General features: G+C 49.1%; 7 protein-coding genes and 2 non-coding genes across 19 annotated transcripts in view; 3 read left to right on the top strand and 6 right to left on the bottom strand.

The window, feature by feature from the left end:
- Positions 1–4,364, top strand: part of TNFAIP8L1 (TNF alpha induced protein 8 like 1) — a 7,070-nt gene extending 2,706 nt beyond the window's left edge. For 2 of the 5 annotated variants that reach the window (XM_030466318.1, XM_030466314.1), the window contains 2 exons: positions 2,380–2,536; positions 2,919–4,364. In XM_030466318.1, the coding sequence (XP_030322178.1) occupies positions 2,921–3,481 (561 nt within the window). In that variant the 5' untranslated portion in view covers positions 2,380–2,536; positions 2,919–2,920 and the 3' untranslated portion in view covers positions 3,482–4,364. Of the gene's footprint in view, positions 1–843; positions 1,002–2,379; positions 2,537–2,918 lie in introns of those variants that run through there. The other 3 variants (XM_030466315.1, XM_030466316.1, XM_030466317.1) reach the window with 3 other exon arrangements.
- Positions 4,365–5,214: 850 nt separating this feature from the next.
- On the bottom strand, positions 5,215–9,397 carry MYDGF (myeloid derived growth factor). The gene is made up of 6 exons (XM_008500961.2): positions 9,219–9,397; positions 8,140–8,190; positions 7,411–7,472; positions 7,087–7,168; positions 6,456–6,528; positions 5,215–6,140 (listed from the first exon to the last, which is right to left on the bottom strand). Exons 1-6 carry the CDS (start codon positions 9,375–9,377, stop codon positions 6,061–6,063), a joined length of 507 nt encoding a protein of 168 aa, XP_008499183.1. The 5' UTR covers positions 9,378–9,397; the 3' UTR covers positions 5,215–6,060.
- A 1,025-nt stretch (positions 9,398–10,422) lies between these two features.
- LOC103534948 (cathepsin L1) lies at positions 10,423–12,554 on the bottom strand. Of its 2 annotated transcripts, XM_030466301.1 has the most exons (7): positions 12,383–12,554; positions 12,174–12,296; positions 11,739–11,888; positions 11,285–11,509; positions 11,030–11,198; positions 10,758–10,872; positions 10,423–10,627 (listed from the first exon to the last, which is right to left on the bottom strand). In XM_030466301.1, exons 1-7 carry the CDS (start codon positions 12,494–12,496, stop codon positions 10,528–10,530), a joined length of 996 nt encoding a protein of 331 aa, XP_030322161.1. In that variant the 5' UTR covers positions 12,497–12,554; the 3' UTR covers positions 10,423–10,527. The 2 variants fall into 2 exon arrangements, with proteins under 2 accessions (XP_030322161.1, XP_030322162.1); XM_030466302.1 differs by lacking the exon at positions 11,285–11,509.
- Positions 12,555–15,286: 2,732 nt separating this feature from the next.
- DPP9 (dipeptidyl peptidase 9) lies at positions 15,287–35,867 on the bottom strand. 3 transcript variants are annotated; one of them, XR_003988620.1, is made up of 22 exons: positions 35,708–35,867; positions 33,763–33,850; positions 30,632–30,885; positions 27,800–27,912; positions 27,055–27,228; positions 26,709–26,877; positions 26,412–26,525; positions 25,988–26,116; positions 25,425–25,486; positions 24,812–24,912; positions 23,229–23,406; positions 22,280–22,445; positions 22,112–22,191; positions 20,459–20,611; positions 19,518–19,653; positions 18,864–19,009; positions 18,423–18,569; positions 18,129–18,281; positions 17,501–17,643; positions 17,085–17,196; positions 16,000–16,614; positions 15,287–15,856 (listed from the first exon to the last, which is right to left on the bottom strand). XR_003988620.1 is itself a non-coding variant. In XM_030466202.1 (21 exons), the coding sequence occupies exons 2-21, from the start codon at positions 33,816–33,818 to the stop codon at positions 16,522–16,524; spliced, it is 2,679 nt and encodes an 892-aa protein (XP_030322062.1). In that variant the 5' UTR covers positions 33,819–33,850; positions 35,708–35,867; the 3' UTR covers positions 15,287–16,521. The 3 variants fall into 3 exon arrangements, 2 of the variants coding, with proteins under 2 accessions (XP_030322062.1, XP_030322063.1); XM_030466202.1 differs by having other exon boundaries at positions 15,287–16,614; XM_030466203.1 differs by lacking the exons at positions 30,632–30,885; positions 35,708–35,867 and having other exon boundaries at positions 15,287–16,614; positions 33,763–33,845.
- Positions 35,868–36,314: 447 nt separating this feature from the next.
- TRNAG-UCC lies at positions 36,315–36,386 on the top strand. The gene has a single exon. It is a non-coding gene; the product is annotated as a tRNA-Gly (tRNA).
- A 384-nt stretch (positions 36,387–36,770) lies between these two features.
- TRNAV-CAC lies at positions 36,771–36,843 on the bottom strand. The gene has a single exon. It is a non-coding gene; the product is annotated as a tRNA-Val (tRNA).
- An 8,342-nt stretch (positions 36,844–45,185) lies between these two features.
- Positions 45,186–62,790, top strand: ACSBG2 (acyl-CoA synthetase bubblegum family member 2). Of its 3 annotated transcripts, none has more exons than XM_030466217.1 (15): positions 45,186–45,241; positions 50,903–51,032; positions 52,284–52,363; positions 52,889–53,133; positions 54,099–54,187; positions 54,769–54,889; positions 55,584–55,664; positions 56,144–56,293; positions 56,736–56,912; positions 57,482–57,663; positions 58,449–58,682; positions 59,201–59,418; positions 60,276–60,415; positions 61,268–61,514; positions 61,896–62,779. In XM_030466217.1, the coding sequence occupies exons 2-15, from the start codon at positions 50,908–50,910 to the stop codon at positions 62,009–62,011; spliced, it is 2,205 nt and encodes a 734-aa protein (XP_030322077.1). In that variant the 5' UTR covers positions 45,186–45,241; positions 50,903–50,907; the 3' UTR covers positions 62,012–62,779. The 3 variants fall into 3 exon arrangements, with proteins under 3 accessions (XP_030322077.1, XP_030322075.1, XP_030322076.1); XM_030466215.1 differs by lacking the exon at positions 45,186–45,241 and adding an exon at positions 50,092–50,542 and having other exon boundaries at positions 61,896–62,790; XM_030466216.1 differs by lacking the exon at positions 45,186–45,241 and adding an exon at positions 50,092–50,542 and having other exon boundaries at positions 52,892–53,133; positions 61,896–62,788.
- A 2,151-nt stretch (positions 62,791–64,941) lies between these two features.
- MLLT1 (MLLT1 super elongation complex subunit) lies at positions 64,942–99,800 on the bottom strand. Of its 2 annotated transcripts, none has more exons than XM_030466251.1 (12): positions 99,609–99,799; positions 96,313–96,493; positions 93,501–93,583; positions 84,033–84,176; positions 82,367–82,492; positions 79,655–80,200; positions 73,587–73,674; positions 72,657–72,768; positions 71,294–71,393; positions 71,027–71,098; positions 68,795–68,866; positions 64,942–68,292 (listed from the first exon to the last, which is right to left on the bottom strand). In XM_030466251.1, exons 1-12 carry the CDS (start codon positions 99,618–99,620, stop codon positions 68,164–68,166), a joined length of 1,665 nt encoding a protein of 554 aa, XP_030322111.1. In that variant the 5' UTR covers positions 99,621–99,799; the 3' UTR covers positions 64,942–68,163. The 2 variants fall into 2 exon arrangements, with proteins under 2 accessions (XP_030322111.1, XP_030322110.1); XM_030466250.1 differs by having other exon boundaries at positions 66,322–68,292; positions 73,587–73,683; positions 99,609–99,800.
- Positions 99,801–114,664: 14,864 nt separating this feature from the next.
- On the bottom strand, positions 114,665–124,665 carry ACER1 (alkaline ceramidase 1). The gene is made up of 6 exons (XM_008500959.1): positions 124,573–124,665; positions 118,097–118,211; positions 117,617–117,755; positions 116,350–116,487; positions 115,623–115,760; positions 114,665–114,833 (listed from the first exon to the last, which is right to left on the bottom strand). Exons 1-6 carry the CDS (start codon positions 124,663–124,665, stop codon positions 114,665–114,667), a joined length of 792 nt encoding a protein of 263 aa, XP_008499181.1.
- Positions 124,666–136,728: the final 12,063 nt, after the last annotated feature.

Here is a 136,728-nt window from a genome sequence, read left to right as displayed (position 1 = left end):
CAGGCACCCACAAATTAATATGGCCCTGGTGAGGAAGAAGAGGAGGAAGAGGCACCTCTGCTCTCAGCTGGGCTCATCAGAGCCCTTCCTGCGACTGCTCCATCAATTATTGAAGAGCTTTTGCTTTCCTGCATGAAATATTCAGCCCGCTGCCAAAGGAGCTGGGGGGGGGAGCTTGGGGAGGAGCAAGAACTTGGAGCTGCTGGTGGGTGCTTGGTGGTTGGAATGGTCGAGGAAGAGGGATTTTTGGGACAGGTAGAAACAGCCTTGGGATGGCCTTGCTGCTGGATTTGGTCCCTTTGTGTCCCTGCTGTTGGCCCTGGGTGCTGGTAGGATGGTGTGGACTTGTGTTCCCCTTCAGTGGGATCATTCATTGATGCTTTTTAACAAGAGTCAGGCTCTGCTGTGGTGTGCACCCACCATGGTGATGTGTGACAGAGGGTTGCCATGGGATGGGGGTTAAGGTTGGATGGGATCCTGGTGGGTTCCCACTCTGCAGGGAGGAACAAGATGTCCCAGCCTTCAGCTGAACCCTCACATCACTGCTCAGGGTTGCAAAACCCCCTAAAAAACCTCCAGAATGGGTGGGAAACCCCCCCCAAAATACAGCTTTGACAGCCCCAGCCCATTCTTCCGGAGCAGGGAGGGGCTCAGTGCAAGCAACCACCCGTGTGCTCAGTTTTGGTGGCAGAAGTTGTTTTTTGAGGGCGTTTTCATTAAAAGAAGAAGGGGGGGGGGAAGAAAAAAAAAAATAAAAAAAAGCTCTGAGCAGGGCTGGAAACTTCAGCAACAGGAAGGAAATGGGGTGGTTTATTTCGGTCTCGAGTTTGCTCTTCGGGGCACAGCTCGTCCGTTCCGCACCCCAATAGCAGCCCCTGGGTGAACAATGGGGTCACGGGGCCCTTCCCGGCAGGAAAACGGCTCATCCCGGTGAAATCTGGCTTGGATGCTGAGTCAGCAGGGTCTGGTGGGACAGAACACGGTGAGGAGGGTGCCGGGAGGTGAGTCCTCAAACCAGCCCATGGGTGCTGGAGAAGCAGCAGGTCATGCTTTGGGGGGTCCATCCCCCTCTATACTGTTTTGTGCCTCAGTTTCCCTCTGTGAGTGATGCTCATCTCCCCAATCCCCTGCAGGAGAGGGCTGCAGGGCAGCCAGGTGATGTGAGCAGAGGGTTGGATCCTTGATTACAGCTGCTAATTAGGGACCAGGGCAGCTCGCACGAGATGTTGCTTTTGATTTTGGGGGGCTCTGGAGGTGGAGTTTGCTCTTATTTTCTGGCTGTGTTCACCCAACACAGAGCTCAGGCCTGGGAATTCCCATTTGTCTGGGTACTGCTCGGGGCAGGGAGCCCAGGCCACCCTGTAACCACCGGGAATTCCAGGAAAAAGCCCTGTTCCTCCAGCAAGAGCCTGCTGGCTGCAGGCAGAGCAGGTCCCTGGTACAGCCAAAGGAGGGAAGAAGGAGCCACGCTGCCTCTGCCCCTCCTGCCCCACTCTCCAGGCTCAGCTCTGGCTCCAGCAGCATCTCCTGCTCTGTAAAACGTGCCCAAACCCTCCTGGCAGCTCTTCAGGAGCAGCCTCTGCTTTGCCATTTTTGCCTTATTAAGCGCAAGCGCCGCAGCTCCAAGCTCCTGCTGGCAAAAATCAATGTTTTCCCGTGGCAGGGAATGCTCCCAAACCTCTGTGTTTGCTGGGAGGGCTGTAAATAACGCCACATGCAGCAGCTTGTGTGGTGTCAGCAGCTCCAGTGCTGCTCACTTCATTCACACCCTGATGGAGCCTCGGTCACCCTCGGGCTTGGGGAGCTGGCATGGCTGGTGTGATGCTGCCGGAGGAAGCTGAGATGGTGACAAGTCCAAGCTGTGACAACATCCAGGTGTCCCTGGATGGGCAGGACAAGGGATTCCATGCTGGTAGGTGTGGCTGCTGCTCTGGTTTCAGCGGGCACCATAGAATCACCAAATCATCCAGGTTGGAAAGGACCCCAGAGATCATCAACTCCAACCCTTGATCCACTCCCCCCGTGGTTCCCAGCCCATGGCACTCAGTGCCACATTCAGCCTCTTCTTAAAAACCTCCAGGGATGGGGAATCCACCCTCTCCCTGGGCAGCCCATCCCAGTGTCTGATCACCCTCTCTGTAAAGATTTTTTTCCCAATATCAAACCTAACCCTCCCCTGGCAGAGCTTCAGCCCATGGCCTCTTGTCTTACTGATATCTGCCTGGGAAAAGAGCCCAACCCCCCCCTGGCTCCAACCTCCTTTCAGGGAGTTGCAGAGAGTGATGAGGTCTCCCCTGAGCCTCCTCTTCTCCAGCCTCAACACCCCCAGCTCCCTCAGCCCTTCCTTCCTCACAGCAATTCTGCTGGATCCCTTCACAGCCTCCTTGCTCTTCTCTGGACCTGCTCCAGCACCTCAATCTCCTTCCTGAACTCAGGGTCCCAGAACTAGGCACACACCGGGCTGTCAGGCAGCGTGTTTGGCTGCCCTGGGTGACTCAGCCATCACCTGGGTTGTCCCCAGCTCACCCTGCAGGAAGTGAGTCAGGTTTGAAGGAGGAAGAAATGTTCAAACGATGGGGCAAGAGCTCTTCCTGCAGAGGGAGGAGGGCGGCACCGGTCACAGGAGGGAGACGGGGATGGAGGGTCATGGGCCATCTACAGGTAGGGAGACCTGGAGCACCTCCAAGACTTCCCAGTGATGGGAAGGAAGGTGGGAACACCCTGGAACTCATCCCACCAACAAAACCTGGGCTGCGAGCTGGGCTTTTACCTGCCCTGGCACCCGGGAACTCCTCTTGGTCTTGTCACTGGCAGAGATGATCTTTCTTCTCCCAAAAGGCCTGGTGGGGAGGAGAGGAGGTTGGGGACTGTTCCGGGGTATGGAGTGACCTGTGTGTGTGTGTTTCTTCCCCCTGCAGAGATGGACACCTTCAGCACCAAGAATCTGGCCCTGCAGGCCCAGAAGAAGCTCTTGAGCAAGATGGCCACCAAGACCATAGCCAACGTCTTCATCGATGACACCAGCAGCGAGATCTTGGATGAGCTCTACCGGGCCACCAAGGAGTACACCCACAACCGCAAAGAGGCCCAGAAGATCATCAAGAACCTCATCAAGATTGTCATGAAGTTGGGCGTGCTCTACCGCAACGGGCAGTTCAGCCCCGAGGAGCTGCTGGTGATGGAGCGGTTCCGCAAGAAGGTGCACACCTTGGCCATGACAGCCGTCAGCTTCCACCAGATTGACTTCACCTTTGACCGTAGGGTCATGTCAGGGGTGGTGATGGAGTGCCGGGACCTGCTGCACCAGGCAGTCAATGGCCACCTGACTGCCAAATCCCACTCCCGCATCAACCACGTCTTCAATCACTTCGGGGACTACGAGTTCCTCTCGGCTCTCTACGGGCCCTCCGAGCCCTACTGCACCCACCTGAAGAGGATCTGTGAAGGGGTTAACAAGATGCTGGAGGAGAACAACATATGAGGTTGGCCAGGATGGGCCATTGGCAGGAGCTGCTGGACTCTGCCTTCTGTGAGCCTGAGGACCAGCTGGTTGTCTGGTTGGACCATCACCGGGCTTGATGTCCTCTTCTCTAACATGCTGACCCATTTTTAATCTTGTTTTTACAAAAGACTGAACTTCTTGACTTTGTCTAACCCTTGCCCAGGGTTTGCAGCCTGTGCTGGGCTGGAGTCCTTCCCAGGTGATCCTGGGCTTCTGCTGTTCAGTTTGGTTTCCTTTGCTCACCCAAGTGCTCTTAGCTCAGAGTCCAAGGAACTGGACTCCTCACCTTGAACTTCCACCCTCCTGGGGGAAAACCAGACCAAAGATTTGTGGTGGTAACACCTCTGAGGTATCTCTGGGTGAGTGGGTGGGTGGTTGCTTGGATGAATTCTTGGGAGATCCTGTGACCAGAGGGTTGTGGAGCTCCATGTTTGTCTTCCAGCAGCTCCGTGACATACTGGGAGCAAATCATGCTCCAGGTTTGTGCTGCCCAGGGTAGGAAGGTGCTTCTGCACCTTCCAGGCTAGTGTGGGCTTTGGCCTCCTGGATGAGGAGATGGGTCCCACCTTGCCTGGGTGACCAGCTGCACCTCAGGGCTGGGAGGGAGCTGGGGGGTCCTGCTCTGTCCCTGCACCCCACATACACCCCTTAATCCAAGACCCAACTACCCCCCATGATGGTACCACTCTGATGGCCCCAACACCCTCCTTGGTGGTTGTCCCAAGCTCTCCCCAGGATTTCCTACGTGTCCTCCACTGAGTTATGGTTGTTATTTTTTATCAAACTCTGTAGCCCTGATGATGAGTTATTTAAATAAACTCACCTGTTTGGCTTGGGTGCTCCATGGGGTTGGTACAAAGGTGGTTGGTGGTGAGATGAGCATGGAAGCCCTTGGGAGCACACTCTCTACCAGAAGAACCATTTTATGGCCTGGGTTTCTTAGCCCAAACCTGGTTCAGGCCAGGGAAATGGGTCTGGTTCCCTCCAAGCCACTGGTTAAACAGGGAGCAAAGCCAGAGCCCAGCAACACCAAAGCTCAGCAACACCAGAGCCCTAAGCACAGCTTGGAGCTCAGGTAGGAGCACACTGGGGACACAACAAGAGGAAATGGCCTCAAGTTGACCCAGAAAAGGTCCAGATGGGATATTAGAAGAAAATTCTTCACTAAGGGTCATTAAAACACCAGCTGAGGCTGCCCAGAGGTGGTTGAATCCCCATGCCTGGAGGTGTTTCCAAGCCACGTAGATGTGGTGCTGAGGAACAGGGCTTAGCCCTGGGCTCAGTATAAGTTGAGTTAATGGTTGGACTGGGTGACCTGAAAGGGCTTTTCCATCCAGAACAGTTCTGTGATTCTGCAGATCCTGGAGGAGCTGCACAGGAGAGAAAGCAGCACCTAGGAAGAGCCTGGAAAAGAGAGTCTGTCAAATCCCCAGTGCAAAGCACCTCCAGACTGCCAAAGAAAATGGGGAAAGCAGCTACCAAGGACCACAGGCATCACCTCTGGGCAAAGCACCCATCCTGATAGTGCTGGGTGATGCAAACTTAGAGCTGAGCCTTGTTCTCACACACTGTGACTCCTCTCAGGTGGGCAGAACCCCTGTAAACCCTCCACAGCCTCCCCTGTGGCATCTCAGGGCCAAGCAAACAGCAAAGGTTGAGCCACTCACTGGGGATCCAGTTGGAGAGGGCAGGAATCACAGAGCAGAGCAGACTCAGGCAAGAGCATGATGCTTTATTTCTTTATTTGTATTTACACAGGAATGGAATTCCACATTCCCTCACTGGTATTACTCTAGATAAGAAAGAAAAAAAAAAACCAAACAAACAAACCCCACTTCTGTAACGTAGAAAATAGTCCTGCAGTTGTACTGAGGCATGCAAGTGGTGCTTGGATTGATTCCTGGGTTGTGTCAGAATAAGCAGCTCTGCCTGCCCTGTGCCAGGTGATCCCAACCAGCCCACAACACCTTCCCCAGGGATGGCCTTCAGCAGCCACACTCAACAAGAAGTCAGAGAGCTCTGGCCAACTCCATCCCTTCCTTCCCCCTCACATCCCATTTCATTATTTCCTCCTGTCATGCTTTTAGAGACAGCAATCCCCTCCTTCCTCCAGAGACTACAGAGTTAACTTTAGCAAAATGTGCTTCAATCCAGCCACTTATCTTTCTGCATTACTCTGCCTAGGCAGGGAGATAAGGAGCCCCCGTTGGACAGGGAGCTTTGCCCTATTCAGCAGCTCAACCAAGCAGAAAGCAGGCAGCAGAAAGGTTGGCTGCAGCTCAGGAGCCTTGGAGGAGGTTTCCAGCTGCAAAGCACATTGTTACTCTGACACAAGACAGAATGCATCTGTCTTTAACACCTCCAAGCCCCACTTGGGTTGGACCCTAGCACATTTCAATATGGAAAACAAAAAAGGTTTGGCCAACCACCCCCCAAAAAACCCAAACCGAACAAAAAAAAAATAATTAAAAAAACAACCCCCCAAAAAACAAACCCTGCAGTTAAAAAGTAATCCTCTTTATCTGCCATGCTCTTCTGGCCAAGCACTGGCCTCAGGGTCACAGCTCATCATGGGGAGTTTTTGCTACAATCATGAGTTTGGACAGTTCAAAACGGAACTTGCCTTCCCTGTGAGAGACTAGTAAGAGAAAAAAACAAGGAGAGGAAAAACAGATGGTTAAGACATGAACAAAACAGCCCTGCTGGGTTCTTTCCAGGATGAGCAGACCCAGCAAATTGGGCATTTCACTTCCTCCTGATGTTCTTCCCTCATGTTAATTTAACACTGGAACGAGACCCACAGAATCCTGCTGCCCTCTGTAACACAATGCCATCCTCCTGCCCATTGCCACCTCTTTCTGCATTAAGCTTCAAAATCCTCATCTCCCAGCAGGCAGCCAGGCCTGTCTCTCACTCCAGCCCCTCTCTTCATGTTGCTCTCTTGGTCACTGACCTGTTGTTTCAGTCACTTCAAACTCCTCCTGTTTTAAGGGGACGTCGCTTTGTCCGCCCGCTGCAGCTTGAGACTGAAATGGGAAAGGTGGAGGGTTAAGCAGTTGAAACCATCCAGGAAGCTCTTTAAAAGCAAACAAACAGCAGCCCCATTTTGAAGAATAAACTTGTATTGGGATAATGTGGAGTGAAATAATTCAACCCATGTCAGGAACCCGAAGGAAAATCTCTGGTTTGTTTCCCATTTCCTATTAAACCTCTAACTGGTGTCACCCGGGTGACTGGAAGCCTCAGCCCTGAGGCCTGGAGGAAACAGAAGGACAAACCAGGCACAAGCACCAGCAGAGGTTTTATTTACTTTGTCACATGCAATTTGGTGAGGCAAACCAAGACTTCCCCTCTCTTTTGGAGACAACACCACTGGCAAAGCCACCAGCAGCACCGAGGGACCAGAAATGACACGGAGCAGCAGAGCCTACCTGTGGCCTCTCCTGCCTGCCACCTCTCCCTAATTAGGGATGTGATGAAGAACATTCTATTGCACAGATGTCTAATAAATGTTTTCCATCTCCAGCTCATGTTTTATAGCAGCCTCCCACACACCTGCTTCCAAGAGATCAGCTGGGACTTACATAAGCCATGGCATGCTCAATCTTGGCTCCTTTCACTTCAGCTTTAAACTGTGTGAAGAAGAGATAAGACTTCCCTTGGGGCCTGAAAGAAGAAAGGAGAATCTTTGACATCAGCAGAGAGGGTGGAGGTGCAGACAAGCTGAGGATTCCCAGCTCCATCATGCCATGGAGAGGGGGGGACGTATTTATCAACCACCACTGGGCTAAAGAGCCCACCCAGAGGAAGAGTGAGGCAAAACCAGCCAGGAGGAAAGGTCTCTGGCCCAGACCCCACCTCCCTCGTTGTTCCTTTTGCCCCAGAGACTTTGGGGTTAAGGCACACACCTCCAGACAGAGCAGGAGAAGAGCAGGTCGTCTTCACTGACTCCTATGTTCATCTCCCATTGCTGCAGAGGGGAAAGGACCAAACAGTTAACGTGGGTAAGAGCCTTCCTGCTCACCCCTGAGGACAGCCACCTCCCCTCCCAAGGCAGGCAAGATTCAACCCCTCTAAAACAACAGATGTCCCCTTTAACTCCATGGTGCACAAAACTTGGGGCCTGGTTGCTCCCTTCTCTCCATAAGCTGTTAGTAATGCTACAAGAGAGTTCAAGCCTCCTTCCCCTTTACACTCCAAGGACCTGACTCTACCCAGGACTTGCAGATAAGAAAGTACAAAGTGTGTAACCACACAGAACTTAACTGCAGCAGCAACACAAGCTGCAAAAGCCTTCAGGAACCCAGGATTTACTCCTACAAGGCTCTTCCTCCCTGCTGGGGTATGACAATGTCACTCCCTCTTCTCCCTCATCCCCAGGGATGTGTTGAGCCTGTCAGATGTCATGGCCTCACAAACCATCATTGCGACACCCGACAGACGCTTCCGTTCAGGAAACCACTCCAACAAGTGACTTTTGCAAACATCCAAAGGCTGCAGATTGGGCAATCAGGCTTCCTCACAGCTCCTGGAGTCAGCTCATCACGAGCCAAACAGCCCTCAAACACCTCCTTAGAATGTGCAGCTCTAGAGACCCAGCGTAAAGGAAAACACACTTGAAGATTTGCCCAGCTCACCTCGTTCGTTCCTCCCTGAGCTGAGTAAGTGAAGGTGCAGCTGTAATCCCCCTGGAAGAAGAGAAGAGGACAATAAGCAGCCTCACTTGAGCAAGACCTTCTCTTTGCTCACCATCAACCCCTTCTCAGTGCTGACACGAGCTCTGGGAGGATAACCAGGGCTGCAGTCCTCAGCAGTTCCACTCCAGGAGTGACTGAGGAGGAGGAGCAGGCACCACATCCACTGGAGCACAGAGCCAGGAACCTCTGGGGGCTCAGCATGACCCCGTGGTGCTGGGGTGGAGATTCGTGTTCTGGGGGGCCCAGGGACCCACAGCCCCCTCCCCATAGGGGCCCTTTCCTTTCATGAGTCCCACAAGGATGCTCCTTCCTCAAGACCCCTTCCCTCTGGCCAGCCCTCTCTCTCCTTGGGGTACATTCTCCCTTTGGAAACCCCTCTTGGAGACCCCTTGTCCTTGGGGATTGCCATCGTCTTGGGAGCTCCCTCCCTCCTTGAGGGCTCCCCCTCCTCTGGAGACTCCTCTGTGGGGACCCTGTTCTCTTTGGGGTCTCCTTCCCTCCCATCCTTTGGAGATCGCCCCCTTGGGGATCCCCTTCTCCCTGGGGTTTCTCTTTCAGAACCCCCTTCCTTTGAAGACTCCTTTTTGGGGACCCCCTTCCCCTTGGAGTCTTCCTCTCTCCTTGGGGATCTCTTGGGCTTTTGGAGACCCATTTTGGGGTCCCCCTTCTCCTTATGGACCCCCTTCCTTGGGACACCCTCTTCCCCTTGGAGTCTTCCTCTCTCCTTGGGGATCTCTTGGGCTTTTGGAGACCCACTTTGGGGTCCCCCTTCTCCTTAGGGACCCCCTTCCTTGGGACACCCCCTCCTCCTTGAGTCCCCCCCTCGGGCCCCCCCTTTCCCCGTCCCTAGCAACCAGCCCCCTAGCAACAGACCCGTACCCCCTCTCCCCAGCTCGTCCCACCTCCCCTCTCTGGCTCTCAGCCAATCACCGTGTCGGGAGGCGGGAGTGACGTGCCCCGGAGCCAATCAGCGAGAGGCGCGTACCCTCTCCTCACCCGCTCCCCTCCTCGCCTCTCACCAGGCTGCGGGAGAAGGAGTGAACCTCCCCGCCGGGCCGCACGTCGAAGTGGGCCGTGCCCGGTTGTTCCGCCGCCCGGGCCGCCAGGCAGAGCACGGCAGCGGGAACCAGCGCGGCCCAGAGCCCCCCGCCGCCGCTCCTCCTGCAGGGCGCCGCCATCTTGGAAAGGAAGCCCCAGCTACGGCGGGCGGGAGGGGTCAAAACGGGCAACGGCCGCTCAGGGAGTGCCCCGGCGGCCATCTTGAGTGTGGGCAAAAGGCCCGGGCGGGTTAACCCGTGAGGGGACAGAGGGACACAGGGGTGCGGAGCCCCTGGGGTGGGGGACAAGGGGACACGGAGACAACCCCTGGGGACACGCTTTGCCATGCGGGTGCTCTCACAAGGGATGTGGGGCAGCCATGCGACATTCTAGGGAGCCCCTGCTGCCAGCAGGCCATGTGTCCCTGATGTGAGAAGTCCCCAGGATTCATCCAGGGCTGGGAGGGGAAATAAAAAGCTGGATGAGGGGGAAGGTTCGTTCTCTGGCTTTTCCCACAGGATCTGTGAGCACCGTTTGTGAGGAGCTGGGTGGGCAGGGACAGGGATGGTGGCTCAGCCCCGACACATCCGGCAAAGCCTGAAAATCCATCCCTGGGTGAATCCCTGGGTGAATCCCTGGGTGAATCCCTGGCCTTTGGGATCCAGCTGGAAGGAAAAGGGGCTGCAGGAGGGCAAAGAGAGGGCTAGACTGGGGGTACAGGCATGGAGAAACAGAGAAGAGGAGGCTCAGGGGAGACCTCATCACTCTCTCCAACTCCCTGAAAGGAGGTTGGAGCCAGGGGGGGGTTGGGCTCTTTTCCCAGGCAACTCTCAGCAAGACAAGAGGGCAGGGTCTCAAGTTGTGCCAGGGGAGGTTTAGGTTGGAGATGAGAAAGAATTTCTTTCTGGAGAGGGTGATCAGGCATTGGAATGGGCTGCCCAGGGAAGTAGTGGATTCTCCGTGTCTGGAGATCTTTCCAAAGAGCCTGGATGTGGCACTGAGTGCCATGGGCTGGGAACTGCAGCAGGAGTGGATCAAGGGTTGGACTTGATGATCTCTGAGGTCCTTTCCAACCTGGATGATTCTGTGCTGAACCAGAGGAAGCTTTGCCTTTCCCACTGTCTGTGCCTCTGTCACCAAACCCTGCCTAAGCCACCACTTGCAGGTGCAGGACAATTAGCTGTGCCATTTTTAATTGCTTCTCACCACACACAAACAAAAGCTCCTTTCCAGAAGGAAAACAGCCCTGGATCTGCAGCCAGGGAAGGAGAGTGAGAGGAAAGTCCTGGCTCACAGGAGGGGGAAGCTGGCCTGGTTGGCCACCCCACACTGGTTGTTGGAGCCCTTCAGCAGGCGGATGTAGCCCTGCTCACCCCACACCTCTGACCAGCTGCAGGAAGAGATGGACAATGAGGACATCCGTGTTCCCACGGACACGCATTCCCACCCAGGGAAGCCCCCCATGGGACAGGGGGTGTCCTCCTGCACAGGGGGTTTGTGGGGAGAGCCTCAGCCCTTGCCTGTTCTTTAAGATCCAGTAGCTGATGTTGTGCCCCTGCTCCTGGCTCACGCCGTAGCCCACAGCCAGCATCCCGTGGTTCACCCTCTGGCTGCAGAGCACACTGCTGAAGATTCCTGGGAAAAGGAGAGCTGAGCTGAGCCACGGACCAGCTCTGCTCACATCCTCTCCAAGTAAAAGCCATTAGGTGGTGGCTCCTATTTCCCCTCAGTCCACATCCAGCCAGGGAGCCCTGCCTCAGTTTCACCACCCAGGTTAAGATCAAGACAGTACCAGACTTGTAGAAGTGGAAGTGGAAGCTGCTGGCATCCACTGCCACAGACACGGGACCCACAACTGCCACTGCCTGCTCCAGTGCTGCCTCACTGCCCCGGGCCACCAGCCAGATGTCTGAGCAGTTGGCTGCCTTGTCCTGGGGGTTGTATCGGCAGCCAGAGGTGTCCTGAAAGAAGGGAGAAGGTGATGGTGGCACTGGGACCCCACCGGCCACCTCTCTGCTGTGTCCCCAGGGTCACTGCTGTCCCTCACCGTGGCCACGTAGGGGTAGACGTGCTCTGAGTTCAAGCCCCCGTTGTCACGCACGTACTGGAAGGCGAGGGTCATGTAGCCCCCCTGGCAGCCGTGGTTGCCCAGCTTTCGGGAGCAGTCGATGAGGTTCTGCTCACTCAGCACCACCAGCTTCCCTGTCCTCTTGAAGACCTGGCCCTCCAGGGCCCCCGTGGCACTGAACGCCCAGCATGACCCACAGTGCCCCTGGGTAAGATGGGGGGGTCACAGCAGGGCACCCAAACCCCCTGAGCAGGAATGCTGTGACCTCCCCCCTCCCCAGTGCTGCTCTCCAGCTTCTCAGCTGCAGAACTGCAGTGGTCAGAACCACGGGAGCTGCTCTGCCACAGCCCAGAGGATTTTTGTTGGTGCTTGGGAGGATGTTGCTACCTCTTTCCATCACAAAGCCCCCACAGACCTCCTGCTCTGTGCTCACCTGGTCCTTCACGGGTGTCACGGAGCCCTTTGCCCTCCAGTCCACCTCTGCCGGGGTCTTCAGGGCCCCTGATTCCTGGAAGAGCAACTTTGGCTTCTCCTGCCAAGCTGGGATGCAGCCATTCAGGAGCTGGTTGAACTCCTCATCTGTCTGCAGGTCACCAAGGGCAAACTCATGTGGTGTCACCAGTGCTTGGCCAGCACCGTGACTCCCCACCAGCCACACAACCCCCAGCAGGGCCCAGGAGCACCTGCAGCCCCCAGAAGAGTGGTTTAGGGGTACCTAGTCCCTAGCTCAAGCCCTGGCTGCATCAAGAGGTTCCCAAATCAAGCCCTGGGTGCATCAAGAGATCTCTGATCCCCAGATCAAGCCCTGTGGGGGTTTTGGAGCCCCTGGGTGCAGGGAGGGTCCATGGGGAAGGTGCTGGGCAGGTACCAGGTCCCCATGGTGGTTCATGGCCAGGCGGAAGCTGTGCTGTCCCTGTGACTCCTCCTGGTTGTGCTGATGGATTCTCCTCAGGTTCTTCTCCCAGACCTCCCTGCGGATGGCCTCGACCTCCTGCCATGGGGCAGAATCAGAAATGTCCCAGGGGACAGGGGATGGGGTGGGTGAGGCTCCCCAGAGCCAGCCCCAGCAGGACCTACCTCTGGGTACTCCTTGGAGTGGAGACTTTTCCACCTTTCCCAGACCTCCTCCAGGGCAGGATCCAGAGCCATGGTGCAGCCCAGCAGGGCCAGCAGCAGCCCCAGCAGGGTCATGGCACCAGGCTGGAAGGACAGCAAGAGAAGGGTCAGGGATGTCCCCAGGCTGAGCACCACGGGCTGGGAGCTGGAGGAGCCTTTCCAAGCCTGAATTAGAGGCAGAGAAACACAGAGTGGCCCAGGCAGGAGGCTGAGGGAGATGATGGCTCCTGTGGCTGGATCAGCTTTTGTGTGGCCAGGCTGGTGGACTGAGAGGAGCTTTAGGGTGGCATTTAGCTGTGCTTTTTAGGAGAGGAACAAGGAGCTTCAGGGAAAAGCAGAGCAGAGCCTGGACAGCTGAAGGAGGTTTGGGTTCTCCTCGCTCCCTACGGCCTCTCCCCATTTTTCATTTGCAACCCCCTCCTGGTTTCCTCTGCCACCAGCCTGTCCCTCTGTTTCCCCTTCCCTCAGCAGCATCCCTGCACCCAAACAAGGAGCACAACCCCTGCTCAGGTGGCTCAGCACCCAACAGGATCAAACCCTGAGCAAAAGAATGAGCAGGGAAGGCACGACCCTGTCTGGACCTCTCTGGAGCAAGGTTGGAGACAACTGGAGACAACTCAGCCTCTGAGCTCCAGCCCAGAGCAGCTTCAATACTTGGGGCAAAGCAGAAGAGCCCAAGAGCTGCAGCCACTGGGTCAAGATGAAGCTGTTTTCCTTTGAAAGCCAGCAGGAAACCTGCTCTGAGCAAGGAGCTCAAGCTGGAACCAGAGATCAGAGGTTTTTCTGCAGAGGGGGGGAAGCAGAGCAGCTCCCCAGCAGTGACCAAAGCCTTGCATCGGCCCCAGCCCCAGGGGGTCACCCCCTGTGTACAAGCTTCACCAAACATCCCTCTGGGAGGATTTTCCAATATCAGTTTACACCCTTTCTTTCAATTTACAGCCCCCCCTCCCTTCCTCTTTCTCCTCTCCCATCACAACCATTTGTCTTCCTCACCCCCTGCCTCTGATGGACCACGGAACTTCTGAGCAGCTTCAGCTGCTCTGGGGGTGCTGGCACAGGGAAGGGGGGACTGGGATCCAATGCCTGAGCCACCCCTCCTCACCCATCACAGGGGTTTCACCCTCTCACTTTTATTCCCCACATTTTGGGGAAGTTTTCCATCCCAGCATCTTTCAGGGTGAGCAGTGGCTTTGCTGAGCATTTTTCTGCAGCTCGAGCGGTGTTTTTTGTTTTAAAAATAAAAGTCAAGCAAGAACATCTGTTCCCCCTCCACCTAAAAATAAAGCCTTGCACGTTGGGTTTTCATGGGAGAAATGCCTCCCAAGCTGCTCTCAAGCTTAATCCCAATTCTTGAGGAAGAAAAGCCATTTTTGCCTGGTTTCCCCAGCACCCACTGCTTCCTCCATCCCTTATCACCCAGCTCAGGAAATTAACTCCATGCTCCAGCTGCAAATCCTTTCTCCAAGAGATTCCTTGAAGCCAGCTGCACCCTGCCCCACACTCCCATCACCTTTCCCACAGGACAGCTGGGTGGGGGCCTCCCACATCATTTGTATTTCAATCCCCAGCAAAGGCTGCTGCATATGGAAAAGTTTGGGATTGTGGTGATTTCCCAGTTAATGTCTGTCAGGATTCTCAGTCCCCACAAGGAAAAAACCAGCTCCCCCTTGCCCCCCCTGTTTTGTTTTTTTTTTAATGGGCTCTAATAATCCCAACAGCTCCAGAAGCAAACTCGGGGGAATCAAAAGAAGCTGTCAGATCTGTAAACTCCTCAAGATGAGAACATTTGAAGAGGGCACTGCAGACATTTTAAGAAACACTTGCTCTTTTGGGACAGGAAAAAGCAGTTTAAATTAAGACTGAAATGAAACAAACTCTGCAAAATAAAGCTTCTTACCATCCACTGGCACCCACCTGGCTCTAAAGAAGGCAAAGAAGGGGAGCAACTTTTCTGCCTGCAGGTTGCTCTCAAGTGAACTTCAAAGATGTGCAACTTCCTCCCTGACATCCCCTTCCACCCCCCTACCCCAACCTCAAAACCTGCCCCAGAAGTTACTCCATGGGGTGTGCAGTTAAGAGCTAAAACCACAACTCCAACAGTCAGGCCAACAATTATTTGGGCATGGGGAAGAGAAGGGGGCAACAAACTCCCAGCCATGTTCAGAAACCAAAGTGCTCCAGCTGGGAGATGCTTTGCATCCTCAGCCCATTTAATTAGAGTTTAATTAATGCCTGACTCTGCTACAGGAAGGGAAAGAGCAAGGCCAGGTTTTGTCAGCTTCCCACTGCAGAGGGGGATGAGCACGGGCAGGCCCAGCTCTGGCACAGAAAAGCAAAGCAGTTCCCTGTGTCCTGGGGTAGGCTGGGAGTAGCTGCACCCCCCTGGGATGTTGGGGTGCTGGGCAAGGTCCTGACCTCCACGCTGGTGCTCCCCAACACGAGTGTCTCTGCCTTGCTCAAGGTCACACAGAGCCTCAATGGCAGAGCCAAGGACACGGGCCAGGATTCCCAGCTCCCCACATCACATCTTCAATTGCTTGGATCCTGCTTCCCCCAAGGAACATCAGGGATTTAATATTCTCTCCACTGCTCAGCAGAGCAACCAAAGAGAGCACAGTGCTTTCCCCACACACACACACACACACACAGAGCCAGCTGCCATTTCCTCCCCAGCCCTCTACACCCCCAGCACAACCACCAGGCAGCCATTCTCTCTTTCCAATATTTTTAATGAGTCGCTACATCTTACACTCATAATTATAAAAGAATAAGAATCCATAAAAATATTTTCTTTTCATAATACGCACTTAAAATACTCCAGGGCAAGTCAACGTGGTTCATTTGGGTGGGGTTTGGTTGGGTTTTTTTTTGTTGTTTTGTTTTTTTTTGTGTGTGTGTGGGGGGGGTTTTTTTTTGTTTTGTTTTTCCTTTTTGCCCCTGGCAGAACCCTTGGCTTGAGGGAGGGGGTATGTGCTCCCCTGAGGTGTGATTGCTCAATCCCCCCCCCCCCCTCCCCAGAACTGCAGTTCCTGTTGACCAGGTAAATAAAAACGAGAAGAAGAGAGCATTTGCTGAGTAAACGGGCAAGGGGAACAGTCACTGACCCGCAGAGAACTGAAGCACAGCCAATTTCAGTGCACATCTGAAAGCTCAGGGTGTGGAGGGAGGAGGAGGAGGTGGGATCAGGAGGCAGCACAGAGAAAACGGAGGAAGGGGGAGGCTTTGCATAAATATCATCCACCTTGTGTTGCAAAAAAAACCCCAAAACGCTGCTGTGTGGTCTCTTGGAGGGATGATCTCTGGGTGTAGCCAGCTGCTTCAGCTGCCATGCTACCTGTTGGCACAGCTCCCCTTGTGAGCAGCCATTAGAGAAAGGTATCAGAGGGCTTTGTGAGCGACCCCAGCCACTTCCTCCATCTGCTCTGCAAAATTCAACTGGAAAATAGAAAAAAAGACTGGTGTTGCATGCTTCTGGAGAGCTCTCTTCATATCCCAGGGCTCCACGTTGTCTCAGCAGCAGGGCCAGGACACAACAGCAGCAGCAGCAGCAGCAATGGATCAGCTCCCCCAGGGCTTACCAATAGGTAGTAGTTCTCTCTCCCCTCCTACTCCTGGCTTAAGGCAGCTTGCTGATTCGGCTCTTCCATTTCTAACACAGGCACTGAGTTCTTGCAGGTAAGAGGAAGGGAACTGCAGAGGTGCAGCAGAAGGGGGAAAAAGGACGGAGGGGGAAGAAGAGATGGACACAAACCTCAGCCTCGGGAGACAGACCACTGTCCATTGATTCCCAGGAGAGAGGGAGTAGCAGCAAAAAAAAAAAAAAGCATTATCAGCCAGGCTGGAGGAGAGGAATGGGACGAGCAGCCGAGCAGGGGCAGACTCCAACGTGGAAAGTGAAAGAAGGTGGCACTGTCCAAAAGGGAAGGTGCCCTCCAGCCTCTCCCCTGCTCTTGGGGGTTGGGGAGAAAGACCCAGCCCAGGGGTGGGCACTCAGCCACGTGTGTGCTCTGGGTGAGATGGCTGTGGAGGGAGGTGGCAGTGGCAGGGCACGGGAGGGGGAAGGCGAGCTGTCAGTGTCCAGTTTGCAGAGGTTTGTGCTCTCAGAGGTATTCCTGTAGAAAGTGCAGCAGTGTGATTTCGTAGTGCTCTCCTGACTCAGGGCACCGAATACTGTGTCTCTCGTTGGGGTAGATCTGGGTAGAAGCAGAGACAGGGCAGTCAGCCAGGAGCAGCTCCTTCAGCACAGAGAAACCTCTCACATGTCACCCCTTTTCCCTCAACCCAGAGGCCACCAGGACAAGGAGGTGCCAGGGAAGGTCTGAGTGCACCAGTCCCCACCTCTCATCACGTTGGTGTGCTCTACAAGTCCTCTCTGCCACCTCTGCTGCCACCAGCCAAGTGAGACAGCAACACTTCAGAGACAGAAAGTTCCAGGCCTCAGGGCAGAAGCCCTGATTGCAAATGCTCTCAGATCCAGGGCCACATCTGCCAGCAGTGGAGCAGCCACAGTGCCACCTCCTGGTGTCACAAAACCCAGGCATTTGCTGTCATCACAACAAGACGTGGGAGCATCTGCCTCCACCTTCTCCCACCCTCGGAACACATGGCAGAAGACTGTTTCCAGATTTAAGAGACCTTCCCACTTCACTCTGATGCCTCCTACCTGCAGCTGGTAAGGTTTTCCAGCCCGGATTAGCTGTGATACCAGGAAGTTGGTGTGAAAAAAGTGCACATTTTCATCCAAAAAGCCATGGAGGATCAACAAACGATTTGGCCTGCAGGTGGGATGAGAGATAGGATAAGAAACCCCACAAAAAGCTCTGCAGTGGGGCAAGCTCTGCCTGTTGGCAAGACAAAACTAAGCCAGAAAGGCCACAGATGTGGTCCTGGACCCCTCCCTGGCAAAGGGGGTGGGGGTACAATGCCCCAACTTGCTGCAGAAGGCAGCGACCCCAGATCCAAATGGAACGGGATCAGAATCCACCCAGTCCTTTGGGATTCACCATGGGTGGAACCAGTGGCACCAAGCAGGATGTGGGAGCAGGTTTTCAGCAGATCACTCAGTCTCAGGGTACTCACTCATTGGGAAGCTTTTCCACATGTAATGCCACAGAACCAGCCTCATAACCCTGCTGGTTGTTCTCTGGGATATCCATGTACCGCTCGGTGTACCCGGTGTCATAGGCCATCCAGACTGTGACAGGAGCACCTGCTATAGCAATCTGTCAAACACAGAGGTGGCAGGAGATAACCTCAATTAGCACAGAATCACAGAATGTCAGGGGTTGGAAGGGACCTTGAGAGATCAAGTCCAATGGGCACATGCTGAAGAGTTTGAGTCTTTCCCTTCCTTCCTGAAGAGGCAGGAAAAAAAAAACCAAACCAGGCTCTGGACTGTTGTGTCTCTCACAACAGAATTCTTCTACAGCAAACCCTCTAAAAACTTAAGCTTCCCCTTTTCAAGGAGGACTTGTGGAAAATCCAGAAATGGTGTTGGGATTTGGGAAGGGGATTAGGAATCAGTTCTCTCAGTGGATGTCAGGCCAAGTCCTCCATTGGAACAGCCCCAAACCTCAGACAGGCACAACCAGCCAGGACATTTTCACCCATCCATCAGAAACATTGAGCAAAAAAGCCAACTCCAGATACCAACAAGCTACAGAAGAAGCTCAGTGTCCCAAGATGACAGCCCCATGGCAAGACTCACCTTGAAGATATTGGGTTTACAGATCAGACCCATGAGGGACAGAAACCCCCCATATGACCACCCGTGTATGGCGACCCGGCTCAAGTCGATGAACCCGTATTTTTCTGCTACATAATGTAAACCTTCCACCTGGTCCTCTATCTCCACCTGACCCTGCAAGACAACAAGGAAGTTTAACTTAGTGGCTTTCTAAAGCTAAAAAAAAACCCCAAACAAACAGAAAAGACAAGAGGAGAGCTCACAAGGCAGCCTGAGAAAGAGCAAAGAAGCAGAGCCAGCAACACACTACGTTACCATCTGGTTTTTCAGGGCCCCTTCAAATTTGAGTCCTCGTTGGCAAGAGCCCCTTCCATCAATCACCACTACAGCATAGCCCAGGGATGCCAGTGTGTTCAGCCGTAGGTACTTGATTCCTTTGAAAGAATTATTCACTAGCTGCACCTGCAGGAGGAGGGAAGAGAAGTTTCAGGGACAAGCAGCTGCCTTTCCGTGCCTTCCTATGCCTGTGTCACACTGTGTGTGATCCTGAGCTGGAGAGCAGCCACTGAGCTATCAGAGCAGTGCAAAGCAGACAAAATGCTGGAAAAGTCAGCTGAGGTTTGAAGCAGAGGTCAGAACAGAGCTCCAGTGCTCACTGTGAGCCTGAGTCTAAGTCTTGATGCATGACTGAGCTACAGAGCTCTGCCCTGAGCAGCAGTCCCAGGGCTGACATCAGCAGTTAATCTGGATTATTACCTGAGGGCCTCCATAGACAAAGAGCACTGTGGGATGCTTCTTCCCAGGCTGGACATCATGAGGTTTGTAGACCATTCCATAGAGCTCAACATCTGACTGAGTGTGGAAGTGAAAGATCTCAGGTGGGATGTAATCTGGGGGACAACCTGCAGGAGGAAGTTCAGACAATAGCCATGCAGTCCCTGGAGCAGGATCTGCCCCACCTGAACAAGCTCATCCTGTCCCCAAGAAGGGATTTTTTCATACCAAACTGGACCAAGCCTTCTCTCTGAGAAGCCTCACACTGGGAAACAGACAGCAACACGTGAAAGGTTAAGAACAGGGAAGGAGAAAACATTCACAGGAAGGGTTCAGGTGCTGCTGTCAGATGTGTCTAAATCCTTGAAAGCTACAGCCTTGCACTGAAGTAGCCACTTCATCCAAGATACTTGCCCCTCTTCAGGAGCACTGCTGCCACTCACAGCAGGAAGCAGGAACATCTTAAAAAGCCTCTACATCAGTTCCTGCCCCCTAAAGACATTTCCCCCCCCCTTCCCAAGTCCTTTTCTCTTAGACTGAAGTCACTTAGGTTATTTCTCCTCTCTGCCCCCTTTGGCTCCCATTAGAAGATTATCCCAGACACAACCTGGCACTGGCATGTTCTGTGGGACTTACTGGCTGCCTCCATCATGCTGGCCCAAAACTTGGGCTGCTTGTGGAGAGGGTCATCATCAGAGCCACTGAGCTTGTAGACGTGCACGCAAGGAGGAGTGCTCACACTGCTGTAGTGGCTGATGAACATGTCAAAGTTCTACAGATGGGAGAAAGAAGAATTAGGGGAATCAGATCTTTCATTTCCTACATCCAGTCTCCTCACAGAATCCCCAGATGTCACAGCTTGGAAGGGACTTCTGGAGATCACCTAATCCAATCCCCTGCCAGGGCAGGGTCACCCAGAGCAGGTTGCAGAGGATAGCATCCAGGTGGGTTTGGAATATCTCCAGAGATGGAGACTCCAGACCTGTCTGGGCAGTCTGTTCCAGTGCTCTGCCACCCTCACAGTAAAGAAGTTCCTCCTTAGAGAATCACAAAGTAATTCGGGTTGGAAAGGACCCCTGAAATCACCAAATCCAACCCTTGATCCACTCCCCCCATGGCTCCCAGCCCATGGCACTCAGTGCCACATTCAGCCTTTTCTTAAAAACCTCCAGGGATGGAGAATCCACCCCCTCCCTGGGCAGCCCATTCCAATGCCTCAGCACCCTCTCTGTAAAGAATTTCTTCCTAATAACCAACCTAAACCTCCCCGGGCAGAGCTTAAGCCCATGGCCTCTTGTCTTACTGGTAGCTACTTGGGAGTAAGTAGGTCATGTTTAGATGGAACTTCCTACATTCAAGTTTGTGCCCATCACCTCTTGTCCTGTTCTTGGGCACCACTGAATAAAAGACTGACCCAATTTTTTCCATGCAGTTCTTGGGCAAAACCTTCCAGATCTCAAGCAAGCAAGGCAAAGAAGGCCCCAAGCCCCCTTACTGGGTCATGATTCATTACCATGCCTGGATAGAATCTGTCAGTCTGGACACAAGGGGCATCTTGTATCTGAGAAACAACAAACCTGGCTCATGGAACAGCTGTGGGAGAAGCCTGGAGTGGTGAGTCTTACAATTTCTCCAGGAGATTCATAGCTGACTACGTAGAGGTGGTGCTCCAAGGGGGTGTCCTTGGTGCCTTGGAAGTACACCAGCTTGGCAGCCTCATTGACCCAAATCTAGGTGGAGAAGAGCAGTGACAGAAGGATGACAACTACAGTTCAGCCTGGCTCCAGCTTAAAACACAAACAGACCATGACAGACTGCTAAGGGATCAACCACAATGCCTGGGAACATGACAGGTTGGAGAACACACCCACAGGACTTAGGGAGAACCTCATAAAGTCCAAGTAATGAGAAATAGTCACACAGCTTTCTGGAGAGACTCGAAGTGTTTGCTTACTAAGGAGCACAAACAGTTGGGCTCTGTGCCTCCCCAGGTGAAACCAAGAAGATTCTGAATTTACATAAAGCATCTTCCCCTAGGAATGGCTGGACTGGAAGGCTATAGGTATAGCAAGCATGGCAATGAATTCCTGTCCATGGAAGAATCAGTCTAATAGCTCCAACAGTATGAAACTTTAAAAACATATTTTAATGTGGTTTGATGTCCAGATAAAGCTGCTTCTAAAAACCACCTGACCAGCCAAGAAGAGACTCCAGCTCTTAAATACTGCATTGATTCAGCAGCAGAAACTGTTTTCCACCTTCCAGTTTCCAAAAGCTGAAGCCCAAATGCTATTTCTAGCTTAGACATGGTTTGAAGACCACTGTGGACAGCAAAGGGAAAAAAAAAAAAAAATCCAACTCAATTGGCCAGGAAAAGCAGGCAGAGCCCTGTGGAGCAACAAATGCATCAAAATAATTGCTGCTAACACAATTTTAGCCATAAGACATCCAGGGAAGAGCTGTGGCCAAAATCAACAGCATGTACAGTGAGAATCCACATGAGGAGGGACAGCAGGTTAATTGCAGATTGAGGAAAAGCAGCAGAACCCAAATGCACAGAGCTGGAGGGCTTTTAAAAAGCAAGAAGTGAAAAATCCAGATTAATTGGAAATGAACAGACAAGGTCTTTATTTTGACAGAAACCACTTGGGAACATTAAAGATCAAACTCCAAGTTAATTCCTGAAGCAAAAATGGAACGTGGTTTCTACAAGATTAATAAAAATTCATTTCTGGCTGTTCTGCAACCAATAACAGATCCAGATCCTCCATATTCTAAATTGCTTTATACTCCCCAGCTGCCTTCTTCCTAAAGGCTCTACTGAGGGATCAGCTGGAGCCCAAGAGTTCACTCTAAGCACAAGGACATATTTCCAATTCTCCAGTGCCCACAGGGGTTAAAACACCTCAGCAGAGGTAGGAATCCCAAGTTTCTCCACCAAATAGTTCTTTGTTGCTCTTGAAACTCAGCCTTGTGTCCTTTTTTATGGCCTGATTCACTCGTGGGATTTACCTAAGGAGCAATCTGAAGTCTGATTAAAAAGGCAATCAGTTCGATGCGCCCTGGCCTACAGCACTTCTGGGGAAAGCAGAGGCAGCAATAAAAGGAGAAACAAAATGAAGCTTAAGTAGTTCTAGCTGGTCCCAGGTGTAACAGAGGGCGTAGGCCAGGACTGTGGGCAGACAATGCAGAGCTGTAATACTGCAAGAGAAGATAAAAATAACCCCTACCTTTGATCCGTGCCTCGCCAACACCTCCCACTCCCCACCAGTCAGGGCAATCTCCTCTTTGATAGGACATTTGAAATCATCTAGAAGAAAACAGGAGAAGAAAAGTCACCATCTTCCCCAAAAGACAAGATGAGGGAGGTCCCAAAGCTGAACCATCGATGCTCTTACCCTCACTGTGGACATATGGCTGCACCCAGTCATGGCTGCCTTGCTTCAGGACTGCTGTCACCCTGTACAGGTGACAGAAACCTGTTTTGCATTCGTTGGCTCGGATAAAGCAGAGTTCTTCCTCCTCTCCCTCAGGTTGGATGAAAGGATAGAAGATATCATGAACCTGGCACACGAGGGAAAGGACCAGTGAGTGGGTTTGTATTCAGACAGGAGAGACACAGCCAAGGAGTCAGTGCTGAACTACTGGGCTTTCAAAGGGAAGGAGGAGAAATACCTCTGATAGCACCCACATGGGTAAAGCCATTCTCTACTTTCCTGTTACCACAGAGAAACTCTGGGCCCATGAGGAAGACCATGCACTGTCCCTGGCTGCCACTGAAACCAGTCCCAGTTTGGCCTCTGAGCCAGACATCTCAGCTATGTGAGTCCCACCAGGGCTTGCTATTCCACCACCTTAGGGACACCCCAGTGTGACCTCCAGGCCCCTTTGTCACTCCACTGCCAAGATATTAATCTTAAAGGCTGAAATTGTCCCATCCCCTATGCCCATTACCCACCCAGGGTAAGTACAACACATTTCAGAGCTTAGGGTTGCTCGTGCCTCAAGAAGCCTTGTGAGAAAGTATCCCCCAGAAGAACAGCAGCATTACACCCAAAAGCATCAGTGTGCCAAGTGCCTGGGTTCATCAGGAACGGCAGCAAGAATTAAATGAGCAGCTCCAGCTGCAAGGAGATGGCAGGATCCTCATCTCTGCATGAGAATCCTTCTCATGTCTTTATCACAACCCCTGAATTAACACCAAATCTAGCACTACTGAGCAGCCAAATGCTGTAACGTGGACTAAACCAGACAGACTAAACCAGACACACAGCCAACATGAAAATGGTGAACTGTAGGGGAGGAAGAGGCAAGGCTGTGTTCTCCTCCCTCCCCCGAGCCTCTTACATTTATCCACACATCAGTGGTTTCTTCATAGATCACAAATGGCTGGACATTTTCTGGCACAGTTTTGGCAAATTCAGCACGCTGCTCCTCATTTTCTGGGACTGGAATAAAGAGTGCTGGAGGCAAAAGGATTAACTGCAGCCGCTGCTGAGGTCTGTCTAGGAACATAGCCCAGGCACTGGGGGAAGAAGTTGGAGGTGAATGTCAGTACCACAAAATAAATGTCCCTTCCTAACACTCAGGACATGCAACCTTCTCCCCCCCACCCTCACTGGCAGAAAGGATTTAGGCATCTGAACACAAAGCTCTTCTCATCACTGCTGCTTTCTAACCTCCTGGAAGCTTTGCCAACAAACACCTATCACCAGACAGCCTTGGTGCTTCACAGGGTTATTGTTCAGACAAGATGTCTGACAGATTTGCCAGGGTGCTTCTTCCAAGGGAGCACTGTTAGCACAACCCTTTCTCCAGAATGGAACTCTGCCTTGGACAGCCCCTCTCTTATCAGGCAGCAAGATTTGTTTTCTGGCAAGCTGCTAAGGAGCTAAAGAGATCACTCTTCACATCATCCATTTGGAGGTTCCTCACTGCAGGCTGCACTAGCAGGGAAAGGCACAGACCTGAGACAACTGCCAAGTGAAGGAGCTGCTTCAGTCTCAGCTTTGTTCCTGTCTGAGGGGAGACATTTGAAGTGGTGCTGCACTGCAGGCCCCTCAGCATGACAGCTGGCAAGGCACTGCTGCTTAGCGTGGCCACCCCAAGGCTTGAAAGTGCATCAAGGGAACTTTCAGCATTAAAAGAGACTTTCAAAAAGAGCCACTTCTTCCCCCAACATCCCGGGGACTGTGGATTTGGTGAACTGATCTCTTCAGCACATTTAGATAAGCTCTGGTGCAGAACACAAGAATGACACCAATGGGATTACCTTCTGTAAAGCTGGATGGATGAATTTAGCTTCCAGAGCAGAAAATTAATGAGGAGTTACAGAATGCAATCTTCAAAGACAGATAAGTCACCTTAACTTGATCTGGCCAGAAACTAGTTAACAGCCAAGCAAGCTTTTGAGGGGGAAAAAAAAACAACCTGAGAGCTTTAGAATTTCAAACCAATCAGATTGGTGTGAATTCTGTAACTCTTCAAGCAAGACTGAGTCTCACATTTGGAGCACCAGGAGCACACTGGTCACATCTTTGCCCTTGCACACACAAACTGCCCATTTTTCCATGATATATTTAGCATTGATCACAAGCTGGAGCAATGAATAACGACAGAATTGCCTCTGGTACATTTCATTTCCAGCAGGAAGCATATTGTACTTGTGTTAAACACCTGCAACTCAAATTAATTCCCTACAGCTCCCAGCTTAACAGATCCATGTCACCTAACTTTGTAGTTGTGACTTAAACCCCACAGCTTGTCACACTGGTCTCCAATTCATCAGTTTTAGGATGATACAGCACAGAAGAAACCAAATGCTGATGTGCCATTTTTGGCTTTAAAACCAGGTCATGACTACAACACAAAGCAAAAGTTCAGCCAGGGAAACCCTTGGAAGCTTTAGTTTGGAAGAAAAAATTCCATACTATTTGCCATCTCGGGTCCATCCAGCACGGGCAATGTACTCCACCGTGGGAAACAATGCAGCAAATGGCTGCACCAGCTCCTTGTCCTGAGCACACACAATCTGCAGCAAAAGGAAGGTCCAACATCAAAATCAGAGTGCCACCAGACCTCCCCACCTCCCTCCTACAGAAAATCAGTGGAATGGGAGACTAAGGAAGTTTAATTGTTGGCATCAGCAAGGGTCAAGCCAGGAGAAGCCTTTCTACAACTGGCAGGAAGGGAGAAACAAGCTTCAAAGCAAAATGATTTTGGCATTCAGCCACAGAAAAGGAGAGAGTCAGGGACTGGAGCCCAGGATTAGGTTGGGCTTCAACCCTCCTGCTCCTATGACTGACACTGTGGCACCACCAGGTTAACCCTGACTCTCCCCCTCCCAGTGCTTTGTCACCACAACACTTTTAAATTAAAAGTTTTTCTGTTTCTGAGAAAAACACATTCTACAACCAGGTGCTCCAAGAGGGTGAAGAAGGCTAACATTACAGGATTTCTTAGTGACCTTGTCTTAATTCCAGGAAGCTTCAGCAGCAATCAACCATCTTGTGCAATATCCCACTCTGAGTTGTTATCACTTACCTTCCCCTTGCTGTCTGTTTTAAATTCTGCCAGTTTTAATGTTATCTTGGGGTTTTTGCTACCTGCAGAGAAGGATTGAAAGAATACCAAGATGACCAACTGGAACACTCCATGGTTACACACAGTACAGCTTCTAGAGATGAACTGAGCCTGGTCCTGCTAAAATGGCCAGGTGTGAATATATATATGGATGTGAGCAAAGACCACAGTAATGACCAGAATCATTCTGGGAAAGGGGAAAGTTTGGTTTTCCCTTGCCTAATTGGCTGTGCATATCCTCAAGAGGGAGAGGAAAGATGGGATTCAAACTGTATTCCACAACATTCCATCAGATACATTCAGTTTTCTCAACAACCCTTTCATTTAGCTGAACTTCAAATCCCATCCCCCTTCTCTTGGTACATTTTGAGCTCAGAGACTCAATTAGGCCTCAGCATATCCAACCAGCTTCTTCATCCTAGTAAGTGCCCAGATTAATCATGGAAATTTTACAGCACAAATTCCACTGCTGCTGCCAGCAGGAGTCAAGAGCTGCATTAGCAGCCCTGTGGTATTTCACTTACCTGTCCTGGGGTACCGATACGAGTCTGTTTTTCTCTCCTCCAAGGCAGGTGAAGGAACATGAATTATCTCCACTTCTGACTCATCCACTTCCTCATACAAGATCCGCAGTGTTTTTAAATCCTCTGAACCTAGGACAGGCACAGCAAGTGTGTTTGCTACAGGGCTTTTTTCCCCAGCAGTTTCTGACTCTCCCCGAGCAGTGTGGCAGGAGCTCTGATGCTGTCTGCGTCTCCTGTACAGCCACAGCTCCTCCTGACCACCTCAGAGCACAGTTATAACCCCTGAGTCTTTTGTTCCTTTAGGTGGCCCCCCCAGAAACACCAAAACCCAGGCCAAAAGGAAAACTTGGCTCGAAATGGCATGGATTGCAGGGGTCAGCTGCAGGTACAGTGTCAGGACTTGATGAGCAGAGCAGGGACTGACCTTCTGTAGAGGCTGTGGGACACCACCAGTAGCCTGTGAAACGATCAAACTCCTCCTGAATGACAAAAGTGGCTACACCAGCAGACTTGGGGTCATCAAGAACATTGGATAAGCCTAGAAAGGAACAAAGAAGAGACTGCATTTACATCTCCTTGGGAAAAGCTGATCCAAAAAAGAAGAATTTTTCTTTTTTTAATGTTTTTAATGTCCTTCTTTTGAAGAAACATGGCATGAGCCCTTCCACCCACACCTGTCAGAAGGAATCTCCTTTTGAGTCTGGTAAGAAGCAGCAGTTACCCTTGTGGCAGTGTGTCATCCTCTTCTCCTCTCCTGTCTCAATGTTTGCTACCCACAGATCATTGTTATTAATGAAGGAAAAGAAGGCAGGGTCAGCAGGGCAGATCTTGGGATCCATTCGTGGCCCTGAGCACTGAGTCTTGATCTCCAGAGGCTTCATTGGAGACACCTACAGCAGCAACAGACACCAAATCAGCTTTATATTTAAAGGCTTAAACCACAGTGCAGCCCATGAAATGTGAGCAACCACAGCCCTGAGGGACACGAGACCATAACCAAACACATCTCCCAACAAAACCATGAAGCCTGTTCCAGGTGATATTGATGAAATCACTTGCAGACTCACCATGAAACCATTCTTGCCCCCATCTCTACAATGGAAGAGGCTGTTGCTGGCCTGGAAGAGGAACAGGCCACTCTCACTGTGGAAATCATAAGATGTTATTCCAAAGACACCAAGTCGCTTGCGCTCCCTCAGGAGTTCCTCTTCTCTGGAATACATCCCATGGTGAGGGGTTGCCTAGTATGGAAGGAAAGGAAAATCTGAAAATATCTGCAAGGAGAGAAACTTCCACAGGACACAGTGTGGCACCAGATGGGCTGTGAGTGCCCAAAACACAATCTACCAGACAAAACCAGTCAGCAGCTTTACCTGCAGGTCCATAACCACTGTACCCCAAGCTACAGGGCTGGGCCAGGAGGAATAAAACAACCACGTGCCCCAAAGTTCCCTCTGCAGCCAAGGGACCAATTGGGAATTGATCAATTCTGCAGCTGGCACTTCAGCAGCAACCCAGGACAGCTGCACTTGCTCTGCTTATGCAAATCAGATGTAACCAATTAACTTAATGACCTTATCTACAGCTTCCACAAACAGTTTCCATGTCAGACACTGCAACCAAAGGCTCTTCCAGGGATCTTGAATTACCCTGAAGAGGACTGGCAATCCAAATGGGGTCAAGACAGCTAAATTCTTTTCCACAAGCTATCTTTTTAGCAGGGAAAAAAGACCCAACACCCTCCACTCCCTTCTTCACCAATCCTGTTAGTGACAAAGCTTCCCAACCCTGGCTCTCCACGTTTCAGCTTACCTGAAAGTGATCCAGCATCTGTTTCCATGACAAGAGTAGCAAAGCCTCTTTCCGTACCTTTTTGGGAATCTCTGAGTAAAGGAGGGAATTCTCTCGGCTGCCATATGGCATTCCTGTGAGGAGAACAAAAAGCAGCATCCTATTTCAGATTAGTTAGCCAGGCCAAAGAGGAGCAAGAGCAAATTAAAAAAACCCATAATTCTGGTAAGAGGAGTTAGGGCTGTACAGGAGTTTTTACTCATTGATCCCAGCACGACACCCAACTTGTTTAAATTGAAGGATTTATTTCTTTAGAAACTTCCATAAAACAAGATTTTACATTAACCAACCCCTTCAAACCTGGTCACGTCCAACTTTCCTCTCTGTGGACTGCTCAACCCACACCCTGGAGCCAGACTGAAGAAGCCACTCCCTGAGTGGGTGACTCAACATGAGTCTCCACTGTGCTCAGCCAGAAGTTTGGCTGCAGGGGCTCAGCCAGGACAGGGCAGGAGCCTGAGTGAGGAGGAGAAAAAGCTTAGAAGCTCCAGAGAGCCCACTGAGGTGTGAACCAGTACAGCCAGCCAGCAGACCTTGTCATTTTACAGAAGCCTGTGACTGTGGTTATCAAATAAGCTCTTGGCCTTCATCCAGTTTCCAAAACAACCGTGAAAAAAAGAAATAATATCCTAACACGTGATTTTTGGCAGTTTCAGCAAAATCCAAGACTGTGAACTTGACCTCTATGTATGCTGCAGAGACTCCCTGGATCAGAATTTCACACAGTGCCCTGATAATTGTCTGCTCTGCACATGTTCTGGGCAGAACAGAGAGATTTCTGAGCTGGTTAACTCAGCAGTACAGGCACTTCAAATTAAAACTGAAATATTAATAAGTGCTCAGGCAAGGAAAGCAATATGTGAGCATATAATCCTCTGAGATGCAGAAACACCAAAGTGCTGAGCATGTGGTGTTTAATATAAGCAGCATCTGCTATGATACAACAGAATATTCTATGGGGACAGCCCAGGAATGATTTTAGATGTCCAAACAGAAACAAAACTGCAGACAGGAACAAATGACTATTTATACACACACTTGACCCTCATGTAGCTGTGATGTGGACCTCTTTTCTCCTTGTTAGATCAGCACTTTCTACAACCAAAAATATTGTCTTCCTTCCCAAAAGACATTCAACTTTGTTCATGACATTCAACTTCTGCAGCAAAGCCCTCCAGAATTCTTCATCTTACTCCTGGGCATAGAGTCACTAACAGCATTCACAGAAAGACCTGAAAATGTTATTTAATGTTAAGTGTTACAGTGGGACAGGAATAGGATGCTGATGTTAACCACTTAGGAACTGCTGAACTGGGCTCTGTGCATTTAACAGCAACTCCAAAGGTGCTCATGATGGCAAAAGGAAGAATCAGCCTTTCCTCTTTGTTGGGAATGCTGGGAAGAGGCACTCTGGGATTACCTGGGATTACTGAGCTCAAATGATGGATCAGTCTGCTCACCAACCACCCTGTACATTTCCTTAAAGAGAGAAAACACTGAGAAGACCTTTATGTGTCTCCTTGCCTGGTTCTGCAGCAGTCACACCCACAAAGAGCACCAACCAGTCAGTAGCTGGTCTGGTTGTCAGTTCATACAAGAATGTTTGTTTTGTTTTGTTTTTAAATTAGCCACTTAGGCTTTTAGTTCTTTAGTCATCTACATCAAAAACTGTATCAAAGTCAACTTGCCCTTGAAATCCATTCACCTTTAAAGCAAGTCTCAACAAGAAAAAACATTCTAATTGTGGATACTGCCCTTTCTTGTAGCACTTGTGTCATAAAAATGTGTGAAGGAACTATAACAAATCAAGTCACTGGCACATGGCTGCTGCTTCATGACACAACAAATCAGTTCCTCAAATCCAGCATCCTATGTCCTCCAGTGACCTACACTCAGCAACTCAAAAAAAAAAAAAAACACAACAAAAAAGCAAGCAGAAAAAAGAAAAAAAAAGCAGGGTCACTTCAGGGAAGCAGCAGTCACTGTATGGAGTTGCACATCATGCAGTTTCTTTACTGGCCCAGGAACAATCAGCTCATGCCCCAGAGCACAACAAACTCTTTATAGTCTATAGAGCTTCCCATGTTACCAACCACAAAATTATCCAGTTACTAAAATCAAACCACTCTGTCACTAATTACACTGTGGCTGTAATGAGGGACCTGTACAGCCCAGCATTCTGCTGTCCCTCCAGCCTGCTGTAAAGAGGAGATGTCCCTGAAAATCCCATCAATAGTTCATTCCCACTGAATGTTTTGGGTTTTTTTTTTCCCTGCCCTTAAAAGCATTCTACCTGTGAGGTACTTAATAAAGCAGGGAGACACCACCACTCCCCTTGCCATTAACACCTGGAACTTAGAATCATATGATAGAGTCATAGAATCAACTTGCAACAATTCCTGACAGCCAGTTCCTTGGAAAGTCAGTCAAGTAAATCCTACAGAGGCATCAGGAAGTCCTGAGTCTGAGAAGCAGTCCTGAGTCTGAGGAGCAGTCCTGAGTCTGAGGAGCAGTCCTGAGTCTGAGGAGCATCCCTCTTCCTGGCCTCTGTCACCAGGGAGGACTTCCTGGCCAACACTTCCCTGTGTCACTGAGCAAAAGGCAATGGACTGGAGAGCTCTCTGCTCATCTACAACCTTTGCTGCAGACTGAGGATGCCAACCTGGAGCACCATCACTTAATCTCAGCTTCTCCCATCCCACAAACTGAGATTCCTCCCATCTTTTCCCTCTCCTGTTTAGTTTGGAAGCTCTCCAGTGACCCATTCCCACTGGTGTCTGGCAGGTCGCTTACCCAGGTAATAGAGACGATGAGAGTGGGGGCTGGATTCCTCTGTTTTCCGGACAAACTGGAAATCATGGGGAGCTTTGTTCACTATCATGCCTGAATACTTCCTGCTGCTGTGAATAATGTCACGCAGCCCATCCCAAGAATGCTTTTGCACCTGGAATTGGGAAGGCACATCCTCCATCTCGACCACTTCGGAACTGTCCGACAGCGTGTCCACTGCAGTCATCCTCTCTTCCCCTTCAGAACTGGATAAAAAACTGAGGGAGGAGTTGAGGGAGAGAATTAAGCTATAAAAGAATCAAGCATTTTGTTGGTTAGAGGAAGCTCTAAGGATGTAGTAAGCTTGAGAGAACAGGCACTCCTTAAACTCCAGATCCTAAGACTCTGGACATATTGAAAGGAAAAGTCCATCTCCCATCCTGTATCCAGTCCTGTAAATGCAGACACAAAGCTCAGAAAAATCACTCTCAAAAGTCTAGAACTAAACTGTGAAAGGAAATACAAGCAGCTGATTCTGGGGCAGAAAACAATCAGCTTGGCCCCAGGAATTGTGATGGATAAGTCATCAAAGCTATGACCTATCATAAAGGCAGATAAACTTCTGTCCTGGAAGACCACAAAAGCAAAGTCCCCTTCCTGCCCTCCAGGAAAGAGTTTTCATCACTTAAAGAGAGAGGTTTAAACTCAAGCACTGCACCTCACTTACCTGAAGAGCTACTGCAGCCAGGAATGAAGTGGGAGAGATGCCACAACAGGAGGAAAACAGTGCAAATGTCTTTGGGAACAGGAAAAAAAAAAAAAAAAAAAGGAAAAAAAAGACAGCCCCTGGTTGTGTCCCACAAAACATGGCAGGCATTCCTTATCCCTTTCCAAGCAGTTACTGAATGAGAGTCTACAAAATCCACCTCCACATGCAGCTACAGCAGATGTTAATTTGAGGAGAGGTGGACTTCCAGACTTGCCCAAGGTCAGTGATGTAATCTATTGCAAAGCAGGAATGGGACTAGGGAAACCAGTTCCTGTCACCCCATTCTAGAAGCTGGAGTTCCCTCCACTAGGACATTTTAGTTGTTTTGTGGGTATCTGGAAAAATGTCACCAGGAATTTTGGAACAACTTCAGTTTACTGATAATAAAGATGGAGAAGTTTGCTCTGAGGAGATGGAATTGCTGCCTTTGACCCATCAAGAAAGGGGAAACACTGACAAAGGATTACACCAAAAAAGGCCACGTCCTCAGCAGCCCCAAGATTTACATTTTCAAATCAGATGTTCCCTGCATGCTCCCTGTCATTTGGGACAGTGACCTGCAGTCTGACAGGAGAGCAGCTTCTGAGGTGAAGGATTAAGCAAGATTTACATATGAACCAAATCTTGGAAGACTTCAGGACTTGGTGAGATGCACAAGAAGCTCTTTTCCCAGCAGAAGGAATCAGGGGAAAGGATAGTTATTTATATCAGCACAAGAAAAAAAACTTTGTCTCTGCCCATTTTCTGCCAGCAGGATTTTTCAGGAGAATCCCAAGTGTTCCTTGAGGATTACCAGCTTGCACCTAACTAACTCTCCAAAAGGAAGTTGTCACCTGGCTTGACATCTTACACAATTTCTGCAGGAGATGAGAAAACCTCAACCAAAGTACAGCTGGACCTCTTAAAACTACAGGCATATGGTAAGGAGGGCTGTAAATATAAATCTTCAAATCACCAAGTCCCTAAATTGTACAAAATGTGTGAAAAATAAATCAAGAAAACAAGCTCCTGAAATAAATCTGGTACCTACTGCCCAGCAGTAAATCCACAGCTTGAAAATAAATTTTTAAAAAGAAGTATTTTCCAATCAAAGCCAGGCAGGAAACCCAAGTGAAACCACAAAAGAGAACACGATGGGATGCTGTAAGGCTGTGAGTGCATCTCTGGTCTCTACTGCCTGGATCCAGAGCCTAAAATCTCATCTTCAGGCAGCAGCATTGCCTGTCAGAAAGAGGTGACAGGAAGACCACAAAACCCCATCAGCTGGGTACAGCTCTCTCCAGACAATCCCACTGCAGGTCAAGTCAGTTAATTAAAATAATCTGGCTGTGGCTCAAGGTTCCTGCACCTTCATTTCCTCTCACCCAGCTGGTGAAATCATCTTCCTCAGCCAGCTTGACTCCTCAAGAAGCAAAGAAGCACCTTAAAAGGCTCAAAATAGCCCCAAAATGTCATATTGGAAACTGGCCAAAACTGAAGTGGGGGCTGCAGCCCCTTCCAAATGCCATCACCATCATTTTGTGATTCCCCAGGGAACTGGAAAGCCCAACTTTTAGTCTGGCACCACTCTCATCCTGGTGATGCTGACACTGGAGCAGAACAGAGGACTGGGATAAGCAAAGTAGGTTAAAGTGGGGGAAGGGATAAACAAAATGAGGTGAAATGTTGGGAAATACCACTGTCAGAGCTTAGCTCACTATGGAGCCTGGCAGAACTCAGGTCCTGACTTGATACAAAGTAAAATGAAAACCTGATTGCTTTGTCCATGGCTAGAGACGTCTCTTGGCCAAAACCTAACAAGAATTTGGCAACACTGAACAGGTAGTAAACATAGATAAGGTGTAACTTATCTAACCAAAGCTGCAGGGGGAGTTTTGGGATGAAGTTATTCAAAGGTGAGCTGGGCCAGGACAGTGATTTTAACCATCTTAGTCCCAGGTGGTCTGGAACATTGGGCATCAAGAGAGCAGACGTGGGACTCACACTCACTGCCAAGGCTGTCCTCACACTGAGGAACCAACTCAGGTGATGAAGAAGGTCTGCTAACCCCACTCCCCAGAACACACAGCTACCCCTGGGAGGTATTTTCCATGCTTTCTCCATCCTGGGCAGGTTAGATGGGTCAGATATCCACATCCACCCAGCCCTCCTTCAGGGAAGACAAGAAGGAAGCAGAGGCAGGAGATCAACATGGGGGAGAAAGGAAAAATTGAAAGCTTGGAGTTGGAAGTGAGAGGGACAAGTTATCCTCCTGAGTCACTTCCTGACCCACAGATCCTGGCACAGAGTTCCCCGGGCAGGACTGGAGTTCTTCATTCATTCCCAGAGGTGCTTTACTGCTCTGTGCCACACAACCAGAAGGTCAGTAAAGGCACAGGACACATACCTTCTCCAACTTCCTGCAGTCTCTTTTTCCAGACGAACCCTCTTTATCTTCTGCATTAACTACTCAGCAAGCTGGGCAGGACAGGAAACTGGGAAGGAAGAGGAAAAAAAGCAAATTTTTTTTTTTTTTTCCAAATTTCATACAACTACAGTTTGCCCCTCGCAGGAATGAGGCTGTGTCAAAGCACCCTCTGTAGGTCAACACTCCCAACTGAGCACGGAGGTACAAAGAAAATCCTTGGTTTGCACCAGTTCCCAATCAGTTTCACCAGCACATGGTGGATATCAGCAGCCCAGATAAATCTGATTTATCTGTCCCTGAACAATGGCACACGGTGAACTCTGCAGCCTGCCTCCTTCTCTGCTAAAAAAAAAAAATAATTCTTAAAACCCAAGAATCCTCAGCACTGACCCTTCCTTTCACTCCTCTCCCCAAATCCTGAAATTCTTTCAAGTACCAGGTATGAAGAATTGAGAAAGCAGAGGCCTGATGTGTACAAGAGTCAAACAAAGGGCACGAGGAGGCACCAGACAGCAGTCCCACTTGGGACATAAAACCCACACCTGCCTTCCACACCAGAGCTGCTCCCCTGCTCCTCAGCCCAGTGCCAAGGATGAACCCTGGCTCCCCCCACGAAGGTGCTGCCTTCACTGTCACCCTCTCTGTCCCAGCACATGAAGCACAAAGATCTTTGTCTCCTCTTCAGAAGAGCTCTGAATCACAGACACACCCCAGACCTGCCACCATCTCCTGCCCAGCGCCCCGGATCTGCTCAAACAGCCATTTCTCCCCCCAAAACTGTGCTCACAGAGGATGAGGAAAGACAAAGAAGCTCCAGCAGTGAAGTTTCTGAAGCTCAGGGGAGAGCAGAGAGGGAGGAATTAGCAGCATCCAGTAATTTAAGTGCAATTTTTTTTTTTTTTTGGATGAAGGGCAACAGGAGCAATGCTCAGGAATGCTGAGTAACCTGGTCTGGTCCCAGAGCATTGAGCAGAGGGTTGGTTGGATCAGAGACTTCCCGAGGTGACTTCCAACCTCAGCTCATTCTGTGATTTTAATGACTGAAGCACACCTCATCCTCATCCTCATCCTTGCCACAGCTCCCAGAGCAAAGGAGCAATGATGCTGAACCCAGAGGAGAAGAAACTGAACAAAACAGACAGGAGGAGACGGTGAATTGGGATCAGTATTTGTCAGCAAGACCCCGAGGGGCTGTGGGTGCCTTCAGGAAGAGCCAAAGCCACACAAGTCACCTAGAGAAGCCCTTACAATGGTGCCTCTGTCACAGCCGACAGCTTTGAGACCTTCTCCTCCAAAAAAGAAAACCCAACAGACGTTGGAATAAAGCACTGGGGGGTTCTTTACAGGAGGATGGAGTTTTGGGGAAGGCCACCAGCAGCTGAGGGTCCTTGCCTGGCCACCTCCTGCCTCCAGGGTAGGGAGCACCCTCTGTGTGTGTCCCCCCACTGCTGGGGCGGCTCTTTACCTGTGTAAAAGGAAAAAAAAAACCCAGAAAAAGAGGAGCCAGAAGCTTCTCATCCCCCCGGGTAGAGCACAGACTGCTGGGGGGGGGGAGCAAACAGCCCCCTCCATGGCAGGACAAGGTGTCCCGCCCCGGGAACACGAACAGCAGCTCCCTCAGAGCACAACCGGGGGGAGATCAAACCCCTTCCTCAGGACATGGGGTGACCGCACCCCACACCCCGCGGGGGACAGAAGTGTGTGCGTGGGGGGGCAAATACCCACCCGTAACGAAGCCCCCCCCCCTCCCCAGCCCAGATGAGGGGGGAAAGCGGCCCAGGGAAGGGGGGCGAATGCTCCTGCTCCAGGGTGGGCCCCCGGTCAGGCCCTGCATGCAGCAGGGGGGGTGTAAAGGGGGCAGAACCCCCCCCCTCCGCCTTTCACCTCTCCGGTCGCAGGGAAACCCCCTCCCCTCCTCACTCACCCCGGGGCGCGGCGACCTCCCCCTGAGGGGCGGCTCCTCTGCGGGAGGGAGGTGGCGGCTCCGTCACTCCCGCTCCATGTCCCGGACACTGGGGCAGCCCCGGAAACGGGTGAGGGGGGGAGAGAGAGGGAAGGGAAGGGAAAAGGGAGGGGGGGGGGGGGGGGGGCGGCGGCAGCCACAGCGAGAACTTTCACCCGGTGGCGGAAATGGCGGGAACGCGCGCTGAGGGCGGGATGGCGGGAGCGCGCAGAGGGAGGCGGAATGTACCAAGGCGTTGAGAGGGCAGAGGGGGGGGGGGGGGGGGGAGCGGCACCTGGGAGGAACCACTGCGTGGGAAAGGGGGAGGATAGCTGCGACAGGACGGAACCATTCGTCCGAGTGATGGGAGGGTACAGAGAGAATTTCTGAGGCGGAAAAAGGTTATAAAAATAAAAGGAAAAAAACAAAAAAAAAACAACCAGGAAGAGACTATTCTGCATCACCTGCGGGGAGAGTCCCTGATTACCGCCGTGGGGCAGTGGGGGTGCGGCTTCCCCTGCGGTCTGGGGAATGGTTGACTCCAGGCTTTGAGCTTGCTGAGGGAGGCCGGGAAAGCCCCGTACAGCGAGCGTTGGTGGTATAGTGGTTAGCATAGCTGCCTTCCAAGCAGTTGACCCGGGTTCGATTCCCGGCCAACGCAACTGTGGCTTTTGTCAGTTTTTATAATGTATACAAGCATTCGTGTATTTTTTTTTTAAATCATTTCCTGCTCGCCCACAGCGATTCCAAAACCTGCACGCCTAAGCGCCCCTCCTGGCTCCGTGCGATCCTCCCCAAAGCCCGGCGATAGCTCGGCAGGCGCAGAGGGACCACAAGGTGCTGGGATTTCTCTCTTGGATTGCAGGAGGGGAGCGATGGGGCTTGGGGCCGGCGGGGGGGAAAAAAAAAAAAAGGGAGAAAAAAAAGAAAAAAAAAAAAACCACACGAAAAAAAAACAACAACAAAACCAAAAAAAAAAAAAAAAAAAAAAAAGTGCGAAAAATACAAACGAAAACAAAACAAAAAATAGAGTTGGAAAAGATGGTGTTTCCGCCCGGGATCGAACCGGGGACCTTTCGCGTGTGAGGCGAACGTGATAACCGCTACACTACGGAAACCCGCGCTGCTCGGCTCCTGGGGCCGCCGGCTCATCATTCCACCCGCGGCGCTCCTGTCCCCGTGTTCATCTCACCTCACGGCTGCCTCCAACCAAACCTACCCCAACCACTGAGAAACGCCAGGCGGGATCCCAAGTAATCAGTGTTAATGAGTCATTAGTGCTTCCAGAAGCCCCCTCACCTCAGAAAGCGGCTGAGGTGGGTGTCCCCGGGCCATGCTGGGCTGCGTTTCGGGGTGATCCCCTCAGAGAAGAGGGGACAGCGCTGATGGGAATTTGGCTCTTCCCGATGAGGGGCAAGGTGAGGGGCTCACCCCAAACTCGCATGGCCTGCCCATATATCCTTGCTATCGATGGAAGGCCTCATCCTCCAGGCCTGGCCTGGCCCTCCGAGCCTTCCCCCACCCCACGGTCCTCGCCGGGCCCAAAGTTCAGCCTGGAGGCCGAGGGCAGGTTCTGGAGGGCAGGACAGGACAGGATGTGGCCAGGGTTTGGGCTACGTTGGAAGAAATATCTTTGCTTCGTGAGGCAGCTGCCACCAGATGTCGGTAGAAGAGTGGCAACAGGGAGTTGGAGCTCCAGGCAGAGCTGCTCAGGAGGGAAAGGATCCAGAGCCAGGGAAGAGGAACTGGGGAGGACTGGCTATGGGCTTCTGAGCAAAAATCTTTGCTAAGGAGAAGTTTTCCCTAGCTGCAAATGAAGCATCTCTAATGGACAGTGGGCCAGAGTCTGTTCTCATCACTGGTGTCTCTCCAGGGCAGTGGGAGCTGTGCATGAGGAGAGGACAGAGCAGGGTGACAGGATGGCAGCATCACACTGCCTTGGGTTTCCATCACGGAAGCTTTGGGAGAAGTCACTGTTGATGAACCCAAATGGTTCTAGGTATATGCTAGTTCCTCTTTTTTAATCTTTCTGCAGTGTTAGCAACTCATGCACCCATGGCAATAGGGATTTTTTGTTGAAACTTAAGCTCTTGGAATAAGGTGGTAGTGTGAAATTTATTTTTCCTGATTTGTTTTGTTTGTTGAATTGTTTTATGCTCTGCTGGCTGCAGAGAAAAGCTTAGAAGGGTGAAATTAATTGTAAACCTGGATGAAAGTGAAAAGAACCTCACTTTTAAACAACTTACTGTTAAAAAAAACTACTTGTAAATTTACAGTTTTGTAGCTCATCTCTTGGTTTGAGACCAAAAGGTATAGAGGGGAGGTTGTCACATGCCTTTTAACTCCAGGACTTGACAGTCTTTTATTCTGATCTGATTTGAGATAAGGATTAGAACATGACCAACATGAAGCCCTAGGATGAAGTGACCAACCTGAAGCGCTTCGGGCTGCTAGGTTCAAGGTTTGTGGTAAAACGCAAACCCGTAGGCTGACTGTTGGTGGTGCTCTGGGTAGGGTTCCATGGCAGGGTTCGGGCCAGCCAAAGTTTTCAGTGGTCACTCTTTGCATTTGTTTGCCAGTCCCGACCGTTCGGACTTCTCGGACCTCATTCAGCGAAGTCCGAGCAGTCCGAACAATCGCTGTTCCAGCACCTCAATCTCCTTCCTGAGCTGAGGGGCCCAGAACTGGACACAGGACTCAAGCTGTGGCCTCACCAGGGCTGAGCACAGGGGCAGAATCCCTTCCCTGGACCTGCTGGCCATGCTGTTCCTGAGCCAGCCCAGGATGCCATTGGCCTTCTTGGCCACTTGGGCACACTGTTGACTCATGTTCAGCTTCCTGGCAATCCAGACTCCCAGCTCCCTTTCTGCCTGGCTTTTCTCCAACCACTCTGTGCCCAGCCTGTAGCACTGCTTGGGGTTGTTGTGGCCAACTGTAGCAGTTGCTTTTGCCTGCAAGAATTTAGCAGACCTTTTTGTACCAGCAAGTCTCCAGGGCTGATGATCAGCAGGCATGGGTTAGTGGCTGGGGATGAGACCTTCACTCATCTGGGGGTCCTGGCAGTGATGGGATCTGCTCCTTCAGACACCTCCTCTGCACCCAGGGAGGTGAGAGGAGCTGCTGGGGGTCTGTGCCTGCTGGAAGAGGGATCACAGCAAACAGCTGCAGCTGTAATTCAGGGAAGTGTGGCTGAGGCTTTAAGGCTTTGGTGGAGGGGCTGTAGTGAACTGCCAGGTCTGTCCTCACCTTTCCTTTCCAGCTGTCTGCCAAAAGCCATCACCTGCCCAGCAGTGCCAAGGGAACAGCACGAGTGCTGAGGTGGAATTATTCTGCAAATCAAAATAAAAAAAAAAAAAGAAAAAAGAAAAAAACAAACCCCGGGTAGACAACCATTTTCTACCTGCCCATCTTGTGAATGTCAGGTCACTTCTTCTGTCCTGGACTGGGACAAAAAGTTGGAGTCCTATGGAAGCTTGGAATGTCAGTATTAAACAGAAGGGTTCAACTTGTTTGGGGAGGTTCAACACAAGCCTGACCACGAGTATTTGTAAGTTCTGTAAGTTTGTTACTTCAGTGATTTCATGTTTAAAATCCCCAGGAAAATATTAGGTAGCCCTGCAGATTATTAACATTTCAAACTGGATTGCAGGGGCTGAACTCTTGCACCACACTCCAACCACAGCCAAGCACCCTCAGCACCCTCTCTGCTTGAGCTGCCCCCCAGCACAGAATCTCCCTGAACTCTGCCCACTCAAGTGGTGACAAACGTGTCCCTGTCTCTAACTCTGGTTACACATTTCTTGGTTTCAACACAGATTAAATGAGGGGGACAGGCAGGGCACAGCCTTCTGCTTTGGGCTGGACCTGCCCTGTACACATTGTGACACCATTGACACAAAGTCCCTTGCCTTGGGAGCAATCCCTCTGTCCTCCTCCTTCAACAGCAAGAGAAAAGATGTAACTCTGTTTGTTTATTGAAATTATTAAGATGCAATTGGGTTCTTTCCTGAGCTGCTGGGAACAACTTTCTGCATGTAACTTCTGCAGGAATCTGACTTTGGAGCAAATGGCTTCCCATCATGTTCCATTCCAAAAGTGGAATTCCAGTTTGGTTTTAGATTTGAAGTTCAGAGAATAGAGGCAAGACCTCCAGAGAGTGATGATATCTAGCATCAAACTAAAACTACTAGATAGGCTAGAAATTCTCATTCTCCACTGCTTTTCATGCTTTGAAAGTGCATTTGCCAGATGCTCTACTTGGCATGTTGTGTAAAACAATGGACAGCCTTTGCCCATGCTGCATTGTTTCAAAACCCAGCAGTGTGCAGGTCTTAATGTGCATTATAAATATAAAAATACCTTTGTGCCTGTGACAGAAATGGAAAATACTCTTTGCTCCAGTTTTATTTCTGAGAACAAAAGAGCAGAAGTGTTGGTATTACAGAGGCAGATAAAGGAGAGTTATCAGCTGGTGTGTTCTGCTGAAGCTTGCTTGGCTTCCAGTGGAGTGATGTTGATTTGTGATAGCTGAGTTAGATATGAATCTAGAACTTAATTTGCTGTGGGACTTTAGTCTCTGGGTGTGTTTTTTCCTGGTGTGTGTCTGGCTTTTTTGGGTTTTGCTTTGTTGTGTTGGTTTTGGGGTTTTTTTCTCCCAGAGAGACTTACACCTATGTGCTGTAGGCCCTTTCACATGACAGAAAAATGTTCCAAGTCCTTGGTGGGAAGGAAAACACAACCTGGCTGAGTTTAGAAAGGACTGGGCTATCAACAGCCTCTTCTTTCTGCCTCCCTTTCTTGTTACCACGTGTTTAGCAGCACATTTTCTCAGTGCATTCAGTTCTCCTCTTGTTGAGCTTCATGTGGAAACTGCTGGGATTCTCCATTGCCTCCCCCCTCCACCCCTTTATCTTTCATGTCAATGTCCTGAGGGGTGACAACATCTGGAGTTGAGTGACTTGCTACCAGTGACTCTGGAGCTGGAAATTTGTGAGCATGATCAGGGGAATGCTGGCCCAGAATAGCTTCAGATGCAGTGCCAGGGCTGGAGGTGAAGGGTGATGAAAGTGCAATGTTGTATAAGCTGGTTTGGGTCATTTAAGTGGGTGAATGTTCCACATGGGGAATAAAAGAAATTTATTTCCATTATTTCTGTATGCCCAGTTGAATAAAGAGGTGTCTACAGCTACATGAAGAGATGATTCTTTGCTTGAAGTAGGAAAGAACTTGCAAATGGAATTTCTTCTGTTTCACCAGATGGGTGACATTCTGTGGGTCACAGGAAACCTGTGGCCAAGGGGAAGAACCCAGCACTCAGCAGCAGCCAACCTGCACCTCACTGACAAAACCCCCCCTGTCAGGAAGCAGTGTGGCCTCTGGGTGATCTGACATGCACAACCCCAAAGTACCATAACCCAAATCTGCATTTATCCTGGGCCTTGTCAAGGCACTTACCCCACTGCTCTTGTCTCATGAGGGACACCTCTCCATGGCATCTTCCTCCAAGTTAAGTCTTCTGCTGCAGCGTGTTAAATACCTGCAAATGTCAAAGGAGAAACATGAAGGCATCAGGGAATCATTTAGGCTGGAAAAAGAGTGTTAAGATTGAGTCCAACACAGCTCCTGCTGCAGAGCTGTGCTGATTGGCATCGGATGAGAAATTGGCTTTTAGTCCCTCTGAAGTCCCAGAGACTGAAAACATTTCCACAGACAGTAGATACTACTGTACTTCTCTCTCCTCCACACAGCCAACAGATGCAGGACTAAGACATGGATTTAACATTTTTAAAAATTATTTTTCCCCCACATCATGTCAGGATATACAACTAATCTGGTTGCAATTTTCCTGGGAGGCAGTGATTGGAAAAAGTGACACCTGAAAAGCCTTCCCAGCTTTTCCTGGCCTGGCCAGCTGTGCTAAAATTCACCCCAGGTGAGTGGTTCAGTGCTGTGTTCATGTTTCCTGGAGCTCCTTGGCACACCCTGCTCTTGGTGCCTGGTGAGAAAGTGAGAAACCTGGGACTCCACTCTAAGAATCATTCAAATTGGAAAAGACCTCTAAGATCATCAAGTCCAGCTGCCAACCCAACACCCCCAGCCAACCCAAGGTGCCACACATGGGTTTTGAACACCTCCAGGGATGGTGACTCCATCCTTTCCCTGGGCAGCCTGTTCCAACACTTGACCACTCTTTCAGTAAAGAAACTTTTCCTAATATCCAATCTAAACCTCACCTGGTGCAACCTGAGGTCATTAATTGCTAGTAAATACCTGACAAAGGGTGCAGTCACTTGGGTGCTTTTTCTAGCTCCAGCTTAACAGCCCTGTGTTTATTTATAAAGGGCTGGGCCTGCAGCCACCAATCAATATAAATATATTATATCAATATAAATATATATTATATCAATATAAAGTTATTGTCATTACACCAAGACACGAGCTGACCCCCCTCAGGCAGTGGGAACAGGTCCTCTCCTCCCCATGGAGGACTTGCCTGAGGACCACCTGCACTTCTCTTTGCTCTCATCTTGTCCTCTTTGGTCCCAGAACCTGCTGGGGTTCTGCAAACACCGTGGCACCTACCCCTGGAGTGGTGCAACCTAAGCCTTGTTTGGGAGACAAGGACACTGGGAGCACAAAGCAAGCAGCTTGCCTGAGGTCATTTGTTGGCTCAGGGCACTGCCAAAAATAGCAAAAAATAGCAGTGGTGACTCCTGCCCCTGCATTAACCTTTGGGCTCTGCCATGGGAGCTTTCCTTGGGTCACTGAGGATTCTTTGCCCCTTGTCAGCACAGCAGCTACTGGCTAACAACCCAGGCACGACTGGAGTGAGAGGGTTGGCAGGCTGGGAGGTTTACACCTCTCACCAACACTCCAGTGCTGTTTGTATCCCTGCTCTTCATCAAAGAAAAAAAGCAAAAACCAAAACAAACCAAAACAACATTGAATCAAACTGGAGCCACACAAAGGATCTGGATGGGCCACAGAGAGAAGCAAATGAGGTGTCTGGGATGGGGAGCAGAGGGCAGTGGAGCTACGAGAGAGGGCTCAGGCTGCTAAAGGGGGCAAAGAGCCATCAAAACAAAACCCCCAGGTGCCTGGAGAGGACAAAGTGCAGGTTTCCTGCAGCTGACTTGGTGCTCACTCTGCTTTTTTACTGCAGCAATCTCCTGGGCACTATTCTGTCCTCTGGACCTGCTGCTGCTCCAGCTGCAGCCCTGACTTTCTGGCAGGAGGTTTTCTTATGACATATTCCTCAGGTTTGCTCAACTAAATGGTGTAAACCCTCCCCACCCTGTGTGAGTGGGGAATAGCTCTGGGTGGTGGAGGAGAAGAATTTGGAGAGAAAACAACCTGGCAATATTTAGGAATTCTTGGTCTGCTCCAGCAAAATAGCATCAATAATTCATTTGATGGATACAGCTGTTCTGCTCACAGGATAAACAACATTCTGGCTTTTCTACAACTTTATTGGCTAGAGACAACTGAGAACACTTAGATGACCTACCTGCCCACAGCCTTTAAAATAAATACAGTTTTTAAAGTGCCACTGCACTTCAGTATAAACAAGCAAGACACAGTGGAGGCACAAGATGGTGGAGCTGGCACCAGGCCACAGGTTCTGTCCCAGACCTGTTAATGGGGTGCCTGCAGCCCCCATCATCAGGACTACCTGATGTTTGTGCCTTTAACACAGCACAGACCTGCCCCTTTTTTTTTTTCTTGTACTGTTCAGAAAACATGAGCTGGGAGCACTATCATAGAATCAAAGAAATACTTTTGGTATAATAATAATAATACTTTGGAAAAGACCTTTCAAATCATCAAGTCCAACCATCAGGTCAGCACTGCCAAGGCCACCACCACCCCATGTCCCTCATCCCCACATCTCCAGGGCTCTGAAACCCCTCCAGGGATGATGGGGACTCCAGCCCAGCCCTGGGCAGCCTGGGCCAGGCCCTGACAACCCTTTCCAGGGAGAAATTCTTCCCCAGCTCCAACCTAAACCTCCCCTGGCACAACTTGAGTTGTGCCAAAAGTTCCTCTTGTCCCATCCCTTGTTCCCTGGGAGCAGAGCCCGACCCCCCCTGGCTCCAACCTCCTCTCAGGGGGTTGCAGAGAGCCACAAGGTCTCCCCTCAGCCTCCTCTGCTCCAGGATCAACACCCCCAGGGCCCTCAGCTGCTCCTGGGCAGACTTCTGCTCCAGACCCTTCCCCACCTCCATTCCCTTCTCTGGACACTCTCCAGCCCCTTAATGTCCTTCTTGTCCTCAGGGTCCCAGAACTGAGCCCAGGATTGGGGGTGCAGCCTCAGCAGTGCCCAGCACAGGGGGATGATCCCTGCCCTGTTCCTGCTGCCCACCCCAGGGCTGATTCCAGCCAGGACGCTGGTGGCCTCTTGGCCACCTGGGCACACTCTGCCTCATATTCAGCCACTGTTGACCAACACCCCCAGGGCCTTTTCCTCTGGGCACTTTCCAGCAGCTCTGCCCCAAACCTGAAGCATCTCTGGGGGTTGTTGCGACCCAAGTGCAGGCTCTGGCACTTCCTTGGCTTTGCTGACTCTCCTACAATTGGCCTCAGCCCCCACACATCCAGGCTCTCAGGTCTCTCACCAGAGCCTTTACACCTTGGGGCAGATCAACCCAACACCTGCAGACTGACTGAGGGTGCCCTCGATTAACAGAGACATTAAAGAGAGTTAAAAAGAGATAACTGCAACACCACCCCCCCCCCCCACGGGTGACCCCTTCTCCTCTCTCTTCCTTCTCTCCTGGGCAGGGCAGGGCAGGCCGGGGAGCAGCAGTGCCCTGCAGACAGAAACACCTCAGCCCTCACCTGCTGAACAGTTTCCGCAGCTCCCCGGTTTCGGGGTGCCTGCCAGGTGCCCCCCGCTCTGTTCCATCGCCTCAGGGGCACCGGCCCGGCCCCACCCGCTTCAGCCCGCGGGGCCGAGGGGCACTCAGTGGTCTGTGGTGCCCGGGTAGGGCTGAGGGAAGCCCAGGAGGGGCTGAGCGGAACCCGGGAGGGGCTGAGGGGAACCTGGGGGTCCGTGGTGCTCAGGAAGTGGGGAGGGGGTTGAGGGAAGCTCGAGGGGTCCGTGATGCCCGCGTGGGGCTGAGGGAAACGCGGGTTGGGGAGGGCTAAGGGGCGCTCGGGGTGCTCGGGAGGTGGGGAGGGAGTTGAGGGAAGCTCGAGGGGTCCGTGGTGCCCGGGTGGGGCTGAGGGGAACCCGGGTGGGGGACTCTGAGGGGTGCCCGGGGGTCGCGGTTTTCCCCTCAGTGCCTGAGACGGGGCGGGGGGGCGCTGCCCGTGGGTAACCCCGTAGGGGGGGTGGGCGTGGCCTCGCCGCCTTCCGACCGCCGCCTCCACCAATGGCGCGGCCGCGCGGGTGTCTCGAGCCCCGGCCCCGCCCCTCGCCTCCGCGCCGCGCGCCCTCTAAAGGCTCCCGCCCGGCGGCGCGCGCCAGCCGCTCCCGCGCCGCGTGGGGGGTGTCCGCGCGCCCCGGCTCCTGAGGTAACGGCGCGTGCGTGGCCCCGCCCCGCCTCCCCCGCGCGCAACTCTGGGCAGGGGGTGCGGGGGCTGAAGGGGCTCAGGGGGTGCGGGGGGCTCAGGGGGTGCTGGGGTTGCAGCCCCGCGGTCCCCGCTCCGTCCCTGCCCATCCCGTGTGCCCCTGAGGCGCTGCGTGTCCCGAGGGGGGTGCTGGGGTGGGTGTTGGACCCGCGTCGTAGCGTCTCCATCTCGGGGGGTTTCAGGGTTTTTCCTGCGGGATTCAACTTTCCCGCAGTTTTGGAGATGGCTCCTCCCGGTGTCCCAGTGAGGAGCGGGGCGGTCTGGCCCGCAGCGTCAGAGTACTCGGAGTTTGTGGTTAAATAAACCCAGGGTCTGCTTGTGTCAGGGGAGCTGCGTGGGGGGGGGCTGGGCGGGATCCTGTCCACTCCCCGTGGGCACCGGTACCGGCGGTGACCTGGGCATTCAGGGATGCTCTGGTACCGTGAGTTAGGAGTGGAGGTAAAGTCTTGGGTGGGAGAAGGTGGCAGAAGCATGGGTGGTGTGTCTCTAAAAACCTCTGCACGAGTGGGTTGCCCACCCGCAGGCAGGTGAGTGCTGATGGCATAGAGCAAATAGCAGGGTTGGAAAGAGAAACTTAGGCTCCTGGTGAGTCACAGCGCTGGGGAATTCACCTGAAGTATCTTGGGTGTCCTGCAGAAGCAATCTACGTAGAATTCAGAATAAGGAGTTGTGCAATGGGCTGCGTGGTGCTGAGTCCCACAGTGTCAGCTCATGGGGTGGGCAAGCCCTGGATCTGATGGTTGTTGAGCAGCTTTGTTCAGCCAGAGTTCAGCTCTGAAGAGCCTGTGGTGGGGACAGTATCTGCCTGAAGTTGTGCCATTCATTCAAGATGTTTGATGTGGTGTCATCCTTACAGTGAAGCTGTTTTTCCTCATGTTCTCTCTGCTCCTGCATCAGTTGGGCATCAGATAATTTCCCAGCACAGCCCTACCCCAATCCATGATCTCTGCCCAGGAGAAAACCCTGAGTGCTTCAAAAGATATTATCATAACATTTATATATATATACATAAAAAGGAATTTATCTAAAAGAGGAAGAGTGGCTTGCTCAACGTCTGTTTCCTCACTTAATAAATCTCTAAAGAAAATGAGCAGAAAAAAAATCCAAGTTTCACTTTTGGTGGGACTGTGGAAAGGCAGTGTGATCATGTGGCAAGCTGCTAAAGCTGAGCTGCACAGTGAAGATTGCACCAGATCAGAAAGAGTTTCATTACCAGTAAAAGGCTATGAAACCAGCAACAGGAAGCCAAGTGGGCTGTGCTGGAGAATGTTGAGCTGTCTGGTGAACACAGGCAATAATCTGAATTAGAACTGATAGTTCTGAAGCTCGGTGTGTGCTTCCAGTGCAGGTGTGTCCAGAGTCTGTTGTGAAAAACCTTCACTCCTGTCCCGTTGCCTGTCATGAGTTTGCAGGGAGCCCAAACTGCTTTTGTTTTGTCAGTGAAGCTCTGCAGTGGTTTTGATGAAATCATTCACCAGCTTCTGGTTCTTCTTAGGACACAGCTGCTCCCTCAAGATGCTTTGTATGTAAATGACTGGAGTTGTCACACAGGTTTTAATTAAAAGGCAGGGTCCTTTCAGCAGGTTTGTGTGGGGGTGTGTTCTTCGTGTTCCTGAAGCATCTTTGGTGCCTCCTCTGGAAGTGGTGTGGGTCAGGAGGGGGTTACTTGTGGTCCCCTTTCCCCCCAGGATGAATCCTGGCTCTGGGGTGTGCAGTGCAGCTGTGTGTGACAGCACAGGAGAAGGAGGGGGCTCACTGCAGGGCTTAGCACAGCCAGTCAGAGTCTGTATCTTATCGAAGTTTTGTTTCCAGCCTGGATTTGTAACATAAAAGGTGTGGCTGATGGGATTCCTGTGGCCTCAGGAGGTGGCTTGCACAGCCAGGCTGCACCTCAGCTTTCTGTTTCTTGGTACAGAAGTTCTGCTGCTCTCCAGGGCCATGTGGTGTGAACACTTAGGTTCTCCTTGACACATCCCACTGGATGTGATGGTGACAGTGATGTCCTGCTCCATCTCTCCCTGGGTTTTCAAGTCATTCAGCATCATGTCCTTCATCTTGGTGCCATTCCTGGTTTTGCCCACACGTGGGAACCAAGCACCCAGCAGCAGCAGACCTTGTTGTTGGGGTCTTGGTGAGGAGCAGATGCACAGCAGGGTGCAGGATGCAGTTGTGGTCTCTGCTGTGAAGCTTTTTTTTTTCTCTTGCCTGACTCAAGGTGAGGCCCAAACCCTCAGCCCACCATCCCAAAATGCTCACCTGGGAGATGTGGCTGCTGCTTTTCTTTGCCTGACACATTCCCAACCAGCCTCTGATGGGCTGTGCTGTGGGATGGATGGTGTGAGGACACCTCCCCCCTTTCCTTTTCCTCCCCCCTTTCCTTTTCCTCCCCCTTTCCTTTTCCTCCCCCCTTTCCTTTTCCTCCCCCCTTTCCTTTTCCTCCCCCCTTTCCTTTTCCTCCCCCCTTTCCTTTTCCTCCCCCCTTTCCTTTTCCTCCCCCCTTTCCTTTTCCTCCCCCCTTTCCTTTTCCTCCCCCCTTTCCTTTTCCTCCCCCCTTTCCTTTTCCTCCCCCCTTTCCTTTTCCTCCCCCCTTTCCTTTTCCTCCCCCCTTTCCTTTTCCTCCCCCCTTTCCTTTTCCTCCCCCCTTTCCTTTTCCTCCCCCCTTTCCTTTTCCTCCCCCTTTCCTTTTCCTCCCCCCTTTCCTTTTCCTCCCCCCTTTCCTTTTCCTCCCCCCTTTCCTTTTCCTCCCCCACTTTCTTGCTGCATTAAAGACCAGATGGTCAGAGAAAGGCAGTAATTAGTGCAGAGAGAAAAGCTTCCTTGGGGGATGCAGGGGACAACTCCTTGTTGTGGGGTGCTGGGGAGGAAGGTGGGGATGGCTCTGGGAAAGGGGGTCAGGCCTGATGGCAGCTTCCAGGGCACCTTCCTCCTTCCTCACCTTGTGTCTGGGGCTGTAGTGGTGGCCCCTCCAGCAGGTACTCTGCAGTTTGGGGTCTGGCACTGTGCTCTTCCAAAGGTGGGTTTGAGTTCCTCCAGGCTGGGGAGGGAAATGAACCCAAAGCTCTGGGTGGCTGCTCCTGCTCTGTGGAGGCAAAGCCCCTTCTCTCACAGCTGTAAAAAGCAAAACAAAACCAAACCACCAATTGCTCAGGTGTTTGAGCCTAGGACTGGGTGGGGGGGTGACACCTGTGAATTATCCCAGAGCTTCAGAGATGGGGGTTTTGGAGACATTTTCTCAGCTGGTTGTGAATTCAACTCTTTTTTTTTTTCCTGGGGTTGGGGATCGGAGGCTGTAGCTGAGCATGGGGTGAGCAGCCATGTGTCCTGGTGTGGGTGAGGAAGAAGAGGGAGGAAAGGAAAAGGGAAAAGGGAAGGGAAGGGAAAGGAAAGAGAAGGAAGGGGAAGGGAAGGGAAAGGAAAGAGAAGGAAGGGAAAGGGAAGGAGAGGAGAGAGAAGGAAAGGAAAGGAAAGGAAAGGAAAGGAAAGGAAAGGAAAGGAAAGGAAAGGAAAGGAAAGGAAAGGAAAGGAAAGGAAAGGAAAGGAAAGGAAAGGAAAGGAAAGGAAAGGAAAGGAAAGGAAAGGAAAGGAGGGCTGGGGGCAGCTCTGCCTGCGGGGCTGGGTGCGGGGCCGGGGAGCAGCTCGGCTGTGGCGGATTCATTCAAAGGGTTCTCTCTTTGCTTTCCCTGCCTCTGCCGTCATTCAGCCCCACGGTCTCCTCACGTCACCTGCTTCAAATTGCGTCTGTCTAAACGCAGCCCCAGAAACAGGATGCTAAAATCCACCTCTGAAAAGATCAAGTCCCTCAGGGGTCGGTACTGGGACCGGTGTTGTTCAATATCTTCATCAACGACTTGGATGAGGGTATAGAATGTACCCTCAGCAAGTTTGCTGATGACACTAAGCTGGGAGGAGTGGCTGACACACCGGAAGGCCGTGCTGCCATTCAGAGAGACTTAGACAGGCTAGAGAGTTGGGCAGAGAGAAACATGATGAAATTCAACAAGGGGAAGTGTAGAGTTTTGCATTTGGGGAAGAACAACAAGATGTCCCAGTATAGGTTGGGGGCTGACCTGCTGGAGAGCAGTGTAGGTGAAAGAGACCTGGGGGTCCTGGTAGACAAGAGGATGACCATGAGCCAGCAATGTGCCCTTGTGGCCAAGAAGGCCAATGGCATCCTGGGGTGCATTAGGAAGGGTGTGGTTAGTAGGTCAAGAGAGGTTCTCCTCCCCCTCTATTCTGCATTAGTGAGGCCGCACCTGGAGTATTGTGTCCAGTTCTGGGCCCCTCAGTTCAAGAAGGACAGGGAAGTGCTTGAAAGAGTCCAGCGCAGAGCTACGAAGATGATTAAGGGAGTGGAACATCTCCCTTATGAGGAAAGGCTGAGGGAGCTGGGTCTCTTTAGTTTGGAGAAAAGGAGACTGAGGGGTGACCTCATTAATGTTTTCAAATATGTAAGGAGCGAGTGTCAGGGAGATGGAGTTAGGCTTTTCTCAGTGATTACCAGTGATAGGACAAGGGGTAATGGGTGTAAATTGGAGCATAGGAGGTTCAAGTTGAATATTCGAAAAAATTTTTTTACTGTAAGAGTGACAGAGCCCTGGAACAGGCTGCCCAGGGAGGTTGTGGAGTCTCCTTCACTGGAGACATTCAAAACCCGCTTGGACACGTTCCTGCGCGATGTACTCTAGGTGGCCCTGCTCTGGCAGGGGGGGTTGGACTAGATGATCTTTCGAGGTCCCTTCCAACCCCTAGGATTCTATGATTCTATGATTCTATGATTCTATGATAAGGCTAATGAGATTCATTCCAAGCTGTTAGGAATTTCCCCAAAACGATTACAGCTCAAGGCGTGAGCATCAAAGGCTCCTGACGAATGTAAAACCTTAAATAGAACCCGCGTGGTGGCTTTCAGCCCTCCTGAAAATGACGAAAGTCCCCAGAGCCACGCAGGAGCCACCAACCACAATGCAAAAGCACCGATTTTCACCAGAACAGGTGAAATCTCCGGTGTGTCCCCCGAGAAGGACCCCAAAACCCCGGTGAGCCAGGCATGGAGCCAGAGCCTCCTTAAGAGGCGGTGGTGTGGGGTGAGGAGCTGCTTCCAATTGCGAGGCAGGCAGCACATGACATAAGATGCTTCGGATCAGCCTCCTGGGCGCTAGTTTAAAAATAAAAGCTGTTCCACCTCGTCCTCGGTGCCGGTCCGGAGTGGCTGCGGGAGGAGAGGCTGCACCAAGGAGATGCGGTGTAAGGCTGGACCCAGAAACTGCGGGGATGGGGTTGGGTCTGAGAGCCGAGCGGGGACTTTGGAAGGGCGAAGGGGGTGTAAGATTGAAATCGCTGGGCTCGGCGGTGCTCTGTCAAAGCTGTAGTTGTGATGAGCCTTTTCGGATGAGGGAATGGCCCTACCAGCTCCTGCTGATGGGGCTTTGGAAAGGAACCGAGCGGGAGGCAGAGAGCGCTGTGTCCTCGGTGAGAACTGAGAGCATTTCATGGAAATGCAGCAGTCTGGAGTCATGTCCCTTTTGGTGGGATAGCTACAGCAACGGCAGCTGGTTTTCCTGTAGTGTTTGGTTGTCTTTTAATCTTTAAAACCTGTTTTTACAGGGACGATGCTGTGTGAGTCAGATGCACGCATGGCTCTTGCAGAACCAGTCCCCACGGCTTGTTTTAATTCAGATCCTCAAGGGAACTGTGAGGTGTCACTGGATGATGTACTGCTCAGCTCTTCAGCTAGGTTTGTCTAATTTAAGATTGTATTTTCTGTGTGTATATATATATATATTGGATGCAGTTTGTATTTGATGATGTTTATTCAGATCAATTTTGGGGGGGATGAAATGTCAAACATTTGTTACTACCTTTGCAGTCTGAAAGCTGAATCTCCAATCTCAGCACCCAAAACAAGAGGAGCAGAATGAAATTTGCTGTCCATAGGTACCACGCAGAGGATGGAGCTTGGGGCAGTATGCATTAAATGTGCTATGCTGGTGTTCTAAGTAGGGTATTGCCCAGGGCAGGGGAGCAAGCAGCATCTCCCTGTAAGTTGTAGAGTGGGATGTCCTTGTAGGGAGCAGAGCAGAGGGACTGAAAGACTGAACCTTACAGGGCCTGGCTTCCACCTCGTGGTCTGAAGTGGGATATGTGACTTGATTATTCCTTATCCTCATCACTTATGGCTGTGAGAAGGTCTGTCCTGGAAAGAGTGGTTAGAAGAACACTGTTCTACAAACAGGCAGGTGGCATCTCAGCAGATCATGCAAGGCTGAAGGGGGTAAATTTTGATCTTTTCAAGTCCCTTCAAACCCAAACCATTCTATGAAGTTTCAGTTGGTGCTGCAGGGCAGGTTCCTGGTGAGGAGTGAGCAGGGAATGATCCTGTTTCCATTTCTGCAGAAACTCCTGGTGGGAGCTCAGTGCACTGACTATGTCAGGAATACCTAAGAGGAAGATTTCCTGTCAAAGGGATTTCCTGGAGATCTCAGTGGGATCTGCTGGCTGCAGGAAAGCTTGGTGGGTCAGTCCAGGGGACAGTGCTATAGGAGAGTGGCTGCTGGGACCTTGCCTCCATCAGACTCAGGTTAGCAGCAGGAGATAAGCACCAGATCTGTGTGCCCCTTCCTGCCCCACTCCTCCTCTCTGCTGCAGACTGCTCCAGACACCTGGAACAGAGCTCTGGTATGAAATCCTGGCTGGTTTCTGGATGCTGTGTTTATGGATCCTCCTGCAGCTCCTCTGAAGTGACAGCTACAATGAGGACAGCACACCTGCTAAAAGCAGTGCAGGCAAAGCCCACACACTCTCCAGGAGGGGCCCATTTTTGTTGCCATAACCATGCAGGCCAATGAAATTCATAGGCACTTGCATCAGGAGTCATTTTGTCACCCAAGGACTAATGTCATGAAGTGATGGAGCAAGTGTACCCAGGGGGTTCTTCAGCCAGCATGATAAAGCCTAAAACCCAGGGCCAATTGCTTTTGCCTTGCAGGACTGATGGGGTCAATGGCATTGGGAGAGTTGAAGACACTAAGGCAGGAGGATGTCAGACAGACATGCTTGGTTTCACAGGTGAGAGCAAAGAATTTTTAGTGACTGATGTGCATAAAATGATTGCTGAAATGAAAGACAGATTTATCTAACTCTGTAGCAATGGAATTAAAAACTCATATTATGGAATGGTCTGTCCAGAAGCCTACTGAACGTGGGACTTTAAAGCATGGGTATGCTTCACAGTAGGTCGTGCCACTTCTCTAGTAGGTAATAATGTGCTCCTCCAGACATCCTTAAAGAAAAAAAACCAGAAAAGCAACAATATGATTGTTGCACACAGCTGCCACCTTCCCAGTACAAGAGCTTTCAGGCAGAAAAGCAGGATGCAAACAAGAAAGGTTTAAGAAAATTTTGGAAGTGTTGTAGAGTCTTCATCTGTTAATCCTGGGTGTGGCAAACATGCCAATAATCCAAGGTCAAAAAAGGGGAGTGGGAGGGATTGTACCAGCATTTGCTTTCATGTGTTTGGTTTCTGTATTTATGTTTCTGTTAGGGCAGCAATCAGTTTCTAAATACAAGGTGCTGAACACTTTTCTTTCAAAGCAGCATCCTCACCTCCTGCCTCCAGGGTGTGGACAACACGGTGTGATGGAGAAGTCAGGCTGAGGATGGATGAACAGGGCATAGGCAGTGAGGCACCAAAAACTGTTCACCAACTGTTCCAGGAGGCTGCCAGCAAATATGGTGATTATTATGCCCTTGCATCCAAAAAGGGGGGGCAGTGGATAAAACTGACATATAAGATGTACTACAAGGAGTGCTGGAAAGCAGCAAAAAGCTTTCTGAAGGTAAGCTTGTGTTGGATTCCCCCTCAGGTTCAGTTTAACCTCTGAAGTGGCTGTAGTCAACTATATCTTAAACTTGCACATTCTTTGAGTGTAGGGGAGCCTTAGAGTTGACAGGGAAATACCTGACTGTGCCACAAGCAGCTTGGTAACTACTGCACTGGTTTGGTTTGAATTTCTTGCCAGTTGCTTCCACATTCAACTGAAAAACAACAAGTAGATAGGGAAACATTTAGAGCCAGGTGTTTGAGGTATGTAGCAAACCTGTCCCTCAGGAGGTGTGTGAATTTAAATCTTTCTTAGAAAGAACTTGAAGGGAGACTTATGAATCAGGTTTAAATGTCCAAACTGGCTGAGCCTTTTGGCTGGGTTTTCTGGGAGTTCAGACCCTCAGAGAGAGAAGCCAACATTTTGTATACTTACTGTTATCATTACCAAGGGTTTTTCTTGATTAGTTAAGGCCATTCTGGTTTTACTCCTATGGAGGGATCTTCCAGTTGATGTACTCCACTCTGGGAGAAAACCAGAGGATGACTGAAGGTGCTTTAAAGAATGGGACTTCACCAGCTGGAATTTCACAGCAAAGTGTCTCTGGCTGTTACTGGAGCTTATTGCTCATGTTGTTATTAATATCTGACACCTCTAACCTGAACTTAATTACTACTTGTCTCAGTAGTGGGAACTGGTCACTATCTGGAGGGCAGTTTTACACCATTAATATTGGAGAGCTGGAGTGCAGACCAAAGCAAATCCTTTTTTTTTTCCTGCCTACTGCCCAGCAGGACAGGTTCTGACATGAAACCTAACTGGTTCCCCGTTAGGTCTGGAAGTTTTTCAGCCTTCATTCCCATATAGAATAGCATGAACCTTCCCCTTGACATTGTGCTCACAGCAGAAAGGTGTAAATTAACTCCAAGCATTCTTCAAAGAGAAAACAAGGTTGCTGTAACCTCATCTCTTGTTTACAGCTGGGCCTGGAGCGTTTCCATGGAGTCTGCATCTTGGGATTTAACTCTGCAGAGTGGTTTATTGCTGACATTGGAGCTATCCTGGCAGGGTAAGAGTGAGCACTGTCTCTTGACATGCCTCTTGCTTTAGCATTCAGACAGCAGTATCAGTATCCATGTGAGAAGCAGGCTTTGATTAACAAAAACATGAAATAAACCATGAAAAACCAAAACCAAACCAACTGCTAATATTTGGATTTAATTAAGATAGCTAGAATATAAACTCTCTTGACTTCATTATGATTTAATGGGACAATTTAAAAAAAAAAATTATTTAGCCAGGTGCTTTTCTCAAAATCAGATAGAGCAGTAGGTTAATACAAAAGGCTGCTTGCTCACACTTGGATTAAAAACATGATGGGAAATGCCAGAGCCACTGGATTTTGATGGCTTCCTGCCACCTGAGGCATTTTGCTCCCTCGCACCCTTCTGACATTCCCCATGGGCCAGAAAAAAACCTTTGCTCTTGGAATTAAGCCCTATACTTTCTGCTGGTTTTTTTATGGGATATCCTTCCCAAAAAGTTTTTCCTTTGTTAAAGTTTGAAATGGCCTGGCTTTTGCCAGCCACTTTAATTCTGTGGTTTTCCTTTCTATTTTGGTTTAATTTTTTTCCCCCTTTCCTTTTGTAGTGGGTTTGCTGTTGGTATCTACACTACAAACTCTCCTGAGGCCTGTCATTATGTAGCAGACAACTGCAGTGCCAACATCGTGGTTGTGGAAAACCATAAACAGCTGCAGAAAATCTTAGAAGTAAATATATATTTTTAAATGGTTGGGGGCTACAGCTTCCCAGTGATAGATGGGAAAGGGAGGAGGAGGGGAATGCTGTGGGAGGGTGATGCCTGAGGGGAAATCCTGGATCTGCAAGCAGAGATGAACTCTTTGAGCTTTCTTACTGTGCTCCCTGCTCAAGCAAGGTGAGTTTTTGTAGTGAAATGAGGCAACCAGGTGCCACTAATTGCCAGGGAGTGAGCATGAGCTTGTGTCAAGCCCACCTGTGCCCAATTAGGGTGGGCCCCCACTGCACATGAGCAGGACCAGGGGGCCAATAAAAGGTACCACTCAAGCCTCACCCTAATCAGGCACAGGTGGGCTTAACACAAGCTCATGCTCACTCCCTGGCAATTAGTGGCACCTGGTTGCCTCATTTCACTACAAGTTGTCACTAGTGCTAAATCTCACCAGAGGTTAAGTGGGGCTTCCACCACTTCTCAAAGTCTTGAGCTTAAAGTATGAGAAACCAAAGCAAACAACTGAGCCTCCCCTGGCAACGTCCCAGTCCAAATGATTGCTGGGTCTAGTCAGGCTTCCCTTGCTCCTTCAGTAACACAGATGAGATTCTCTTGGCTTTACTGAAATGACAATTAGCTGTAGCACCTGCAGTAGTGGGTTGCTTAGGATGGGCAGGATTTGCTCCTTCTCACAAATCTCCTTTCTAACACAGGTACAGCACAAACTGCCTCATCTGAAAGCTATAATCCAGTATGGGGAAGAGCTCAAAGAGACAAGACCAAATCTGTACTCTGTAAGTACTGGGCATCTCTATGGCTTGTAAATCCTGGCTGTGGTTAGCTAATGTCTTGCAAGGAGCCACCACCACCACCCGTGGGACAGTCATGTGAGCTCCTGTTAGTTTTAGGGATTGCTTGCCTTGCTGAGGCAGTGGTTATCATCTGCTGTTGTTCAGACCTGGATAATCCGTGTTATAAGTCAGGGTAATTAGCACACTGACCTCCACAAGCCAGCCTTGGGTCCTGCAGTTGTCCCAGGGTTGCTACAAAGCCAGTAAGCTTCCTCAGGGGGGATCTGCCTCCTTTTCTACTTCTTGCCCAGCCTCTTGTGGCAGCCAGGAAACATTATGGGGCTGGCACTGCATATTTCCAGATTCTGACAGAGATCTGGACACAGGAAACAGTTTCCTTCTCTGCACGTGTAGCAAAGGGTTTAATTTCATGTGTGAGTGACAGCTTACAAAGTGATCCAGCACTTCTCCTTTCTGTGCAGTGGAGTCAGTTCATGGATCTTGGCAAAGACATTCCAGATGCTCAGCTCCAGGAAGTCATTGAGTCACAGAAGCCCAACCAGTGCTGCACACTCATCTACACCTCGGGGACAACTGGGCAGCCAAAGGGAGTCATGCTCAGCCATGACAATGTAAGTGTCTTGTTGTACAAAGGCCTTTTCTCTGCCCTCAGGTGGGTGCTGAGGGCTGGTAAAAATCAGCTGAAAAAGCTGATGTTAAGCTGGTGTAGAGCTGGGTGCTCAGGGAAGGGACCTCCAGGATCATCTGCTCCAGCCCTTCTCATATTATGTATCTGAGATGTCTCAGCACCCCATCGAGCTGAGACTTAAAACTTTCCACAGCAGAGGAGTCCACCCCTTCCCCTGGGAGACCATTCCAAGGTCTGACTGACCTCAGAGGGAACAATTTTCCTCTTGTGTCCAATCTGAATCTCCCCAGGAGCAACTTGTGCCCATTGCCCCTTGGCTTGTCCAGGGAACTCCTCATGAACAGGGAGTCTCCAACTTCTTTGTAGCCACCTTATAAGTACTGGCAGGTTGTGATCAGTTCGTTTTCTGTGTGTTCCTGTTCCAGCTGACATGGACAGCAGCAGCAGCTGGGAGTTTCATCAGGCTGACAGATGCTAAGGAGAAGCAGGAGCTGGTGGTCAGTTACCTGCCCCTCAGCCACATCGCTGCCCAGATGTCGGATATTTGGTCGGCGATGACGTTTGGTGTCCAGGTGTTCTTTGCTCAACCAGATGCCTTAAAGGTAAAAACCCTGCCTTTAGCTGGGCTGGGTGCTGTGAAACAGTCATGGCTGACTTATGGTTCTGTCAGCTGAGCTAACTCTGCCTATTTGCCCACTGACCAACTGCTCCTGTGAAGGGTTTGTTGCTTTGCTGGATGGAGACACCCTGACCTTTGCCTTTTGACTCTGTCTGTCTATCAAGCTGGGATGAGCTGACCAAGCACTTCCCAACCAGGAGCTTTTTGGTGTCTCACCTGACACCAGCTCTCCACCCCAACAGCTTTGGTTGTGCAATGGTTTTGTATTTGCTCTGTCCACATTGCAAAATTCCTTCCCCATTCAGTCTGGGTCCTGAGAAGGAAACATTTCTCTTGGCACTGAAAGCACTGATCCTCACTGATCCTCACTGTCTTCTCACGACTCCCCTGGCACTGGGATGCTCCTGGGCTTCCTTTGCTTGTGGCACTGCAGTTGAAAATGAGCAGTTCCTCAAAGCTGACAAAATTCCTCAAAATTCCTCCTAGTGAAGCTGACCTGAAGTCCGTAGGGAAGCACTTCTGAAAGCTGTGCTCAATTCTGCTTTTGCTCAGGGCACCTTGGGAGACACCCTGAGGGAAGTGAGGCCGACTGCTTTTTTGGGAGTTCCTCGTGTCTGGGAAAAAATGGAAGAAAAAATGAAATCCATTGGTGCAAAATCATCAACACTCAGAAGGAAAGTGGCATCGTGGGCCAAGGGAGTTGGGCTGCAGACAAACCTGAAGCGGATGAATGGGTAATTACAAACTTCAGGGATGTTCTGAATATCAGGAAAACTTTACTACCAGCTCAGGAATTACACCCCCTGTAACAGGCCAGACTCATAGACTGTAAAAGCCAAATGTCATGGTTGGATCAGAGGGTGAGCAGCAAGGACTGGGGGGGAAGTAAGTTGGTTTTTTGTTGTTTTTTTTTAAACTGGGTAAACTAAAATAGGAGGAGGATGCTCTTGTGAGACCCCACCTGGAGTACTGTGTCCAGTTCTGGAGTTCACAGCCTAAGGACATTGAGCTCCTTGAACATGTCCAGAGCAGAGCCACTAAAATATCAGAGGGCTGAGCACCTCCCTGGGAAGCTGAGGGATTGGGGTTGTTCAGCCTGGAGAAGAGGAGGCTCCCAGGTGAGCTCAGAGCAACCTTCCAATATCTGAAGGGGCAACAAGAAAGCTGGGGGAGGGCTTTGGACACGGGGGGATAGGGAGAGGACAAGGGAAATGGGTTAAAACTTGAAGAGGGGAGATTTAAGTTGGACATTAGGAAGAAATTCTTTGGTGTGAGGGTGCTGAGCCCCAGGTTGCCCAGAGAAGCTGTGGCTGCCCCATCCCTGGCAGTGTCTCAGCCCAGGTTGGATGGGGCTTGGAGCACCCTGGGCTGGTGGGAGGTGTCCCTGCCCATGGCAGGGGGTGGGAATGGATGAGCTTTAAGCTTTTTCCAACCCAAACCTTTGATGATTCGATGGTTCTAGGGAAGGAGGCAAAGTTCTGCTTGGTGCCTGAGCCCTTGTCCCTCTTCCCTCCCTCAGGTGCTCGGAAGTCCCGGTGGATTTCCGCCTGGCCAGGCACCTGGTGTACAGGAGGGTGCGCAGGGCCCTGGGGCTGGATCGCTGCACCAGGTGCTACACGGGGGCTGCTCCCATCACCAGGGAGACCCTGGAGTTTTTTTTAAGTCTGAACATTCCCGTGCTGGAGCTCTATGGCATGAGTGAGAGCTCGGGGCCTCACACAATCTCCCTACCTCAGGCGTTCAAGCTTACCAGGTAAATATCTGGCTGTGGGGAGGGCAACAACCAAGTTACTGAAATTTATCCTGGTCTGGATTCTCTGGGAACTGAGGAGGAAGCCAGGGGTTGGTGGGGAGAAGGGAGAATGAGTAACTCGGTTCACTTCAGTGACAAATGACTAAATGCAGCCAGGCTGTGCTGTTTGAATGCTGTGTTCAGTCCCTGTGGGTTCAGGCTGCAGAGCAAACACCACCATCAGCCAAAGTTTGCTGCCAAGGGCAATGATCTTCTAATGCAAAGCTCAAGTGTTTGAGAACAATGGGTGGAAAACCCCAGGTGTGTCAGCACTGAGCTCTCTGCTATAACAGATTCTTCTCTAGTTCCCCTTACATGAGTAGACAGTTTTAAGTTTATCAGTTGCTGTCTGAAGAAGGTGCAATCAAAAATATGTCCAAACACTTTAATTTGAGAGGGTGCTGCTGTCATCCCACTGCTGCTCAGTGACTGAATTACAAAATAAGAAGCCAGGGGGTTGGCTTTCTCTTTTCTTTAAGCTGTGGAAAGGAAATCACAGGCTGCAGGACGTTAATTCACAAGCCAGATGGAGATGGTGTTGGGGAGATCTGCTTCTCAGGAAGGCACATCTTCATGGGCTACCTCAACATGGAAGAGAAAACCAAAGAGGCAATTGATGAGGATGGATGGCTGCACTCAGGTGACCTTGGCAAGCACGACAAAGATGGGTTCCTCTACATCACTGGCAGGATTAAAGGTAAAGCATCCCCTCACTTCACTGCCCTGAGGTGACACTGAGCCTTACACTGCTTGCAGACCCTGACAGTTCTACGTTTTAACATGAATATCACCCTGCTCCTGAAGTTGTCAACGTGAATGTGGCTGCTGTGTGTCCTGCCACTGAGCATGTGACATGGGAGGAGAGGGGTGACCTCTGAAACCATGGTGTGTTTGCAGAGCAGGGAAGAAATCCCCTGATTGCAACAGCAGTAGGTAATGTTTTGGTGGCTTGTCCTGTGGTGCCAGACCTGTCCAGTTGCCTCCAGTTTCATGTCTTTGTTGGTCAAAACAGCTTAACACTGCTGGGAAAAGGGCAATGCAGTTCTTGGGACACCACTGTGACCAACCCCAAACTAATCCAGTGTCATGTGAGACTTCAGTGGCTGAGAAGAAATAAATGGCCATGCCAAGGGGCTGCTTTTAGGCTTCTGTAAAAGCCAGCCAAGAAAGGCAGGATCCACTCTGCTCTGCACCACACTGCTGAACTTCAAAATCTCTGCTTTGCCTCAGCACATCTTCTGTTTCAGTTCCTGAACAGCTTGGGTACCAGCTCACATGCCTTAGAGTCTGAGGTGACTGTGGCAGGGTTCTGGGGCACTCCTAGGCTGCACCCCATCCTCCCAACCCCCCTGGAGCTGTTGCAGAGCCCTTTGTGTGCACACCTCAGGCTTCTCTCCTCACCTGACAGGGGTCCTGGTTTGCTGCCTTCTCCAGATGCTGGGAGACAGACTTGTTGTTTGATCCCACAGACACAAAGGTGCCATGAAGCCATTTCAGGCAGTGAAGGAAGGGGGAGAAGCTTGAAGTTTTAATCAAGATTTGATTCTTTTCCAGAGCTGATCATCACTGCTGGAGGTGAGAACATTCCTCCTGTTCCAATTGAGGATGCTGTAAAAGATGCTGTTCCCATCATCAGCAATGCAATGTTGGTTGGAGACAAAGCAAAATTTCTTGCTATGCTCCTAACTCTAAAGGTAATGGGAAAGAGGGTGGGAATCCACTTGTGTGCCTGAATGACTTGGAAATAACTGTTGCACGTGTTAGAAGACCTTTCACTTGTCTTCTAGAGCCAGGAGGTGGTGTGGATTATGGCTTGTTGCAAGCAGTAGTTGTTACTGTTCCAAAAAATGAGCATTGCCACTTGACCATCAGGTCCTTGTGCTGTTCAGGGCAACTGTTGACTTCTGCACCACAGAGGGCAGAAAGAAACAGAAGACCTAGAAGTGAGAGTGGAAAAAAACCAAACAGTTCTGCTTCTCTGGCCAGTTTTCAGTGTCTCCTGGAGCAGTCAGGACAGTGAGGAGCTGGTGGTGCTTTCCTTTGAAGCCACTGGCTGTAAACTCAGCAGTGCTGCATCTGGGGGAGCTGTGCTGAGTTCTGTGCAGAGCCCCTGCAGGGTGGTGGATACTCAAGAGTGGTTATTGCTCAGTAGCCAGAGAGTGCAAACATCCTCACCTTTGGGCAGGAGAATCTGAACCAGGAGGGGGGTGGTGCTGCCCTTGTCTGGGGTGATGACTTCCACCATTCTGTCATGCTGGGGTGCCAAGAAGCCAAGTAGGGCTCAGAAAAAAAAGTCCAGAGAAAAGGGGTGACCTTAGGGTAGCACAGGAGGACTTTGGAAGAGGAGCTCTGTACCCAGCCTGCTCCTGGAGCACGTGGTGAGCTGGAGGGGTTCTGTCTGCACTTGGCCTCAGTGAGTTCTCTTTTGAAGCTGTGGTTCCTCTCATGAAAAAGGTCAATTAATGGGCAGGGGGGTGGGTGGGGTGGCTTCCCAGGGCTGTGAGAGGAGTTGAGTGTTTGGTTCCCTGACCTGAATTGTTTTGCAGTGCAAAGTAGACATGGAAACTGGTGAGCCAGGAGATGATCTCACTCCAGAAGCTGTTGAATACTGCCAGAAAGTGGGCAGCAAGGCTACGAAAGTCTCTGAAATCATCAGCAGCAAAGACAAGGCTGTCTACACTGCTATCCAGAAGGGAATTTCAGCAGTCAATGAGAGGGCTGTCTCCAATGCACAGAAAGTCCAGAAATGGGTTATCCTGGAGAAGGACTTTTCTCTCTTTGGTGGAGAGCTTGGTGAGTGGGGAGTGGGGTATTGGTGATCCCCCCCTCAGCCCTTCCTTGGGTTCTGAACAGATCCCAGTGCATGGAGCTGCAGCACCCCCAGCTCTTCCTTACTGTGGCTTTTCTGTGCCATAGTTTTGGGTAGGACAGGATGAATTCCCAGATCTGGGCAGTGCTTACCCTTGGTGCTGCATTGTCCCTTGCAGGGGGGTTGTGCTGGTTCCAGTCACAGGGGAAGGAAGGGGGGAGAGTTGATTAATCCTAAAGAGAAATTGAGAAGTCACCATTTGTTCTGCTCATGCATTCTGAATCCTCCTCTAGGCTTACTCCACTCCAGCCCCCATCCATGTCTCCAGGTCACTATTAGATCCTTTTGTTGTGTTTTTTCCCCAGGCCCAACCATGAAGCTGAAGAGGCCAGCAGTGGTGCACAAGTACAAAGACCAAATTGCTCAGTTCTACTCAGAGCTGGAGGCACCAACCCCACCAGCCAACTCCCTCCAGCAGTAGTGTGGCTGCTTGGCCTCATGGACTGAAGCAAACCCAGAGGTTGGTTCTGCTGCTGCTGCCTGGGCTCCCCAGGAGGGTTCCTGGGGAATAAATGAGGCTCTGGCATCACACAGCCCTTCCCCCCCCTTCCCTGCCCCTTTCCTGCTGCAGCGTGTGGAGTGTTTGTGCCCTGTGTGCTCTCCTGGCTGTGTTGCAATGCTGAGAGATTCCTAAATATCCCCTTCCTATTTTTTGTCTTTCCATTTTTATCAGGGCAATGTTTACCTTGGATCCATCTTCCACGTCACAGTTTAACCAAAGTTTTCTTTTCCTGAGCTGAATGTAAACCAATCAGGAACTGCAGTTTTCCTGCTGAGGAGGAAAAAAGGGCAGATTTCTTTTTATATTGTGTACATTTAATTACATGCTGCTGCCACCTGAGTTATTTTAAACCTCTTTACCCACAAATTGTGTCTTCTGTCAAAGATGATGGATGCTCTGTGACCACACGTGCTGCCTCAGCATGCATGTGGAACCTCATGTTTGTATGTGCAATATTTTGAGTCTCTTTTACCTTTTTGAGTTCGAATGAAGCCATAAATTGTATTGTTCAAGTAGTAGATGTGTTGCCTGTGTCCTGAAAAGTGTTTTCCACAAAGGGATTATTTTTAAGGATGTCTGGGAGCTCTGTCAGGGCTTTTCCAGTCCTTGTGGTGCTGGAAGGGCTGGGCTGAGGCTTTGGGCCAGCACCAGGGAGGAGATGGTGCTGGGACACAGGGTCCTGGTGCTTCTGAGGGTCTGATCAACCCAAGGCCCTTGAGCCCGGGGATCTTCTCCAGAGCTGTGGGCAAGCACCCATCCCTGGGAAACCTTGTGCATTTCTTCTTAGGGGTTTTTATTCCAGGCTGCCCGTGGGGAACAGTTGATCCCCCCCCACCAAATGAAGGATGGGCTGGAATCAGGGGTCTGAATCTTTGTGAGCCAGCCCTGCTCTGGGGGGTTCTGGGCAGTGTTTTCTGCAGCCAGAGAAGGAGCAGCAGGAGGTGGTGGGTGGCTGGCTGCAGAGAAAGGCATCTGCACCATGAAACCCTGCAGGGAGCATTATTAATAATTTAACAATTAATAACTGGGTGGAGGTCAGGGTGGCTCTGCCTCTCCAGCACTGCTCAGCACCAACCCCAGCAGCAGGACCTGGAACTGGGCACCTCGAGGCCAGGGGGGATGTGGGGTTGGAGAGGGTGGGCAAGGCAGCCCTGTAACCCCTGCTGAGCATTTGTCTTCTCACTGCCTGACCTGGAAATGCCTCAATAAACCCCAGTTTGTGTCTCAGTGCTTTGTGCTCAGGCTCAGCTCAGTGCTGGGGGCAGTGGGGAGAGCAGGGGGGATCCAAACCCCGCAGCATCCCGAGCTGGAGTCAGTCCCGGTTCTGAACCTCTGCAGAGCTCTGGGAGCCTCCGATGCCCCCTCCAGCCCAACCCCTGCTCTCCCCACCCCTTCCCGGCTCCTCAGGAACCCAAACACTGCAGCAGGGACACTTGAACCGAACCGACTGACACCTCCAAGGTGGTACCGGGCAGCAGAGCCTTTCCCCACCCCCCCTTTGCCCTGAGAGGAAATTTCCTCTTCATCAACACAGGCAAGTTGGGTGCTGGCCCTGGAGGAGCAAACCAAGAGACCAAACAAACACTGGGAAGTTTTGCTTTTCCATCTTGCTTTATTTCACTTTTTTTCTAGAAAATTCCTCCATAGTTCCACAAATTTTAACAAAAAAAGTTTAAAATTCAGGACAAACAATCCTGCAACGTATTACAAACATGATTTTTTATTTTTTTTTTTTAATTTTCTTTTTTTTTTAAATCTTGAAGTTAGTCTTGGGCCAGCTGAATTTCCTACAGCTGAGTGAAGAATTCATTCCCCAACAACAACAACAACTTTTTAAAATCCTCAAGTGACAAGGTATTTAATACCTCGGCTCTAGGCAGAAATACAATTTAAAATTCTCTAGAAGCTTGAAGTACTTACATTTCTCTTTAGGAGTGCAAACTCATCTTGTCAGTTTTGGATGGCTCTTTCCCCTCCTTCCCCAAACCCCCCTGGGGACAGCAGCACTTGGGCTAAAAAACCCTTGGGCTGGGTTGAGAAATAACACTCAGAGAAGGTGCCCAATGGTCCCCTGAGGTGCTGCCACCACCCCCGAGGTGACACCAAGGAGGGTGGGGAGAAGTTTCAGCCCCAGAGATCACCCCGGGACCCCCCCCCAAGGGCAGAGCTGGGGTTGGGTCTGCAGGTTCTGGGTGTCAGAGGAACCTGAGTGGGGCTGAGCTCCCCAGGAGATGGGGGTGTGGGGGAAGCTGAAACCTCTCTTGCCATCGGATACAGCTCAAGATCTGACACAAAAAAAGAAAAAAAAGAAAAAAGAAGAAAAAAACACCAAATAAAAACACAAAACAAACAAAAAAAAAACACCCAAAACCCCCAAACTGCTTCTGGATTGTTGCATCATCAATCGCTTGGCTCGTTCTGATGCTGCCACCACGCTCAAAAATACAACTTGGTGGCCAAAAATCATTGCACTTCCATGGGTTCAGCCTGACCACAGCCCAGCCAGTCTCCTTCCCTCCGTGCCCAACACTCCTCAGCTGGTGTTTCAGCACCCCAGCTTTCCTAGCCTTTTTGTTTGTTTTTTTCCATTAGTTTTTTACTAGTAAACGTGAGTAATCAGAGCCTCAGGGCTTAATACAGATGCAGACCAAGACAATGGGAAAATACTCCTGACCCTCTCTTTTGCCCTTTAATTCCAAGGCCAAAACCAAAGGAAAAGCCACGTCCTGACCTCACCTTCACCAGGGATCTCTTCAAAGTAACACGGAAAGCCTTGGGGCTGATCAGCACTTGCTTGTGCCTTCAGTAACAAGGTGAAGGACACTGAGAAGTAAGAGATTTCTGTCCATTTTCCTTGGGAAAAAAACCCTCCCATTATGGCTAGAAGTCAATTTTGGATATATTTTTTCCTTTTTTTTTTCTATTTTTTTTTCCTTTTTTTCTATTTTTTTCCTTTTTTTTTTTTTTTTTTTTTTCTCCTTAAAACAATGCAAGCTACTACACATCCTCGAAGACCTGAAGCAATGCTGAGGGCAGCATTGCCACCTCCTTCCTAGAGTACAATAATCCATCCATGCTCTCAAGAGTGACACAAGAACAAACACTTTATCCACAAATACCTGTACAGGGCCTGCTCGGAACAGCGTTCAGCCAGCCTAGAGAGAATCTACACAGGGAACTTGCTCATCTGGAACTAGGAGGGGACACAAAATGAGGCCCAAATTTGACCATTCTTGGTCTGCAGAGTCATTCCTGCTGTGGTCCCCAATGCTACCACACACCCCAAAAAAACAACAACTCTGTAGAACAACTAAGTACTTGCAAGAAACCTTTTAGTAACAAATCAGCATGTGCACACAATGGAAAAGAACTATTGCTGATGGGGATGGGGAGGGGGATGGGGGAACAATCCTATTTCAAGTTTTTCAAGGAGATTATAAACAGTCTAAAAAAATCCGTGTGTAAAAGACTTCTTATAAAAACCAAACAAAATTCCTATCAATGCTCATTAGACTTCACAAAGAAAGTCAATCCCAGGACAGGGTGATGCCACAGCCAAGAGCCTCCCCCCGGGGGCACTTCCAGCAGGGATCAGGAACACCCTCCCACAGTGTTCCTGGGCTGGCTGGGAGCAGCCTCACCACTGGGATCCCAACAGGGACAGGAAGGGAGGTGGCACCTCCAATCCCACCTGGTGAAAGTCTGGAGGCCACAGACAGCCCCAGGAGAAATGCTGCCAGAGCTGCAAGGAGGAAACCACTCAGGTGGAGAGAGGAGGCAAAAAACTGGGGAGATCTCAGGCTCCCATCACTGCTCCTACTGCCTCAGGGACAGGACACTGTCCCCAACCCCCTGCACACCTGGGGAGCCAAGTTCTGGGCTGCAGTGACCACCCAAGCCTTGCCTCCTCCACCCCACCCAGAGCAGGAGCAGTTTGCAGGTACCCACGGGGAGAGCCCAGGCCCCTGGGGCTGCATCCACTGCATCCCACTGCATCCTTTGCATCCCACTGCATCTCACTGCAGAGCTGCAGGTCCTCCTCTTCCTGCTGTCCTCCACCTTCTCAGGGTACACAGGGTTTCTATCCAGGCTTGGCATTGTCCATCAAGAAAGAAAACAGCTGAGATCACTGTTGTGACAGGGTTTGCACCTGGCATGAGCTCAATTGTTTGTTTTTATATATATATATATATATATATCAGTATATATATATATACACACATGAGACACATGAAAGCTGGTACAAAGACAAAATTAATGGGAATCGGGTCAACATGACCCAACTCAAACAAGCTTACCATCATATTGCCACTTCAGTTGATTAGTTGCAACATTTCCATGATAAAGAAAAGGGTAAAACCCAAAACAAGGGACTGCAATTTCAGAAGGGAGAAGGGACAGACAAAGCCCTGGCGTGATGTCACCCCCCAACTCCCCCACAGGAGTGTCACAGACACAGGAGGTCCCTTCCTGAGCCCTCCAGACCACTGCTCTCCCACTTAACATTTGGCAAAAGCTTACACACTGCTGGGAAAAACTGAGAAATTCTTAAAAAAAGAACAAAACAAACAAAAAAAAACCAAAAAGGAATTTAGGAATTTAGGGATCAGGAGTGTTAATGCAGTTTTGATGAAAGCTCCAGGACTTTCCTCATGCCCACCTGGACAATACTGGGAAGTCAGCACTAGTTTGACTAGAAATAGATGAAATATTCTGGATTAGTGTTTTCTGTTGCCTGCCATTTCTTGAGCAGGCAGTGGGGTGGGAGAGGGAGGAGGAAACAAAGCTGCTTTCACATCAGCATTTTCCGTGTAGGTCCCGAGATAAAATTCTCCCTTGTTTTGGTTTTCCCAAAGTACAGCCACTACTATAGGGGCCACTGTAGGAGATTCCTCTTTGAGAACACAGAACAAAACCAATCACGTATTTTGGCAAAGTTATTCAACACTGACAAATGGAAAGACAACAGGTGAGTCCCTTCCAGAGCACAAAATGCTTTGAAGATCACTGCTCAGCTTTCAGACACCAAAAATTGTCCACAAGAGGCATATTGGTTTTCTTTTTAACAACCAAGTCAAATCTTATTAAGCGCCCTTCCCCTGCCAGAGCCATTAAAAAACAGAACAGAAAAACACACCCTTAAGATCATAAGACCCAACTAGGCCCTTCTTATACATACAGTACATACATATATATAATATATATATAAAATATACAGCTTACAGTTTCGTAGTCCTATTACAGTTAAAGCAGACTGAAAGGAGTGAGACTTTCTTTAGGAGCTCGGATCAACAAACAAGAACATCTCAAAACCCCAGCAGGAGACAGCAGATTCTAGAGGCCTCTTCAAACAGCACAAACTGTCCCTTTGCAGGGAGCTGGAAGGTCCTGCTTGGGGAGCCACGAGGCCCCGGAGGCATCGGGAGCCACGGGACAGCAGCGCTCGGCACCGAACCGCAGCAGGGTCGGAACTGGCAAGTTGGTGACAACTGGAACCTTGTCCCCTCTCCTCTGCAGCAGAGCAGTGGGATCCCCAGGAAGCCTCCTCCGGCCTCAGTCTCTGGGCTGGCTTTGTAAAAGCCAATCTTGCCTACGTGGCACGAAGGCTCCTGGGCAGAGCTGGAGGGCACGGGGCTCAGCGGAGCTCTGGTCCCTCGGGTCGGGTGAAGAAAACCATCAGCCAACACTTCCTTGGATCTTGGAGATGGCTGGGAAACGTGCTCCCTCTTCAACCCCAGTCTTCAGGATGGCAAAAACCAAAGAGGTCACAGCGTGCAGCTGAAGTGCAGCACGTTTTTTTGTTTGTTTTTTTGTTTGTTTTTTGTTATTTTTGCTCTACTCAGGCCCAGTGCCCAAGCGTTGGGCTGGGGGGGGACAGACTCAGCGAGACGGGCGCTTGTTTGAAGCCTACAAGAAAGTGCAGCTGGCTGTGCATTCCTAGAGCATGGCTGTTCTCTAAGGCAGTGCTTCGGGTGAATCAAGAGAGTAAGAAGGCCTAGTTCCATGGTGGGTTCGTTTCCTGGTACCAATCAAGGGGATTTTCTGGTTTCCAAAGCTTCCCAAGCCAAGTGTCATGTGGCCACCGCCTCCAGGTAGCTCTGCAGCTTCCGGACGGTCGTCTCATCCAGGGAGAAGAGGTCAAAGTCAAAGGTTGTGTTGGTAACATTAAAATGCCCGGTTTCCTCGATGAGATTTACTATCTGGACACAGAAATGAGACAAGGAAGGATGTATGCAGGGACCCCAGGAGGATTCATTGTAGCAGAAACGGAGCAGCTCAGCCAGTCCCTTCCTCACCCCCCCCTGCAGAGCAGCCTCAGAGACGAGAGCTTCTTGCAGCATAAAGGGAAAATTTTCCCCCAAAAGTGAACCAGCTCCTGCATGCCTGGCTAACTCGGTCTGGAAATTGATCTGGGCACATTTTTTAATTCTTAAATTAGACCGAGAGCCCAGCTTTGGGACCACTGCCAGGGTGGCAGAGGAAAGAGGCACAAACCCCTCCTCAGGACCTTCCCAACAAAACCATTGCATGCACGTTGGGGGTTTTTAAGTTATTTTCTACACATCTTAGATATGTGAACCAGAGAATCTCGTGAAGGAGAGGCCAGCAAAAGGTCAGCTATCACAGGGGCCTGGCTGAGCCCCTTGGACACAACGATTAGCAGAGCAGAGGAGCTGCAGAAAGCTGACAGAGGGTCTGTACCTGCTGGAGCACATTGCGCTCTCGTAGTGCCATGAGTCGCCTGTGAAGCTCCACCAGCTCATCAGTGTAGGCCTGGCAGGAACAGAAACAGTGACACGTGTGGCATGTTGGCATGACAGCCAAAGTGACACTCCCTGTGAGGATCAGAAGAACTTGAGACCCTCCCAGACACGCTCCAAATTTTTCTCTCATTTTTTCACTGCCGCCTCTGAGCGCCAACTCCAGACTGCAAACTTCCCATCAGTGCAGAAGGTCTGAGGGCCACCAGCAGGACTACTGACTGACAGCATTCAATAAAGAGCTCTATGAACTGGTCAGAACCTTTGAGTTTAGAGGACCTCAGCAAGCTGAAGTTGTATTCATGAACAGGCTGTACTAATAAACTCCCCACAGCAGTGCCCAACACCCCAGCAAGCTGCTGAACAACCACTTGTGTTTAGGTGAGGAAAGTCTTTGGGTGAAGTTTTCCTCCACAGTGGAAATGCAGGATTGTTTACAAGCTCAAGATGTTGGGTTTTTATAGAAGAATATAAAACATCCTTTAGAGAAAGGTGGTGAAGGAGTTTTGGTTGGTTGGGCTTTTTTTTTTTTTCATTTGTTTGTTTAGTGGTGGTTTTTTATTTCCTTTAGGCAGCCAACAAGAGAAGTTGCTGTTGGCACATGAGTGCTCACAGGGGAAAGATTCTTACTCTGTAAAGCTGCCCTAGAATTCTTTGTGTCTCTGTCAGCAAAACTGAACTCATTTATGTAATTGTACCAAGCCAAAAAAAGAAAAAAATCCAAAACAAACTCCTCTCACTCACATCTGTGAAACATTCCCCTCTCCCCAGCACATTCACATCAAGAAAAGCATTTTTCATAGAATAATTTGGGTTGGAAGGGACACCTAAAGCTCATCCAGCCCAACCCCCTGCAGTGTCAGGGACACCCTCACCTGGATCAGGGTGCTCAGAGCCTCCTCAAGCCTCACCTTGAACATCTCCAGGGATGAGGCCTCAGCCACCTCCCTGGGCCAGCTGGGCCAGGGTTCCACCACCCTCCTGGTAAAGAACTTTTTCCTAACATCCAATCTAAATTTACTCTAATTGTTTTGCATTTTACAAGTGGTACTGAATGCTTGTGCCTTTTATAAACCCTCTGAAAGCTGGAAAAGCTGATGGTACTTCAGGCACTCTCTTTGATGGGTCTCAGGAGTATCAGTCCAACAAAAGACACTGCTCACTACAAGCCTAACTCCAGCAGGAGACTCAGGTACAAGAATCTCCACACTCCTACCAACCACCAAGTGATACCTGTGCTGTGTTCTTCTGCTGACAGTGTCACATGAGCAGGAGCTCCATACCTTAATTAATTTTTTGATTAGTGCAGTGTGAGGATTAGACTGAGCAAAAGTATTAAGCTTTCACTTGATTGATTGATTTGAGGGAGAAAAAAACAAAAACACAGGGAGAGAGCTTTCTGGACAATGTGGGGTTTGGTGATTTGCTGGCAAGCCAATCATGCTTTAGGAGCAAAAACACTCAGTTCAGCTCCCCTTGGAGACCAGGAGGAAGGGAATTTCAGCCAGCAAATCAATGTTCCAACTGAACCAGCAAAGTAGAGCATCAAACAATCTTGACTTTGTAAGATGAAAGACAAAAAAAATGTCCTTTTAATAAAGAGGCACCTGCCAGTACAGCAGAGCCCAGAGCACTGCTTCAGATAAAGGGCAAGCAAATAAAACAACTTCAACATTTTACATATGGAAGCTGCAGAATCACAGAGTCTCAGACTGCTTTGGTTGTGAAGGGATTCATCCAGTGCCACCCCTGCCATGGGCAGGGACACCTCCCACCAGCCCAGGCTGCTCCAAGCCCCATCCAACCTGGGGTCTTCAACACTGCCAGGGATGGGGCAGCCACAGCTTCTCTGGGCAACCAGGGGCTCAGCACCCTCACATCCAAGAATCTCTTCCTTATATGCTGTCTAAATCTCCCCTCTTCCACTTTAAAGCCATTATCCCTTGTCCTGTCACTACAAGGAAATGACCTGGGGTTCCATCTATTTACCACAGTCAGTTTCTGCAGTGTCACTCTCCAAAGTCTGCCCTTTCAAAATCTGTTTTTCAGACTCAAGGTTTTTAACCTGCCAAGGCAGAACAATCTCAGCAGGCCAGGCTAATATGAATTGTTTTCTATAAAAAGTGTTCTTGAGCATCCAACAGTTCTGTGATGTGTCAGTCCTCAAACATACCTTGTCATACGTTCCCTTCTTCAGGATCTTCTCTGGCTTGTTACAAGACTCTGGACTTTTTCTTCCAGATGCCTGAAGTAAAAGAGATCAACAGTTGGACCAAAATTAGTTCAGACAAGATGGTGGTTTAATAATTTGGATGCACAGAGAATTCAGTGAAATAGGGAAAATTCAGTGCAAATCCCAACTAACACCACAGGCTGAACACAGTGCAGGAATGAAGAGAGGTGGGAAGCAGCAATGTATGGGCAGGGAGGTAATAAATACCTTATTATTTGCTGGGGGCAGTTTCTGGCCAGGAGGTGGCTCTCGACTTGGCAGGCAGGAATCTGCACTGTTGTCACTGTCACTGTCACTAAGGCTCAGTCTGAAAACCAAGCAGCAGAGAATTAGCATCACCAGGCAAAGGTTCCTCAGCTGGCAACCAAACCACACAGAGTTAAGTGAAATTCTCTTCGTTATAGCTCTTCTCTCCCAAACTACCAAATTGTCAGGAAGAAATGGTCAGCTTGTCATTTCCAAGAATCCCTGACCTTTTCCATCTTCCATTCTCTGGGAATGCCAGCATTCAACCTTTTCATTCACAAGTCCCCTCAGAACAACCACATCTGTACCCAGTACCCCCTGATTTTCACCAAGAGGCAACTGCTTATTTTGGGGATTCATTCCAAGGTCACCAAGCACCTGCACAAGAGGTTTAGTGACCCCTCCACTGAGAATTCAGCCTGCCCTGAAAAAAGAATTCAGTGTTTCTGTTGTGACCTTTGGGATTTCCTACTTGTTCTCCTTCTTCTTGTGCCCCTACAGATGTATTCTAGCAGGTATTCTACTTTTGATGAGCTTGAAGAACTGTTTATTGCCCATCCCCTAAAAAGGTACAAAAAGCCCTTCAAGTCTCTCCATTCCAGTTTAGTTGATAATAAGAGTGCAGCCATGGTGGGGTTTTTTTGAGGGGGAGAGGACTGGGGGGGGTTGGTGAGCACAAGCACCATTTGAAATTTGCAGCTGTTATCCAGGCCAAGCATTTGGTTTCAAATACTCAGCCTGAAACTCCAGATTTTGGCAACAACAGCATGTCCTGAGGGGAGAAGGATGAAATTCAACTATTTTCCATTGACTACAGCAGGAAACAGCTGTTAACCAAGTCCCCTGGGAGGCAAGGAACCAACTGTCAGCACACACTTTGGGCAGAAACTGAGACTTCTTGGGTTTCTGTCTGTGACAGGCAGTGAGGAGCCCACAGGCTGACAGCTCCACACTTCTCTGATCTCTGCAGATCAAAAGTGGCCCAGGCCACCCAGCTGAGCTCTGAAGGTGACAATTGGTGACTATTTGAAGGGGCTCAGCCACCTGCAAGCTCCACATACACACTTCCCAGCAGATTCCTCTTGGGTGATCTCTCCTCATCCAAGTCCATTCCCACTCTGCTCTTCCCATCTCCCCTCTGTCCCCTCCCCATGCTAAGTACTCCACACATCTGCCCCTTCTCTTCTCTCACATTTTCCTCTCACTCACAGCCTCATCCCTTTGATTCCTCTCTCCAAACGGAAGGCACAAGAAAAAAAAAAAAAATCCCAAAAAAGGGAGGGCAAAAGGACAACAAACATCCTTCTTCCTGATTTGTTACCACCTGGAATCCCTGCTGACTGGGTTTGTTTTGACTGCTGCCTCTTCTCCAGAGGAACTGTCATCATCATCTGATTCCTCTGACTGCAGATCTTCCACCATGGAACGTAAGGGGCCTGGGAGGAGAGAGAGAAAGAAATTGAACACCAGGAGATGAGCAGCAGAAATCTACCTGAGCAAGCTGGTCCAAACTGGATTAGTTATTATTAAGATATTATCCAGATTTCTCAGTAAGACAGCACTGGCATTTTCACTTTGTGCAAAGAGATTTCTAAAAGTTTCTATATTTCAGTCTCAAAAGTAAAGAAAAACTGACAAACTTTACAACTGCCATAAAGCCACTCTGACCTCCCCCCAGATCCTCCCAATCTCTTCTGAAATGAAAGCAACAGGACATGTTTTTCATATGTTTTGGAGCTACTTTAAATGTCACTCAAGAGACTGCATTTGTAGCAACACAGTATTCACTAAGGGCAGAACGTTTACTATTGCCACAATAAATTTCTTTGGTTAGCAGTGGAGGAAACTAAAAAAGAATTCATGCTGTGCACTGGCAAAGTGATGAATGTCAGGTTTATCATTTTTAATAAAACATATGAGACTGGAGGAGAAATCTTCTGATGACACTACAGATCAAGCATCAGCAAACACATTTATAAACCAAAGCAGAAAACAGAGTGAACAGGGAAAGCAGCAAATCCAGGTATGTACTCTAAAAAATAAAATTAACTGTCAAAACCAAGAAAAATGCTTGTTCATGACTACTCTGTAACATTATTGCCTTTTCTTGCTGAAGTGCCACAGTTTCAACACATGGTTTCACAGGAGAAACAGCATCAGGCTTTTATACAGTGCTGGCAAAACAGATCTAGTTCTCACTCAGCCTTTTAAGGTTATAAAAGGAAGATAACAAATTTCATTTCTTGCAACACACCTTGACTGTGGTTCTGAGATGGCTCAAAATCAGAGTCAGAGCTGGAGTCGGAGCTGGAGCTGGAGTTGGAAGGGCTGGACTGGACAGACTTAACCCCCCATAAAAGGGAAAAAAAAGAAAAAAGAATCTTAACCTTTCTAATCCAGAAAACCAGTGCAGAGCACAAGGCACAGTGAGACAGAAACATCTGAGCAGTCAACATCACACATCACAGAATGCAGTCCTTGGAATTGAGGAAAATATACAAAATGTAAGGGGAATAAAACAACATTCATGAGAAGTTTGGCACGCTGCAGCTCAGCACTCCTGGGCTGGAGCATCAGCTCCCACCTAAACCCTTCCTGACTCTTGTTTCCAATAACCTCAAGTGATGAAATAGAGCATCTGAAAAATGTGGAAGTAAAAAAAAAAACTTCTTACATGTGAGAGATGAGCAACACACGACCTAAACTGTCAAAGCCCTCTTTAAATGTGTCCTGTTTGTAACCCACCAACATTCCCCCTGCTCATTCAACATGGGACACCTATCCTAACCAGCTCACTTGACTCCAAAACAAGTTCTGATTTGTTCCTATCCCCTCACACCAGCTGTTTCTTCCCCAATTTGAGCACTCCACTGTCCTGTTTCCAGTTTCCTGTGAAATCACCCCAGGAATCAGCTCAGCCCCAGGGAATTCATCTCTGCTGGGCAGAAATGCCAGGAGCAGAGAGAAGGAGGCAGAAGATAAGACAAGTTCCTGCTAGTAACAGCACCCAGAAACCAAGTTTTAGTGCTGCATGGGGGTTGTAACAGAAACCCTGAGACATTTGGGTTAGGGATATCCCTAACATGTTGTCACATGGATGCACGGGATGCTGTTTCTGAGAGTTGCACCTAGTTATGACCCATGAATTCATGCTCCACCACTGCCTCTTTTATGGTTGCTTTCTCCATAAAACAAAGACTGGTGGATGCCTGTGGGACAGACGCCTGCTGAACCTTCCCTGAGAAAACCACCTGGAGCTTTATCTTGTGGGACAACTTGGCTCCAGGTGACATCTCAGAGCCAGAAACTGGCCAGAAACTTGTGTGGGTTGAGGGAGATCAAGGGGCAGGAAACGCAGCAGTTTTGGGGATTTTCAACTCCATCCATTACCCTTCAGTGAGCTGCAAGTCAGGGAAACGACAGAAATTCAAAATCTTGCTTTTGAGAAGCTGTATGTGAGAATAATATGTTTTGTTCCTGTAAAGATCATAGAATCATAGAATCGACTGGGTTGGAAGGGTCCTCAGAGATCATCAAGTCCAACCCTTGATCCACTCCCCCCGTGGTTCCCAGCCCATGGCACTCAGTGCCACATCCAGGCTCTTTGGAAAGATCTCCAGACACGGAGAATCCACTACTTCCCTGGGCAGCCCATTCCAATGCCTGATCACCCTCTCCAGAAAGAAATTCTTTCTCATCTCCAACCTAAACCTCCCCTGGCACAACTTGAGACCCTGCCCTCTTGTCTTGCTGAGAGTTGCCTGGGAAAAGAGCCCAACCCCCCCCTGGCTCCAACCTCCTTTCAGGGAGTTGGAGAGAGTGATGAGGTCTCCCCTGAGCCTCCTCTTCTCCAGCCTCAACACCCCCAGCTCCCTCAGCCCTTCCTCACAGGAATTCTGCTGGATCCCTTCACAGCCTCCTTGCTCTTCTCTGGACCTGCTCCAGCACCTCAATCTCCTTCCTGAGCTGAGGGACCCAGAACTGGACACAGGACTCAAGCTGTGGCCTCACCAGGGCTGAGCACAGGGGCAGAATCCCTTCCCTGGACCTGCTGGCCACGCTGTTCCTGAGCCAGCCCAGGATGCCATTGGCCTTCTTGGCTACCTGGGCACACTGCTGGCTCCTGTTCAGCTTCCTGGCAATCCAGACTCCCAGGTCCCTTTCTGCCTGGCTGCTCTCAGCCACTCTGTCCCCGTGAGGCCAAAAGGGCCACAGTTGTGTTTTAATTCAGAATGGGAGTTACCTGAAACCAAATAAGGTTGTTAAAAAGGAGCTGAGAGGTGACTAAGAGATAAATGCTGCAAGGACAGCAAGCAGGGACCTTGGTTTGAAGAGCCACGAGGTGGCAGTGAATGCTCAAGCAACTCCTGCAAGCCCCAGCAGCAATCACTACAATCAGCTGAAAGGTTTTTTCTTTTGTCACTCGGTGAGATTAAAGGTTCTCAGCGTGCTGTAATATTAGCTTGCCTTTTTTAAAGTCATTCCCCAGATAAATTCAGCATTTCACTGTCACTCCCCCACTGCTGGGAACCCACCTATTTACTTTCCACTACCAAAATCCTGGGGCTAGAAAAAAAAAATAAATCCCACCTTCCCGTTGATTGAGTCTTTTTACTACAGAAGATGTTAATACCATAAAAACATTGTAAAAACAGGTAGGGTGAGGCAAGGCTGGGCATTAAGAAGGGAAAGCAGCAGCAGGACTTTTACTCATCACCTGTAATTTATCACCCAAGTATGGTTAAGAATTTCATTTATTCAACTGTAAGGAGCAGAGGAAAAGAATAATGTGCTATACCAGTGCTTAGCTGCAGCTCTATTTGTTTAGAAAAATGACAAGATGAAAGTAAAGAGGAATATTTTCAAGACGAGGGAGTAGAGCAGAGATTCAGACCTAAAATGCTGATAACCTAGCAGGTGTTCCCTTAAAAATGACTTAGCAGGAGCTGAGAAGCACAAGTTGGAAGTCTGTCCCTTTTGCCATTAACCCTGTCAGCTCTTTGTACCCTTCAGGAGGCACTCAGCTGGAGAGGCTGGGGCTGCAGCTCCTGTCACCCTGATAAGACAAAAGCAAAAGCCGACAATGGGGGAAAAAAAAAAGAAGAAAAAAAGAAAAAAAAAAGTCCTGCCCTCCCATCCCAGCCTCCCTCTTTTGTCAGCTCTAGCATTTAGGCAGCCAAGCATGAGGCCAGTTCAGGGAACTGGACTTGGTGGGGGAAGGAAAAAGAAGATAAAAAAAAAAAAAAGAAAAGGAAAAAGAAAAAAAAAAAAAAAGAAACTTTCAGCAGGAGCTGTAATGAAAGGAGAAACAAAGATGTCAAGTGAGAGCCCTGCTGGAGCTGCAGCCCCGGAGCTCCTGGCACAGCCCCCTGGCTGAGGTCAGAGTTTCCGGGCCCTGCTCCACCTCCAGCTGCTCCGGCACTTCAGGGAGGTGGCTGCCAGCACCCAGCACAGAGCAGGGAGGGAAAGTCCAGATCTGGGAGGAAGGGAAAAACAAATAACAAAAAGCTACCAAAAAAACCAACCAAACAAAAAAACACAAACCAAAAGAAAAAACACACACCAAAAAACCAAAAAAAACACAAAAAACAAACAAAAAACCCACAAAAACAAAACACCAAAAAACAAAAAACACCAAAAAACCCCAAAACCCAAAAACCCAAAAAATAAAAAAAACCCCACAGCAAAACCCAAAAAACACATAAAAAAACAACACAAAAAACCAAAAACACCAAAAAACAAAACCACAAAAAACCCAGAAACACAAAAACCAAAAAGCACCAAGAAACAAAACACAAAAAACCAAAAACCAAAAAGCCAAAGCCAACAAAAAAGCCCCCCCAAAATAAATAAAAAGCAAACAAAAAACCAACCCAAAAAACCCCCCAAAACATCCAAAAAACTAAAAACCCCCAAAATAAAAAAAAACCCAAAGCAAAAAACCCCCCAAAAAAACCCCAAACCCAAAAAAAACAAAACAAAAATCCCCCAAAACAACAAAAACCCCAAAACCAAACAAAAAACCCCCATAACAAAAAACTAACCAACCAACCAAAAAGCCACCACCCCCCCCCACACACACAAAAACCCAAAACAAAGAAACAAACTACAAAACCCCAAGCCAAAACAACAACAACAAAACAACCCCAAACCCCATTCCTGGGGTGCCAAAGGGACTCCCCACTCACTCCCTTCTCCCTGCTGCCTCTGCATCCTGCACCCAGACCCCATTCCCTGCAGCTCCAAGTTCCACAGAAAGCTGAGCTGCTCTGCCCAGCAGCTGCTGGGGTTCTCCCTCCATCCCAGGGAATATTCCTGCCCTGCACCCAAACATCCCTGCCAGGCACCCCCAGCCCCAGGAGCTGGTGCAGGAGAGGACACAGAAGCACCGAGAGCTCCTTGGGGGCTGCAGCACCCCCAGAGCAAGCACAAGCAGGGTCTGAGCAGCAGGATCAGCTTCCAGCTGTCCCCAGGATGGGTGACACCTTAGGAATGGTGACAACACCAGACAGGAGGGGACTTGGCAGAGCTCAACAGCCCCAGATCTGCTGCTGCCACAGCTCAGGGTAAGGCTGAAAAGGAGAGGAGCTGCCTCTCTTTAATGCACAAGCTACACAGTCAGTCTGGAATTAAAGAACAAAAAAATAGCTTGTTTTTTTAACAACATTTAAAACTTTGCTGTTTTTTAAACAGCAAATTAAAATGCAGTTTAATTTGAATTCACACTTGTCCAGTAGATTCTTCCACTGAAAGGTTTGCAAAAAAAAAATAAAATCCTGAATTAACTGATTATTACTTACTGCATGATGGGGCTGATTAAAACATAATATGAATTGTCCCTAGAGGTACTCCAGTAAAACCTTCCTGAAGTGGGCAGCAGGAAGCACCTCAGGAATTGCCAGGAAGCTGAACAGGAGCCAGCAGTGTGCCCAGGTGGCCAAGAAGGCCAATGGCATCCTGGGCTGGCTCAGGAACAGCGTGGCCAGCAGGTCCAGGGAAGGGATTCTGCCCCTGTGCTCAGCCCTGGTGAGGCCACAGCTTGAGTCCTGTGTCCAGTTCTGGGCCCCTCAGCTCAGGAAGGAGATTGAGGTGCTGGAGGAGGTCCAGAGAAGAGCAAGGAGGCTGTGAAGGGATCCAGCAGAATTCCTGTGAGGAAGGGCTGAGGGAGCTGGGGGTGTTCAGCCTGGAGAAGAGGAGGCTCAGGGGAGACCTCATCACTCTCTCCAACTCCCTGAAAGGAGGTTGGAGCCAGGGGGGGGTTGGGCTCTTTTCCCAGGCAACTCTCAGCAAGACAAGAGGGCAGGGTCTCAAGTTGTGCCAGGGGAGGTTTAGGTTGGAGATGAGAAAGAATTTCTTTCTGGAGAGGGTGATCAGGCATTGGAATGGGCTGCCCAGGGAAGTAGTGGATTCTCCGTGTCTGGAGATCTTTCCAAAGAGCCTGGATGTGGCACTGAGTGCCATGGGCTGGGAACTGCAGCAGGAGTGGATCAAGGGTTGGACTTGATGATCTCTGAGGTCCCTTCCAACCCAGCCCATTCTATGATTCTGGGATTCTATGAATTCAAGTGGCATCACCCTGTCAATCCTGTCCCAGGATACAAAGCTTCTTTCTATCTAATACAAAATACACAAGCAGCAGCAAGAGTTTGGATTTAAACTGTGTCTGGTTTTTGTTTTTCCTTCTTTTGGACAACGATTTTTAGAAGATGGAAGAAGATGAATGTTCTTAGTTGTAAAGAGGCAAAAATATTTAGACAGCTTTTAAAAATAGTAGGACAATAACATAATTTGTTTTACATTTTACAACACAGCTTATTTAGGTTTAGTGGCATGTGGTTGTATTTTGAGCTCTAGGCAATAGCACATTTCTTACAGGCCATGTCAGGAACAGAGTTTTTTATTTACATTTTTAAAACTGTTTTGGTTTTTTTTTCTCAGAAAAACCCCTGAAATTATTTCCTTCTTTCCTGAATTAAGACAATGTTCAAAAACATTGCTATCATAAGCAGACAGAATGTGTAACTGTACTGCTCTAGCACTATAGATGTCACTACAAGGAATGAATGAGAAACCACAGCCTTAAACTCTGACTTTTAGGTAACTCTGACTGCAGATGAATCTAAATGGAACTGCACAGGAGCTACACCAGGTAGCAGTAATGGTTCATACTGACAGGATTTTCACAGCAGAGTTTTATTTGAAATACAACCCAGCCTGAGCAGCTGCCAATCTGGTTCTCTCTTATCTGAGGGAATATTTCTCAACATCTTTTTCATGCAGCACGTTTAAGAATTCTGGTAAAGGACAAAAATCCCTACTCACCTCTGACTTGAAAGAATTTTCATCCTCTGAATTAGACTCCTCCATTTCCACTGGCTTTTTGATCTCCTTGGCCTCACTTTCAGATTTTACCTTTTCCACTTTGGCATTCATCTTCTCCTTGGTTTGTTTCTTCTCTGGGTATGAGGAAGACGAGGTTCTGGGAGATGTCCCTAGGATATTCTTTACCCCTTTGGAGCTACTCTTTTTTTGTTTTTTGGCACTAGGCTTTGGTGACTCCACGTTGGAGGGCCTCTTGCTGGAAGACTTTAACTCCGGCTGGGGCCCACCCTTTGGAGAAGTGTTCTCCAGTTTGGTCTCCTTCACGGCCAGTTTTGGTTCCTTGAAAGCAGCTTTGGGAGGTGCCTTCTCCTCCTTAGGCAGTTTGTTCTCAGTTGGTTTTCTGGAGGAATCCTTCAAAGGCTTGTTTTGTTCTCTTTCAAGGTCTTTGGAGGAGTTTTTGCTTTCAGAGTCTTTCCTTGGCCTCTCTCTGTGCTCCTTGGTTACTTTGTGGGGCTTGGATGCCTTGCTACTTTCCTTGGTTGCATCCTAAAATTCAGCAACAGAAACATGCAAGCCAGGTATGAAACTCAAGCACTGCACAGAATCAGAAAATACATTCTCAAAACCAACACTGAAACCTTGGTTTCATGTAGACATCCACCCACAGGTGCCTTGTGTACTCCTCTACCTCTGAGGCAGACCTCTTGATTTCCCTGATGTCCTTCTGATGGACAGAAATTGACAGCAGGCACTTAAACCTTTACAGCAGGAGAGGATAAAACACATTTCCCAAATGACTCTTCCTTTCCATGGTCTATAAGCATCCATAGATGTTTAGTTGAGATTTAATCTCCAGGGTTCACATCAGAAGCCAGGTAAGAGGAAGCTCACTCTAGTTGTGTTACACTAAGTCATCTCTCACACCACATTTTAGGGAAGAAAACCAGCACCTAAAGAGATTTTTTTGAAGGTTAAATCATACCCATGGCAAATGAAAGTTATGTTTGTAGCCTAGCCCCCAACTCCCCATATCAACCACGCTGCAACTTGATTGTCCCCACAACCCTAAGAAAGCCAAAGCCTCTGGTATCAGCAGGCATTTTATCACCTTTAATAAGAGCCTCTAGACACCAATCATTAGGACTCTACCTCTCCAAGGGTCAGGTATAAATGAAGGCAAAGGAGTCCTTCTCTTTGCCAATTACATGTGAATTCAAACCAATTCAAAGAGGGGTTTGTGGGGAGGCACTGGGGCATGAACTGGACATGCTGAGATGCAAACACATGCACCTCTGAGGCCAACCTGGAGGAAAAGCAGCAGAAGATTATTTTGTCTTTAGTTACTGGCAGTTTTCAGAGTTTGTGTCAGAGTTCTTTACCTCTGTTCTGCTTTCTCTATGTTCTAATGCTTAATTCCTGACCAAAAGCAAATCAGCCACTATGAGATAAACCATCTTTATTCTGCTTCATAACATCAACATCAGAAAGCATGACCAAAGAGCCAGAAGTGTGTAGAGCCCTGAACAAAATGGATATGGGAATTGCATTGCACCACAAAATGAATTGCTGTTCATATTTCTGACTGTTCATGCTGATAAAGAGGATGTAATCTGCTTCCAAACGTGTTGCCTGTGGATTGTTGTAGAATTACACAAAAACAGCTTCACCACACAAGTGAAAAAAAAAAAAAAAGAAAACAGAAGCTTCTTCAGAAGTCTCAAGAACTAAATACTGCTGGGTGCAAGTGTTCAGTATTGAAATCACATGTTTTGCAGAATATCAGGTGGGAAGAGACCTCAAGGATCATCTGGTCCAACCCTTCTCATATCACTTCTTATCTGAGATGTCTCAGCACCCCTTTGAGCTGAGACTTACAACTTCCTGAGCCCCTTCCCCTGGGAGACCATTCCAAGGTCTGACTGACCTCAGAGGGAACAATTTTCCTCTTGTGTCCAATCTGAATCTCCCCAGGAGCAACTTGTGCCCATTGCCCCTTGGCTTGTCCAGGGGGCTCCTCGTAAACAGGGAGTCTCCATCTTCTTTGTAGCCCCCCCTTGAAGTACTGGAACATGGTGATAAGGTCTCCACTAAGCTCAAGGCTGAACAAACCCATTTCTCTCAGCCTCTCTTCATAGGGCAGGTGCTGCAGTCTTGTATCATCCTCATGGCTTTTCTCTGTACTCTCTCTAGCCTGTCCTCAAGCTTTATGTACAGCATTTGCCCAAGCACAGACTATTTTATGCTCTTTACACCACTACCCTACATAGATCTAAAGGCAGGGGAAGTGCTGGCCCTCTACTCAGTTATGCTGCAAAGAAACACAAGGACTCAGAGTACAGCTTGGCAAACAGTGAAAGACCCACATAACTGATCCTCAGCATCAAGGATACAAGTCAGACCAATCAGAAAGGACTTCATTCTGCTAGAGCAGATCAGGAAGAAGATAACAGTTCATCAAATCAAAAAATAAAAAAATCCCAGTCTTGGACATTTCATTTTCTTTTCAGAATTTCCCTGTAGAGAAGTCTGGCATATCATAAAAAGGCCTCCTAAATTATGATGAGTTCCAGACCATTAGCTAGTGAACTACAGAATACAAACAGGACATTTTCAGAATTAAAAGTAGCCAGAACCAGCTGCTAAACAAGCTCTTGGCAGTGTGTCCTGAAAGAATTCTTCACCTCAGGGTGACACAAAAACATGGTCACTGACCTTTGACCCATGAGATGGTTTGGTCTTCTTGGGATCAGAGAAGGCAGAGAGTGGTATTGTGGGCAACATTGGGTAATCAGGACTTGGTCTTGAAACAGTTTCTGCTCCTTCTGGCATTACCATCACCTAGTAATAAAAAGGAAAAAAATTATGCATGAGTGAAGTCTCATGGACAATTAACACATGATTATATTAAGCCACTTACTCAATTAACACCCTATTATTCATCTTTTGGATTTTTTTTTTTTCTCAGCTCAAGGGTCATAAAAATCTATAGTCTAGGCAGTGCTCAGTTTCAAGGCAACTCAAATATAGAACATTAAAAAACAGCAAAAAAATGAAAGGCAACATGTAATATCCAAGTATTTTCCTCAAAGGGAATGTCAAGATTCTGAGCACAAGTAGGCAATAAAGCTCTGGACAAGAACTGTGTGTTCTGCTGTAAATATTTTTATACTCCAAAAGGGTTGCAAAGTAAATCTGGAGGAATGAGCCAAACTTTATCAATTTAGAAGCTGAATTCACACATTCAGAGAAAAAAAATTAAAAAAGGGATATAATCAGGCCTTATGTCTCTCCTTTGACAAGGTCCTAACACTCAGCACTGAGCTCCATGAACCACTTTCCCTCTTTCTTCCCCTATATTCTGCCAGAATAATCCTGTTGAAAATTTTTCCACTAGTTGGAAGGCATCAAAAGCAATTCCTAGACAAAACACCACAACACAACACAAGGAATACAACTGTGTACTAGGAAAACCCCAGGAAGCAAATGTAGTTCTAGCCACCCTCTGGCTGAAAGAAACACCTTCCATTTGTGTCCATCAAGGAAAAGCACTGGCACACCAAGGAAGATCTGGAGAGCTTGGAATACTTGCTACTCCTGAGACTGACTATCAAAAAACTTCCCCACAACTTCTTTACTTGTTCAGCCTAGAAATATGGGATGGTTTTTATTGGTTGTTTTTTGTTTGGTTTTTTTTTTTTTTTTCTTTTAGAAGAAAATTTTGCCAGCAATTAAGACCATTTTGAATCAAGTCCTTGAGCAGAGGATAGTCACACAGTATTAATAAGTGGGGCTGTCTCAGAATACAGGCATGACATCCCCTGTCTGGTTACAAACTTCATGCACTAGAGCAACCCAAATCTTTCAAAAGTATATCCATTTTTTCCTCCCACACCCCTTTTCACTCTATATTCCAAACATTTTCCTTAATTTTTTATTACCTAAGCAACAAGCAGCTAACCTCAGATTTAGAAGACATTTATTGACCAGGAAACACAAAGCCTTGAGCTCTCCTGTGGCAAAAATGGGTAAGGAATAGACTGGAAGCCTTTCCCTTTTCTATATTGATACAGCCCAGGACATCAGGAAGGTCACAGATAACTGCAGCTGCCTGCTGGACAGAGTGTAACATCCACAGAAGATCTCTGTTTCCAGATAGCTTTTAGTGCTTTGATATTAATGTTCACATTTAAATTGAAAATTAAGTGCCACCAAGCACACCAGCAATGGTTTAGTTCTGCTTCAAGTGCTGCAGTTGTATAACCAGGAATAAAAACTGGCTGGGTCATCCTTTAGATGAAAAACTGCAGCCTGCTGGGCTGCAGCTGAAAAGAAAGCCCAGAATAAAATGAAATCTCTACCCCTCAAGGTCTCCACTTACCCCTCCAGCCTTAATGAGCTTGCGCCTGAATTCCTTGGTGGGGTTGTTGAAAGTCAGTTTCTCACAACGGAGGTGGTTCACAGGTGGATTTCCCTCCAAATTTAAGAAGAGGTCATATGTGAAACAAACCTTTTTTGGCTCCTCCTAAAAACAAGAAAGACTTTGGGAAAGCTGCAGAAGCAAAGGATTCAAAGTCACTCCTCAAAATCCCAAATAAACCACTGAGTAAGTGGTGCAGTCATCAAATTTTTCATCAGGACATCACAAAGCTATAAATTAAACTATTAGGGCCTGCAGTGCCTGAAGTGAACATACTGCTCATCAGAAACTCAGACATGGTTTCTCACTGCAAAAGAAACACCCGGATGAGGATACTGAGAGACAACTGTCTGGTAAAAGCTGCTCAAGTCTTCTGAGGAAAAGAGATTCACAAGCTTGGTCCAGTGGGCTGTTTGATCCTGTCTCCTTGGGGAAGCAACTGTACTAAAAGCATCAATATTAGGGAAAGCACAATCCTTTATCTGGAGAAGGAAAACCCTCTGAACTCAGAGGATCTCTGCGGGTACCAAGAAAAGGTTAAACCCAACAGTAAAAGGCTGACTCGTTTTGTAAAAATCCTTTTCAATATGCATATTGCAGGGCCTGAATGGGAAGAGATCCTGAGCTTTTGAACTTTCCAAGGGCATTTTCACTGAAGAAATGCAGAGTTTGTATGCATGTTGGGGATCATCTGTGCCTCACTGGTTTTGTTCCACCTGCTGCAGCAGCAGCACAGCAAACAGCAGAAGAAAACCCTTCATTTTTTTTCTCCCCCCTCCGAAACTGCAAACACTGCGTGCTACTCCTCTAGCACAAATATTGATAAGACTTTTTTTTCCCCACACACACCACCACCATCTTGTAGTCTGCATTTCAAGATGAAAACTCCCAAAACGTGGCAGAAGAGCCTCTCCTGAGCCACCACAGAGCCCTGCAGTACATTCAGGATTTACATGAATGCTTCCCCCACGCCTCGTTCAGCGCGCACCATCGAGCAGCTGCACAGCAGCCTTTTCCACAATTCCTATCCAGCAGCTCAGATTCCTGGTGCAGTTGCATTGTTGTATGGGAACAGGCACTGCAGGCTCCCAGCCCGAGCCATTAGATTTGCTGAAAATAGGTTGAAGCCTCAAACAGCTTCAGACCACACTGATTCCTGCTGTTTGCTTGGCGTTGGAGAAACCGTTTCTTGTACAAACTCCCCCTCTAATAATAAAAATCATGGTAACCACACCAGGTTTACATCAAAACCAACACCCTGAGCTCATCTGGGAGTCCAGGTTTTTGGTCCTCGCTCCCCAAACAAGGGCAGGCAGACATCTGAGCAGACACAGACAATGGAATTGTCTCCTATGAGCACGCTACAACCACAAGGGTCATCAGACCCTCCTTTGGAAAAGCCCTGAAGAACCCAGGCACACTTGAAAGGGTTCAATGTCTACTAAACAGATGAATAGGAAGAGGAAGAATAATGCTTGCAAAATACACTGCATTGTCATTTTCTTCTTTTGCTACAAACATTTTCATTAACTGAATCATTAGTGAGCTCTGCATGTGTGTGCTTTCGCTGGAGTTCAAACAGCAGCTGTAAAGGGCTCCTCAAAGTCTAATAAACTTAAATGAAGGATGAATAGAAATCCAAACGTGGCCCAAGAAGTGCTTCTAAAATGTTTTTCCTAGTTAATAACAGAATACATTGGTCCTGGACATATTAGCAAAAGCAGGCTTTGGTCAGAAGCTGTTTCACTATCACATTATCACAGCTCTGCTTTGCCTCTTTGCTTCCTGAGGAGGACTAGTGGATTGATTTCCCTTTAATCTCAGCTATCCCATTCTTTACAGAGAAACACCTCCCTCTCCCCCCCCAAATATTTATCATACCTCTGTTGACAAACTTCCACTTTTTGTAAAATTAAGACAGTTTTTCACTGTGATTTTTCTCCAATTTGGAGATCATGACTGCCCTGGGAACTGAGCCCTAGCTAAGTACCTTTATCATTAAAATATCCTTTGTACCATCTGAGGCCATCAGAAGCCCCCTCCCCCCCCAAGTGAACAGTTAAGATTACAGCAGTCCTAAAAGGAGTACAAAAGTCTCAAAGCAAAAAGCTGCAAATAAACATTCTTTCCTTTACTGCCTTCACTGATCAGCTAATGATTACAGCTCAAGACACTCCAAAGCTTAACCCATCCGGTCCCCCCCTTAAAAGCCTCTTCCCTCCAAACAACCATCAAGAGAAAAGGGGAAAAAAAAGAAGGGAGGGGGGGAGAAGAAAAAGCAAGGAAAATCTCTCACAATTGACCTGGACCTACACACCCTCTGCCTTTAAATGGAAAGCCACATGGAATCCACAGAGCCACACTTCAAAGCCTTCCTAAATAACACCTTGGGATCCCCATATCCTGCTGCTTGGAGTAGCAATAGTGTGGGTACTTTCTCACCCTAAGAACTCAGGTCCAGGCACTCTGTTTGCAAACTGCAACACCTCACATGCTCCTGTTTGAGGAGGAACTATTTGAGCAGGTCAAAATTTACTTAAGATTATTCCACCTTCTGATATTAAACCCTTGATGTCAACAAGTAAAACTGAAACAGGCAGAGACTGACTTTCTGTGGACACTTCGTTGCTCTCCAAGACCATCAGCTTTTATTAAAGGCCTTGCTTCCAAAAAAGACTTCAGAAAGGTTCAATACGTCCATTTCTAATTGCTAGACTTTGCATTTATTCAGATTAAAATTAACTTGCCAGTCTGGACAAGAAATTTGGACTGGCATGGGAACTCTCACCTTTAGAACCTCAGTTTCAATCTGCCCCTTAAAACCTCACCATGGCACAGAAGGAAACCAGAAGTGGGTACCACAAACCTAGGGTCAAGCTTCATTTGCAGCCACTGTGTATTTCCCTCCATTCAGAGAATCCCCCTACTCCACTTCCAGACTCCAAAGCTGAGTATTTTACTTTACTTTTATTGTTTTCCAGCTCCTTTCTGCCACTGCACTGCTAGGAACACTGGAGTTGCTTTATTTTTCTTCCCACTTCTGAAGTAATGGGTTAAAGTTCTTTTGGCACTTTTTATAAAAGGAGAAATTTTTCAAACTCTTTTGTTAAAATTTCCTTGTCTTGTTTTGAAGGCAGGGTGTGCCCTTTGCCACTTCACACAAATCAAAAGAATTTCACTGGTAGCGTGCGCATAAAGCTCATAAATCACTTTTAGAAAGCCATAAACCAAAATTATCTACAAAAATCTAGCACACCAAGGAAGCAGGCTCATGGTTATTCAATAACTCTTAACATTTAAACACCACTTCCCTTTTGCCACAGCCCCAGCCTGACAGAGTCATTTATCCCTAACTGGTTCATAACGTCTCAATAAATGAAACCCCTCTCCAGGCTGGTACAACCCGTTTGACAAGTCTTCCACTCTGCTTGGAGACAGGACATTTAAAAGTGAATAGCCCAATATTCATTTTTTTGAAGTAAAAAAAAAAAAAAAACCAACCAAAAAAAACCCACCCCTAACCAACAAACCTTTACATTACATTCAGCTAACAAGTCCTTGAAACACCCTCGTCTTTTCTGAGATTCTATGGAGTTAAGTAGAACAACAGCATTTTGGAACTCTACTCCATTTGAAGGCTTTTATTTGGCTTGAAAATTAGGAATATATATCCACTGCTCAAAGACAAGCATTTAATAACTTATTAGCTCTTACAAATGCAGGCTGTGGTGCTGGCATGCCTAGAAAAGCTCCTGTGTTAACCAGGTTCTGTGTTCTCTTCACCCATGTGTTTTGGCCAAAAAAACTGTCTGCACAAATAGAAGAATAGGTAAGCTCCTCATATGTATTAATTTATTACAGAAAAAGGTAAAAAAAAAATAAAATAAAAGAAGAAGACAGCCTTCAGCAGCAGCAGAATAGGAAGTGCTGCAGGTTGGGTAAAACAACAGAGGACAGACGAGGAAACTGAGAGGAAACTGAGAGGAAACTGAGAGGAAACTGAGAGGAAACTGAGAGGAAACTGAGAGGAAACTGAGAGGAAACTGAGAGGAAACTGAGAGGAAACTGAGAGGAAACTGAGAGGAAACTGAGAGGAAACTGAGAGGAAACTGAGAGGAAACTGAGAGGAAACTGAGAGGAAACTGAGAGGAAACTGAGAGGAAACTGAGAGGAAACTGAGAGGAAACTGAGAGGAAAACGAGAGGAAAACGAGAGGAAAACGAGAGGAAAACGAGAGGAAAACGAGAGGAAAACGAGAGGAAACTGAGAGGAAATGTGAGGAAACTGAGAGGAAACTGAGAGGAAACTGAGAGGAAACTGAGAGGAAACTGAGAGGAAAACGAGAGGAAAACGAGAGGAAAACGAGAGGAAAACGAGAGGAAAACGAGAGGAAAACGAGAGGAAACTGTGAGCAATAAATGCTTGCACTCAAAGGCTGGACAAAATGACATGTTTTACTCCTCCTCTCACAGCTTTCAGCTGAATAAATATGAACAGGCTAAATCTACTCCTCGTTTCCTCAAACCTGTGCAGACCCTGCCCCAATAACGCAGCAATTTAAGTGAAAATCAAAAGCCTCAGTCACACACGGGCTCTTCAGCTTCCTTGGGAGAGTTTCACAAGCAGACACCTTCCTGATGGCTCAGTCCTGGGGCTGATCTCCAATTTCACCCCCCCTGCCATACCTGCACCTAATCTGAAACATAAATACTTTTCCCATCTCCAGGATTTTTCTATGTATTCTATGCATCACACCTACAAACATTGCCCAAGGGGTAGAAAAGATCCATGTTTTTATTTTGAATTTCAGTGGGAAAATCAAAGAGATTTCTCTGCTTGCTTTGCTTATCTCTCTTTCCACTAATAGAAAAAAGCCCAAGTTATACATATCCATCCTGTAACTACTGGCAGCCTTTTATCTCTAGCACAGAAATCAGGAGGTAATATCTTTAAACAGGCACTAATGCAACATTTTACCCATGTTACATTAACACCTTCTGCCTTATAATAGAAAAGAACAAAAGTACACCAGACCTTTAGCTTGCCTTTGTTTTTTTTTTTTTTTTTTTGGAGGGGGGGATGAAGGTTGGAGAGAAATTGATCTAATTTGATTAAGGTGCAAAAAAAGGTAACGGGATGAATACCAAAGTCATAATACCAAAGTCATACCTGTATTTTAGCTTGCTTTTTTTTTTTTTTTTTTTTTTTTTGGGTGGGGGGGATGAGGGTTGGAGACAATTTGATCTAATTTGATTAAAGTGCAAAAAAAGGTAACAGGGGCTGAATACCAAAGTCATACCTGTATTACAGCTGCCAGATTACAACATCAGCCACTGTGGAAGGTGTTATTTGGAGACAACAATGAGGCTACAGAAAAAGCTTTGAGACTGTTGAAATGGAAAGGGTGGGGGGGAAAGAGGGTAGGGAAAGCATGGCAGAAAGACAGCAAAGCATTTGTTGTACCCAGTTTGTATTGATTCCAGCACCAGAAGCCACTAACAGCAGCCCTCATTACAGGAAGGAACACAAAGGATTTAAAAATAAAAATAGCACACTAACATTTTTCAGGCCAACAATCCCAAGTGATCCACTCTCATCAGTCAACTCTGCTTTATCACTCAGCCCCCTGAGCCCCTGCCATTGGGTTTTCAGGTCCAGTTCCAGAAGCAAAAGCTCCAGCAGGTCCCCAACATCAGCTGGGACTGCAGAGACCACTGCAGAGACCACTCTAGGGAGGTACCCAGACTGCCCAGGTTGGAAGCAATATTCAAAATTCACCTTCTGTAAGTCAAATTAGAAGCCTGAGAAAGCACCTGTTCATTGAGGCACTGAATTATAGCCCAGGAAGGACAAACAGATGCCAACAAGGTTTAAGGCTGTTCATAGAGGTTAAGAAGAGGCTCCTGCACCTTTCTGAATTTCCTGACACTTGGAAAGCACCAAAAGCTTCAGTGGAGCCAAGGGCACTGACTCCAAACAGCAGCAGTAACAGTAAGAGAGGACTCCAACACAGAGTTAACAAGGAGTTTTGTGCAAAGTGGCCTAAAAGAAAAGAAGAACCCTGCTGAAAGTCATTAAAAATATTCTTGAGCCATTCTTAGTAAAACTGTTCCTTAACAGTGAATATGCCTGTGTTTCTTTAGCCAAAGCAAAGAGTACACTGGCTCTGACAACCACTATTTATCATCCTGGTAACAAATTAGAAGAGGGAAAGGAAACAGCTAAGAAAGGAGGCTTAAAGGGTGGGAAAAAAAAAAAAAATTCAGCCAACCATGGCAAAGATCAGCCTGCCCAGATCAGCTCACTCCCTCTTTAAAGCCTTTCTCTTCTCACCTTTACAAAGCCAAACATGCATCGATAAACAAATCCCAAAGGCTTTTGCAACTCTTGTTTCAACTGAGAGGACACACTTCACTCAACAAAACCTTGCTAGAATGTGGGGAGCATATGGGCAGAAAGACCCCACCCTGCCCAGCCACCCACCAGGGCCTTTTCTGCCCAACCCCAGAGCCAATCCATGACATCTACTTGAAAAGAGTTATTCAAGGATGAGTCCCAAATGCTGTAATCAATTCAGGGAAATTCAGAACAATATCTGCTCCACACACACCAGCTGATCCCCAGCAGTGTCAACAGGTTTACACAGATCAGAGTGAACATATGGTCTTCAAGTAGTAAAGACTTATTTATTGGGTGCTTTAATGTTACATTCTTGAATGCAGGAAAAAAAAACCTAGGCTGTATCCTAAGCCTTTGCCATTCTTCCTCCTCTTTCCCTATCTAATTTCTTCTATAGCCCAGTCTTTGCTCACCTTTGTCTTTGCATTTCTGCCTTTGCAGTATTTCTCTCTCATATTCAACTCCACTTATTGAAAATAATCATAGCTCTTAGTATTTCAGGAGGGCACTAGAGCCAGGCAGTAGTGGTCAGAGGAGTCAAATTCTTCACATCATCAGGCAGCCTCTAAGCTTCCAGCCATCCTAAGTACCAGGCTTAACTTCCAAATGTGCAGAGAGGGAATGTAAGATTTGATGACATAAGGACCAAAAACTTCTAAGCAGTAAAAGCAAATTTCCAAAGACTTCAGTAAGGCTCACATATTTCTAGTTCATGGCTGAACCTGAGAACACATCTCTGCCCAAATGATGTGCTGGGAGATGGAAGCTATTGCTTTTTCCCTCAATCACTACTTGCCCCAATTTCCTAACAGTGCTGCTATCCAAAACTCCTTAACAAGTCAATTTTTTTTCAATCACCTCAGAAGTGGATGCACTTAAATAGCAGGACAAGGATGAACATTTTGAAGACTGGCAGTTTTGAAAACAAGTCTGCACCTAAAATCTATTTTTTCTCTTTATTTTTTTTCATCTTTTTTCTGAAAAGCAAAATGCCAAAACCAAACTGCCTTCTCCTAAATTAACTGCTCCTTCCATTGTTTCCACCAAGAACAGAGACCACCTATTTCCCTTATTTATAAAAGCCATCCTATCCCTAATGATAGAAAGAACAACTATGCAGTCACGTGCTTCTAGAAACAATGAGAAGTGATGACCCTGGTGGGTGTGAAACCAAGTTATATTCTGAAAAGCTGCCAGTTCTGTACTCTGTGAGGAGCACAAGAATACCAGGGGTGGAAAGAAAGAAAGAAAACACATGAATGGAGATGAGAGTTCAAAGCAAACAAATGCACCTACCAAAAAACCCCCAAGTTACAAAAAAACCCAAAAAAACAAACAAAAAAAACCCCAAACATACAAGAGAGGTAGAAAAGACAGAAACAAACTTGAGGACTTGTGGAAGACAAAGTCATTGGAGGGACCTGTGGGGAAAAGGCATGTGTGAGGAAAGATGTGGTGAAGAAAGGAAGGAAAAATAAAAGGTAAGGGTTGAAAGAAAACATGGTGTACCCATCACAGTTGCTACTGATTGTCCTCACAAGAAATCCAAGTGGAATTCACTTTATTTTTTGTCAGAGATGCAAAGGTAGATTTATACCTGAATTAAGCCAACGTACAGTGCAGATTAAAGGTTTCCTCCATCCAAAACCTCAGAAAAGCCACCAGAAATCAACCCACTTATAAGCTTTTGAGGGTTTTCTTTTGCATTCAAGTCGTAGTTTTCAGTATTTGCTAAAAAAGCTGCTTCTATCAACAACTTTCATTCCTTCTCCTCTTAACTGCCATTTTGCTTCACATCCTTTCTGCTTACCCCACCCACCCAAAAGAAAGTTGTGGGTAAAACATTTCCAGGCTGAGAAGACAAATCTTCTTGTGGTTCAGCCTCCTTATCTGCCTTAGTACTCAGACTCAAAGTGGGCTAAGAGCAGTGTGGCAGGCAAAAAAAAAAAAACAACCCAACCAAACCCAACAACAACAGAAAAAACCCCAAAAACCCAACTAAAACATTAATTATTCACAAATGACACCACCAGTCTGGGGTGAGAAGGAAATGATAGGTATGTTTGTGGGGGCACAAGGGAAAGGATGCTGGGGAGTTAAACTGAATGAGGTTGTTATATGTGGTCTGCTCTCAACAAAATCTGGGGTAATGGCTTGTGCTGAGAGGGCTGGGAGTGAGAGGATGTGTTATAGCAATGTGGCTTAATGGTCAAATTTGATTTTGTCTAGTTTCCCTTTTAGGGATAATAAATAACAATTTTAAAAATGTTCTGCTTAAGCAGAAACCCAGAAAGAGGCAGTATTCATGTTTAAGAAAAACAATTTCACTGAAACTGAGTTAATACGAACACAATTGTTCAAATCTCTGTTTTCATAACCTTCTTCAAGTCATGTAGCATGTGACCTCTGTGGTAAAACTTAAAGCAATAAATCCCAAAGTTTAACTTTCATATACTTGTTGGCAATGAATCTTAAGATTTAAAATATTTAGTGCTTTCTTTTGGGGAAAGTACTGAATCAGAACTACAACATTTTCAACATAGCTGTAAATATCTGACCCATATATGCAAATCTTTGTCTTGGGCCTCTACCAATTTTATACCTGCACAGTTAATTTAATAAGATTGCACATTAAAAATGTTTTTTTAAATATATTGCCAGTCAACACAGTATTTACAAATGTTTATAAAAGCAGCAGTTTATGTTTATTTACTTCCCTATTTGCATAAAATATTTTAAAGTGCTTTAATATTATCCATGCTTGAGAAGTGTGTTGCAAGCAGTACAATCTCTCCTCAGAATCTCTGGGACCATCATTGTCCTGGTATTACCTTTCTATATGATTCCATTTCTGCCAAAAGCTTTCTTTTGAAGTCTGGCAGGAGCTTCCAACTCTAAGTTAAATTCTATTTATTAGACTAATAAAAAACACACACATAAAACAGTCCCATAATTTAGAGTCTTTCTGTCAGGCAGTTTCAGGCTCTGGCACTGCTCAAAACAATTACAAGACCAGAAATCAGATTCTACCTTATTTTTGAAGTGTACTTCAATGGGCATAATGAAGCCTGCGTAGCCAGACTCCTCCACTTTGTAAGGGGGCTCCTTGCACACTGAAAAGAGAACAGACAAATGTTACATTTGAATATAACACAACCTAATCTGAGCCAAAAGGGAGTTGCAAGAGGAGAAATGGGCCTCAGAGGACTCAGGATGCATTTAAAACCATGACTTTTGGGGGGAAATAAAAAAAAAAAACAAAAAAAAATAAGATGGTGCTCATGGGCTTAGTTAAGAATATGGAAATCTGTTCTTAGCTCCTCCCATGGAAAGGAAACATAGAACACTCCACACCAGAGTCTCCAGGAGATTCTTCCCCCCCTTTTGCAGGGAGATACTATTACATTTCTGTGCTGTTCCAAAACAATGCAAGCTGACAGTTAGAGCTCTCTTGGAAAAAAAAAAAAAAATAAAAGGAAGACCCTAAAGGTGGGAATTTGAACAGTAAGGAAAGGTCAAATTTACTTGGGTGCCAATATTTATTAGAACACCACAGGATGTGAGTTGTTGGGGGTTTTGTTTGGTTGGTTTTTGCTTTTTATTCCTTGAAGTGTTGTCCTGTAACTCTCAATTTTCATAACTGAACAGCAGCTGAACTCCAAGCTGCCTCATCCCAGCCTGGTACCAAACCTGAAGGGCAGGTAAGCAGGGCTGTTTGTTTCACACACACAGAAAGGGAGGAAGGTGAAAGAGTTTGCTGCTAAGGTCAGGGTGCTGCCTGCTGCAGGAACAGCAATTACACAAGAAGAAATTAACCTACATGCTTCCTGCCTCAGTTTCCCCATCCTGCTTACCTTCCTATCATCTACCACTGCATTTCAGTCCAGTGACAGATTCTAGGATCATTTCTTTGGCCAAGACACAGCTATACATAAAAGCTGCCAAAAGAAACAGGAGACAAACAGATTTTCCCTCTCTGGAACCGGATGCACTTGCATACACTTTCTGCACTACAATATATATAAATACAGCCAATTAAGTCATTAGAGGAATTCAGTGCAAATCTTTTTACCTTCTCTATAGAATTCCAAGTAGTTAACATGATTAGGAAACAGAACCTCAAAATTAAAAAGCTTTCTTTTAATGTAGATATATTATCCCCAGCTCTAAGCACATCATAAAGGTGTTAGAAAGCAATAAGGAAGATTCACCTGCGAAAGAAAAGAGCATACCTAAAAATAATCACAATCTCTAGACTTGCTTTAACTTGAATTCTATACAAGAACCCTGTAATTTAGGGGAGAAAGCCCAAAACCAAAGAACAGTGCCAATATGGCAGCAGGAATCTTAAGACTATCTGCCAAGCAGCCTTTGTTCCTTTGCAGCTCTAGTGTAACTAATTAAAATTACTCTGCAAGCAATCTGCTAGCAGCCCAAGCCTCTACCTCCACCAGTAGATTCTGCTCCAAGTCAGAGCAAACCATCTGAAGAAATCCTTCAAACAACTCCAGAGATAGCACACATCCACCACACCATTTATGCACAACCCATACACACTTTGGTTAAAAGCAAGCTGGCATGGCAAGCTTAGGAAAGGATGCAAACCCCAGAGATTGGGGGGGGAAAAAAAATAAAAATGGAAGTCTCTTTAAAGGTAGATGATAAGGCAACCAAGCAAAGAGCCTGCACTACCCTAACACAGTTGTTTGTAAGAAAGTAATTACACCAGATGACAAGAATTGTAGCACAGCAGATTGTAACTTTTACTCTCTAAATTAGCTTTCAGCTCAGTATTGCTCTTGCTTATCATACATCAGTTTTACTACATCAGTTTGAAGGAGGTATTATTGACATACAGACTGGATTCACATCCTTATGAGCTCCCAGTTACTTTCCACTGTGGGCTCTCACAAATAACACACATAGGAGGTAGTCCTAAGACATCCTGCGTGACCAGCAAAGAAGTATTTCAAAGAATGCACATTACAAAGTCATTTACAGCAGTGCTCTTAGGCAGCCTGCATTCCTGGTAACACAACATAACAATAACACTGCAGAGGCAGTTACACAACCTTAAGCAGCTCTCAGCCTTTTGCTGCTGCTGAAAAGGGCAATTCCTGCTCCTCCACCTCAACCCTCAGCTCCTGCTGCCCAGTGCCAAGAATATGGTTCATGTAGCTGCACAGTCAGAAGGAGCAAAGAACCAGCAGGAGAAAAGAACAGATCCAGCAGAAAACAACACTACAATTTGTATACTCTCCCCAACCTGGCTGACTGCACAGTGCTTGTGCACACTGGAACACACAGCCAGTGGCAAAGAGACCACAACCCATTTGGCATCATTTCTGCTGGCTTAAAATACTACCTGAACTGGTGCCTGAGGCTAGAAATGGCAAGAATCCTTATGGCAACTTAATGACCGTTGCAAAAGCCTCCATTCTCAGTCTGTATCCCAGCCCAGTATTTGAGCATCTCTCACCAATCACATGCTTCCAGCTTTTGTTGGTGAATACTGACAAATCAAAGCCATCTTTCCCAGTTTGTAACATGAATTATCTTCTGCTGACACAGTGCCCTCAGAACCTGCGTGTCCTAGCGCTTAAATAAGAGGAGAAAGCATCTCACCTCCAGCCCTTTCATCAGAACAAAGGTCCCACTCTCCCTGACCTTCCTCAAGCAAAGATGGTAAAGGTTAAAGCTGAAGTGCCTGCAATGTACATTTTGCTCCTCTTTAACAGGGATATTTTACAGAAAAATGACAGCTTGAGACAACCTCCACTCGCACACTGCTCCTTCACACAGGGAAGACCTAATAAAGCACCTTTAAAAAACCCACACTCACCTCGTTTGGGCTTTGGGAAGCTCTCATGCAGCCTGAAGACCACCCTTTCCACAAAATGCTGAATGTCACACTGCTCTGGGCCTCGGACAAACACCATCCAGTCATGAGTGAACCCCTCTGTGGTGGGCTTCTTCCTCAGTTGGGCTCGATGCCCCAGCTCCAGTTTGACTTGAACTGTGCACTGTTTTAGGGTAGAGGGGAGACAATCAGCAGAATGAAACAGCTCATGTGTTATGCAGAAAGCTGAACCCCACAGGCAGAAGGCACTCGAGCACCACAGGGGAGGGAAACAACAGCCTCTACAGAGAGATTACTCTGATTCTGAAAACTACAGTGTTGTAGACAGAAAGGGTACCATAAAAATAGCTCCCAGCACCATTTCCTACCCATTTTCTTCTTACTATTAGCACTGCGGAGAAAACAGCTTTAGAAGAGGGATAGGTTTATCTGCCTCACTTATCAAGCAAATTGTCAGCAAAGCCCTCATTGCAGAATCCTTATTTCTAGAAAGCAGAGACAGAACTTGGTGTTTGCAGCTTACAAAATTCACACCACTGACAGAAAACTAATCTGAAACCAGGAAAACTTAAACCACGAATTGCTGGCTTTTGCTGTTCTCTGGAATATGTAATCCATTAGAATACAGCTATGATGCTCCTTGTATCTTTTTAAAGGTTTTTTTATTAATGCACTTCCAAAGACCAAGCCTAACACTGACCATGCCCACACAATACCCAGCTCTAAAATGACCTCATTCTGATTTGCACTCCCAACCCCTACTCTAATCATAGAATAACAGAGAAGGTGTCTTCAGTGTCTCACTCAAAGCACAAAAATCCCATTAGATGTCTTAAAACCCAGATTAAATGAATTGTGAAGATCCACATATTATTGCAGACTTCACAGCCAGGAGAAAATAAATGAATTGAACAGATGTAACAGAGGAAAGGCAGAGGTGCTGCAGACAAGTTAAAGCAAGCAAATCTTGGGGCAAGATCTGGGGACTAACACCCAAGGTATCTGACTGCTTACTAATTTTGTGCATGTACCTTGTACAAACTCAACCAGTAGCACTGTGATCTTGAACAACCCAACAAAACCCAGCAACTGGAAACTTAGGCATTAAAAAAAAAAATAAAAAAAGGAGGGGGGGCAGTTTTTAGTCCTTACCCCCTTCTTCACCTAAGACTTGAAAAATAAAATAAGTGTCTTGTTCTTTCTGGCAGCTCTCAATCACCATCAGGAGAGGCAGCATTATTTGTCATCACCTGAACTACAGGTGGACACAGCCCCAGACTGAGGGCACAGTGTCAGACAACAACCATGGGAAGAACAAGCTTCCCCACATCTAAGCAAATATTTAGGGAAAGTATTATCCTTGTTCTTCCCCTGAGGAACTTCAACAAGGAGCACAACCACAGTTAATGCTCAAAAAATATTTCACACATCCAACCTGACTGTTTGTGGAAAGGAGATTTCCAGAGCATGGTTAATACTTCTGAAAACACATAAGGCACTCCAGCTCAGGATTCTTTTCTTTGTAAAAAGATCACACAGGAGGTCTACAGAATACCAGGCATCAAAGCTCGACCTCCCAAATTGCAGACCAGTTCTAATTTCAACTATAAGCCTTAGCACACTATTCCAGAAAATTATCTTGATAGCAAAATGCCTTCAGCTGCCATCCAACACATCAATTCCAAGACTCAGGGACAAACCAGCTAATTAATTGCTTCACCTGTTTTACTACAGCATTTCTTTAGGTTACCTTTCTCTGCAAGTTCTCTTGGCAGGCCTTTTTTTTTTTTTTTTTTTTCTTTCCTTTCTGCTCTTTAGGGCTTATCTACACTGGCTCCATCTCACTCCTGCACTACAAATGAAGGTACACAGCAGCCTGTTCTTTCATGTTGCATTCAGGCATAAGAAAAAAGGCAAGGTGTGTTTCACTCCAAGCACAGCAACCTCCCCTACGGTATGAGGGCATTATGTGGAGGCCTAAATCCTAAACCCACATCGGAGGGAGCTTGCAGGCCTGGCTTTATCTGGGATACTTCCCACAGCGTTCACACAAGCATTCCCATCACCCCAGCCAGGCTGTTCTGCAGCTTCAGGTTATCGATTCCATAATTACCCTTTAAATTGTGCTACTGTTGCCAGTTAGTACCCATCTCCAGAGAAGTGCAAATGACTGTCAGGCTACAGGATTTGCTTTTCTAGTGGAAACGGCTGAGAAATTTTAGCTGAGGAACAGATGGGTCTATGTGGAAGAGAGCAAAATTAAACAGAAGAGAGAACTGTTTAACTGAGAGTGAAAGTTGTACTTGCTGCACTCCTCACATACCGCTCCAATTAACAATCGCTATGAATTAAGCCAGAAGTTGAAACATTTGAAAATACAACCTCCCAACATAACAAACACCCAAAGTTGCTCCACTAAAAATGGAGAGATTTCTCTTTTTTTTTTTTCTTTTCTTTTTTTTTTTTTCCTTCTCTCTCCTAAGCGTGTCTCTCAACAAAGGGAAAATCAGGATCCTATTCAAACAATTTGTAATAATACAAAGGAGTCCGCTTTTCAACTTCTCAATAAACATTCTGAAGGCTGCTCGGGTTTTTTTTTTGTTTGATGTGCTAATTGCCTGAAAGCCAGAACCAGTTCCCAGTCGCTCTCCTTTGGGCTGATTATTCAGGGGATAGCGGGGCTCACCTCCTGAACCTCAGCCTCGCAGGGAACCTGTTCCCAGCTCCCACACAAAAGGCCCCAGAGCTCAGGATCACCTCAGGTAAAGTTCCAGCATCCATCCCCGCCCGCAGCCCGCAGCCCCCCCCCCCCTCCCCGGGATGCTACCTGAGGGCTTCCCCCTCCCCTCCCGCACCGGGAACGACTCTCCCGGTGCCATTAACCCTTTGCAAGACGGCTGAGGGGGGCAGGAACGCCGACACCTCCCTTCTCGGTAAGAAACTCAGGGTAGGAATTTGCGGGAAACGCTGCGGCTGCTGCTGCTGCTGCCACCCCCCGCCGCGGGCGAGGCTGCAGCGTGGCCGCCTATGAAGGGGCGAGGGCTGAGCCCCCCGCCCACACACAAATAAAATAAAATAAAAGGGATGTGGGGAGGTGTCCCTTCCCAAAGGGAAGGCGATGCTCCCCAAAACCTCCAGCATAGGGGTGGGGACCACCCAGTGACACCTCCCCACGCGTGCCCCCCACGCGGGAAAAGGGGAAGAGGGAGGAGGAAGGGGGGGCGGTTCCGGGGGGGCCCCAACCCCCGTGGTGGGGCGGGCGCAGCCGCTCCCCTCACCTGATTGTCCATGGTTGGGCGCAGCGCCGCGGGCCCCGCTCGGTCCCGGTTTCGCTGGGCGGTGGGCGGCCCGGGGGGGGGGGGGGGTGGTTGTGGTGGTGGTGTCGGTGTTTCTTCCCCCCCCCTCTCTCTCTTTTTCCCCTCCTTCTGGGAGCGAAGCCGCTCTCCGTCCGTCTGTCCCCCCCCACCCCCCTCCCCTCCGCCTCGGCCGGCGCCTCCTCGGTCGCGGCCCCTCACGGCCCCGCCGCCGCCGCTCTCCTCATTGTGTGTCACTCACAGGCAGCAGCCCCGCCACCCCCCCCCCTCCCCGGCGCCCGCCCCGCGGAACCGGAAAGCGACGCCAGCAGAGAGGCACCCGCCCCCCGCCAATAGCGGCGCCGCAGCACGCCCGGAGGCGGGGCTTCCTCCACAGACCCGCCGGGATTCCCCGCCTCCCCCTGACGGGCAGCGGATACGCCCAATCGGCGGCGGGCGGGCTGCAGAAGGGGCGGGGTTAGGGGTGGGACCTGCGCTCTGTCTAGCGGGGAGTGGGAGGCGGGGCGGGCGGTGGGCGGGAGCGGGGCCTCCCTCACCCCCACACTCCCGTGGAGTGGCGGGGTTGGGGCTCGCCCTCTGTTCCCAGGTGCTTTCCCTGGAAACGTCACCGGCTCCGCAGCACAGCGGGCACCGGGACCAAACGCTTGGGCCTTGTTGTACATCCTGGCAGCGCTAACTCGCCCCTTTTCCCTCCCTGGGCCCACGCGTCCCCGCCGCTGGCGGCAGCCGCTTTCACCCGTTTGTTCATTTCGTACACAAATGAGCTGAGAACAAGGGAAAGCACAGCTCCCCGCACAGCGGCCACGGCGGGCCGGAATGGCCGGGCAGGGCTGCACCGGGGCTGGGGAGGGAGCTGGCGGCACTGCTCGCTCTCAGTCCTTGTTCTCATTCAGCCTCCTTTCTCCTTTCCCTCCGTCTCATTTTTACCCTCCCTCTCCTTCCTTTTCCCTTGATGGCCACCCCTTCCCCTCTTTATCCCTGCTTTCTCCTGTTTTTCTCCTCCCTTGTTCTTCACACTCATTTTCCCCCTTCATCTCCCCCATTTCCTTTCAGCCGCCCTCTGCCTCCCTCATTTTCTTTCTCTCATTTTCCCCTTAATCTCCTACAGTTTCTCTCAGTTTCAATTTCCCCCTTCGGTCTCTTTGCTTTTTCCCGCAGTCACTCTCATTTTCCCCCTCAGCCTTCCTCATTTTGTCCTTTAGTCTCTCGCATTTTCTCACATTTTCCTCTCGGTCTCCCTTATTTTCTCTCATTTTCCCTCAGTCTCATTTTCCCTCTCAGTCTCAATTTCCCCCCTCAGTCTCCCTCATTCTTCACTCTCCCACATTTTCTCACATTTCCCCTTCTGTCCCTCGGTTTTTTTTCCCTTCACTTTCCCTCATTTTTTCCTCTCATTTCTCCTCTTTCTCCCTCCCTCTCCCTTCTTCCCGCCTTTCCCCTCTCCTCCCCGGGCTGGCGAGCCGCCTGCCCGCCCCAGCCTTGCCTCGATGGAGGCCGCCGGGGGTGTTCGGGGCAGGGGGAACAAAATCTCCGTTTCTGCTCTTGTAGCGGGAGGGATTTGCAATGCAAATGGAGCCGGGGATTCCTTCAGTGCAGGGGTGGTTATCAGCCTCGGGCTCAGCTGGGGACGAGCCCGGAGGTCACTGCCAGGGCTGCTTCGGAGCCGCCCGCCCTGCAAATGCGGTTTGTTGTGTTTTTGGGTTTTTTTTCCCCCCCCCTTCGGCTGACTCCGAGCGTGGCATTTGCATCTGAAAAGTGGGTTAAAGTGGGGTTTATTTACTTTTTTTTTTTTCCCTTAGGGTTCTAAATGACAAGTTGCGAGCTCGATTTTGTGAGCCTTAAATGAACGAAACAAGCGCGATTTGTGCCTGTGTCTGAGCAATGTTTTTTTTCTTGTTTTAAAAGCAAGGCAGAATTTTATTTTTTTTCTTTTCCTGGTGCAACTTTCTTGTTTGAAATACTTTGTTGATCTCTGCAAGGCAGCAGAAAAACCTCGTGTTAGCCAATCCCGCTGTGTTGTTGCTAACTGATAGCCACAGGCAAGGATTAATCGGTTCCCCAATCATTCTAAAGAGCCAGTTTACCTCATCAACCTGATAGAGGATATTAGTGAAGCAAAATGCTTAATCGCTTCAGTTAACAACAACAACAACAAAAGAGAGCCTGATTTGGAGTCTTTCAAGTGCTCCAGTTTTCATTTTCCGTGTTTCTGTCTGATGCAGTCCCAAGAGACATCTCCTTGGACAGTCTCTTTTCTTACCCATTGAGACAGGGCCTCTTTCTCTGGGAGTTCTCACTATCTTTAATTCTGGACATTATTCCCATGCATGTGACTCTCAGGTCTAAATCTTCTATTTTCCAACTCCCAATCCTAACTATTCACTCATGGCTTGATCACAGTCCTTGGTGGTTACACACTTCCAGGCCTGAGTCTTTTCTGCTAATGTCTCCATTTTTCTCAGTTTTGACTCCACTCTTGCTCTGTTGAGTTTATTTCTTGTGCAAGAGACCTTGCTGAGACACACAAGACCCTGAATGAAAACTTGCCTGTTGCTTTCTCTGAAAAAATAATTATAATTTCCTTTTTATTTTAATTATCATCAATGTCAATTTTTTCCTTTGCCTTTGATTTTACCCAGTCTGGGGTTAACACTTTTTTTTTGTGCTCTCCCACTGCAGAACCTGAACTGCCCTCCCACTTCAGCACACCCGTATTTACTTCTACTGCTTTGCACACTTGTGCTTTGCACTACTGGCTGCTCCTTCAGTTTTCAGCTGCTCTGTGACCTGGGGCAGGATCCCACCAAGAACTTCAGGGATGGGAAGTCCTGAGCCAGGAGACAGCTTCCACACTATCAGAGGTGGGCAGCCCAAAACGTGCTGCAGAAGTTGGGGTGCCTCATTTAGAGCAAGCATTGTATTGGTGCCTGCTCCAAAGCAGAACCCGAGGCTCAGTGCTGGGACAAGTAGTTCCAGTGGATTAATTATTTAAAATGTGCTGGGGTAGCTCTTGACATTCAGCTGAGAAAACACTCAAGGAGAGACATTCCCACAACTGCTGGCAGTTCCCAGTTCTGAGCAGTTGCCAGCTCAAAGACTGACCAAGCTTATCCCCAGTGTTCTGTTCAAGCTTTCCCCCCTCAAAAAAAAAACAACAAAACAACCAAACCCACAAAAAAACAAAAACAAAGAAACCCAAAACAAAATCAAACAAATAATAAAAAAAAACCCCACAGCTAAAGGTGGAAAATTTCCCAGGCTCCACGGGAGTACATTGGGAGTTTCGGGTGCTGGGGAAGGTGGAGCCAACAACCATCCAGGCTCCTCCAAACTTCTAATTTTGCAGAGAGATCTCAAGCTAACGAGCTGTCAGCTGAGTGCCTTCACACCCAAGGCAGCCGTGGGCTGAGCTCCTGTTCCTTTAGATCTATTCCAGCAACTTCTGGGTTCTGCAATAACCGCCTGCAAATCCAATTAGTGTTCCTCTTTGTGGCACCGTGTGCTGGCAGAGAGCTGCTGTGCTGCTGCCATCTACAGTAGGGCCAGTGCCAATGGATAAGAAACAGATCTTATTTGCATATTCAAGTATGCAAATGAAGCATGACAGCTCTCCTTAATTTTTGTTTGGGCTTTTTAGTTTTCTTTCCAGTCTTGCTTCAAAGATCCTTGGCTTGAGCTGAAAGGTGTGTGTTCAATCTGGCCTGGCCCGTGAGAGGGGACGGGGCCAAGGACTGGGCCTGTCCCCCAAGAGTTGGGGATGGTGGAGAAGAAAGTAGGAAAAAGACCTTGCTCTGTGCTTGTTCCTGCCTTGGCCAGAGAAACCCAGGGGTGGGAAAGATTTCTGAGGTGTTGTCCTGTACAGGCCAACCCTGGCTGGTCTTGGGGAGTGGCAGTGAAGAAAGCCCTAACTGGAGGGGTTGGGAAGATATGAGTCATAGAATCATAGAATGGGCTGGGTTGGAAGGGACCTCAGAGATCATCAAGTCCAACCCTTGATCCACTCCTGCTGCAGTTCCCAGCCCATGGCACTCAGTGCCACATCCAGGCTCTTTGGAAAGATCTCCAGACACGGAGAATCCACTACTTCCCTGGGCAGCCCATTCCAATGCCTGATCACCCTCTCCAGAAAGAAATTCTTTCTCATCTCCAACCTAAACCTCCCCTGGCACAACTTGAGACCCTGCCCTCTTGTCTTGCTGAGAGTTGCCTGGGAAAAGAGCCCAACCCCCCCCTGGCTCCAACCTCCTTTCAGGGAGTTGGAAAGAGTGATGAGGTCTCCCCTGAGCCTCCTCTTCTCCAGCCTCAACACCCCCAGCTCCCTCAGCCTCTCCTCATAGGAATTCTGCTGGATCCCTTCACAGCCTCCTTGCTCCTCTGGACCTGCTCCAGCACCTCAATCTCCTTCTTGAGCTGAGGGGCCCAGAACTGGACACAGGACTCAAGCTGTGGCCTCCCCAGAGCTGAGCACAGGGGCAGAATCCCTTCCCTGGACCTGCTGGCCACGCTGTTCCTGATCCAGCCCAGGATGCCATTGGCCTTCTTGGCCACCTGGGCACACTGCTGGCTCATGTTCAGCTTCCTGGCAATCCAGACTCTCAGGTCCCTTTCTGCCTGGCTGCTCTCAGCCACTCTGTCCCCAGCCTGTAGCGCTGCATGGGGTTGTTGTCCTGGTGCTTGGGTGGGCTAAGTCTCATCATTGAACACACACAGAGTCCTCCCTGACAACCCCAACCCCCATGCAACCCAAGGAGTCCTCCTTGCTTCCCTGCCAGCCTCCAGGCAGCATCTCTCACTTTGCAGCAGGCTTTTGACTTTCCTGGAGGATCTTGTGGGCATCATTCCTTGGGGGGCTGAACCCCCGCTCTAAGGCCTGATCCTCAGTTTGTAGGTGTGCATTGTGTTCTTGTGGCTTGCCCTTTCCATCACCTGGAGAAGCAACTTCGTTCCACAGTTTGGTGTTACTCACTATTGTTTTCTCATTCCTAATTTGGTTGCATCTTCCCCTTTTGGCACTCTGAAGACCACAAGTTCTGTGGTCAGTCTTTGCTTTTGAGAGGCTTGGACACCAGCCAGCCAGCAAGCAAGGCTGTCTCCAGCAAGGAAAGAGGCAGTGCAGACAAAAGATGATCCTGTAACAGACTCATGGACTTAAAAGATTAAGCCACAAGCTTTGCATTTGAGCAGGGTGTCTCTGAGAAAATGCATGCCTCCACTTTGTGTCCATTGGATTGTGTGGAAAGAGCCTGAAGTTCTCTCCTGGAAGAACCTGAAGCCTTGGAAAACATCTTGAACCTGAAGTCAGGAGAGGATTTGGTTTCTCTGGTGGCACCGAGGGCACCTGGGAGTTGTTTTGTTTTGCATCTGGGGTTTCTGCTGTCCTTAGTTCACTGCACAGGGCTTGTCCCTCTTGGCTGCCAGGGACAGAGGTAGCGACAGAGAAGCTGTGAGTGAGGAGGAGGTGGTTAATTCTGCAGCGATTCTTGTTCTGGTGTAACAGGACTCCTGGTTTGCTAATCAGCACTGGGACCCCTGCAGGGAAGCGTGTTCATTCAGATCAGCTGTTAATCCCTGCAATATTTATTCTTCTTAAACTGCTTTTGCTTTGCCTGTTCTCAGCCTTCCCCTCCTTCTCCAGTTGACACTCCACATTACAGTATTCACAGCACATATTTAACACCGGGGTAGTGTAGTGAAAGTCCAGATTGTTAATAGCCCAAATCTCTGATTGCCAAAAAGATACTCCTAGCAACTACTAGCTGCATCTGGGAAAAATTACAGACAGCTTGGAAATTCTTTATTTCCCTTATTAATGAAGGACTTGGTAGGGAAAAAAAAAACCCAGCACACTGTAATACAGTTTAGCTTAACTAAGTTCTTTTGTGCCTGAGGAAAATCTAAATTATAGCATATTACAGCTACTGAAAAATGCAAAAGGCAACGTACAATAACCTTCTAAACCAGAAGGAAGAGGGAAAATGTTCTTAGTAAGAGGGAACACAATGAGAATTTATTTTATTCTTTCTGTGTATTTAGTGCTGGTGAAAAGAGCCAGATGAATAGTCACAAACACGTCACGTCCCTTGCAGATGCAACATGGGCAGCACAAACGTCCTCAAACTGCCCCTCCAACGTGCTTCAATTCTGAATGAGAAGGAGCAGCTTTCTGGGGGAGAAAGGAGGCTGTCTCTATTCAGTCCCTGACCCTTCTGCTCAGGGCTCTTAATGAAAGGGCCTCATTAACACCCAAGGTGAGGTTGGGATTATAATGTAGCTTCTGGGCCACTGCAGGCTGAATTGACACCTTATCAATTCATTCTGCCTGCTTATTGAGCAGCCTTTGGGTTCTGGTACCTTTCTCTTGTACTCTACAGGAAGAGGTCAGCTTTGGCCAAGTGATGTAACTGTGTGTGTTGTGCCAAACCCCCCAGCCAGCTGGACCTGCCATGAGAACATTTCACAGGCTGGAGGTGTCCAACGTGAGTGGACAAGCTGAACAGGAGCCAGCAGTGTGCCCAGGTAGCCAAGAAGGCCAATGGCATCCTGGCCTGGATCAGGAACAGCGTGGCCAGCAGGTCCAGGGAAGGGATTCTGCCCCTGTGCTCAGCTCTGGGGAGGCCACAGCTTGAGTCCTGTGTCCAGTTCTGGGCCCCTCAGCTCAGGAAGGAGATTGAGGTGCTGGAGCAGGTCCAAAGGAGGCAACTGGGCTGGTGAAGGGATCCAGCAGAGATCCTGTGAGGAAGGGCTGAGGGAGCTGGGGGTGTTGAGGCTGGAGAAGAGGAGGCTCAGGGGAGACCTCATCACTCTCTGCAACTCCCTGAAAGGAGGTTGGAGCCAGGGGGGGGTTGGGCTCTTTTCCCAGGCAACTCTCAACAAGACAAGAGGGCAGGGTCTCAAGTTGTGCCAGGGGAGGTTTAGGTTGGAGATGAGAAAGAATTTCTTTCTGGAGAGGGTGATCAGGCATTGGAATGGGCTGCCCAGGGAAGTAGTGGATTCTCCGTGTCTGGAGATCTTTCCAAAGAGCCTGGATGTGGCACTGAGTGCCATGGGCTGGGAACTGCAGCAGGAGTGGATCAAGGGTTGGACTTGATGATCTCTGAGGTCTCTTCCAACCCAGCCAATTCTATGATTCTATGAGTGCAAGGGGCTGGCAGAAGGGCAGGCTGGAGAAGATGGGCCCAGGCACCTCGTGTGCCCCTTGGAGCAAACACAATCCCTGTACCACAGGAGGGAGGGAGATTGACATCTCTGATTCACATCAATTTCACATCATTGAAATTGGTGTCTGCTTGGAATGGGATTTCTTTTGGTTGGTGCCAAAGTCATCCAAAGGTTCTCATCTCTGTGCTCAGAGAGAGGTCACCTCTGGCTGGTGACAGTCCCCCTGGACAAGATAACCTGTAGGCCACTGAAAAATACCAGATGGGGGGAAAAAATAGCTTAACAACTAGGACATGGTGAGAAGAGATCAGCAGCAGAGTCTGACCAGCACCAAAAAACTTGTTCTGAGTTGTTCTCAGGATTGAAGAGAGCAAGTAGGAATTGCTCTTCCAGATAAACACATTGCCTGAGATATAACCTCTCCCAAGGCATTCCCAGTGTCTGGAATTTCTTAGGGCTCTCATGTAGCAGCCTGGTGGCTGCCCACTGGTGCTTGCCGTGTTTCTGAGCTTCCTGGCTCATCTAGTGTGGTGCTTTTACCCTTGATGTCTCTGTGTCTCAGTACATCAGCTTGCTGGTTTTCAGAGCACCGAAAATTCCCAACAATTCCCAACCTCAGCAGCTTCCCAGCCTGCTGATTTGATCATCTCTCCATTGTGAGACATCCCAGAGCTGGCAGAGCAGTGTTTCAGAGCCTGTGACATTCAAATGAGTTTGAATTGCTGATTTTTGTGGATTCTAGGTCAAGTGCTTTGGCGACAGATTCCAGCAAAACTCAATTGATTTGTTGGAATGATACGAAGTGAGCTTTCACCTGTCACCACAACACCTGGAGGTGAGGTTGCCACATACGTAAACATATGCAAACCACCCCTATTCTGGCTAACTCAGGTCTGATAGCAGTTCAGATAATCCCCCACACGGGGCTGCACAAGCTTGCCTGTGACTCAGGGTATTTGGCTGGCCCTACCAGGCTGAAATTTGTCCCACTGAAACTTCATTATTCTCACTGATACCTCTACCTGTGAGACAACACTGCACCTGATTGCAGCAGAGTCGCAGCTCAGCAGCATGGCATGGCTCAAATGCCTTCAAGCTTGATTTTGTTGCATAAAGGCCCAGCCAGGGCAGTTTCAAGGGAGGCAGGTTGGAATAGAAAGTGACAGAAACACCTGACAAACAGCATTTTGACCAACACAAGGTGAATTAAGAACTGTCTCTTTAGCTGTACCGTGCAAGAAATTCCTTCCCTTTGATATCCAGGCACCAAACAAAGCCATGTAATACACGCTCAGGAGTGCAGCCATTCCACATGCTCTTTATTTGCCACCAAGAGGTGAAGAACACAGTCAATTTGGAGACACACAGTCAATTTGGAGACATCTCATGCAGTTTTGAAGTGCATTATGGAAGCACTGCAGCTGCAGGATGTTTCCTCCCCGTTACCCCTGTGTTTTTCCAGTGCTCTGAGCTCTCTTTTTAAATGTATGCATGAAATGTGTCATGAAACATCTGACATATGTGGAAAGCATATTACTGTACCGTCTGGGCAGTGGGGAAGGTCGCTGAGGAACAGCTTGAAAACAGCAATCATTTGCATATGGAGATGGAGCTGTTTGGGTGATGAAACCATCCCAGGGGAATCACAGGCACAGCCCAGGTCTTGGCAGTCACTGGCAAGGTCAGTTCTGTTGGACTGAGGATGAGTAAAGTTATGAGAAGAAAGAGACATTTCTGAAGTTTTCATCCTTTCCTCATAACAGGGCCATTTGTAGAGTTTTGGGGGAGGCCAAGGCAAGGTAGGCAGGAGAGCAAAATCAGGTTTTTAGTGTCCCTTTGCTCTGTGATATTTTGATGATGAAAAGTCATCCTTGTTCCAGGCTCATTCCTGCTGCACCAAGTGTTACAGAGCAGGTCCTGTTCTATCTTTCCAGCATCCACTTCAGGCTGGACTGGCTCTCTGGGCTGAACAAAGTTTGTATGGTACAAAGAGGGTCAGGTCTTCTCTTTAATCTGTGTGTGTCTTCCTGTGAGGATGGTAAATGTTACTCGGTGTTAAACGGGGAAATCTTCAAGTCCATGGGATGATTCATGGTGAATAACAAGTCCAACTTGTTGCCATTTTTGTTCTGCTTCACAGATTTGGTTTTGATTTCACTTGGCAGTGCTCTGGTAGATGTTAATACTTGGCAATATTGCGATAGTAAACAGCATAATCTCACATATTAATTTTTGCATTTTTCACATTCCAGCTCTTCATTGATTAATTTTTAAATGGATCTCAGAAAGCACTTAGAGAAATATTGCAGTTTGCATTTTATTGGCATTACATGGCACTGTTTCTGGCTCCAGCCCAGTAAAATATATTCTTAAGTGCCAAAATATATTCTTAAGCAAGTGCCATTGATATCAATGGAATTATTCATATTCTTAAAATCAAACATATGCTGAAGTATTTCAGTGAACTGAGACAGCTGGTCTCTTCTGGAAGATCTGTCTAAATCAATGCAGCATCGATTGCAGATTGTGAATTTTCTAACCCCGTGCACAACTGAGTGCTGCTTCTGGTGAATCCTTCAGCATTTCAGATAAATCTTTGCCTTTTGTTAAACATTGGTGTCAGTGAAATTAAGTGTGCCCTTCCAGAACAACCCAATTCAGTTTTGCCTTTAAACACATTTGTAAAAAACCAGATGCTGAAGTGAGCTCATGAATCGGGACCCAAGTGACCCAGTGCTCAGAGAAAGTGAATAAATAAAAAAATGGAGAACGGCCCTAATTGAAAACATGTTTTGAGCTGCAATGTGAAGCCACAGAAAAGTTAATCCCTCCATTTCAGGGATCTTGATAGCAGCCATTACTAAAAAAATTGAAGTTGTTCAAACCAATTTGTCAGGCAACTGTGAACTGCCTGTTATGAAGTGGAACCAAATCCCAGGGTTTTACAGGAACAGCTGAATCATCTTTTGATTAGAAATAATTTTTCATCTGCTGCTTTATTTGGCCCTGTAAAGGTCGTGCTTCTCCTTACTGAGAAGCAGCTTTTACCCCCATCTCCTCTGATTTCTGGTGAGAACTCTCCCTGATTATGTGTGTGACCTAAAACAGAACAAGCTGGGCAGGGGACCTCAGTCCCTGACTGCTGCAAACAGGGTGGCAGATTATTCACTGAAATACATCTTCCAGCTAATCAGGACCTGGTACCTTTGATCATCCATAGCTGAAAAATCCTGGCTGATATTGTCTTGAGAAGAAATAACAAGGATGTAGGTAACTTTAAAAAAAAAAATTATAAATTGAAGCTTTCTTTAGCAGCTGAGAGGTGGGAGTAACAAAATTGCCATCTCCTGAGCTGGAAATCCAGATTCAAACCTCAAAAGTGGCACTTCAGAGTTGAAAGGACAGGACTTCAGCAGTAATAGTTCTCAGAGTTTCTCTCTTTCCTTCTGAGGTTTCTTAGCCCTTTGTGTTCATGCTTTCAAACTCTCCAGTGCAGCCTAGAAGATCAAAATTGGAAAAACCAAAAACCCAAAAAACCACCCAACAAACCGAATCAATATTGGTTTAGCATGACTCCAGCAGAGGGTTCTTTAAATCAATCTTAAAGATTGCCAGGTTGGCAATCCCAGTGACATCCATTCCATGTTTCAGAACTATTATCTTCTTTTCTCTTGGAGACAGTTAACAAATAAAGATCTTTTGCAAAAGGCAGAAGAGGCATTCCAAGGAAACAATTTCTTGGCATTGTTTAGAGCAGAGACTGGGTTATTATTAATTACTTTTGCATTATTTATGCAGGTCCAGGAATGTGCAATGTCCTTTACAGATAAATCACTCTGCCTTGAGAAGTTTCCAGTCCGTGAGCCAAATCCTGTGAACAGCAGGAGGCAATTTGGTGCAGCAGAACAGGTAAATGTTAATCCTTGATGCTGCAGGACTGGTGCCTTATCAACTTTATTATTTCATTTGTGTTGCAATTGCACCAAACAGACTCAACTTCTGCCGTAGTTTCACAATCTCTTTAATCTGCCAGGAGCAGCCTCTATTTTCTTCCTCATTCCTGCTCTTTCTCTTGGCTCTTCTCTTGTGGCTTAGAAGCCACGTGGAGACCCAAATCAACGAAATGATCCGAGTTCAGGCTCAGCTGGCAAAAATAAGGAAAAGTTTAATTTTGACCAGTCTTAACCCCCTGAGTGGGGAGGTTTGCAGCTCTCCATGATCCTGCCCTGAGCAAGGTGGTTGGTTCCTCCCTCAGAGGTGCTCACACAACCCAGGGCCCCACTGCAGAAGGTCCCCCCAGAGCCACTGTTGCCTTTCACCCTCTGAACTTTCCCAACTTTACCCCTTCAGTGTGCTGGTGATTCCTGAAGGATCCCTTTGACAGCTCTGCTGCTCCATGGGGTGTTTGCCAGCTCTGCACCCACAACCTGGAGCTGGGGCTCCCTGGCAGGAAGGACAGAGCATCCCCAGGTGCTCAGGGACCATTTGGAGGTGTGAGCCCAGCCTCAGGTAACTCTGTGCAGCTCCAGGGACCCCCAGACCACAGTCACACACCAGTGTCACACATCAGTGTCACACACCAGTGTCACACACCAGTGTCACACACACCAGTGTCAGTGATGCTTTGCTCTCTCAGGCTCCAGCCCTGCTTGGAGCAGGAGGCCCTGCCTTGGGCACTGCAGTGCTTTTATTGCTGCTTTTGTGGGTTTCTTTTTCCTTTCCTTTCCTTTCCTTTCTTTCCTTTCCTTTCCTTTCCTTTCCTTTCCTTTCCTTTCCTTTCCTTTCCTTTCCTTTCCTTTCCTTTCCTTTCCTTTCCTTTCCTTTCCTTTCCTTTCCTTTCCTTTCCTTTCCTTTCCTTTCCTTTCCTTTCCTTTCCTTTCCTTTCCTTTCCTTTCCTTTCCTTTCCTTTCCTTTCCTTTCCTCTTCTCTTCTCTTCTCTTCTCTTCTCTTCTCTTCTCTTCTCTTCTCTTCTCTTCTCTTCTCTTCTCTTCTCTTCTCTTCTCTTCTCTTCTCTTCTCTTCTCTTCTCTTCTCTTCTCTTCTCTTCTCTTCTCTTCTCTTCTCTTCTCTTCTCTTCTCTTCTCTTCTCTTCTCTTCTCTTCTCTTCTCTTCTCTTCTCTTCTCTTCCCTCTTCCTCTCCTTTCCCTTTCCCTCTCCCTTTCCCTTTCCCTTTCCCTTTCCCTTTCCCTTTCCCTTTCCCTTTCCCTTTCCCTTTCCCTTTCCCTTTCCCTTTCCCTTTCCCTTTCCCTTTGCCTTTGCCTTTCCCTTTCCCTTTCCCTTTCCCTTTCCCTTTCCCTTTCCCTTTCCCTTCCCTTCCCTTTCCCTTTCCCTTTTTTTCCTTTCCTTTTTCTTTCTTCCCCCAGCTTCCCAGGGCTGGGAATTCAACTTTTGGCTTCATCCAGAAATCCCCGAGGGTTTCAGATCCCCACGAGGCCTCTCCAAGTCTTGCTCTGCTTGAATGGGCATTTTTAACGCTGCCCCGGCTGCCACCGGGCGCTGTTTCAGTCACTCAACTGCACCAACATTGTTCTCAGGGCAGCGGCTCCCGGACACCTCCCTTATTACCATACCACCCGGCGGGATTTAGCCGCTGGCTTTCTCTGCCGAGCATCACACCAGCCCCAAGCCCAGAGGTGGCCAATTAATTAGCCCTCCTGGCCCACTCCGTAGCCTCCATCCCTCCGTGGCTCTCTCGGCATCTCCTGCCGGCGGGGCTGCTGGCACCCGTCCCATCTCCGGCGGTCCCGTCGGAGGTGAAGGTGACCCCCTTTTTCCTGTGCCAGGCTCCCTGGCAACGGCCTCCTTTCTTTTTCCAGCCTCCTCCTCCACCCCCTGACGGGCCGAGGGGCTGTGAAAGCCCCGCTGCACTTTTGAACTTGCTGCCGGCGTGTTTCGGTGGCTGCGTGGGCAGCGGCGACGGAGGGGCCGAGCCCAGCGGGGCCCCGGTGTAATTGCCCAGAAGTTATTAATAGGCTGCAGGAGAATGTGATGGGCTGGGGAAGGGGTGAGGAAAAGGGGGGAGGGGAGAGCGAAACGGGGAAGGTCAGAGAAAAGGAGCGATGGAGGGTGAGGAGAGAGAGTGCTGGCATGCTGGAGAGACAAAGAGGCAAAGAGAGGAGGAGGGGGGCATCAGCACCACCAGGCAAGGGCAGACAAAGGCTGAGGCTCCCGATCCTCCTTGTCCTGCTCCTTGTGCAGGTGTCTCATCGGTGGCCGTGATGGCAGAGAGGTGTCTGGCCCTGGGGCTGGGTGATGGGGAGGGCAGGGGGAGCAGCAGGCCTGGGGCTTCAGTCCTTGTGCAAGGCATCCCCTTTGTAAGATGAAGGATTTCTCGGGGTTCCCGAGTCAAATTTGCCATCTAGTGGCTCTGGGGACCATTGCAGAGAGACCCACGAGGCAGCAGCAGCTAGGGGAGCGCCGTGGTGCAGGCACAGCACCTTCTGCCTTGGAAGATCAGCCCAGGGTGCTTTTATTTCACTCATAGGGGCTCAAAAAGCCTGAGGCCCCTGAAGTGAGGTTACCTTGTCCTGGCTGCCTTGCAGGGAGACAATCTCAGCCACACTGCCAGCCTCTGGGTGCTCTCCAGAGAACAGTCCCCGCTGGGTGTGCAAGAACCAAACCCCATGGTGTGGTTGAACTCATCACCGTGCTGCAGCAGGACTCAGACAACAGGAGCTTTTCCCGTGTCTCTGGGAGCAACTTTGTCATTATCACACTGTGGGAAGAACCTGGAAAGCACCCCTGTACCTGTGGCACAGCAGTGATCTTTCTCTGAGGCTTTACACCTTCTCTGTGTTCTTGCAAAGGTACCAAGATATTTATTTATCTAATGCCTTGGCTCCTTACCTCACTCTCTCTCACTAGCCAGTCCTTTCAGCAAGCTGAGAAGTGATACAACCAAGAAATCATTTGGGCTGGAAAAGACCATTCAAATTATCCAGTCCAACTGTTCCCCAAGCACTGCCAAGGCCACCACTAACCCATGGCTCTCAGCACCATCTCCACAGCTTGGAAATCCCTCCAGGGATGGGGACTCCACCACAGTTCTGTGCAGTCTGTGCCAGGGCCTGACAACCCCTTCAAGGAAGAAATTGCTCCTAATATCCAAACTAAACCTCCCCTGGCTCAACTTGAGGCCATTTCTTCTCATTCTATCACTCCTTAATTGGGAGCAGAGACCAACCCCTGCCTTGTTACAATCCCATTTCGGGGAACTGGAGACTGTCAAAGCTGCGGGGAGTACTGGGAGTTGAAGATGGGGTAGAGCATGCCAGGACCTGGGCTAGCAGAACCCCTTTTGTGCTGTCACTCAGCCCAAACTTCTCTCCCCAGGTCAGGGGGAGTTTTGCCTCTCTGTGGGAGTGACTGATGTGATGGTGATAAAGGGGGAAGTGGTGCAGCCAGGGCAAAGAAAGGGGCTCAGTGCAAGGCAGTGTCCATAGCTTTATTGCACAGCTCTCCTGAGTAAGACCACATACATCAATAAATAACATTAATAATAATAATTAGAGCAGCCCCAACAAACCCAGCTCTCACCAGTTTGGTTTCTATGCTCTCCACTGTGCCCTCGACAGCAAAGGGTTCTGCTGCTTGACTAATGCAGAAGACACAGAAGCAGCACCATCCTCCTCCCCTTCTCAGAGAGGATCTGCTGGAGGAAGAGATCTTCAGTTCCCCAGATGCCAGTCTGGGCAGACCCTTCTGAGGCACCTGTGGGCTCCCAGCCTGCTTCATGCCTGGCATCAGGAGGTCTCAGCTGCTCCCTGCCCCAGCCACGTTGCCCTTGTCGGAGGAGCAGGCGTGCAGAGGTGCTCCCTGTGCAGACACACACGTGTGCATCACACCCCCTGCCTGAGGGAGCATCTAACACTGCTTGTGGGGTTCCTCCAGGGTGACATAAGGCACCACGATAGGCCAAGAGTCACCAGGCCAATATTCTAGCTTTGGCTTGAATGCTGGCATCTCGTAGTTGACATCGAAGTAGATGACCAGTGGGCAGCAGTAGAGGAGGGACATGGCTATCAGCACGTGCCTGGTAAGGAAACCAAAAAAGACACTTGTTGGACAGGGATAACTCCATGTGCTCCTCCTGCACCTTGGAGTGGTGCCAATATGAGGGGAAAGCTGAGGGGTACTGCATTGGCAAGCAAAGGTCCCAATCCTGTGATTCACAAGGGCTGAAGGGTCCTGCAGGGTTTGTGCCCATGGGGAAATCTTGGAAGAGCTCTGGTAGCTGGGGCTGGGGCAATTCCTGGCAGAGTGGTGACACAGGGGACTTAAGCCCCAAACCAAACCACCCATTCCTCCCTGCCTGGCTGAGCCCAGCAGTGCTGGGTACCTGTCCCAGTCACCCCAGTGATTTGTGAGGAGGAATCTGGGACTGCAAGCTGTGTGCAGCCCTTCCAGCCACGCTTGGACAGGCACTGAAATGTCTTGCTCAAGCAAATCGCTGCCTTCCTGGCTGGCTGTTGAAACAACTCAAAGAGCAATGCACTGCATGCAGCCTCCTGCCAGCAGGTGAAGCCCTTGGAGAGCAAACTGCTCACCTGGAGGGACTCAGAACCATTTCCCTTGCAAAACAATTTTTGGCTGGTTAAAGCAGTAAGAGATAATTAAAAGGTGATTAGAATCAAATCCTTGGTTTGGACCAGGTCGAGGAGCAGCATCAATAGTGGCAGAGGGAAGGAAGAGATGGTTTGGCAGAGATGTGGCTGCTCTGTGGTTGACTGTGACACCCCTGCTGCCATCTCTCCTTAGCTGTGGCTCTTCAGCCCCTGAAATGTTCGAGCTGAGGTTCCTACCTCAGTGTTGGAGCCCTTACCAGAAGCTGTGGAAGTAGGGGAAGTTGATGGCCTGCCAGAGCCCACAGAGCCACCTGTCACTTAGCCAGCTGCTGATGGCCAGCACCCACCACACAACCATGACTTTAGCCATCCGGTGAACCCTTTTGTCATTGCACCTGGAAGACACAGCAAGGGAGAGGGAATGGAACATCATGTTGGAAGGAAAGAGAGTTTTGAAGAGGGCTGCCTCCTGTCTGCAGTGTTAATGCAACAGAGCAAAACCCAGCATGGTTCTTCTGGAGAGTATTCATCAGATCATAAGAACTGGGATGTCTCACTCTGCAGTGGGGCTTTCTGGCTTTCTGTGGGTGAAGATGGTGTTAGGAGATGCTAAGGCACTCCCATCTCTCTCCTCACGTCCTGCAAGGTTCTCCCAACCCCACACTGGGCCCCGAATTCCCCACAAAGAGGAAAGAACTGCAGAGATGGCAGCTGGGGATGAGAAGATGCACTTATCCCATGGATTGTCCCCATTCTGAGTGGCACCTGGGGCAGTTGGCCTCCTCTTTTCCCACTGCCCACAGTCCTTCCTCTGCCTCTTCCTGATCCCTCCCAGGCTGCCCCAATTCCTTGCAGACCTGATGGTCCAGCATGTGGCTGATGACAACTTCTGCCCACTTCATGTGGTGCACAGAGTCACTGCCAGCTGTGAGCCTGGCAGGAGCCCTGGAGCTGCAGACAACACCCCCACAGCCCCCTCCTTACTTTTTCAGCTCACGCCATGTCAGGTACAGCAGGTGGAAGGCGATGCAGTTGAGGGCATAGGCATTGAAGGCTGGTTTGATGAAGGACATCAAGGTACTGACCACAGTGGTGACACCACTCAACCAGAAGAACTGTTTCCTAAAGGGAGTTGGGAGTGAGTGTCAGTGCCCCCGAGGTTCACAGTATGGAAGGATAAGGATGAGAGAGGTCCTGCTCATTTCCTGAGAGAGGAAACCCTTCTCCAGCACCTCCAAGCTCTGCACATCTCAGCCTCTGCAGTAGTCCTGGCTGGAAGGCTGAGGTATCTGTTTATATTTGTGCTTTGCTCAAATCCACCTAGTTAGTCCATGAGGGAGCAGGCAACACAGCCCAGAAGGTATCTCCTGCACTTTCCTGATGATGCCGGGGAGGAGCACCAAGAGGCAAAGGCTTTGCACAGGGAAGGGCTGCAAAGCTGGAGTTCCAGCAGTGGTGGGCAGGGGCCTGAGCCGAGCAGCCCTGCAGGTTTGGGCTGACTGCACAACAATAGGGCTCAGAGGGGCCTTTCACATGCAAATCTCTTCTCAAGTCCCTTCCTCTCTCCCCCAGCCTTGTCTCCACACTGAACTCTTGGTGACCTCCCCTGTGGCATGGGAAGAGCAGACTTGGAGCAAACCTTTGCAAGGCTCCTAGCAGGGCTGACATAGAGGGCTCCAGCAAGCCTGCCAGGATGGGACACCCTCTGAGCAAAACCCTGCTGGGTTCCTCTTTCTGCTGCTCCCTGCTCCCCCAGGACCCCTCAGCCTTTCTGCTGAGCCCCTCGGGCCCAGCCAGCAACCTTCAAAATGTGGGATGTTAACTTGGACCAGCTTGTCCTATGGGAAACCCCATCAGCCTTCAGGGAAAGCTCCCTGTGACTGGCAGGGGATGGTATAAGGGTTTGGCAGCCTGGGTAGCTGCATGTCAGTGCTCAGGAACATTTAATTTCTTCATTAATTTTTAAATTCTCCCTGCAATATTTCCTTTGCAGCTTCACAAAGACAAGCAGCTCCAGTTGGCAGGAGCCCAGCACAGCCCTTCCCCATCTGAAGGGTTTCCTGCTCTTGCTCTCTTAGCACACCCACCAGTGAGTGATGGATGGGCTGATCCCAAAGCAAACTGCATTAACCACAGGGCTGACCCATTGCAGGGTGCTGGCTGTGAGCTAGGAGGGGGATCTGTGGGTCACAGGCATCAATGTCAATGTCCCAGCCCTCCCCTCAGAACCTTGTGTCCCTCTGAGTCCTACCTGCTCTTGATGAACCTGGGGAAGTAAACCTTTGGGTACCAAAAGGAATATGCCACAGCCAGTGCCCAGAGGATGGAGAGCTCATCCAAGAGTTGTCCCACATAACTCAGGGTCATGTGAAAATATGTAGAGAAGATACCTGCAAGGACCAAGGACACCTTCTGTCAGCAAAGCCCCATCCTTGCACAAGTCTGCCAGGCCTGGGGAGTTCCTGGGGGGCTTTCCTAAAGACACACTGTTCCTGAAGAGCAGGACATGGACCTTGATGTCAGTGGAGTGAGTCAGTGCCCACAGCACCCACAGGAATTCACTGGGCTGGGTGCCAGCAGGAACCCTGAGCTGCTGGACTCCCAACAGACCTGGCTGCTTGGTTCCCCACCCTGGGTTGCCCCTGTGCTTCAGCCACCAGGAACCAGCCTCCAGATGAACAGACAGATACTCTGGCAACCTGTATGGTCTCCTCACAACCTTGGCACCCACCTACACAGATGAGCAGGGCAGAGACAAAATACATGGGCAAGGCGCGCTGCTGCCGGTACTGCCGGTTCAGGTAGAGCAGGGCAGGAGCAAGGAGAAAGAAGCTCACATTGCTGATCTGCAAAACAAGAGGAGCATTCAGCTTATTGCATGATCTTGGGCAAGTTCCATCCCACCGTGGGCCTGGGTATCTTGTCAGTGAAAAGGATACTGATCTCAAGTGAGAAACATGGTGTAGAAGCGGGTATTGCTCTTGGCACAGGGAGAGGCAGAGGTGGTTTTTGAGAATTAAGGCTGGAACTGGAAGGGCCGTGGGCTGAAGAGGGCTGCAGACATCTGGGCTCTCCCTGCAGGCACCTCTGAGGCCAGCAAGTCCAGGAGAACCTGGTGTGTCCCTTTTGGGTGATGGTTTAGCTTCATCTGCCTGGTGTCTTCAGGCAAGTTGTCAAAGCTCTTCTGTTTCCAGCCAAATCTCTCTCCTGTCAGCCCAAAAATTCCCTGGATGGTTCCTGCCCCTTTCAGCCAGCAGCCTGTGAGGAGCTGGGCCAGCACAGCAAGATCCTGTCAGGAAAATCCTCCTTAACTGGGAGTGGGTGTGATGGGGAGGAGCAGGACAAGCAGGACGCTGGGAGGTGGGAATAGGCAGGACTGAGGTGACATCCTGTAGTGTCATGTGTGAAGCCACCTGGCCTAGGGGGGGGAAGATTTCTGGACACTAGTAATTACATGAAGTCATAAACCTCCTTTAAGCATACCTAGCAAATGAATGCAGAGAAATTATTCTGCCCCAGTTTTCAGCTCTGCAGAAGTGCTTCATGGACAGGCTTTGGTCTGTCTGGGGAGGGAGGGTTGGGGCTCAGGCTGTTGCTGGGGTGCTCAAAAGGTGCCAGTGCTTTGGGGGGTGCCAGATGCTGATGGGCAAAATGTGGGAGCTGGGGAGGAGCAGCAAGTGCCAAAATCTGGACCTGGCTGATGGCTCAGGCCTGGAACTGTTGGGGGATGAAGTTGGAGATAACCCTTAACCTAAGTGGGTGTTCAGCCTGGCCTCTCCACCTGCATTTGCAAAGCTAGGAAAGGGGTACCACAGGGAAGCACAGACTCCACAGGGAAAGTCTTTCTTGCTTACAAAAGGTTGGGCCCCTGGTGTTACATTTTACCTGCCAGACAGCTCTTTCTTTGGGGCTTTGGAAGAGCAGGGCAGAGCCATCTGCTAAAATACCTTCTGGCAAGCAACCAGGGTGACTTTTATCACACCCAGACAATCCTTCTGCTTTCATCTTCCAGCAAGATGATGACCCAGACCCCAAGCCTGGAAACTGACATCCATAGGTGGAGGCTCCCCCCTCTGCAGCCCTTAAACATGCACCAGGTAAGCTGCAAAGCTGACACTTGGCTTGTGTCATGTATTGTCATGTCCTGTGGGATCTAAGTTTACAGTCAGAGGTCTGCACATCACAGGGATATGACACACACACACACTCATATTGCAGAGGGAAAAACAATTGACACTTTGTGTAAGGTCTCCATTCCCTTTAACGCCTGGAGATTAATCTTGAATCTTGCTAAGGCTTTCATGAAACAAGTTGATGCTCCTATTAACAGCGATTCTCAGGCCAAGTGTAGGGGTGCCAAGTCTATCAGTGCTTAAAGCCAAATCCAGGCCTGTTCCCCTTCCAGTTATGAAAAGAAAAGTGCTGGTCCCACTTGCACACTTGAGGTCAAACTGTTCGAAATGATCGAAAACCCAAACTGTGTGTTCAAGTAACAACTGTGTCACAAACATTTCTTTCCTTGTGAAATGGATAAAGAGGTTTGGTTTTTTTTTTTTCAGAAAACAAGTAGGGACAGCAAGAGGAGAGGAAATTCTCATAGAAAAGGCAGCAGGGTGCAAGTGGCAGCATGCACATCCAAGTGAGGAAATGTGGGAGCTGGAGATTGCGTGGAGAGCTCTGAATCCCTGCTGCACTGGGCATTGCAACAGTGCCACTAATTACATGATAGCACTGTTATCACTTCATTAATTCAGTGTGAGATGTGCAAGATCAGATAGCAGAGGGGAGGGATGATCAGGGGAATGGTGCCAACAGGGTCAAAAAGATAGAGATTCCTTGCAGAGCAGCCAAACTCTGAGCGTAGGGGAGAGCTGCTTCAAAACTGCATCTGGGGATGACAAAGGGTCCTCCCTCACCCATCCAATCCAAGCCCTGGTTTGTAAGTGGTGTCTTACATCTTCCCTCTGGGATGTGGCAAGCTTCATCTCTAATGTGATGAGGGGGGTTTTGTTCCCAGCACTCCCACTTGGAAATTTTTCCAGAGTCTCTGCTTATGCTGGGTCCTCCCAGCACGACTTCTACTGCTGGGTCAAGCATCCAGCTGGGTTGTACTGGTCAGGAGGCACCAGGAGATGTGACCAGAGAGTGGGGATGGAGCCAAGGTGTGATTTGAGCTGTGAAAGTGACTCAGCCCTGTGGTTTTCCACTTTGTGAGCTCAGTGTGATGTCCCCAGTTCCTAACAAGTGTGAGTTACTGCTCCAGGTGCCTCAGCCAAGCCTGCCTGTAGTGGCATTTGCTTTTTTCACTGAGAGGAAAGTGAGACTGGGATCAATGACATGGCTGTAATCCTGGTGTATTAGCAGGATCATGAGAAAGGCCCCAGGGCTTCTGCAGCTTGGCACTTTGCAGCCTAAGATGGAGTGAGAGACCTGCAGGGAACCTGTTTTCATCTCCAGCCATGACAGGGTGAGAACAAACCTCTGGGACAGCCTGGGACAGGAGATGCTGGTTTGCAGAGCCCTGCCTGGCTCTGTGAGCAGGGCAGCAATGTGGCAGCCAACAAGGCACGTGCTGGGCCTTACTCAAGACAGGTATTTTCTGCAGTGAAAGGAGATTTCTGCAAGACTCATTGCAGTGCACCCATTCACTCCCAGGCCAGCAAACCAGCTTTATCTAAGGAGAGCCCACGGGGCTGAAGACAGAAGGGAGAACCTCAGAGGCTCTCCAGACCTGTAGAGCAAGTTCCTAATAGCCAGATCTGTGTAGCAGAAGATGAATCACAATATAGTTTGGGTTGGAAGGGACCTTAAAGCTCATCCAGTTCCAACCCCCCTGCATGGGCAGGGACACCTCCCACCAGCCCAGGTTGCTCAAGGCCCCATCCAGCCTGTCCCTGAACACTTCTTGGGAGGGGGCAGCCACAGCTTCCTTGGGCAGCCTGGGCCAGTGTTTATCTCCCCTTTTCAAGTCTGAGAAGCTCCACATCCTGACACAACAAAGTCATATCAGGACTTTGGGGCAGGAAAGAGCTCCAAGTGTAGTGTTGGCAGGGTGCTGGGCAAGGACCTTCTGTACTTCTGCAAGGGACTTTCTGAGGAGGCAAGAGAAAGTGCTGGGTTTGTGATGCTCTGGGGTTCCTGAGCCTGTGGTGAGGGTCTGGGTGACTCTGACAGACAGAAAGTGAGTGCTTCTCTGGGTGTATCAGGGGAATTTGCACCTGCAGTTGAGTTTATCTCCACCCATCTTGATAAAGCATCTGGGAGCTCTGAATATATGGTGGTGTCAGAGCTCCTGCTGCTTTGCCAGAGAGGCTGCTGAGGATTTGGGTGTTATTACCAGCACCCTGGCTCAGTCATTTCAGGAAAGAAATGTGAGGAGGAAGACAAGTCCCTGACTGATGACCCTCATGTAGCACAATGCTGTTCTCCTCTGAACAGCCAGAAGACAATAAATTTCTGGGTCACTGAGTCACTATAAATAGTTAGTGCTTTGTTGCTGAACTGCATCCAGTCAGGAGCCCCCATGCATTATTAGGTACTTAAAGACACTGTTTACATTCTCTGCTCATACCCTCAGTGCTGATTTCTAATAAAAAGCATCCAACCCAAGCAGACCTGAGAGAGAGTGTGGCTGGCACAGAGCAATTCTCAGCAGGATGTTGCTGCTCCTGGCACAAACCAACCCTGTCCTGCTGATTGAGTAGTGCAGGGGCCTTGGGTAGGAGCTGGCTGGAGTTCCAGCTGGTCTAAGACTCTGGCACTGATGCTGAAGTCAATATTGATGTAATTGTCTCTGGACAGGCCCCAAAGCTTGCTCCAGAGGAGGAGTCAAGCTGAACATGGGGAACAAATGAAGGAGGAGAGAAGAGGAGATCCAGGCTGTTGGGATTGCAGTGCCTTGAGCCCCAGCTGCATCTGCAACATCCTGCCAGCCAGCAGGGACAGCCAGGGATCTCAGCCTTTCTAAAATCCCCCTTTTGGGGCACAACACGAGGAGTCTTGAGCCTGCAAGAGAGCCCAGAGCATGAAGAGGACTCCCTGGAGAGCCAGGCAGTGCTGCCCAGGGTGTGCATGTCCATGGGGGTGATGGCCCTGCCTGCTTCTGGTTACAAGGTCTGGCCCTGAGCATGGTGCAGCCTTTGGGGCTCTTGTCAGATGTTCTGATAGTTTTTTGAGGGCTTGCTCTTTTGTCTCCCCTTGTTTGGACAGGAGATCACATGCCAGCAGGTTTGGGGCCCTGATGCAGGTTTGGGGCCCTGCAGCTTTCTCTAACTGGGAATTGCATCTCAAGCCAGGAACTGCAGAAGTGGAACCTCTGCCTGCACAGAGCTCTGGAAGCCCTGTGGGACAGTAAAAATGATCCTGGCAAGAAGGAGATCAGTGCAGGGACCAAAAAAAGCTCTTTCTCTTCTGGGAAAGAGGTGCCCTGTGTTCACATATAACAAGAAACAAGGGCCAGTTTAATCTCTGGAAAAAATCCTGCAAGGTTTGCTCTGCCCACATCTCCCTGTGTTCCTCAGTGTCACACGAGTTTGCATCTTAGGGTGGAAACATCCACTGAAAAATCTTTTCTTTCCTGGAAGGAAGCTGTGTCTGAGTCCTGCCCATGAAAATTCACCTCGCTGAGCCCAGCAGGACAGAAACATGAGGGATGGCTGTGATTAGGAGGAACCTCAGTCCAAAATTAGGCACCTGGGCAAGATTTTCAGGAATAGCTACATCATTTAGAAACCTGTGCCACAAAGAGACCTAGGAAGCTAAGTGTGAATGTTTTATGGGAATTAGAGGGCTTTGGATGCTAAGAAAGATATTTATGCATCTGGCCACACCAACTGGTGTGTGCTGCAACAGCGTGCTGAAGAGGAGATAGAGAATTAAGTGCTTTTGGGGAGCTCCTGAGACCCTTGTGGTGTATTAAGAATCCTGATCCACTTTGGCAGGCTGGGGGGTGTATCACCAGAAATTAGTGTGAAAATGGGGTCTCAGCTCCAAATATACATTTGAAAAATGCTGCCTATACCCTAAACTAGGAGGTGAGGCAAACTTATCTCCCAGAACAAATTCTGATTAAAAAAAAATAACTTTCAGACTTCCTGCTCTTCATGGAAATCAGTCAACATGGAAATCAGCCCCTACTCAGTGTTGCCAAGGACCCTCCAGACCACAGAAGCATTTGGCATCTCCACCTATGTTTGAAATAGTGCTGTGAGTAGATGTGATTTCTGCACCATCTCCCTCTGCACTCCTCAGCTCACCCATCAGGGATGCACTGCCCAACACGTTCAGTTGGGTGCCAGAGGGAAGCAGGGCTTGATCTAGACTGGCAGATTTATTTTTTTTTTGTCAATTGTCTCAAAAAAAAAAAAAGCCCAAACATATGAAGCCCAAACATCCCTCCTCTGAGACCCTGGCTGGGCAATTAGAGCCGAGAGGCTTCAGGACTTGGTTGGGGGAATTATTGTTATTATAGGTAATTTATTAAAAGCAGGAAATGCTTGGGGGGAAAAAAAAATGGAGGAAGAGATATTACCATGAGAACAAGAACTTCTAGTGTGAGACAGTAATTGCTAAAAGTTGTAAACAAGGCCTTTGGGAGGTTGTAAATCCAGATGCCTCACACCCCTGCAATTGCACTGAGGGCTCAGGACCCTCACAGAGCCATCAGCTACCAAGTCCTCTGCATGCTGGATGCTCCCAGCCATGCTGTAAGCCAGGAGGCTGCATCCAAGGGACTGGCACTGGATGGAGTCTGATTAATAAAGGATCAGAGGAGGTGAAACTGGCTCACGCATCAGCTTTTCTCCCTCTTGACTTCCAGCTTCCCAACCTGCCCAACACGGTTCATGCGAGTGCTGTCTCTCATTTTGCCACTCCTGTACATTTTGTTGGAATACATGAGCTCTGTGTGGGACTTAACCCAGTTGGCAGGAGAGCTGCAGGACTGGTAGAACAGGCTCTCACAAATCTGGGCTAAGGAGCTCCTCCAGAGTTTTCTCCCTGGGAACTCAGCCCCACACAAGCCAGAAGCACCCCTGACCCCAGCAGCTCAGGAAATCTCCCCCATACCAACACCCTCCAAACACCGGGAAATTCAAAGGACTGAACAGGAGGAAAGAAAGCAAAGTTGCCTCATCTCATCTCCCCAACACAGCCTGGAGTTGGCTGCCTTCATGCCCCAGCCTGCCCTGGGGATGCTCCTTCACTCACGGTGTTGTAGTACTCTGCGATCACCGCCGAGCGCTCGAAGTTTCCCTCACACCAATCGACTTCAGCACTCTGGTAGGAAAAGATGCTGGGCATTGTTGGGCCACCTTTGCAAAAAAGGAGAGGAGTGGGTTAGTTTTGCATGGGAGGAGGGAAAGAGCGTGGTGCAGACCCCAAGGGGAAGGGGGAGCTGCCTGCTCTGCCCGCCTGCCCCTTGCACCCCCGGGCACCGGTGTGCTCCAGCACAGCATCCTTACCCTGCTAGGAAAGACTCATCTTCTCCCCAGCATGAGCCATATTGCAGAATATTTCCTTCTCCCCACGACGTAGGAGTGACAGATCAGCCTAGGAAATGTTCTTGAACTCTGAGCCTGGCAATGGTCACCACAGCCCCATCCATGGCATTAAGGTTCCTCTTCAGGAGTTCTCGCTGCCACACGATGCTTCCCCGTTTCTGCCCTGTCCTCTCTTGTCCCTTCTCTTCACTTTCTTTGTGACTCAGATCTTTCTGCCAAGAGGACTTCCCGGTGTTCTGTGGGCTGTCAGCTACCTTTTGGGAGTGGAAAACTCTACAAGGTTTCTTGCTCATTGGCTCAGTTCTGATTAGTCCTTTCCCAGCATCTTCCTGAGGGCTGGAGCTCACCTTACTTGAGCTTAGTCCTGGAGCACCAGTGCGGACCCAGTGTGTTACCAGAGTCCTGGGAGGGCAGAGCAAAGGCTGGGAGGTGATTTCACTCTGAGTATGATTCTGTGCAGACCTTGTCCTGCTATCCCAGCAGAGCTTTCACACCTTAAATGAACACCACGCTGCCAGGTTCCCCAGCCTCTGGTAGAAGCTGCAGTAACAAGTGGGATCTCAAACAAAATCTAAACTTTTGCATGTTTTTTTTCCACAAACTAGGAACTTAACCTATCCTCAGTGTGAGCATCATTTCTCAGCCCTCTTTATTCACTTGCAAAAGTTAAATTATTGATCCAGATTCCTACCTAGCATGTTTTCTTTCAGATCCTTGATGCTTCAGAGCCATTTGAGAAAGTGATAGATGAGTGCCAACCTTAGAGGTGTTTGAAAGCATAATTCGAACCCTAGCTGGTGGGGTTTTGGTACTCAAGAGCCACAGAAATTCACAGATCTAAGCAGTTAAGTCCCTGGATTCAGTGTTGAACAATCCCACCCAGCTGTGCTTCTCTAGCTCTGCAGAACAAGCAGGTACTGGGGTGACATCAAACCCTTCAGCAGCATCTCTGAGCTTGAAGCACTGGGAGTAAAAGGTGGCAAACCTCTTCCTCTTCTTTAAAAATCTTGCTGCTGTTTAATGCCAGGAAGGGAAATTCATCTGAAAAGCACTCATCAGTTGATGTTCTTGTGCAGAAACAGTCAAGCCCCTGTTCAGAGCTGAGTCAGCTGAGCAGCACCACCGAGTTCAGCAGTTGCCGTAGGTGTGTGTGAAGATACCACAGTTTCCTCTGCCTCCCTTCCCAAGGAGAAGTTCAAAGGGAGTAAACACAGGAACACAGGAGTGTTTTCTAATACAAACAAGCTCTTCTGTAACCTCCTGCTCTGACCAGACAAACTGACTTGTGGAGAAACCTCCACTGTTCTTTTACAATTACAATTTAACAATGCCCTCCCTTTAATCTGGGTTGGCTGCTTCTTCAGAGCAGGTGAGATCACAGCTCCAGAAGACAAATCAGATAGATGGCAGGCAGATTGGTTTGAGGTCTGACTCTTCATGATCTTGGGTTTCCATGTGCTCATTCACCCCACAGGGACTGGTGCACTGCTCCCTGCCTTACACTTTTACAGCCACGCAAGTGGTTGCGTAGGATAAAAAAGCATCATCAAGGAGATGGTAAATCCCATCTCCCAGAGGAACAAACCTCGATCAAGAGATGGTAAAGGGATGGAGGAGACACAAGAGGGAAGAAGAAGAAAAAAAACAACAGAAACACTAAAGCATTGCCCAAAGTGCCCAGCTGGCTTGCTGCTCTCCTGTCACCCCATCCCAGCTTACCTGTGTTCCACCGGGATGGACCAGTGCTGCTTCCACAAGGTGAGGTGAAGTGCCAGGAGCTCCAAGGTTTTTAGGAAAGCTGGAGCAGTAACCTGCCCTGCTGCTCTAGCTCTGCAGGAGTGAGTGCCCACGGTGTGAGCTCAGCAGGAGCAGCCACCAGGAAATACCCTGGCTCTGTCTCTAGGGAAAGCCTTGGGATGAGACAAGAGCCATGCACACCCTCCAGGCAAACCTTCCAGTCCCCCAAAGGAAACATTTTGGCTGGAGGGTTTATATCCCTGTACCCAAATGGGCAGGGGCAAAGAGGGAGGGCAGAGGAGCATGAGCTGGAAAAGTTGGAAGAGGAGGTGGAAGTGCAGCCTGAAATCACCCGAGTGCCCCTGGGCAAGTTACCTGCGCAGGCGCACACACCCCATCCTCACCCTGCTTTTCCCAGGGAAGGTGCTGATCCATACAACCTCCCTTGCAGAGCTGGGGAAAAACCAATAAACCAGTTTTCCCCCCCAAAAAAACCCCAAAACCCAAGCAGCGAGCTGATGCTGCCTCATTTTTGGGGCTTAACTTTGAGCTGCTTTTCAATTGTTTCCCCCAACTACTGGTTTAGTGTCTTAAAAAGTCATTTTATTATCAAATCACAATTCTTCCAGCTAGTTCACTCTGCTATTCAGTTAAAGAATTGGATGAACAGGACACTTCAGGGTGATTGCATTGCAAGTATTTCCTCCTCAATTCCATTCAAGATCTCAAGAAAATCGGCAGCAATTACGCTTTTTCCAAAAATCTGCTTTTTCTCCTCCATGTAAGTTTGGGAAAAGAAGAAACCTGGTTCTTTTGTAAACACAAGATTTGTTTGTGCAGGTCTTCCTGTTGGAGACACCACTTTTAGCACCACAGGGCAGGGTCAGACCAAGATCCGAGGTATCCCTCCTCTAGAAATGCTCCCTGAGGAGCTGGGATCAAACTGCAATGTTCAGATTTGCCCTGGGGAGTGGTTCTTTGGGAAGCTTAGCCATTTATTTTGATACTTCTATTAAAAAGGAGTGTGCCTGGGAGACCTAAGCTGTGCAACACCTCCTAAAACCACCAGGACTTAAAAAAGCCTCACAAATCCAGGTGCATTTTGAAATGAAAGGGTAATTAACCACCAAAGCAGCTTATAAGACAAGATGGAACTCTGTTACACAAAGCTAAGTCAAGTATTCCAAGGACAGATGATGTGGTTGAAGGAGAGGATCAGAAGCAACCTCTGGTGAGATGCTGCACCATGATACATCCACATTGAGGAAGTTTGGGGTGAATTTGCTTCTTATTCCAGAACAAATCCAGAACAGACTGGGCAAGTAGGAGAGCAGGCTGGAAGAAGGCCCCCAGTTCCCTGAGGGGTCTCAGCAAGAAGGAAGTTGGTGACTTGTCCATGTACAGCATTGGCCAGGGAAGGGGCAGAGGTGGATTTGAAAAGAAGAGAGATGGTTGTCTGGACACATGATGCTTGGCCTACATGAATATCTTGGAAAAGAATGAATTTTCCCAACCCCACACCTCTGGCATCCTTGGCATGAGCAGAGCACCCAAATATCCCTGATGTGTCCTGTGCCACAGGATGAATAAATAACCGGGGAGGATGTCACAAATCCACAACTTCCCTGATTCATCAATAAATAGCATTCAGGTCACAGAGAGAGGCTGGTTTCCTGGTGAGTCCTCCTTCCCAGCCCCTCCTCGTTGTTACATCCTGTGCTCAGCAGGACCTGGGGTGCTGAGGGTGCTGACAAGGGGCTGGGGAGCTGGGGGTGCCCAGGGGGCAGAGGGTGAAGCTGTCAAAGCCTCAGATGGGAGTTACACAGAGGCACCCCCCTAATCCTCCTGCTGTCTGAGACATCTTTCTCCCAAAGCTTCACCCAAAGTCCTCACCCCCTAGCTAAGGGTTGCTGCCTCCTCTCCACCTCCTGCTGACATCTCAGCTCTCTCAGATGTCTCCTCAGCACCAGGAGCTGGAAGGAAACCTCCTGGATGAGATTTGTTCCTCATTCTGTGCCCTTAGCTCTTCCTTTCCCCCCTCCCTGGGACTGATGCTGTTTTGCAAGACCCCACATCCCAGGCTTTGGGATATGGGACATGCTTGCATCTTCTGCCTCTCTCTCCTCCCTGGAGCAGGCAGTGGGGTCTGAGGGTATCACAGGGGGACATCTGGGACAGGGACAGTCACAGGAGCTGAGCCTGCAGCCTCAGGGCCCAGCTGCAAGGGATTTATAACCCTGGCCTCACAAACCCTGCTGAGGAAAGAGTTCTGCTGCTCGTGCTACCAGAACAGGGAAAGGAGGGCTCAGGTGGGCAGGTTTGGGAGAATCCAGTTGCTTAATGTGAGGCTGATCCTCCCTGTCTTGTCCCGTGGTACCTGGGATGGAGGTGTCCACCTGAATTCCTGCTGCTGCTGAGGGATTTTTTTTATTTATTTATTTTTTTAGAACCCATTTGGAGCAGCTGTGTCTGCATGGGCTGCCTTGGCATCTGTGGGGCTATGAGCCAGAGCAGAGGGGCAGCAACAACCACCAAGGGCAGGGAGGATGAGGTGGGAGTGCTGGCATCCCACAGCCCTGCTGCTGTTTGCTCAGAGAGCGTGAGTCAAAGCCCTGGGGGGGGAAGGTGACAAAATGACTTTAGTCCATCTCACAGGGAGGCAATGGGAGAGTCAGGGAGGGAACCCAGATATTTTAGCTCAGCAGTGCCCTGCTGCAGTGATCTGCCTGTATCCAGGAAGGGCCTGAAGCAGCCTGGACAGGTTCTGTCCCTCTGCCAGCTCCTTTTCTTTTGGTACATGACTTTAGCTCCGGGGATGCAATTTCATGTTTCCAGGTGTAAAAACCTAGGTAGGTGATCTGGGAGTCTTGCTAAAGCTGAACAATTGGATAATCCCTGTCATTTGTAGCTCCACGGGGCAGGAATCATGTCCTCTGCTTGGTTTGGAAGCAGTTTAGCAAATTGCGGTCTGGAAGAAATAATAACAGCAGCAGGAGTGGTGCTAAAGCTGGCAGTGCTTTCCACAGCCAAATGGAAGCATTCATCTCCATTGCTGCTGTAGAGCCTCCCAGGAGCAATGTACCCAGTTTTATTCCCACTGCAGAGCTGTAAATCTTTGTGTTTCTTCACCAGGTAGGGCAGGAGCTCCGGGCAACCAAAAAAAGCATCAGTAGGAACAGCAAGGACAGATCGCACCCCACGCAAGGTGTGGCTTTCAGATCTCAAATGTCTGAAACACCTGCTCTTTACAACATCCTGGCCCTGGTACTTGTGCAAGTCAGCCTCCAGAGGAGCAGAGCACAAGCCTTGTCAGGCTCCAGAGGGTTGGTCTCAGGGTCCAAGAGAAATTCCCTCCCAACCCATCACGGTTGAGCAATCCCCCAGGCACTCAATCATCTGTACTCCAGGCAGGATGCCACACCAGTTAACTAAACTGTCTTTGCCAACCTGACCACCCCGTGCTTGTTTTGAAACACAAACAGGTTTTAAAACAAATGCCTTCCTTGCTAATAGGAGCAACAATAACAGTGATAATTAAAGGAAATCTCCCTGCTGTCATCCATCACGTGCTTCTGGGAGCAGCCCTGGGGATGCTGCAGAGGCTTTGGCTTCTGTAACTCAGGAGCTGCTGGCTGGGCAGGGGCTGAGCAGAGGCTTTTCTCCTTCTCCCCTTCTTGTAGGTGAAAATAGAATCATAGAAAAATAGAATAATTTAATCATAGAATCATAGAATAATTTGGGTTGGAAGGGACCTCTTAAGGTCACCTGTCCTTTGAGTCACTTCTCAGCCTTTTGGCTAAGATCAAGTGTGGTGTAGTACAAAATGTAAGCTATTTAAATCAGGAGAGAGAAAAATCACCTTCTTCTCAGCACAGCTGGGGTGCTGGCCACAGGCTGCCTGGAGACCTGGAAGGTTTTGAATTCAGCAGGCACAGAGCAGGGGGATTCCTCTTGGCCAACCCAACCCTCTCCCTCACTTGCAGGAATCTTGACTCTGGCCAGATGAGCAAATGGAAGGAGGTGGAGAGAAAGTTCCTTTTTGCTGGGGCTGAGTCTGCAGCTTTCCATCAGGGCTGGCAGAGGCTTTGCATCCAGGCAGATGTGTTCATCTAACACTGCAATCCCTTCTCAGAGTGGCGCAAAGCCCTGGCAGGAGGCAGCTGAGGTTTGTGCAAGTTCTGCAAGAGACTGAAGAGCAGAGTCTGGGAGCCCCTGGGAGATGGAGGCTCCTTCAGCCCAGGCTGTCCCTGCAAACACCCCGATACCTCTTCCCTTCTACTCATCTCTGTTTCAGGGAGAGGCTTCATCTGAGTCCATGGTGAAGGACAGGGTAAAGCCTGGGGAATTAATGACTTCGTTAAAACTCTGTAAGAGCTTAAGAGGGCAGAGCATAGGCTTACCTCTGGCCCTGTCAGCAGCAGTCTATTGGAAGGAATATAAGAAGGAAATAATCCTGTCCCATCATCTGGTGGTCAGTGACTTGATACTTCCTTAAACAGAGGTCCTGGAGCATCATGTTGAACCACTCAGAACAGATCAATCCTTCAAAGTTTTCTTTCTATTTTTTAGGTTACACCCCGTGGTAACAAGGTCCAGTTTAATTACATGCTGAGTGAAAAAGTACCTCCTGCTGCCTGTATGCTGCCTGCTGGCTGCACCAGCTGCCCTCCAGCTGGATCACCTCTGGATGGGAAATTCCTGCTCCTGTCCTCCAGACCCTTCACTGCAGCTCCCTGCAGCCTCCTTGTCCCACCTGGGTCATTCCCAGTGCACTTCCCGGGGCTTTATCTAGTTTCCCCTCTCTGCTCAAATCCCATGTGCTTTGAAACCTGTCAACCCACAGCAGTAAAGGGACTGGTATTAACCTTAGTCTCTCTTTGTGCATTATTTTAGAAACAGAATCACAGAATCATGGAATGGTTTGGGTGTGAAGGGACCTTAAAGCTCACCCAGTGCCACCTCTGCCATGGGCAGGGACACCTCCCACCAGCTCCAAGCCCCATCCAACCTGGGGCCTTCAACACTGCCAGGGATGGGGCAGCCACAGCTTCTCTGGGCAACCTGGGACAGGGGCTCAGCACCCTCACAAGGAAGAATTTCTTCCCAATATTTAATCTAAATCTACCCTCTGTCAGTTTGGAACAGGTAAATAATTTGGTGGGAGTGCCTCATGGGCAGAGAAGAGGGGTTATTATAACGAGGACATGGTGACACTTAGGAGCATCACTAGAAAAAACTCCTGGAAGAACTTGTCACCTGAAATTGCAAGGCCTGAGAAGGGCCCAGAAATGTCCCCAGCAGCCACAGAACAGACCCAACAGGAGTGCATACAGGGACCTGTCCTACTCTCTTTGTTCTCAGTTTGGTGCCTGGGCTCTGAGACCACGAGGAAGATCTTCTCCATCCTCCTGCAACCACGTCCTGGTACAAACCTTCTCTTGCTTCCAAAAGCAATGAGATCCCTTCCTAGCAGAGAGCATCCCTTGTGGTTCCAACTCAACCCTGACAGATAGCAAGTGATGCTTGTGTCCTCCTGTTCACCATCCTCTCTCTGTCTGTGCTCCTGTGCCCAGGCAGTGGTGTGAGCACAATAAACCACGTTCATGTCAAGACCACAGCACTCTCCTTCAGGTCCTGCTCTTGGTGGCCTTAGCACAGAGCTGGATGCACCCCTGGAGACAAATCCCCCTCTATGCACTCTGTAGGAAGCTCCCCATGCCATGTGCTGGGTTGTGCCCTTCTCCCAGCCCAGAGGATGCTGCTGGCAACCCCTGGGACAAGTTTTGGGAGCAGCTGGTTGGGAACACACCTTCCCTTGAGCATCCATCCCTTCCCACACCAGCCCCTGCAGCACAGACATTTCCTTTATTACTTTACTAATTTCCCACTTACTGGCTCTGTTGTTCCCTTTTCTAGTTTCTGTCTTTCCCTAGGAACACAGTGGGACTAAAAACCACCTCCACCAGTCCTAAGGGTTTAAGAGGCCACAGACAACTCATAGGTAAATCCAAAGGGGCCAAAATAACCCTGGGCTGAGGCAATTCACTTGACTTCCTGCTTGCATCAGGTCTGAGTTTACCTCCAAAATAGCTCCAAGGTGTGAAATCAGCCCTGCCTGCTTCCAGCCCTGCCTGTCCACCACATCCCATCTCAGAAGGAACGGGGGACATGCCAGGGACCCACACTGCTCCTTCGTGTGGCCACGGCTGGTGAGGATGGAGGGGGGGTGGGGGCTCAGGAGGGAGCCCCTGGGGCTCTCCCGTGCTGTTTCCCAAGCTCAGCTGCACCCCGAGCAGCACCCAACACCCAAGGTTTCTGCCCACCCCCTTGGCAGGCTTGCACAAGAGGAGGAGGAGGAGGTTGCATTGGGAACCCAGCCCCCAGGCTAGGTCCTTGCTTATCTCCCCAGCGCAGCCCTGTTGGGACTGGGAAACTGGGATGGGAACTAGGAGATGGATCCATCCCACCCTCTGTGTGCCTCTCCCTCTGGCACCCCTGGGACTGGTTCCCAAAGAGCTGAGTTTCCCAAACCCTGTTTTCATGTCCTGAAATGTCAGTGCAGCCTGTGAGGAGAGCACAGCAGCTGCCCTTGTGCTCCAGCATCACAGAGGTGACGAGGAGGAGCTCCAGGTTTTATCTGGGATGCTCTTACTGTGAAGTTACTCCTGCAAGTAACCAGAATATTAGCACAAACTTTGCTAATAAGGGACAAGTGCAGCTCTGACTGTGCAGTGCTGTGACACCAAACCCAGAAATCCTGATTTTCCCTCCCTTTTCCCAGGAATTCTGCAGACAAGACAAACAGGTGGGGGATTTTTAAGCCTGGAAGTGGGGAGTTTTTCAGCATCAGAGCTGGGGAGGGTAGTGAGGCATGTAAACCCTCAGAGGGAAGGGAAAAGACCTCAAGGATCCCCCATCAATGCCCGTGCTGCACAGAGGTGTCATGAGCTGGCTGAGAGCTGGGGCATCTGAAGCATAATCCAGGTGGCAGGAGACTGGTGCAGGGACAGGAGATGGTCCTGGTGATATTCCAGAGGAGGAGGAGGAGGCAGGTGAGGCTTTTTGAGATAGAAAACACATAGTGGTGTGTAGAGAAATAAGATAAATCAGGTGCCTCGAATTGCCAGTGAGTGGGTGTGAGTCCACCTGTGCCTGATTAGGACAGGCCCCTATTGGGCATGAGCAAGGCCAGGGGGCCAATAAAGGTGGGACACACACCCACAGAGAAAACCTCAGCTCACTCTGGTGCGAGGCATGGAGAGGCCAGCAGCTCGTCGAGCCTCTGGAGCAAGAAAGGCTCTTCCTGCTACACTTCTACCCTGGAAGTGCTGTGTGGTGGCTGGAGTCCTGGAAGAGACCAGCAGCTCGTCGAGCTTCAGGAGCAAGAATGGCTCCTCCCGCTACAGTGGTGGCATTTAAGAACCCTACACAGGCTTTGTGCCTGTTTGCTTGCACTGAAGTGTCCAGCAGAGCTCTTGGGGAGGTGTTGGGTTTCCCTGGAGGGGTCCAAGCCAGCAGACACAGCTTCCCCCTACCCTCAGGGGTGCATCTTGGAACCTGATGTACCTGCAGTCCATTTCCCAACTGTGTCATGTACCTCTTGGAAGCTCTTTGGGACAGGTTTTCTCTGTGGGCTCTCTGGGTCTTGGCTCCTTTCCAGGGAACTCCAAGTCTTGCAGTAGCATTGAGCAGTCCCAGGTGTGATGACAGTTCCTGGAGTCACGGCTTGGTCCAGATGAGCTGGAAAAAAATTGCAGAGTTGGGAAAAACAGTAATTACCCACCACCCACCCTGTGGTATTTACTAAGTATTGCAAAGAGCCTGAGGTGGCCTCGGAGGTGATAACTCCTGGTGTGAGGTGAGGTGGTGACAGTCCCCATCTCCCCAAATCCCACCCTGGGCTTCATCCCTGCTGCCTCTCACTTCCCCAGGGCTGTAGCAGGAGCCATTCCCACTCTGTTTCCAAGGCACTGATTGCTGGGGAGTGGATTTGCTGGGAGAAGCTGGTCCCAGGGGCCCTGGTTCTCCCTCCCCAGGGTGATGCTGGATAAGCATCTCCCCAGGACACAGCTCATCTTCCCTCTTGGGCAGCTGGAACAGGGATCTTCGAGGTGGCTGCAGATCTGCTCAGGGATAGGAGCTGTGTGATGTTATGTGGGTACCAGGATCCACAGCTGATTGCTGCAGGGCAGAGAAGAAGCCATCCAGGGCTGAGGAGCTCCTGGCCTGGGATAATCCATCACAGAACCATAGAATGTTAGGTTGGAAGTGACCTCAAGAATCACCTGCTCCAACCCTTCTCATAATATTGTTTAAATGAGACGTCCACCCCTTCCCCTGGGAGACCATTCCAAGCTCTGACTGACCTCAGAGTGAAAAAATTTCCTCTTGTGCCCAATCTGAATCTGCCCAGGAGCAACTTGTGCCCATTGCCCCTCGTCTTGTCTGTGGGATTCCATGAGTCCCCATCTACTTTGTACCCCCCTCCCCAAGCACTGGAACATGGTCAGAAGGTCTCCCCTGAGCCCTCTCTTCTCAGGGCTGAACAAACCCAGTTGTCTCAGTCTCAGCTGGGTTTGTTGAAGGCTGTAGTCACAGTCAGAAGGAACCTTACCATTGTCTGAGTGTTTCAACCCAGGTAGAACCTCTTGGGAGGGACAGGATGTGATAGGATTTGTGGGTGAATGGTGGGATTTTCTTTTTCAGCCACTGACCAGCTAATAAAATATTAAGGCTCAAACTCCACGGCTTGCAAAGCCCCTGCTGTGCAGAGCACTGGATGGGGACAGACTGATAACAACAACACTGAGTTAAGAGAATCTCCAATAAAGGAGAAACAGCAAATATCAGAGAATCATGACTGTGTCCTGTGCTGGGGGAAAAACATGAGTAAAGTGGTGTGCAAGCTCCATGCCTCTCTCACTGCCTGGGTGCTAATCCTGCACTCTCAGAAAGGGTTCTGAGGTCAGAAGGAAGCCCAGGAGCATCTTCTGGAAGTGCCTCTTTCTCCCTCCTGACTTTTGGGAGCCCCCCCAGCAACAATTCCTCTTTCAGGCACTTCTGCCAAGGGAAGCTGGTGGCATCCAAACCCTTTGGGTGCCTCTGTCTCGCCTCAAAATAAATCAAGCTCTCTGGTCACCGTGTGTCCTGTGGACGAGGGTTGTAGAGCCCAGAGCACTTCCCACCAAACCAGGACTCAGCAGAACTCCACAGGATTGCTCCTCGGAGAATCCAGCTCAAGCTTTCCTGTTGCAGAGGTGTTTGTTCCTGCTCCCCCTTCCCCCTACTCTCCACCAGGGTCCTCCCCAGGACCCCTCAGCCCCTCCAAGGGTCCCTGGCAGGGTTGCGGGGTCCCATTCCCGGCATGGCCGTGGGGATGCTTCCCTCTGCCGGCCCCCGAGCGGCTCTGCAGCCGGGGATGGAGGGGATGACACAGGGACAAGCACTCCAGGCCCTGCTGGCTTTAAACCCCAGGTTCCACCGGCAAAACAAACCAACAAAAACCATGGGGATTTCGTGTAAAGGCTACGGGGACTGTGCCTCCTCTTTGGGGGGGTTGTGGTCACTGGTTCTTTTGATGTCCCACTTGCTGGAGTGCATGTGCTCCCTGGTTTATTTTTTGATCTCCCAGTGATGGGATGCACATGGGCACTGGGTTTTTGGTTTCCCAGTTAATGCCTTATCAGCTTGCAAATCTTCACTGAGAATTGCCTGATCACATCTTCCAGCCATGGGCACTCACTGAACATTACCCCAAAAGTCCCTTTCCTTGGTGGAACACCTCAGCCATTCCAGGACCAGCTCTTGGTGGAGGTTTGTGCAGCTCCTGGCTCTGGCAGAAGCCTCTGATTTGTTACACCCGTTGCTCTCTTGGGGCTGGATCCCAGTAAATCCCAGCAGGACTGGCTGGGCAGACCCTTAGTGCTCTGAGAGAACCTTGTCTGGAGGACAGAAAAGTACAGGGGGTGGTGAGAACAGAGTGCAGAGGGCCCCTTTGGACTGGTTTCACTCTCAGGAGGCAACTGGGCGAGGGATGAAGTGGTTAAAGCAGCACAAAACACGAGCGGGTGATGTGTTGTGGAACAGACCAAAACGCTGCTCCCAGCATCTGTGCTCCAGCTTGCAC

Source organism: Calypte anna, chromosome 28 (genome assembly GCF_003957555.1).
Source record: "Calypte anna isolate BGI_N300 chromosome 28, bCalAnn1_v1.p, whole genome shotgun sequence".
NCBI classification, from domain to species: Eukaryota; Metazoa; Chordata; class Aves; order Apodiformes; family Trochilidae; genus Calypte; species Calypte anna.
The sequence above is the reverse complement of the archived record's forward strand: the minus strand, read 5'-3'. Positions and strand labels throughout refer to the sequence as shown.

What these genes read in the sequence shown, in the direction of transcription:
- MYDGF (XM_008500961.2), bottom strand. Translation starts at nt 9,377, where the DNA reads ATGGCGGCGCCCTGCAGGAGGAGCGGCGGCGGGGGGCTCTGGGCCGCG. An exon ending in CTCAGGGAGGAACGAACGAG is followed by an intron (nt 7,473 to 8,139) that starts GTGAGCTGGGCA and finishes TCCCCTCTGCAG; the next exon opens with CAATGGGAGATGAACATAGG. An exon ending in TGAAGTGACTGAAACAACAG is followed by an intron (nt 6,141 to 6,455) that starts GTCAGTGACCAA and finishes TTCTCTTACTAG; the next exon opens with TCTCTCACAGGGAAGGCAAG.
- LOC103534948 (XM_030466301.1), bottom strand. Translation starts at nt 12,496, where the DNA reads ATGACCCTGCTGGGGCTGCTGCTGGCCCTGCTGGGCTGCACCATGGCT. An exon ending in TGACACCCGTGAAGGACCAG is followed by an intron (nt 11,510 to 11,738) that starts GTGAGCACAGAG and finishes CATCTTACCCAG; the next exon opens with GGGCACTGTGGGTCATGCTG. An exon ending in TACTGGATCTTAAAGAACAG is followed by an intron (nt 10,628 to 10,757) that starts GCAAGGGCTGAG and finishes CTCTTCCTGCAG; the next exon opens with CTGGTCAGAGGTGTGGGGTG.
- DPP9 (XM_030466202.1), bottom strand. Translation starts at nt 33,818, where the DNA reads ATGCAGAAGATAAAGAGGGTTCGTCTGGAAAAAGAGACTGCAGGAAGT. An exon ending in GATGACACACTGCCACAAGG is followed by an intron (nt 26,526 to 26,708) that starts GTAACTGCTGCT and finishes GTTCCTTTCTAG; the next exon opens with GCTTATCCAATGTTCTTGAT. An exon ending in TGGACCCGAGATGGCAAATA is followed by an intron (nt 23,407 to 24,811) that starts GTATGGAATTTT and finishes TTCTTCCCCCAG; the next exon opens with TGCCTGGGCTATGTTCCTAG.
- ACSBG2 (XM_030466215.1), top strand. An exon ending in TCATGCTCAGCCATGACAAT is followed by an intron (nt 56,294 to 56,735) that starts GTAAGTGTCTTG and finishes TTCCTGTTCCAG; the next exon opens with CTGACATGGACAGCAGCAGC. An exon ending in CAGGCGTTCAAGCTTACCAG is followed by an intron (nt 58,683 to 59,200) that starts GTAAATATCTGG and finishes CTTTTCTTTAAG; the next exon opens with CTGTGGAAAGGAAATCACAG.
- MLLT1 (XM_030466250.1), bottom strand. An exon ending in AAGTACACTTCAAAAATAAG is followed by an intron (nt 84,177 to 93,500) that starts GTAGAATCTGAT and finishes TCTTGTTTTTAG; the next exon opens with GAGGAGCCAAAAAAGGTTTG. An exon ending in ATCTCAGAACCACAGTCAAG is followed by an intron (nt 72,769 to 73,586) that starts GTGTGTTGCAAG and finishes CTCTCCTCCCAG; the next exon opens with GCCCCTTACGTTCCATGGTG.
- ACER1 (XM_008500959.1), bottom strand. Translation starts at nt 124,665, where the DNA reads ATGCCCAGCATCTTTTCCTACCAGAGTGCTGAAGTCGATTGGTGTGAG. An exon ending in TCGCAGAGTACTACAACACC is followed by an intron (nt 118,212 to 124,572) that starts GTGAGTGAAGGA and finishes CTTGTTTTGCAG; the next exon opens with ATCAGCAATGTGAGCTTCTT. An exon ending in ACATGGCGTGAGCTGAAAAA is followed by an intron (nt 115,761 to 116,349) that starts GTAAGGAGGGGG and finishes TGTGTCTTCCAG; the next exon opens with GTGCAATGACAAAAGGGTTC.